The sequence below is a fragment of the Xenopus laevis genome, chromosome 5S (genome assembly GCF_017654675.1).
Source record: "Xenopus laevis strain J_2021 chromosome 5S, Xenopus_laevis_v10.1, whole genome shotgun sequence".
Lineage (NCBI taxonomy): Eukaryota > Metazoa > Chordata > Amphibia > Anura > Pipidae > Xenopus > Xenopus laevis.
In genome coordinates, this window is record NC_054380.1 from 119,524,280 (window position 1) to 119,668,458 (window position 144,179).

Consider the following 144,179-nt stretch of genomic DNA (forward strand, 5'->3'; position numbering starts at 1 on the left):
CTGCTCTTGTACTCACACAATGAGACCTCTACTATCCTTGCATCTTCTCACAGAGAGGCCTTAGGTTCTTTATGAAAGTGTGCATCTAACAAGAGAGCTGATCTCTGAATATCTCCAAGCCTAGAGGAAAACAGATCTGAAAACCAACAGAACATGTATTTACCATTATGAAAATGTGTATTGCCACTACTTGTAGATGCTCTAGATCAGGGATCCCCAACATTTTGAACCTGTGAGCAACATTCAGTAGTAAAAGGAGCTGGGGAGCAACACAAGCATGAAACATGTTCCTGGGGTGCCAAATAAGGGCTGTGATTGGCCATTTAGTAGCCCCTATGTGGGGTGTCAACCTACATTGAGGCTCTGTTTGGCAGTGCACCTGGTTGTTATGCAACCAAAACTTGCCTCCAAGCCTGGAATTCAAAAATAAGCTCCTGCTTTGAGGCCACTGGGAGCAACATCCAAGGGGTTGGAGAGCAACATGTTACTCACCATGAGCTACTGGTTGGGGATCACAGCTCTAGATCTTTGTATTGCAGAGACTTGCTTACAGTGCATCCGACGTTGCTGAGGTCAGAGTCATTGGATCCTCTTGTTGTTGATAGAAGAGGCTTGTAGAGGCTTGTGGGGGCAAACCTAGGCCAAGTTAAAAATTATATATACTCCCAAACAATGTAGGTCTCTATAAAAATCTATTGCATTAAAACGTTCATATGTAAAACCCTGCTTTATTAAAAATTTCCATAATAATTAAATTTTTTTAGTACAGGTATTATTTGACCTGTTACCCAGAATGTTTGGGATCTGGGGCTTTCCGGATACCTGATCTTTCTGTAATTTGGATCTTCATACCTTAAGTCTACTACAAAGTCATGTAAACATTAGGCTGGTTCTGCTTTCAATAAAGATTAATTGAATCAGGATCCATTATCCGGAAACCCGTTATCCAGAAATCTCTTAATTAGGGAAAGGCTGTCTCCCATAGACTCCATTTTATCCAAATAATCCAATTTTTTTAAAATGTTTTTCCTTTTTCTCTGTAATAATAAAACAGCAGCTTGAACTTGATCCCAACTAAAATATAATTAACCTTAACTGGAAGAATAACCAGCCAATTGGGTTTATTTAATGTTTACATAATTTTCTAGTAGACTTTAGGTATGAAGAGCCAAATTATGGAAAGATCCATAATCTGGAAAACCAGATGATGTGCAGGTCGAGCCCACACCCAACCCTAACCCGGTGCTTCCCCTCTTTATATACCCATGCCCAACCCATCCTGCTGTGACATCAAGAAAAGACAGGCGCAGAGGAGGAAGTGGGGCAGAAGAAGGCTGCGGGGTCAATGGAGGCTAAAGTTGAGCCTGTACCAGCCCGCGGCCCAAGGACGTACTGCTGAATTCGGCCCAATCCTGGCCAACACGCGGGTCCCACAGCCTTCGCCCGCACATCACTCCTGCTTTCAATAGCAATTGTATTTACAAATAAGTTTTAAAGCACTAACAATATTTAATTAATTAATATCAGAAAGTTGCAAAAAAATTATATATTTGGGTTGACGTCCTTTAAGGTTCTGTTTCCTGTGCTGCTCTAGACACTGGATCTCAATTCACCCCAAAATTGGCACATGCATACCTCCCAACTGTCCCTTTTTCGGAGGGACAGTCCCCCTTTCGACAGCTCAACCCGCAGCCCCTCATTTGTACTGAAAAGCCCAGATTTACTCCGCAATGAACAGGCAGAAAGAGAAACAAAGTTTCTAACTTGATTGGCTTTTGGCAGAGGGCCCAGAATAGCCACAGCTGCAGATAAGATACTTTTATAACAATTTTGAGATAAGCAAATAACTAGTTGTAACAATATAAGATAACAGGTCCCTTGGGAGAAGTTAGATTCACAGCTTAAAGGGCACTTCACCCTCATTAGCAAAACATGTGATAAAAATATGTTCAAACTTTCATAACCTGCCAAATTTTGTAAAATGAACATGGTAATTAGAGGGTGTGGCCACAAAAATGGGCGTGGTCAAAAATGTGCAGCACATTTTTTATCCCTCTTTTTATTTCCAAAATGTTGGGAGGTATGCACATGTGCAGATGGGCTTGCTGTGTAGCATATGTGCTGATCATGGAAGTCAAAGGTAACCCCCCAACTACCAACACTGCTCAGCTCCAAAATTACACACAAATAATATTTTCTATATAATATAGGCACTTGAAGGCCTCATGGGAGGGCAGTAATCAGTGGCATAACTAGTAGTCCTGGCTGTGGTCACAGGGGTCCTGGATGTCTGGCGACAGCTTAAAGAAATCTCCCACCCAGCTGTTTTCTTACCTACTTTGTGCACATGGCGGGGTTCAGGGGTGGGAGGTATAGGGAGGGTGGGGTTGGTGAGCGCGGGGCCCTCTGAAGATTTTTATTGTGGGGGGCTTGGTGCGCCGTTGTTATGCCACTGACAATAATGTCCAGCCCACAAATCAAGATACAATTAAAAATCAGCGTCAGTTTTAAAAGGTTTTAAAACTTATTGGACTTACATAAGTCACACTTCTGAGCACATATCAAACAAGCAAGTCTTATAGAGCAGATCATGGAGGTGGGCCTTTGCAATACAAAGAGATGGGTTCTGCCAGCGTCTCCTGTATGTTCCACTCACTGCTAAGACCTTGTCCAGCCCGCAGCCCTCCAGCTGTTGCACTGCAGCTCTCAATCATCCCACCTCTAGGGATGGGCAAATTTTTTCGCCTTGTTTCACCGTGGAAATGACTCCCATAGACTTGTATGGCGGCGTGCGTGAAAAAAAAAGACGCGCATCAAAAAAATTTTGTCACGTGACAAACTTTTTTTGACGCCCATAGACTTTAATGGCCGTCGGCGACAATTCACCTGCGCCGAATTTGTGCGAAACTAAACGGGTGAAATACGCCCATCCCTACACCACCTCCAGAATGAATGTGTAGTTCATAAACAGCTGGAGGAGCTGAAGGCTGCACAGGTCTGATTAATGTAATTAAAAAAGGGGTCCGCCAGTATTCCTGCTTTGCCAGGACCCCCTAACTTTTTTTGCATCTTTTGCCTTGTATTTAGTATTCAGCAATAGCATTGACTGCTGAACAAACACAGATTTTCTTTATCAAATACATCCGCACAGACACACGGGTCATTCTGCCAAAATATTCCATCATGGGAACTCAGGTCCTCGGGGCTAAGAGTAGGTGACAGGCTCCACTTAGCATTCATTACCTGCATGTAATAACCTCATATATCAAACTGGAATTGACCAAGAAACCCCATGATAGAAGGTCTTCTGTTATACATGGCAAACACCATTAACCAAAAGTCCCCTGTTCCCTTGCTTGATATGCAAAAGCAGTGGTGCCGTACAGAAGAAATGGGCAGCACAAAGAGTATTTGTTAGCGCTATACATAATATGAATGAATTATGCAAAACAGTCATAACTCCATCCTCGGATGCTTTGAGAAATCAGACCCTGCCTGACACCCAGTGGCCTGGACAATAATGAGCCTCGGCTGCACAAAATTATAAATAAAATAAATTAATTTAAAGTGGACGCTGATGCATGGAGACGGCACGGGCAGGAGCAGCTTGTTCATTCACCCGGGAAGTGTATTCATTGCTCGCAAGCGCACAGCCCCCCGGGGGTGAACACTGCTATTATCGAGTGGATAAAGGTTGAATAACTGCTGGCTATTTGGGTGTAGGTTTTTTTAATTGCTTTAAATCTCTGTAGGATGCCAGGAATGCAAACTGATCCCTCTTTATATGTTAAATTATCCCCACCCAGAACAACAACACCCTTGTCAACCTTAAGTGGCTGGCCTTGCGCAAGCAGCCACATGATTTTATTCGGGGCCTTATATCTTTGGATTGAAGCCTTAAAGGGACACTGGCATGGGGAAAATGTTTTTTTTTTTATAAAATACGTCAGTTAATAGTGTTACTCCAGCAGAATTCTGCACTGAAATCCATTTCCTAAAAGAGCAAACAGATTTTTTTTATATTTAATTTTGAAATCTGACATGGGGCTAGACATATTGTCAGTTTCCCAGCTGCCCCCAATCATGTGTATTGTGCTCTGATAAACTTCAGTCACTTTTTACTGCTGTATTGCAAGTTGGAGTGATATCACCCCCTCCCTCTCCCCCCCCCCCCCGCCAGCAACCAAACAACTGAACAATGGGAAGGTAACCAGTTAGCAGCTCCCACAAGATAACAGCTGCCTGTTAGATCTAAGAACAACACTCAATAGTAAAATCCAGGTCCTACTGTGACACATTCAGTTTCATTGAGTAGGAGAAACAATAGTCTTCCAGAATACCAATATTACAACTAAAAACTAAAAACTTGCTGGTTCAGGAATTAAATTTTATATTGTAGAGTAAATTATTTGCAGTGTAAACAGTGTCATTAAGAATTAATGACGGACAGAATCCCTGTGACCTAGGGTGGCATCGCTGGTACTACCCACTGAGATCTCAGAATAGCCACTGCAGAACTTCTTGCTTCCCCTGTATTTTCCAGAATCAGTTCAGACAGAGTAAGTTTGTTTGTTTCCATTATATTAAACCAATGAAAAGAGAGGGGCACAGGGCAAAAAATATGTTGATCACTCACCACGTAGAACAGGTGATCCAGGTGCACCAGCCCCAGACCCTCATCTTAGGGAGCGGATAAACCAACAACATACAAAAAGAGATATGTCGGGCACTCAAAAATATTCCATAAGGGTCACCAAAAATAAAGTTAAAAATGTAACCTTAAATCTTTAACTGAATTCTTGGTGGCCCTTGTGGAGTCTTTCTGAGTGCCCAACCACTCCTCTTTTTGTATGTTGCTAGTTTCCATTATAACCATTGCTAGGACTGGATATAGAAATAAATCATTGAAAATCATTGTATAAGTCACATGATGATATCTAAACAAGGAAAGTCCCCTTTGCCCCCAGTTTTGCCTCCTACTGCCTGTTTGGTTCTCTGGGTCAAGTACAAGCCAGACATCTCGCGTTGTGAATCGTTTTAAGCGTCACTTTTGAGGGCCTGGGGATTGATGTGGTCCAGTTCTGTAGACCGAGCCCCCCGAGAGCTGCCCCCTGTTTAAAAAACCACATGAACCTGTAGTTTGTGTGACGTTGCCATTTTACTCATGACATTTCTTCTCCCAGGCAGGAATATAAAATCTCCCATGGAAGTCAGAACACAAAGGCAAGTGCTGCCCAGTGCATGAACTATGGGACCCTATTGTGTGCACAAATAGCTAGATAAATTCTGAATGCAATTATATGTGACAGTAGCATTATTTGTGCTTTACAATTACAGCATTTCTATATCTGGGTCGTCCACTACTTCCCATGCGCACACGGGGACTCACTAACTGCCTTCAAAAGTGTTGTTGTATATGTGGCTTATGTGATGGTTCACCATTTCATTAACTTCTGGTGTTGTAGAATGTCCTATTCTTTGTGACTTTTTGATTAATCTTTGTTTTTCATAGTTTTTTTCATTATAAAATTCCCTCGCTTGTATCTTTCCAGCTTTAAATGGGGGGTCAACGACCCCAGCAACCAAAAAACCTTTTGCTCTGTGAGGCTATATTTGTATTGCTATTGCCATACTTGAAGACATCCGCTCATCTGGTGACATCGCCAAACAAGCAGATCTTTCACCAATAAGCCCACCAACGTCAGGGCTATACCGGGGTAATCACAACATTCAGCCCTAGGGCCGAACAATCGGATTACAACAAGGAGCAATGGGCTCCAACGGGTCGGTCAGTGGAAAAATTAAACTTTCCCGATCGATATTGTGGCCAGATATCGATTGGGAAGACCCGTCGGAAGCCCCCATACACGGCTGGGTAATTATCAGCCACAAAAGGGACCAAAAGGGAAGCCCCAATACACGGGCAGATAAATTGCTGAATTGGTCTAAAAGACCGATATCGGCAGATATCAAAGTCGCCCGAAGTCGCCTTGTGAGGCAACTTCAGTGATTTTGGAAAAACAAAGTGGCACCACCGATGATTTCAATTATTGGTGGTGGAGAAGCATTTTTGGGAGTTTTGTCTCACTGTAGCATCAATTTATCTGGGTTGACAGTAGGACAGCCACCTAACTATTTATTACTGATCTTTTTGTTTGGGGCCCCTCCTATTTGTCTTCCAGTTTCTTATTTAAACCACTGGCTGGTTGGTTGGATAAACTGGACCCAATCAATCAGATAGATGCCCAAACTCCTCACTGCGGAGCTGCTGAATAAAAGCTAAATATAATACTTTTATAATCATAAAAAAATGAAAATCAGATGCAAATTGTTAGAAAGTTAGGGGTTAGAAATAACGGGGGCGGCTCAGCCTGAAGCCCAGTTAGGGTCAGAATTGGGACAAATGGCTGTTTGCTCTCCTAGATACACCAGAAAGCACAGCCTGAAGGTCAGGTAGGGTAATATTTTGGGTTTATATGTAATAGCTGTAAGATATATTCTTGGAAATATGACTGATGACCAATACAATGATATGTGCTTTATCTGTATTCACATCATGAGCTATAGGGGACCGGAAGAAATGAATTTGACCTTCAGGATAGGTTGAAATTGAAAACAATGGCCTAGACCGAGTTAAAAGTTCAATCAAAGGTTGATAAAGTTTTACAGTCTCTTGTTAATCCTAAAAAGAGAATAAAAGAGGCACTTACTGTACATGTGACAAATTGCAGAGTTGAATTTGTTAAACAAACATAACCTTAGCTCATAACTGATATGTATTTTGTTGTGCACAGTGGGGGGTCTGGGGCCCACAAGGGCTGGCACATCAGGGGCCAATACATACCTGCTCCGAGGCCCCCCCCCTTGCCAATCAGACACGACCTTCCTTTATCTGTCTCCCCCCAACCCAACCTGCTTTTCTTCAGTTTCTTCAGGTCGGGCAGGGAGAGATCAGCCAGGCTGGTGGTTTTTTCCTGGTGTCCTGCCGGCCCAGTCCGACTCTGGTTGCCCAGAATGTCAACCAAAAGTTTTTATACTTTTTGACCACATCCTGATCATACTCTGACAGCCTGACTTCACCCATTAAATCCCTCACTATAACGTCTAGCCATGCTCCCCGCCCCTCCTGATGTTTTCATGTCCTTAATATATTAAAGATATTTATCATTTCAGGGGCAAATCAAAGGGAACAAGAGACTTGACTGTTACTGCAGATTTTGGATCAGACAAGAAAGCATTAGGTTGGTTATCATATGTTACTGTAATAGGGACAGCTTTTTGGGCCTTATTGGGCCTGGATTTGTGGATCAGTAACCCCCTTACCTATAACATGACAGTGGAATTGTAACTAGCTCAGTACTCTGCTGACTTGAGAGCCCTTCATGGCTGAAATGTCTCCTCCTCTAAGTAGAAGATAAGAGAAAATACCTCCCGTCTCCATAGCAGGACAAGGCGTGAATTCCAACAATGCCCTAAATAAATATCTCATTGATTGTTGAGTTCTGCTCATCAGAACCGTAGCAAATCCCAGCACAAAACCAATAGCAATCGTATCCATCTCCTGCCGCCAGGGCTAATGGACCGAACACAAACAGGTTAACCCATTTTCATCATCGGCTGTTTAGAATTACCAGTTGGAAAAAACACAGGGTCAGAAAGTTTAGATGGGGGAGAAATGGACTAAATACAAATAATAAATTGGATTTTGAAATGGCAGGGAGCATTTCATAAATCCTCCTCAGTATAAAAGGCTGAAGCAGCATCTAATGTGTTTCCAAAATAGCCACCCGCCCTGTGTAAAGAGGACATTGTCCTGGGCAGAATGGCCCCTCTCTGTCAGGCAGACTCTCTCCTTATTAATGGAAGGAGGTAATTGTATAGAGTCAGAGGGGAGAGAGAGAGAGCGGATTCTGCTGCTGCCACAAGAGATAAAAAAGCAGCAAATTGCACCCGGTTGAAAAGCCAGAGCAGAGAAGTGAGGGTTTGTTGAGTGCTGGGTAATTATCAGCCACAAAAGGGACCAAATTGCCGTCTCTGTGCTGTGGACCCAACTCCAATTTTGCTTCCTTACCGGGTCTGATCAAGCTTTTTACAACCTGATAAGGCGTTGGATGGGAACTTGCTGAATCTGAAGGGGCAGTCCAGCTTGATAGATATATTTTATGCAGCTATTTTTAGTATAATCAGCTTTCTTCCAGGGATTTAGCCCTGTTTAACCCCTCCAAAGGTACGAACGCTACCCCTTGTCCATCATATCACTCATAGGAAGCCCAATGAAGTGCAGCGTTGGGCGCAGTAATGTGATGAACCCTCTTGCTTCCAGAGATGCGACATCTAAAAACTCCATCGTGATACACATGATTATTTTTCAGGATTATTAACTCTTCTGCTCCCAGTGGTGCTTGCAGAGACAGTTTTAGGTTAGGACAAAAGTGCATTTGCTCTGGGAACCTAACACTGGGGTTAAAGATGCACCCACGAGTACAAAAGACAAATGATATTGTTGGATATATTCTGCGTATCACTAGGGCTGTCCATTCTGCAGCCCATTAGCTGTCGGTCAACTGCAAGTGCCCATGGGCAAACTCCACATGTGCTTTACTGTTGTTTGGTACAAACTGGAGTTAGGGGACAATTCACAATTGTTGAGAGTCAAAATTGGTCTCCTATGTCTTGTCCGTATTCTGCCTCCCCGCTACACAGTGCTAGAAAGTTCAGGCAGGCTCATCTACAGAGAGGGGGCAACCATTTGCAATCCATTCTGGGGGAGGAAAAATCATGCCCTAGGTCACCAGGTGCAAGTTGGATTTGACAAGGTGCATTGCGGCCAAACTTTCCATCATTTCCGTTATTTGGTCCCCAGTGCTCCCAACGTACTTACTTAGTGTTGACAATGTAATACAAGCATGGGACCTGTTATCCAAAATGCTCAGGACCTGGGTTTTCAGGATAACTGATCTTTCCGTAATTTGGATTTTCATACTTTAAGGGGCATATTTACCTAGGGTCGAATATCGAGGGTTTATTAACCCTCGATATTCGACCGTCAAAGTAAAATCCTTCAACTTCGAATATCGAAGTCGAAGGATTTTGCGCTATTCCTACGATCGAGCGATCGAAGGAATAATCGTTCGATAGAACGATTAAATCCTTCGAATCGAATGATTCGAAGGATTTTAATCCATCGATCGAAGGATATTCCTTCAATCAGGAAATTGTTAGGAAGCCTATGGGGACCTTCCCCATAGGCTAACATTGGCCTCGGTGGGTTTTAGGTGGCGAACTAGGGGGTCGAAGAAATTTATAAAGAGACAGTACTTTGACTATCTAATGGTCGAATAGTCGAACGATTTTTAGTTCGAATCGTTCGTTTCAAAGTCGAAGGTCGTAGTCGAAGGTCGAAGCCCATTCGATGGTCAAAGTAGCCATATTCGAAATTCGAAATTCGAACTATCTTTCCTCTATTCCTTCACTCGAACTAAGTAAATGGGCCCCTAAGTCTACTAGAAAATCATGTAAACATTAAATAAACCCAATAGACTGGTTTTGCCATCAAGTACAAGATACTGTTTTATTATTATAAAGAAAATGGAAATCATTTTTAAAAATCCTGAGAAGTGAACTTTGGTGACGTTAGATAAAGATAAAATTCACACTTAAAGGGGTGGTTCACCTTTAAGTTAACTTTAAGTATGTTATAGAATGACCAATTCTGAGCAACTTTTCAATTTGTCTTCATTTTTTATTTTATTTTTTATAGTTTTTAAATTAAGTGCCTTCTTCTTTCGACTCTCTCTCTTGCTTTCAAATGGGGGTCACTGACCCCATCTAAAAAACGAATGCTCTGTAGGGCTGCATTTTACTGTTATTGCTCTTCTTTCTATTCAGGCCTCCCGTATTCATATTCCAGTCTCTTATTTAAATCAATGCCAGGTTGCTAGGGTCATTTGGTCTATAGTAATCAGATAGCTGAAAAAAACCACATTGTCTCAGAATATCACTCTCTACATCAGTGATCCCCAACCAGTAGCTCGTGAGCAACATGTTGCTCTCCGACCCCTTGGATGTTGCTCCCAGTGGCCTCAAAGCAGGAGCTTGTGTTTGAATTCCAGGCTTGGAGGCAAGTTCTGGCTGCATAAAAACCAGGTGTACTGCCAAACAGAGCCTCAGTGTAGGTTGAGAATCCACATAGAGGCTAGCAAATGGCCAATCACAGCCCTTATTTGACACCCAAAGAAGATTTTTCTTGCTAGTGTTGCTCCCCAACTCCTTTTACTGCTGAATGTTGCTCATGGGTTCAAAAAGGTTGGGGATCCCTGCTCTACATCATACTAACAGTTAATTTAAAGGTGTACAACCCATTTAACAAAAGCTACTGACACACATCTAGTAATAAAATAATAAATACAGAACAACTTTTGAATGTACATAGGATATGTAACAGATATTTACAAAGATAGATAAGAATCTATTACAGTAAATTAGCCTCTGTCTATTCTCCCCTTATCTTTTTTGTATTTTGAGGCTGAATATTCCTTGGTGTACTGTCTGGAACCTACTGTTGGCAACAGGCCCGGACTGGCAATCTGAGGGTTCTGGCAAATACCAGAGGGGCTGCTATAAGGTGCCATAGAAAGTCAGTATTTAGTGGGCTGGTGGGGGCTGTTTGGGCCTCTCTGTGGGTTGATTGGGCCTCTGTGTACCTGAAATGCCAGGGCCTATTTTAATTCTCAGTCCAGACCTGGTTGGCAAATATAACTTCAGTGTTAAAGCAGAATCCTGGAAATGCAGAAATAGTGGTCTCCTCTTTGGAACTGGAAGCTCCAGCGGAGCAGGGATTCAGGTCAATGGAAAGCCCGGGGTGGCATGTTAGGCCTATATATTGAATAGTGATAATAATCCATTTGATTCATTATCATATACAGATGCATATATACAATATATATATATATATATATATTACATGTCCTAAGACATACAAAATCCTTCGCAATCATCCACAACTTTCTCCTGCACTTACATAGCTCACTGTACAAAACTCAAAGTGATCCTATACTGCCCTCTCCTGGCCATTATTGATAACTACAAGCTTCCTTAAAAAAAGTGACACTATCCAAGAAGGATATATACAGCCCTCCATTATTATGACCAGACCAAATAAATGTGTATAAATATAACTGGAGTCATTAAACAAACTAATCATGACTGTTTGGAGTAGCAGCGGCGTTCTTTCATATGATGATTATTGCAGGGGAATGAGGCACAAAAAAACCTTAAACGGGTGGTTCACCTTTAAGTTAACTTTTAGTATTTTATAAAATGTCTCATTCTAAGAAACCTTTCAATTGGTCTTCATTATTTATTTTGTATAGGTTTTCTGACTCGTCCCGGCTTTTCGAATGGGGGTCACTGACCCCATCTAAATTGCAAATGCTCTGTAAGGCTACTCATTTATTATTATTGCTACTTTTTATTACTCATCTTTCTATTTGGGCCCTCTCCTATTTATGTTCCATTCTCATATTCAAAGTAATGGATGGTTGCTAGGGTGATTTGAACCCTAGCAACAGATTGCTGAAACCGCAAACTAAAAAGCTGCTGAATAAAAAGCTAAATAACTCAAAAACCACAAATAATGAAAAATGAAAACCATTTGCAAATTGTCTCAGAATATCACTCTCTACATCATATTAAAAGTTAATTTAAAGGTGAACAACCCCTTTAATATATTTCCAGGATCTCACAAATATTTTGATGTGGGAATTTAAAGAGGCACATTTACATGCAAGTTTGGCTCATTCTAATTCCCCAATCGTACTTGTCCTACTTTCAGACCAAGGGAATATTCTCCCAAAAACCTGCAGCTCTCCGTTATTCTTAGATAAAAGAGCCATTCTCCCCCAATATTTATATAAATTAGAGAGGGCCAGTAACACCATATGTGCATTAATACACAGGGGAACATGCAAGTGCAGTTACAGAGGTTCACATCATCTATGCACCAATATAACTCTATTGCCCAGTAGGTACAAAGCTCCAGGGCTATAAATTCCTCATCTATGCAGAGAAATAACAACGACTTCCGGTGGAGCTAACCTGCCGAAAAACATCACTTTAAGTCGGCATAGTGGGCACTGTCGGGCATGTTAAGGGTTAACTTTGAATCTTTCTGAGTTTGCAATGAAATAAGGCATCATGTGTTGCCGTTACGGGGTTTAAAGACCCAAGACATGAATATGCATTTTGCAATAAACCAATGAAGTTTCTATACTGTTTATATAGTATAAGTAACCCTAAGTCATTATTTAATGTACAGGAGAGCTTCCAGTATCATGGATCCTGAGATTTGTACATGTGGAGTACGATTAATTTGTATTAAGACTCATTATTATTCCAGAAATCTCAGGAGTCCTCTTGCAATTTAAGAGCAGTTTTGGATGTGCATAATTACGCCCACATTTTAGGAATGTTACCAGTCAGCAGCCATCATGTGTGTAGGAATTCCAGGCAACACGCCAAGTTTTAACTGGTTATATCAGGTATGATAAACTGACAGAACCCGGCCTGCTGATATCAGTAGTCATAGGAAAGTTCTCATTGGGCTCCTCTGGCTTCCAGAATCCAATCACTTGAAGGAGACAATGACTTGCCATTGGCTCACATATACTCATAGTTCATACTGTAACTGCAGTGTCGGACTGGCCCAATGGGATACCAGGAAAACTTCTTTTGCTTCTAACCATTTGGACTATTTCACAGTCATTAGAGAGCAGGAGAATAAAGGTGACCATAGACGTGCAGATTTACCTTCATATTAGACGAACGAACGATCGTTCAGTGCCATCTCCCGACCAGCCACTAACCATTCGGATCAAATAAAGTAGTTAAAGAACAGATCAGCCGATGTTCTGCCCCTGACAGCAATCGTATGAAAGTTATGTCCGACCAAAGCTAGTGACAGTCTCCCACTGATATCGTCAGATCGGCGATACACACATATTATCGGTAGCCGACAGAAATTCTCTAACCTGTCCGATCAACTAAACAACCGATCGACATGGCATGGAAAATGTCGGGACACTCCAAAATCCGCTGAAAATTGTAGGAAACAGAGATTCGTATGATCAAATCTTTGCGTCTATGGCCAGCTTAAGGAGGTTGAGTGAGTAGAAGAAGATGAAGAGGAGATATATTTAATAGAGAGTGAACTAGCCTTACCAAGTCTTTCTAAAGCATATTCCTCTCCCAATATCGACCCTATATCATATGTGTTTTCCTGTCCAGGAACAAAGGCCAGTCTCAGCCTCATGGAGAAAATATGTGCGATGTAGATAGATTCATAAGGCAGTATATGAGAAGAGTCTCAAGTGTTCCAGTTGCAAGAGACCACGTCCCTCGTCTAACTGCCATGTGGTCTCTCTGCTGCTTTGGGTAACCATTCCTGTACCAGACAGGAATTTATGCTGTTAACTCCTGATGCAGTGATCCATGCTGTTGTATCCATCTCAAAACTGCACTATTGACATGGTCCCAGTGAGGAGACTTGTCCATGTTGATGTAGGTAGACAAGACCATTGCAGTAGATTCAACAAAAATCCCACACAAGTCTAGGGTATATTCAGTCTGGGCTAAATATGGGGAATCCTTCATATTCAAGTCTTGGATACAACACAAGACACGTTAAGATGACATTCAAGTTACAGAAGAAGATGAGCACAAACATTGTGTATTTCCTGTAATTCAGGCAGCAGCGAAATGAAATATATATATATAATGCCTTTTGATATCTTCACAACCCATTGTGTAAACAATGTCACAGAAATTGTGTTTTGTCACTGTAGTCCTGTGCTGTAACTTCACACGTCATTTGATGGCTGGGTTCAATGCTGGTGATCTTCTCGCAGTCCTCTAAGAAATGATGTCTAATTATCTTCTGGGAGGAGAAGGGCTCCTTCTGTGAATGAGAAAACGGTAGCGTTAAATAAGAGCTATTATAACAAGCTGGTTCAGCCTCAGACTGTATCATGGAGATTATTATATATTATACGCAGTAAGCAAATTGTTTCACCATGTTTCACTGTGGAAATGACGCCCATAGACTTCAACGGCAGAAAAAAATGTTGCGCATCAAAAAAAAATGACGGGCGCCAAAATTGTCACCCATAGACTTTAATGCATTTTGGCGAATTTTTGCCAAAGTGAAATGGGTTAAATTCGCCTATCTTTAATACGCAGTTATTAAGCTTCTGCAGCCTTAAACAAGCTATCGTCTACTGCCCTGGCTGACGACATTGACAGCAAAGGGCCACAATATTCTGATTTACCCCTACAGAGCGTTTCTTAGTACTTGGGAGTTTCTATGATATTGCTGTAATTGGGCAATAAGAACAAATAGGGAACTGTTCTTCTAATGCTATGCCTATGGAAAGATTTTACAGGCCATTTCAGCTGGTTCTGCCCCAGTTACACAGAGTTTTCTCACTGGTAGTTTCTTGCAGAAAATGGGAGGCCTAGGGGAAATTAAATGAGCTGAATGAAATGTATTATGCAATATATATATATATGTGTGTGTAAGCTTATAGTAAAATGGCACCGTTGCTCTATACCAGGGATCCCCAACCTTTAGAACCTATGAGCAACATTCAGTAAAGGAGTTGGGGAGCAACACTAGCATGAGAAATGTTCTTGGGGTGCCAAATAAGGGCTGTTATTGGCCATTTAGTAGCCCCTATGTGAACTGTCAACCTACATTGAGACTCTGTTTGGCAGAACACCTAATTTTTATGCAGCCAAAACTTGCCTCCAAGCCTGGAATTCAAAAATAATCACCTGCTTTGAGGCCACTGGGAGCAACATCCAAGGGGTTGGAGAGCAACATGTTGCTCACGAGCTACTGGTTGGGGATCACTGCTCTATACTAGTACCTATACCCTACTTTTTCTCTGGATGAGACCTTAATTCTCAGGGTATGGGCCCTCGGAACGGTGTGAAAGCAGCATGTAATATAACTGTTACAGTCAATAATTGGGTGCCAGTGGTTCTTCAACACTTAACCATAGAACATCTATAGAAATAAGTCAAATCAACTGGACTTGCTGTGTTTTTTTTTCCTTGAAGACGTTTCACCAGTCATCCAACTGGCTTTCTCAATTCAGAATAACTTGTAAATCTTCCTTCGAGAAAATATATCCTCTGGACTGTTGCTCCAATCAGCATAATCCAAGAACTTGGTCCTCCCATATGTAGCTGGTGTGTCGGAGAAAGATTTTTAATAAACACATCCCTATCTGCTTTAAACCCAGCAAAACACTGAGGCAGCAACTAGTTCACCCAAAGACCCAACCCCAAAGCACAAGAAGAGTAACATTGTGTATTCAGTGCAGTGAGGAATGCTCTGATTTGAATGTGGGGAAAACCAAACAACAGTTACACCAGCATATGGGGCAGCACGGAAGAGCCAGCTCCTGTGGTCAGAACTCAGCCGTGTACCTACATCTAAAAGAAAAAGGACACACGTTTAAATACTGCCAAGTCTAGATTCTAGACTGGGAGAGCGACTGGTTCAAAAGAGGTGTTAAAGAAGCTATATGTAAAAACTGAAAAACCAAGTCTGAATAGAGACGGGGGAGCGACATCTATTGCCACATACAATACTGTTTTGGCACCTCTCACTGGAATGTTTAATAACACATCAAAGCTCTTGCCAATACACCTAATTTAATAACATCATTGTGGATTATGATAAACAGATTATGCTGATTGGAGCAACATTCCAGAGGATATATATTCTTGAGGGAAGATTTACAAATTATTCTGGATTTAGAAAGCCAGTTGGATGACTGGTGAAACGTCTTCAAAGAAAAAAAACACAGCAAGTCCAGTTGATTTGACTTATTTCTATAGATATACTATGACATGGATGAATGAGAATCTTCACAAACAACAGATTTATTGAAGCACAAGATAATCTTTGTAGTTTAATCAGATATAAACAGGAACACAGAACAGCAGTGGCTAGACATATACTCACAAGTACCATTGGTCAGTATAAGTATAAGTATAGCCCAGCTTTCAGCCTTTTTCCTAAACAGTACCCTGGTACCAGGGATCATAATCCCACTCACATTCCTCGGTGGAGCCTCAGCTACTCGGATAATTGCCCTAACTATCTATCACTCCTAGAGTGATTTATTAATGCGAGTAACCTATCCTTACTATAACTGATCTGTCTAGGTTACATCTCACCCTTCCTGACTGCTCAGGTAAAGGGAGAAACCAAATTGAGTGCTAAATCCAGGATAATTCGGGGTCAGGCTTTGACCCAGGAAGCCTAGCTCCTGTATAACTACACTACATATATATATATATATATATATATATATATATATATTCTTTGCACAAAACCATTCCAAGGCTGTGCATTGTATTCAGCAATTGTGTTGTGCAAGGCTGTGTATTTCATTCAATAGAGACTTGCTCCTGTCTGGGTAGGGTTATTACCAGGGTTTCAGGGATCTTTCCTTGCGGGCAGCATGAATACCGCATGACAAGGACTAAGTATCTCAGAAATGCATACAGGAACACAAGTCCAACGATGATCCCAAAGAGGGATATGAGGCCAATGGTTAAAGAGGACAGTCCAGATCCTGCAAAGACAGAATGAAGGAGTTGAGTTTGCAAAAAACATTTAAAACCCATATTAAGGGTCTTTAGAACAACAACATTTTGTTTTGTCATTCAGAGGGGGGGTTAGGGTTTGTTCTTTATTCATATTTTCAAAACTTTATTTCAGATTATAGGTGTTATATTGAGTATAACTTGAGGTGCTCTATAAATATAAGAAAAAAGAGACACATTGTAAAGCAAAGTCCCAACCCAATGCTGAGAGCAGGAACCTACTGTATATATTTTATGGCAATGGCAACTGCTTCTTTGTGCCAGGAAACGGCAACTGAATCTGCGCCCCTTGTAACCACCATAATAAGTGCAGCACCGGCCAAATAATTAGACACTAAGCTAAAGGTACAGTAACTTCTTTGTGTATTAGTTTGAGTAGGGTGTATGAACATAGTGCATTAGCTGTAAAAAATATAAAGAAAGACAGACACCTGTCTCTGTATTTTAACATGTAAGTTAAAGGAGAATTAAAGCTTAACTACAGATGTATGTCTGTGCTGCTGTCACTTACTGAGCTAAGGGACAGAGGCAAAATATACTGTATATGCAGAATATAAATGTTACAGTGTAAGACTGATTAGTAACAAGGTATTAAGTCAGCAGATTGTCGGGGTCAGAGCCCATGTCTCAATAAAGGCATTTTAAAGAAAAGAAACCCGTGAAAGGTGCTGTCTATGATACATAATTAAGGCTGATTAGTAATACAGATAATTACTATATGGCAACACAGAAACCAGTGCAATTAGCATCAGAATTTAATAATCAGCCCTGTAGCATCAGCTTATATTACAGACCAACCTCATTTTCTGCTTGATAATTTGCAACGACCCCTAAGCTTAGCTTCTCAACAGCTGCTCAGAGCCCACTGAGCATGTGAGTGTCACAGACACTTTCCAAGATGGTGACCCCCTGTGACAAGTTTGAAGTCCTGGATCATTGCTGCTATTGACAAGCTGAAACTTTAAGCTGGTGCAATAAGTTCAGTATATAAAAAAGAATTTCGAGTTTATTTTAGTGTAATTTGAAGACTAGGGAATAGTGCAAATTCGATTCGACTTTTGAAAAAAAAAAAAAAATTTTTTAAATTTTGGTGAAAAAACTCGATTCGAATTTGCAATTCGATTCTATTCACCCATTTTTAGAAAATTAGATTTTTTTAATAAATTTTGATTTTTTTTTCAAATTTGAGTTTATGGGAGTTGATGAAACTCCCATAAACTCAAAATTTGACCCTTGATAAATCTGCCCCATAATGTAGAATGCTCTTACCTGTTGCTGTTGCACACACTACAGTGCTCTTGCTACTATTTCGGGAAATGGGCACAGCATGTGCAATCACCTGGGCACAATATTCATACCCTCCTTCTACGTTTTCCAGGTGAAAAATTGTATCTCCTCTATTCATCTTCTTACTGACCACCTAGAAAGAAATTATTTCTGGGGTCAGTGCAGTGCATGGACACTGTTTGATGCTACCTGGGCCTCTTTTAACCTCAACTTCATAATCACTGACTCACCTTCTCCTCTGCCCCTTTTTTCCAATAAAAGACAAAATAAACAAAATTTCGTCCTAGGTATTCAATTTTCAGTGTCAGCGCTTGTCCCAAGGAATGGAATTTAACTGCAGGAGGAGTAAGGATACCTGTTGAAAAAAACGCAGCTATAAAAAGCACATATTTAGCATTATGACCCATTTTGTATAGCACCAACATATTCCATAAATATCACTCACATCCATCCCCCTTCAGAGGGGTATTTCCAGCATTAACGGTGAGAATAGTATAGACCATAAACAGTAGCAGAATTAGGTTGTCGCTTACTTGCATTACGGTTAAAGAGTTGTCCAAGCTTTGCCCAGTCAGATTTTTGGCTTCCCACTTCTGCTCGGACCTGAAGTTCATACTGGACGTTGGTTGCGATCTCCTCAGTCACGTTGCACCAGTGAGCAGTGATGGACTGGCAAATGTCTACATAAGTCCAGTCCGTATTCTGTATGCGCTCATACTCCCTGATAACACAGGAAAACCAATTAGAGTGCTAGTAACTAAGAACTTAGAATTAATAAAAACTTTTCTCTTGGAGACATATGGCTCAGAGCGTCAGTGCTACATCATCACATGGGGGTAAATTTACTAAGCGGTGAAATTTCGCCAGCGACAGCTTTGCAGCCATCGCAACACTTCCCCAGACAAATATTCGCTCAGACAACGCTAATTTACTAAAATGCAAAGTTGCTTCCTGGGCGCTGAACGCTGGCGAATTTTCACTAGCGTTACTTTGGCAATCAAAGCAAAGATGCGCTAGCCTTCAATTATGCCTAGCGCAACTTCATTAGAGGTCATCGCTCAGGCTAATTTGCATACGGCGGAAAATTATAACGTTGAATGGACGTATATGTTGCAGCAAATACATTATATTACACAAGTCCAGGGAACCTTAATAAAGAAAATAGAGTTGTTATAATGCCCTACACTTGAGCCCACTGTATAGTTAATATTCCATATGTTAGAAAATGTATGGGGGAAACCGGTTACCCAGAAAAAAATTTAAGGACTTTTGCAGGCTATCACTCTGAAAAAAAGGAAAAGACGCCATCGCCATTTTTTGTGATCTATACACTCCAATGCACTTCACCTGGCCTGAGCTGGTGAAGGCAAGTCTGACAAAAGACGTAAAGCTCAGTCAAATCCGCATCTTAGTGAATTTGTGGAGTAACGTCCAAAATTCGTCTGGTGCGAATGACTGCTAGTGTCTGTTTCTTTCGCTAGCGAAGTTACGCCTGTGCCCGTTAGTAAATCGGCGAAGTGCCTGAAAACGGTAACGATGGCGAATCATCGAAAATCTGCCCAATGGAATCAAGGATAACCAACTTCAGTGCGAGTTAGTGTAGAGTATCTAGACAGGGCTGCCAGATATTGAAATCTCATTACGGAATGTGCTTGTACAGTGCCTGGGCATTGAGATAAGGAGTAAAGTCACTGTTCAGACAGAACATCCATATCCAAATCTGCTACAAACAGTACAGCACCGACTCCATTCTCCCAGACACCAGCCAAGCACCATACACAACTATACAAATTTAAAAAGACCAAATAAGCCTAAAATGTAGTTGCAAGTTCTTACCCTTGAACCCGAACTGAGTATTTCACAGTTCCTTCATCATTTAGGATGGGATCCCAATGCAGATAGTGCTTCATGTTGGAGGAATTCATGTAAATATTCCTTGGAGTGGAAAGCTTGGCTTGTTCTAGGAATAGAACAACATTTCATAAGAATAGACATACACTTAGAAAGGAGGGGAAATGTGAATGTTTATCTAGACTTGCGCAAGCATTTTATTGCTTTCATATAAGTAATGGGAGTAAGCAGAGGAATCACAACTTGGTTGATGAGAGGGATTGGGTGGAAGAACTGGCAATTGGTTGATTATAGGAAGTTGGGGAGTGGACTGGTGATGTTAAAAGGGACATGGTATGGAAAGCGCCAAAATGAATATCAGAGACAGGGCTGCAAATGGTAGAAGTGGCATTGAGAAGTTGTTTAAGGTCAAAATAGTCTTCATCAGGAACTAGCAGGGATGGTGTGTTCTCTTTGGTTAAAGAAATGGAGATTTCCATGAGTGAAGGAAAGTGGCTGGTGTGCCCCTGGGTGCAAGGCAAGAAGGATACATTAGGGGAAAAGTGGTGAATATCAGTGTGGCAGAGAATTGTGGCTTTTGGATTGAGGGGTCAATGAACATCTTATCTGTGAGGGTGGAATTAAAAGGGAAATTCAGAAAGACACCAGAACAAAGGGATTCTTACATCTCCATGCAGAAATATTAGTGCAGCTTTAGGGGGGTAATGTAATAAAAGGCAGTAAGTTAGCCCAGGAGCAGTAACCCATAGTAACCAATCAGCAGGTAGACTTTACTGATCGCCTGTTTAAAAGCAAATATCTTATTGGTTGCTATGGCTTCCTGCTCCCAAGCAAACTTAGTCCCTTTTCTACCATATGGGGTTGGACATGGCTCTCAGAAATCCTGAAATACATGGGTGTTGCTATACACTCCCAAAGAGTCATTTATGGCTGTAAGCACAGTTGCAGGGCCTGTTAATTGGCCGCAGTCAGTTGCTTGAAAAATCCCATTTATTAACAGTATTTGCAACAACTTGCTCTTCTTGCATTTTCTTCTTGCATTTTCTCATCTCTCGTCTGACGCGTTTCATGTCACTAGGACGTAAGTGTCCTAGTGACACGAAACGCGTCAGGCGAGAGATGATGCTATAAATAAAGTATTCATTTTTTTATCTACAAACTTTGGTCTGATTAATACGTGAGTTATCAGTGTGCCCTGCACCAACATTTACGCTTTGTATACAGATTGTCCGCTCCCCTGACATGAGGGCCTGGAGCACCTGGGCCACGTTTCTATCTTGGTGAGTGATTTCACAAGTTTTAATTTACTTTATGCTTAAAATGTACTTGGTCTAAATTATTTATATAGTCATCTTACTATATATATAAATGTAAGGGCCCCACAACACCTTATTTGCCCAGGCAAGGCCCCACCACCATAAATTGTAGCTCTGGATGAAGAGGGAATTGCAATCCTTATTGGAGGGTACAGAAAGTCCAGAGCCAAACCCCACAGGTGCAGGTGTTTATGCTTAAAATGTTTTCATATTTCACCCCCATCCCTGTTTCTGAGAAAGTCACACTGCAATTCATTTGAACTGAATTTATATGAAAACAGAAAACATTTTCTAAATTCCATTTAAACAGATTTTCTTTTTTTGTTTGGTGCATATTTGACAAACCAGCTCTACATGTTAAAATTCCCAGTGAGGCTGATGTTTACATGTGCAGAGCCTCGTGTTTTATGTAGATGTGAATCTAATTACAGGTATATATAGCAGAAATCCATTTAAACTATAATGTGCCTAGTTACATTGGTACACCCATAGTTATTCCCTGCCCTCCCAAAGGCTCCAGCCAAATAAATAAATGCTCAATAAAGCAGCACTGTGCAATGAATATACCGCTCTGCATCAGATGACAGGGGCTGATATCCATATGAGCTTTTTTCCCCTTAGGTTTCATTTCATTTTCATTAGAGATCTAGTATAGCCCAAACCCACAACTGCCAGTTCCCGTTCACTCGAAAGTAAAAACCCATGGCAGCGATGCTGCTGGCTCCTTGTGGTCTGACTTCAGACATGCATTTTGCATTCAAATTAATAAGAGCCTTGAGAATTGTGATTTTAGGGGGTTATTCTGGCAAAGAGACACTCCATGTACCATTATTCTCAGAATAATACTGAGTCTTAAAGTGGAAGTACAATATGGGCACCAACCTGGTCAAACTTGGTGTATTTCCAATGATATGGAACCATGACCATGACAGCAGTAGAAACCCAGCCTTGTGCAAACAAAGCCCATAGAACAGGCTTTGCCAATAATAAGGAAGGACAGACTTTGCATGGAGTGAGTAAACAGTAGCAGCACTGATCATGTAAGCTACACCAGCACACATATACTGTTATAAATATACCATCAAACTATTATGAATGTGAATTCATCAAAATGCAGGGCTCTAAAAATGCATATGAATTATTTGGTTAAATGTTTATTATAGGGTTATGACATTCAATGGCACGTCTTGGTTGATGGCCTTTCATTTTTTTGGTTGACATTGCATCCAATTGAAGACGGTTTTCGCAATTCGCTCATATTTGGCAAACTTTGCTTATAGTGGCCTCGCTGCCCCCTGGGCTTGGCGCCAGATACATGTTTAAGGCACGGGTCTGTGACTTTAGACACTTTCAATATTGACATATTGTTTGTAGGGTAAGCACTCAAAGAGCAATCCTCCAGTCACATTTAGTAAAAGAGAGTCTTTATTGAAGTACAAGTGTGAATTACAGCCTTACGCGTTTCGTGTTCTCACAACACAGTCATAGGCTCTATGACAAAGTGTTGTGAGAACACGAAACGCATAAGGCTGTAATTCACACTTGTACTTCAATAGAAAAGCACTTAACCTGAGACCTTGAACATCCTTGAACCTTATCTCCAAAACAGAAATCTTACAAAGGCTTAAAGAATGGGAAAAGGAAAAAAATACTATGTAATTCTAAGCAATTTATATACAATATACAACGGTTTTAACGTTATTCGTAAATACAACTGAATGATTCATTATTTTATCTATTCCTGTAATCCCTGGAATTTGTAATCAGCTTTAATCACCTGCCTTCTGCTACATTGTTTCAGGAGTCACAGCCAGTACTGTCTATTCTAAATAACTTTTCCATTTGCCTTCGTTTATCAGTTTTAGGTTTTTCGATTATTAGCCTGATAGGTTTCCAGCCTACAGATGATGATGCTATCTGCTTGCAACCAAATTAAAACAGAGATTGTGAGTTTCAACTTTATTCTTATGTTTTCTATGTTTTTTCAGACCCTCTTCTAGGGATTTTGGCTTACAAACTGCTGCCTGGTTACTTGGGAACGAAGGCCTGGAAACATATAGAAGTGGAAATTCCAAGACTTGAAGTTTCAAAACAAAAACATCACGTGCAAATGGTATTTTGACACCAAGCTCCAGATCTGACACTGTGCCAACTCCAAATATTTTCAACACAACTGTGTCCCATCAAAATGTGTCATTGTGTCACATGCAAATCCCCCATTTGGTCATAATTATACTGGAATTGTGGGGAAAAAACTTTGCAAATGCATGGCGAATTATACTGCAGTCTCATCGGAGGCATCCCAAGTGCATTATATTGATTGATAAAACAGTGGATATTGGGATCCCTACCACATTATAAACAGTGAGAGGTAGTGGATATCCATATCCTTAGCACATTATAAATAGTGAGAGGCAGTGGATATCAGCATCTAGGGTTGCCACCTGGCCGGTATTTTTTTCCAGAAAAGGTGGCAACCCTATCTGCATCCCTAACACATTTTATACAGTGAGAGGCAGTGGATATCGGCATCCCTAGCACATAGGGTTGCCACCTTTTCTGGAAAAAAATACCGGTCAGGTGGCAACCCTAGAAGCTGATATCCACTGCCTCTCACTATTTATAATGTTAAGATATATTTCGGCGGGAGGCAGTTCAGGGAGATTAGTTGTCCTGAAGAAGAGGAGATTTGTCACTAAGGAGATTTGGCGACTAAATCTCCCCGAATCTAAGCGTGTGTCTCTGCCGTAAAGGTGAACAACCCCTGTAAACAGGGCCGCCATCAGGGGGTCAAAGGGGGTACAGTCCTCCCGGGCCCGCAGGATTTTTAACTTTGAGGGGGGCCCGGCCGCGCCGCACTGAATTAATTTAGCCGGCGAAATTTACACTGGTTGCGTCCCGTGCGTACGCGTGACGTCAGTACGCACGGGCGCAACTCTATTTAAACCGCCGCAGCCTGCCGCCTGCACACAGAAGATAGAAGACGCGTCTGGAGAAGGATCGTCTTCCTGGAGATGGAACGGCTTCCTGGATACGCCGAAGACGCTGAAGACACCGCTGGAGGAATAAGAAGACCGCACAGGAGAAGAAGTCGCCACTGGAGTTGCAGGTAAGTGCCACTGACCACCAATGTGAGCCCCTGATCCCGCCACTGACCACCAATGAGCCACTGACCACCAATGAGAGCCCCTAAACCGCCGTGCGGGCCCCTTAAGCCCCCAGGCCCCTTAAGCCCTAATGCGGGGCCCCTTGAAGCCCTAATGCGGGGCCCCTTGAAGCCCTAATGCGGGGCCCCTTGAAGCCCTAATGCGGGGCCCCTTGAAGCCCTAATGCGGGGCCCCTTGAAGCCCTAATGCGGGGCCCCTTGAAGCCCTAATGCGGGCCCCCTTGAAGCCCTAATGCGGGGCCCCTTGAAGCCCTAATGCGGGGCCCCTTGAAGCCCTAATGCGGGGCCCCTTGAAGCCCCATGCGGGGCCCCTGAAGCCCTAATGCAGGGCCCCTGATCCCCCCAAAGGAAGGGCCCCTGATTCCCCCCCAAGGAAGGGCCCCTTGAAGCCTCATGCTGGCCCCTAAAGCTCCAAGGGCCCCTGATCCCCCCAAGGAAGGGCCCCTGATCCCCCCAGAAAATTTTGTTGTGTGGGGCCCCATGATTTCTGATGGCGGCCCTGCCTGTAAACCTCTGGGGTATTGCTGGGGAATGGGTAAAAGATTTTGGGAGAGAAGGGATGATGAGCCACGTTAATGTCATGAAGAATGAAGAGAATGAAGAAAATAAGACCCAACTACCAACGCTGAGATCAGTGCAGGCAATGGAAGGATTAAAACAACTAATAATTTGAAAAATTCTTCTGCATTTAAAAGTTGCTTGGCAGGACATTTAGTAAAAGCATGACTTGTGTTTTTGGATGGACATCCCACCAAACGTTTGTCCTGCATTGCAAAGGTATTTTCACGTGTACTGCTGCCCAGGTGAAAAGTGATTTAACTCAGATGACACCACTCCTATCCCTCAACTAGACCAGACTGGCAATGAAAGGGTTAACATTCTGTGGATTTTTTTTTGGAAGTTTGATTCATTTCTAAGCCAATGCCATGTTATTAGTGTACTCTTGAATAGAATGTTTGCTTATGTGTGCTGACTGTAACCAGGTATGTTGCCTTGTTTACATAACCCCCTCCCACTCAAGCACAAAGAAATATCTATGCTTTTGTTATTGGTTGCCCTAAATTCAATTATTATTGATTATTTATATAATACAGCACTTTGCAGAGATTTTACATTGTTCACATCAGTCTTTGCCCTAGTGGAGCTTACAATCTTCCATAACACATTCGCTATGTGTAGCTTCATCAGGAGCCAGTCAACCTGCCTGTATGTTTGTACAGAAAACCCACTCACTTAAGGAGAGAACACAGAGGTACTCAGGCTGGAATTGCATATATATATATTGCATATAGGAGCGGAGTCCCTGTCTCGGACTTAGTCCATATACTGGACAAAATATATATCAAAACAAAAAAGTCCAGACCAATATAATGCAAAAAGGAAAATTGCTTTATCTGAAAATCTGCAACTTTTCGAAGCTCACGCTTCTTTTTCAGTGAGAAAGAAGCGGGAGCTTCGAAACGTTGCAGATTTTCAGATAAAGCAATTTTCCTTTTTGCATTATATTGGTCTGGACTTTTTTGTTTTGATATATATATATTTGATATATTATATATATATACCATGTTGTAGCTCCCACCCTTCCCAGCTATAGTCAGGTGATCCCACTGGTGTCTAATAAAAGGGCAGCCAAGTTTGGGAGTTTTACTTTGAAAGCAGCAAGTTAAGTTACAGGTAAAACTTAGTCCCTTTGTAAAATGTATAATGAAGCAATAGAATTCTTAATGAATCAGATGAAAATTGAGCATAGGACTGGCCAGATATGGGATGACTTTGACTTAGTTGGCCAGCTTAAATATATTGCAATATATGGACAAACAATCCCTGTTTTGTTTAAAGGGTAAGGCATTTTTTAGTAGCAGTATGCACAAAATATCGCTGTCTTAAATATATTGATAATGGGTTGAGTGCAGAGGACTCTTGTATTTGTCTATATGTATTTTGTGGTCACAGCCTCATTGCACCCCCGCCTTAGGTTTTAAAAAATAGTGGTGAGCACAACTTTCCCCTGCTCAATAGTTCGATGTCATGGGCAAATGACTGGTATTAAATTGTATCCAGCAAAACAGTTTGTAGGCCAGGCATTCCGTGGCCAGAAATGAGTCATCTTGACTAAATGAGCAGTTCACTTATTTTGATGGAACACCTGTAAGAGAGAGAGGCACCTAAAAGCGGTCAAGTGCCCCACCACTGAGTTAAGAACTATTGCTCTGACTCAAGAAACCTGTGCCAAGTTATTCCAGTATGAGAAGGGCATCTCTAAACACAGCCTCAGTCAGGGATGTTCTGCATAGGCTTCTGATTAGCCGAGGATGCTTGGAGTTGTCAGCTAAGTCTGAACCTCGCTTGCTCTGCCAACACCTGCCCTGCAGTGCTGCAACCTAAACTTGGAGTAGAGTAAAGTTACCTGTTGAAGTCACAGAGGCACAAACCATCACCACCGACACCTCTAGGAAGATGTAAAATGGGAAGAAGCCCATGGTTCCACTTCAGCTACACCAGAATCTTCCCATGGCCACTGGTTCTGTGGATCTTTGCTTCCATCCCGGGCAGCTCTGTGAGTGAGACTCTGCTAATAACCAGCATGTCGGACCAGCAGTGAGACTGGAGAATCTTGTTCTGCACCAGCAGACTAACCTGCTCTGGGGAGGGGAGGGACTCAGCCATACATTATTCATCAGTGACAACATGCAGCTCATCTGACAAGGAACTCTAGGTGCCTCTAACCCTGATACACTGCTTAATAAGCAGGAATGTGAGGAGGACAGGCTGCCCTAGTTACTAAATATTAATCAGCAAATAAACTTGTTGATTCCAAATATTAATATTAGTGGTGCTATTTGTATCACATGCCCATCCCTCATCAACAGAATCACCATCTACACTCAAATTACTCAAAAACAAAATGTGTCATCCACAAACAGATCCCACCTCTATAGATATATGTACACTATTTACTCTTGCTCAGCTTCTCATGCATTCGGCTCTTCCCTAGCTTCCAGAATTTTTAATTCAAACAGGCCTATGTTAGTGATGTTTGGGTCAGAAATTTCACCCCAAAGTCACATTTTCGCCCTGCAACCCGACCCAACCTTATATACTCTTTGCTATTGGCTCCAGAGAGGGGAGTATAGACATAGACATTATCAGGGGGAGTGGGATTTGCCTGGTGGTGTTACTAGGGGGAAATCGAGTATAAAAATGTTGGCCTGCTACACACCAGGGACTTTTATTATCGGTATCCTGGTTCTCTTATTTCTAACCAATCCTTCTCTTTCTCTTATTCTTACAAAATCTTGCTTCCGGTTCCCTTAAAGGGGACCTGTCACCCAAAAAAATGATTCAAAATCCTATTTTATCAGATTCGTCAAGGAAAAAATACTTTAATTGCACTATATAAATTATTTGAATCTTGTTTCCTTCAGTCTGGGATTTCAAAATTATAACAAGCAGGCAGAAGCCATTTTGTGGACACTGTTATTAAGACAAGTCTTGCATCATCTCAGAATTTTGTTTGTGCACCAGAATGGGGGACCCGATGTCCATCCCCATGCCCTGACTACACAGTTATATGGTAAAGAGAACAGGGGGAATGTGGGGAGAGCAGTGACATCTAAGAAGTGCTGAACTGAAAGTGAAAGTAATTGTCTGCCCCGCCTCTATGCCACGGGCATAGAGGAGGGGCAGACAATATTTGATTGACAGCTGAGATTTTTAAATGAGCTTACAACAGCTATGAATGCTTTAATAAAAAATAGAAATTGGATTTCATGTTTAATTTGAAAAGGACTTTTATTATACAGATTTTTGTGTCTGGGTGACAGGTCCACTTTAAATGTGGGTGCACTCCCAAGTTCAGTACTTGATCCCCTGTAGATCTCTCTATACACTCTGTCTTTGGGTGGTTTCATACATTTGACTTCAATTTATTTGTAGCCTGATGATATGCAAATATATCAACCCAATGTTTAGCTCCTAGCTATCTCCTCTTGGATGAATCAATGGCATCGCAAACTGAGCCTAACAAAGACTGAACTGATAGTTACATAGTTACATAGTTAAATCAGGTTGAAAAAAGACAAAGTCCATCAAGTTCAACCCCTCCAAATGAAAACCCAGAATCCATACACACACCCCTCCATACTTTTCACATAAATTATATATACCCATACCTATACTAACTATAGAGTTTAGTATCACAATAGCCTTTGATATTATGTCTGTCCAAGAAATCATCCAAGCCATTCTTAAAGTCATTAACAGAATCAGCATCACAACATCACCCGGCAGTGCATTCCCCAACCTCACTGTCCTAAAAAAACACCTACGTTGCTTCAAATTAAAAAAATTTTCTTCTAGTCTAAAGGGGAGGTCTCTGGTACGGTGATTCTCTTTATGGGTAAAAAGGTCCCCTGCTATTTGTCTATAATGTCCTCTAATGTACTTGTAAAGTGTAATCATGTCCCCTCGCAAGCGCCTTTTTTCCAGAGAAAACAACCCCAACCTTGACAGTCTCCCCTCATAATTTAAGTCTTCCGTCCCTCTAACCAGTTTAGTTGCACTTAGTCTCTGCACTCTCTCCAGCTCATTTATATCCCTCTTAAGGACTGGAGTCCAAAACTGCACTGCATACTCCAGATGAGGCCTCACCAGGGACCTATAAGGAGGCATAATTATGTTTTCATCCCTTGAGTTAATGCCCTTTTTTATGCAAGACAGAACTTTATTTGCTTTAGTAGCCACAGAATGACACTGCCCAGAATTAGACAACTTGTTATCTACAAAAAGCCCTAGATCCTTCTCATTTAAGGAAACTCCCAACACACTGCCATTTAGTGTATAACTTGCATTTATATTATTTTTGCCAAAGTGCATAACCTGCATTTATCAACATTGAACCTCATTTTCCAGTTTGCTGCCCAGTTTTCCAATTTAGACAAATCACTTTGCAAAGTGGCAGCATCCTGCATGGAACCTATAGTTCTGCACAAATTAGTATCATCTGCAAAAATAGAAACAGTACTTTCAATGCCCACCTCCAGGTCATTAATAAACAAGTTGAAAAGCAAGGGACCTAGTACAGAGCCCTGCGGTACTCCACTAATATAATCTCTCCACCTAAACCTGGCCCTACACCCCATGTCTGAATGTAATCCTTGACACTCCCCCCTCCCTCTTTAGTAACATCATTTCTATGTGTCACTTTCTCCTATAAAAAAAATCGACATAATCTGACCCCTATTCTGTCAAGCAAAAATGAAAAAAATGTACATGCCCTTATCCTATCCCCCTTAGACTACTGCAACCTGCTACTAACCATCCTCTCTAATGCCAGCTTCATCTCCCTTTATTCTGTCTTAAAAAAAACAAGGAAGGGTAGAACACAACTGACTGTTTAGTTATACTTTATTTTCCCCTGTAATGTTGTCTTATGGAGTGCAGTTAATAATCGCTGGATATTCCTGTAGGTACATCATGGATGTTCACCATGCAGCCCTCCAGCAATGGGTCTTCAGTGTTTTTCAGAACACTAAATATGAATCCAATGGTGCATTTTTAGTTTTTGGGTAGGTTAAAGTGTTTCAAAACAGGGTTGTGCAGAACTTTCTCTCCTTTATTAGTTCCACTTCCCAAGATGCAGTGTTGTAAGTGTATAACAAGTGCTGACATATACTGGCTGCTCTGGGTGTTGTAAGAATCCACCTACTTCCAGTTGTGGTGTTGACATATTAGTAATAGACAAGATATTCCTTAGCAAATCCAACTTTATATACATATTTTGGCTCAAAGAAATAGTCACGATTTGGAATGCCCTGCAACTTTTACGCAAGGAAACTGTCATATGCCGAATTCATTCAGATATTTCAGATGATGAGGAAGGGAAATGAGAAGATCCTGGGAAATGTAATTATCACAGGCTGGTGGGTTGCTGGGTTTCAGGTTTAAGAATGGTTGATTGGCACTACTGGCTTGCTTTGCATCCAGAATCAGAGAATAACTTGGAAGGAGAATATTGGTAAGACGAGACCTCTTGGTGTGAGGATACATTTTTGCAGAAAAAATGGCAAGCAGGATTTTTGAGCAATAAGACCTATATAGTACTGCTGGGTAAAGCTAGCTATATGTGTCCAGAATTGGTTGGGCAGTTTGGACCATAATGCCTGACAGTCTGGACATGTATATCAGCTTATGGTTGATTTCAACAGATCATTCTGTGATCCCATTGGACCATAGTTGATCTGTCCAATCCTAAAATGTAATTGGCCCAAGCACCATGCCACTGGTTACATCAGCAGATAAGGTAGTAAAGAATAGCCTCGACACCTCCTCTTTTCCTGTAGCTCCTTTGATTTGGATCATTTGGGCGTGAATGTGTTGGACATGGTCACACAAACATCTGCCCAGTTGTACAGTGTCCATTCATTTGGCCTGCCTCTGGGATACCATGGAGGGTCAGATGGTGGATGGCCCCTTTGTTCAACTTTTTCCCATGTTGTGGGTTAGTTATCCATTAGATTTGCCTTAATCTTCTAAAAGAGCAATGGCTGGCAGATTCTGGCAATTTGACTAGCAATGTTTTTGGCCTTGTTACTATGGCAGTCCAAATGTCCTGTGTCACATAGCCATTCGGGTACATCCCTGACATAAAACTTTTTGTTTGCCAGAAGAAAAATAGACAAAAACAGGAAATACAAATTCAGACAAAACAAACAAAAACTACACAGCTTTACTGACAAAAAGTAAAGATAGTATTTATTTGCATGAGGGTTGAGCAACAGCCCATTGGCACATAAAGAGAGTGGCTCCTACTCGGCAGAACTGAGCCAAATGAACAGCTCAAGGCTATTCCTGTGCTGGTTAAGTGTAGATATCCAGTTATAGAGCTCAATAGACCAATTTTGTCAGTTTTAGTTTGGGATAAATTAGTTTGATTATCAAACAGTGCTTTCCAGGTTGCACCCCACTTCTCACTAGACTGGTTAGTAAAAGTCAAGCAATGACTAGATAAACTCACTCTGGGCCAGCAGCTTAAGGGTCAGGCCACACAGGCAGATTTGGGGAGATTAGTCGCCAGCTAAAATGTAAATCCCTAGCAGGATGGCACTCGGATTGATTCGTTTTCCGAAGTTGCCCAAAGTTTCCTCATGAGGCAATTTCTGGCATCTTCGGAAAACGAATCAATCCGAGTGCCATCCCACCAGCGATTTACATTTTAGGCAGTTAGTGGAGATTAGTCACCATGAAGAAGAGGAGATTTGTCGCCAAACAAATGATCTCTCCGAATCTGCCTGTGTGCCCTGACCCTTAGAGCCTCTTCACTGCAATGTGGCTACTGTCACCTGGGTTGCCACCTTTTCTGAAAAAAAATACCGGCCTTCCTATATATTTATCTTTTTCCCCTATTCATAACATTGGGATCAACCATCCTTTTTACTGGCCAGGCCGGTAAAATACCGGCCAGGTGACAACCCTAACTGTCACTTGTGTCTGGCTAGTTACATAGTTAAGTTCGGTTGAAAAATGATCATGTCCATCAAGTTCAGCCCCTCCAAATGAAACCCAGCACACATACAAACACTCAGGGCCGCCATTAGAAATCACGGGCCCCCGTACAACAAATTTATTTTTTTTGGGGTCCCCTGGGCTCCGCCCACACTGACGACCAAGCTCCACCCCATATCCCGCCCACTCCACATCGCAGTTAAAAGACCACACAGACATCAGAGCTAAAAAAGTAACCCCCCCACACAAGTTATAAAAAGCTATTGATGGTCAGGGCCCCCTTATAAAAAATTGGTGGCAGGGGCCCCCAACAAAAAAAATGTAAAAAAAAAAACATTGGTGGCAGGGGCCCCATTATAAATTAAAAACAAATTGGGGCCCCCAAAAAAAAAATTTAAAAAAACTTGGTGGCAAAGGGCCCCTTACAAGTTAAAAAAAAATTTGGGGCCCCAAAAAATAAATTTTTAAAAAAAAGATTGGTGGCAGGGGCCTATAGAATATTAAAATAATACATTGGTGGCCAGGGGATTAAAAAAAACACACAAACTGGTGTTCAGTAGAATTGAACTCATGGCTTCAGTACTTCGCCTCCTTTCATGACTTTGGGTCTTTTCACCGCTTCAGGACTTCAGCTTCGGCTGTTTTCGGGACTTCGGGTCTTTTCGTGACTTCGGGTCTTTTCGGCGCATTGGCTTCGGCTTTTCACACTTCCGCATTCAGCAACGCAGAGGCAAGACATACGGCCCCGGCCCGATACGCTTGTCCCCCCCTGCAAACACTGACACCTCCATACAGTTATATAAACTATACACATATATATTTATACACATAAATATATATATATATATATATATATATATACACACAGTTATGTTCAGAACAAAAGCAGTGAATGCAGGTCAAAATCCTTAAAAATGGCTCTCAGAGAGGAATGCACTATAACCACATGCACAACATTTGCTCCTTCCTTCCTTCCTTAAATAAGGGCCATAATTGACACCTGTTTTTTATTAATGAATTCACTAATCGAACTCCACACTGCTATTATTTGGAACAAGCCTCAATTAACATTACAATGACACAAAATGAGCAGCATGTATGTCATAAATGTTGGGTCTGTTGGTTTTCTATTACACTACTACACCTACTTCAGGTATGGGATCCGTTATCCAGAAACCAATTATCCAGAAAGCTCCAAATTAGGTAAGGTTGTCACCTATAGGCTCAATTTTATCAAAATAATCCAAATCCTTAAAAATGATTTCCTTTTTCTCTGTAATAATAAAACAGTAGCTTGTACTTGATCCCAACTAACATATAATTAATCCTTATTGGAAGCAAAAGCAACCTATTGGGTTTATTTAATGTTTACAGGATTTGCTAGTAGACTTTAGGTATAAAAATATAAATTACGGAAAGATCAGTTATCCGGAAAACCCCAGGACCCAAGCATTTTGGATAACAGGTCCCATACCTGTAGTAAATTATTTGCCATGTCGAAATATAGTTTCTACCAAAAAACAGTGATTGATCAGGTTAGTGATGTCAGACAGCTATTACTCTGAACTGTATATACCAATATCTATATTAATTGTAATTGGCAAGCCCATGTTAAGATGTTTGCCCAAGAAAAATTTCAAACCCCTTTTCAAAGCATAAAGAGAATCTGCCCTCACAACAACATCATTCCACAACCTAAGGGTGGTGGCAAACGAGGCTGCTGGGGGAGATTAGTCGCCCAGCGACAATTCGACTCTTCTTCGGGCGACTAATCTCCCCTAAATGTCACCCAGCCGGCTAGAATGTAAATTGCCGGTGGGATGGCACTCGGAATGCTTCGTTTTCCGAAGCCGCCTGAAGTTGCATCACGAGGAAACTTCTGCTGACTTTCGGAAAACGAACCCTTCCAATTGCCATTCCGCCGGCGATTTAGATCCTAGCCAGCAGGAAGGTAGTTCGGGGAGATTAGTCCCCCAAAGAAGAGGCGATTTGTCGCTGGGCGACTTAATCTCCCTGAGTCTCCACGTGTGTCTCTGCCCTTGTTGTATTCAGCCATGGCTGTTCTGTTTAAAAGGGTTGTTCACCTTAGAGTTAAATTATAGTATGATTAAAAAAAAAAGTTATATATTAAGGCAATTTGCAACTGTTCCACATTTTTTTAAATTATTTTTTGGTTCTTAATTATTTCACATGTTTTCAAGTTTGCAATTTCGCCAGTTATATGATTGGTAAGGACATAATTACCCTAGCAACCAGCGAGTGGTTTGAATGAGAGACTGGTATATAAATTGGAGAGGACCTGAGCTGAAAAATATGTAATAAAAAGTAATAATAGTAATAAAATTGTAGCTTCACGGAACAATAGGTTTTTGGCTGCTGGAGACAGCGTCCCCCAAATGAAAGTTATACAGAGTAATTAAAAAAAACTAACGAAAAAAAAAATAACGAAGACGAATCAAAACGTTGCTTAGAATTGGCCCTTCTATAACAAACTAAAAGTTAACTTAAAGGTGAACCACCCCTTTATGGCTTTTCTAATTTAACTTTTTGCTACATACATGCTTCTAAAATTGTAATGGCTGAAGGGCTGTCCCCCTACTTTTATTATAATATTTTATTATAGTTATAATATTCAATACTCTACTAAACAGCCATTTTCATTATAGCTAAAGCTGATAAAACTGGGTGACTGCAGTATTTTGGCAGTATAGCAGATATTGATGGACAGATTTATCAAAGGTCGAATTTATTTTTTTTTTTTACTCTAATAAATTTGAATATACTCACAACTCGAATAGGAGGCTATTTAAGAAAAAATCTGAATGTCTAATATTTGATCAAATATCCCAACCCGAAAATTCGGATCAAATCGAATTTAAATCGAGTTTCCCCTCCAAAAAAACCTCGAATGTCGGGAAGGCAATTAACAAATTCAAATCGTTAAACAGACCTCTGCCGTTGACTTGTAAATGAACTTGGCAGGTTTTAGGGAGTGAACATTAGAATTAGAACAGTTCGAATTGACTATTTCTGTGACAGCATTTTCACTAAGGACACGTTAAAGCTGCCTGGAATCCAGCGTATCTATACTATTTTGATCATAGATTGCAACCTAGTGGCCAATTAAGGCAGTTACCAGAAATATGTGCACTAGATTTATTCAGAGGAAAAAAAGCAAGTGACAGCACCATCTGAATGATGGAATACAAATACCCAGGGCCGCCATCAGGGGGGGACAGGGGGGGACAAGTGTCCCGGGCCCAGGCCTGAAGGGGGGCCCGGCAGTGCTGCATTTTTGAAAGAGCCGGGCCCCCCTTATGAGCGCCCGAGTCGTGCGGCCATTTCGCAGGTTGCCGAATGCAGAAGTGCTGGAAAGCCGAACAGCCGAAGTCACGAAAACAGCCGAAATTAAAGTCCTGAAGCGGCGAAAAGACCAGAAGTCACGAAAGGAGCCAAAATTAAAGTCCTGAAGTGGCAAAAAGACCCGAAGTCACAAAAGGAGCTGAAGTTGAAGTCCTGAAGCCTTGAATTCTACTGAACAACAGTTTGTGGGGGGTTTTTTTTTTTTAATCCCCTGGCCACCAATGTATTATTTTAATATTCTATAGGCCCCTGCCACCAAAGTTTTTTTTGTGTGGGGGGTTACTTTTTTAGCGCTGATGTCTGTGTGGTCTTCTATTAAAGTTACTTTCTTGTATGTTATAAAATGTCCTATTCCTAGCAGCTTTGCAAATGGTCTCCATTATTTTTGTAATTATTTGCCTACCCCTTCTGCATCTTTCCAGCTTACAAATGGGGGTCAATAACATATATTTATTTTATTTACATATAAACAAATGATGATGAATAACCCCAGTAGCCAAAAAAGTGGTTTCTCTGTGCTTTTGCAATATTGTTATTATTGTTAGTTTTAGTTCTTATCTTTTTTTTTATTCAGTCCCTGTCCTATGTGAGGCACAGTTGAGAGATATGACAAATAGATTTACAAAAAGAGGATATAGCAAGAAGGTTTTAAATACCAGTCTAGACAAAGTACAACATAAAAGCAGAGAAGTACTATTAAAAGGAGAAACAAAAGAGAAACAAACGGATAGGCTGGCCTTTGTGAGCAATTTCAGCACGGCGAGCAAACATGTTGGGCAGATTATACGCAAACATTGGCATATATTACAATCATGCCTACCAGATGTGGCTGGTTTTCAGTCACCACCAATGTTAGCGTATAAAAGAGCAAAAAACTTTAAGGATAGACTTATAAGAGCAGATGTGGGTAGCAATAAACTATCAAACACTCGTTTTTTACAGAAGCCAAAATTCGGGACATTCCCGTGTCTGAGTTGCACACAGTGTAACTCAGTCATTAAAGGGGATACATTTTTTCATCCACACTCGGGCAAGAAGTACGCCATCAAGCAATATTACACCTGTGAGTCCACTTATGTCATTTATCTATTGAAATGTCCTTGTGGACTTTTATATGTGGGTGAAACGACCCAAAAAATTAAGGACAGAATATCGAAACATAAATCCACTATACGTAAGGGGTTAACGACATTACCTGTACCTGCACATTTTGAGGAAGCAAAACATTCAGTAAGTCAACTTAAATTCCAAATAATTGACTCAGCTGAACCACCCAGAAGAGGGGGGGACAGACAGATGTTGCTACACAAACTGGAGATGCAGTGGATTCACAGGCTTGACACAGTATGGCCTAGAGGATTGAATAGAGATTACACGCCTGCTTTATTTATTAATCAGTTGGTTAGTAGACTGTTGAATTTTACACTTATTACACCTTGAAAACTAATGATTTTTTCTTCTTCTTCTTTTTTTCTAAAGGGTAATAAGAATGGTTTGGGAATCGGATAATTCTGAGTGCTATCATTACCTTCTGCAAAATGAGTCATGGAATAGAAAGTTGCAAGAAAGGTAACATGAGCATCTCAGATTGTCCAATTGTTAAAATGATGAAAACGAGACAGGATCATGTTTAACCAGGGATTAACTGCTGGTATTCCAGCAAAATTAATAAACAAAAAAATTTTTTCTAAAAAAAATTTTTTCTAAAAATAAACAATAAAAAGATTTTTTAATGGTTTTAATCAGTGGAGATTTTTTTAGCACAAATAATATATTTTTTACATGATACTATGCACTTGATGCACTTATTTATGATACTCATGAAGATGGGCACTAAACACAATGTTTAATGATAATCTGATTGCTACACATTATATGTATCAGAAATGTGATTTGTTGTAATTGATGTTCCCGCCCACCACTCCCCCTGACCTTTCCCCGCCCTCCCTGTTCACTATTTAACACAGAGTAATGATTGTAACTATATGCTTGATAAAGGGTCCTGTGAGACTCGAAACGTTGCATTTTTGTCTACTGAGCCAATAAATCACAAAAGTTTCACAAGAAACAACGCGTCAGTGTGCTGCGGTCTGTTGGACATTGTATATGATTGATACCCATGGCAGAGTGGGATTTTGACTGCTAAGCACCTGGTCCTCAAGGGATAAGAAACGGAGGTGAGCGCTTCATTCTTGTGTGGAATACCTGTCCTATTCATAGTCTTGTCACGGGCCACTATTTGGTTGCTAAGATACAGAAGACCCTAGCAACCAGATAGTCGCTGAAATTCCAAACCGGAGAGCCGTTGAGCAAAAAGCTAAATAAATAAACAACCACAAAAGATTTAAATAACAATTGCAAATTGTTTCATAATATCATACTAAAAGTTCATTTAAAGGAGAAGGAAAGGCATATTTAATTAGGGGTGCCAAAAGTTAGGCTCCCCAAGTGATTATATATACTTACCTCACACCCCGGGCTGGTGCTCCTATCAGGAGAAAACTGCACCGTTCTGGGGATTCTTCCAGCGAGCAGCAATGACCAATCGGCTTCCTTCTTCTTCTTTCTTAGCGCGGGTGCACATGCACAGTAGCACAAAAAGCCGAACTTTAACAAAGAAGTCGACTATTTCATTCTACTGGAGTGATCAGCTTCCTTCTTCTTCTATCTCAAATTTCCAAGGGCAGACGCATGCGCAGTAGAATGAAGTAGCCGACTTCTTTGTTAAAGCTTGAAGAAAGAAGAAGCCGGAAGCAGATCACTCCATGGTGCTCACTGGAATAACCAGTGCAGTTTTCTGCCTTAGGAGCACCAGCCCGGGGTTTCAGGTAAGTACATGCGATCACTTGGGGTGCTTAACTTTTGCCACCCCCCAAGTAAAGCGTGCCTTTTCTTCTCCATTAAAGGGCACCCGTCAGCCGGAAATATTTTCCTCCTTATAATAGACTAATAGAGCCCACACTCTGGTTGGAGGTAACAGTAGTTTTTATTTTCTTTTTAAATTGCCCCCCGCCAGCACTAGGACACCCGCACCGGAAGGGAGCTGCTGGGTTTGAGCAGCCAAGTTGGAGCATATGCATGCGCATAACGAGTAAATGCAGCAACTTGCTCATTAAGAGCATGTGTGTGACCTCAGTAGAGCGTAATGTGCATGCACTCTGCACAACATGGCTGCTCACAACGCTAGCTCCCTCTTGGTGTGAGTGTCAAAGCACAGGCCAGCCAATTTTAAAAAAAAATAAAATAAAATAAAATACTGTTACACACAAACGGAGTGTGGGCTCTATTAGCCCGCACTTTTGGTGAAGAAAATATTTTTGGGCAACAGGCGATATTTGTATTTCTGTTATTTTGATGGTGCTGTATTTCTCCATCATGGGGTCGGCCATACATGACACTCAATGCAAGTTTCCAAGGGGTTTCCTGTTGCTCAAATCCCCTTACACAGTTTGCATAATAGCCCCAGTGATTACACAGAGGGTTTATGTAATGCATTCCTAGAATAAGTACCTCGGTGCATGCCCCTACCTGCACTGGGATTTTTAAGAGCCAAGGGAGCATAAATAGTCAAAACACTACTACAGAATTCTACAGAGACAGATGCACAGACTATACACAACATAAAGCTCTGTTACCTGAACTCAATGGCATGAGAAGGAATTTCGGAATGATAGGTATGTAGTGCTCCATGGGGGGGGGGCTTATAACCACTCAATAACAATTCTACGGGCAAAGACACATACTCCAATTCGGGGAGATTAGTCACCCGGCAACATCTCCTCTTCCTCTGGGCGACTAATCTCCTCTAACCGCCTCGTTTTCCAAAGTCATCCGAATTTTTGCCCCGAGTGCCATCCTGCATTTTATATTGTAGCCGGCGGGAGGCAGTATGAAGAGATTAGTTGCCCCGAAGAAGAGGAGATTTGTCGCCGGGCTTCTAATCTCCCCGAATCTGAGCGTGTGCTCTGGCCCCAAAAGAATCGTCATCTATGAGCCCTTGAGCATTTCTCTCAATGGGGTCAATTTACAAGAGCTGGTAAAGGGAAATGCTTTAAAACTGTAGAGTAAACTTATAAGTGTTCCAACAAATACACACATTAAATATTCCATGCCTACCGACTAAAGAAAAGGGGCTGGTGGTTTTAGGGGCATAGTTATTATGCTGTGTAAAATAAAATTTGCAGAAAAAAAATGGTGTAAAAAGCTGAGTAAAATAAATGAAAAAAGGTGTGTGTAAATTTACATCATGCAAACGTCAGATTTGACGCCGTTATTTTCAGCTGAAGTCACATAAGAAAAAATGTGTAAAGAATTTTATGACTTTTTTTACACAGCGAAGTGTGGCGATATGTGGTGTATTATCCTGCCTTTTTACACAGCATAATAAATATGCCCCTTAATGGAGAACTAAAGCTTATCTAAAGAAGTAGCTAGAAATGTTATACATTATGTTTTGGGTTTCTGTACCAGCCCAAGGCAACCACAGTCCTTTAGCAGTAAAGATCTGTGTCTCCAGAGATGCCCCAGTAGCTCCTCATCTTCTTTTCTGCTGAGTCACTGCACATGCTCTGTGCTGTTGTCACTTACTGAGCTTAGGGACCCACTCACAATATACAGTACACATAGAATACTGTATAAATGTCACAATATAAGGCTTAGTAATTAATACAGATAATTATTTCATGGCAGCACAGAAACCAGTGCAATTAGCATCAGAATTTAATAATCAGCCTTGTAGCATCATCTTATATTACAGACCAATCTCATTTTCTGCTTGATAATTAGTGACGAGCCCTAAGCTTAGCTTCTCAACAGCTGCTCAGAGCCCACTGAGCATGTGAGTGTCACAGACACTTTCCAAGATGGTGACCCCCTGTGACAAGTTTGAAGTCCTGGATCATTGCTGCTATTGACAAGCTGAAACTTTAGGCTGCTGCAATAAGTTCACTATATAAAACATGGCATTTTTAGCCACATTCATTTTTAGGGTTTAGTTCTCCTTTAATGTTGACGTAGCAGAGAATTTATCCTAGCTATAATTTGAAGGTCAGTTTTGCTGCCAAAATGTCATTGCCGTAATGAAAATGATGGGTGGAAATGTGGCTACACACATAACTACTTACGCCTACAATTAAAAATGTGGCAGCATTGCCATACCAACAACACTTACGCATTATAAAAGCTGAATTACCCCAGATTAGTTTTTCATCATGACACCAAATGAAAAAATGTACTCAAAATAAAAACTAAAAAAAAAAAAATTCAATACCCACACTTAGGGCCCGATTCACTAACTTCGAGTGAAGGATTCGAAGTTAAAAAACTTCGAATTTCGAAGTATTTTTTGGGCTACTTCGACCATCGAATGGGCTACTACGACCTGCGACTACGACTTCGAATCGAAGGATTCGAACTAAAAATCGTTCGACTATTCGACCATTCGATAGTCGAAGTACTGTCTCTTTAAAAAAAACTTCGACCCCCTAGTTCGCCATCTAAAAGCTACCGAAGTCAATGTTAGCCTATGGGGAAGGTCCCCATAGGCTTGGCTAACTTTTTTTGATCGAAGGATATTCCTTCAATCGTTCGATTCGAAGGATTTTATCGTTCGATCGAAGGAATTATCCTTCGATCGTTCGATCGAACTATCTGCGCTAAATCCTTCGACTTCGATATTCGAAGGATTTTAATTCCTAGCCGAATATCGAGGGTTAATAAACCCTCGATATTCGACCCTTAGTGAATCAGCTTTTGCAATACTGTATTAGTTCAATGATGATATCAGTGTGCAATAGTCAGCAGTGACTCATTAGTGCATCAATATAGCATTTCCAACAGATACAGGTAGGCTGTGGGGTTAATGCATTTGGAAAATAAAATACTAATAGTGATAATAATCCACTCTGGGCATTCTTTAGACCTTATTTCATATTAGCATTTATAGAGAAATAGGTTCTAAAAATACCTAGGACTGGATCATTCTCGCCCTAATGACATATTATTAGGCTGAAGTCTCTCATTATGTTCGTCATAACTGCAAATGGAGCAGAACAAATGCAAATTAGCAGGCAGGGTAGAGACTGACAGGGGTTATTGTGGAAGGAAGGCAGAGTAAAATGGGTCGTTCCTAACATTGTTCATAAGAACAGAGTACTTTAATTAAAAAGTTGATTGGAGAGGGGAAAACATAAAGAACACAGAGAAGTGCAGACAATTATAGGCTGCTAAGCTAAATGATCTCAAATGCTTGAACATGGCAACCAAAACCTGAAAGACGTGGGGAAAAAAAACTGAAATGACCATTGGAATGGATAAAAGAATAGCCAAAGTGCCAAAGACTCAGCCAATGATCAACTCCAGGAAGATCAAAAATTGTGTAAAGTTACCTGTGATACTGTTACAATTAGACGATGCTTATGTGAAGCCAAGCTATCTTCAAGAAGCCCCACCAAAGTCCCATTGTTGAAAAAAAGATGTGCTGAAGAGCTTACAATTTGTCAAAGAACACATTGACTGGACTAGAGAGAAATGGATACAATGTAATTTTCTTACCGCACACCTGTAGTTCACCAGTCCTGCAATGGTGGTGCATTCTTCCATTGACCTGGCCGGGTCCCCTAGCAACATACACGTATAGAAATGGATCCGCACACACTCGCGTTTATGCAGTCGGGGAATGCACCCCTTTTATTTTGCCACCAACCACATCAACGTTTCGGGAGGAAAACCCTCCCTTCATCACACATCAACGTTTCATTGGGGGAACACCCTCCCTTCATCCAAGTGGATGAAGGGAGTGTGTTCCCCCCAGAAATGTTGATGTGTTTGGTCGCAAAAATAAAAGGGGTGCTCAAGTGTGTGCGGATCTGTTTCTATACGTGTACGTCTAAAGAGAAATGGCACAACAGTTTGTGGACTGATGAAAACAAGATTGTTCTTTTTGGGTCTAGGGGCCACAGATGAACCCCAAACACTGAATTCAAGTCACAGAACAGTGTAAATACAGTGAAAAATGGTGGCACAAGCATCGTGATATGGGGATAATTCTCATACTATGGTGTTGGGCCTATTTATCTCACACCAGGGATCATGGATCAGTTTAAATACATCAAAATACTTAAAGAAGTCGTGGTTCCTTATGCCAAAGAGGAAATGTCCTTGAAATAGGTGTATCAACAAGACAGCGACCCCAAACACACTAGTAAAAGAGCAACATCTTGATTCCAGACCAACAAGATTGATGTTATGGAGTGGCCAACACAATCCCCAGACCCTAATCCAATAGATTTTCGGGTGACAACAAAAATGCTGTTTCTGAGGCAAAAGCAAGAAATACAGAAGAATTGTGGAATGTAACAGGTGCCAGAAGTTGGTGGACTCCATACAACACAAATGTGCAGCAGTTCTCAGAAACACTGATTATACAACTAAATATTAGTTCAGTCATTTAAAGGAAAGCTAAAACATTTTTCAATTCATACAGTGAATGAGTTTGTAAAGAAGAATGCAGACACTGCTATTTTTTGGAACAGCCTAATATTCACTTTTCTTTGCTTTCTGTAAAGGAATAACACAAATTGGATCAATTTTTCTTCATGCTTTGTGTTCCCAATGCATTTATGTGTATTAAAGCTATTATATGGATTTTGAGTGTCATTCACTTTTTTAACCACACTGTTATTATTCTGAACACAACTGTATGAAAAATACCCATTCCGCAGAGTATTGTCCTCAGTATTATTTTGCTAGCGAATCTGCAGCAATTTGAGCATTTAGTATTGAGTATATGTAAGACTAAGGGAGCCTGCCAGTAACACAAACTGTGCCCTCCTCCATTAACCAGTGGCACTAGCACAGTAAAAGGTAACTTGCTGTCAGTCCATGGCAGTCTGAAAATAGATTTTAATTCAAAGTTCCCTGTCTCCACTTCTTTTTGCTCTTTCTTTGCATTTGGAATAAGGTGAAGAGAGGACTTGCAGTTTAAATCAAGCAGTTATGTAATTAACTTGGGTTAAGTGTTTATGGTTTGATCGTTCAATGTGATCCCTCACCCTCAGGCTGACAATCAGAGAGTTATTCTGTAGGAAGACAAGCCAAAACTTCCAAATTCATCCCGTTACTGGTGGTCTTATGCCTTTACAAAATAGGTGGCAATCTTGGATATTGCCCCCCCCCCCAAAAAAAAGCTAATGTTGGGGACAACAACCAAGCAGAGAGGCTCCAGGCAATTAAACTATGACATAAGGTAAAATATCCACCAGACGATGGTGAATATTTACATGGAATGGAAGAAAATAAACAGACTTTCAAAGAACTATGTGCAAATGTGGGATTATACAGTAGCTCTTAGTGTGAATAAAGTAATAAGATAATTAAGTTTATACTAAATATTTAAGCAGCTCCTGGTTCATTGCTCTTAACACTCAGAGCAGAAATTGAATGAAACTGAGGTTTGCTGCCTAATGCCGTATGAGTTGAAGTTTGACTTGCAACGAAAAACAATCACCAGGATGCATCTAATCAGGGCCAACTTTTGTTAAAGTGCCAGGACAGGCTAATAAAGGGGGAACATACGTTTGGAGGCTTTGTACAATATGTTCCCTTTACTTTCTCTCCCATTCACTGGCATGAATACAAAAACACACCCTAAATCTGAATAGCATTACACAAACTCAACTCTGCAAAATTTCACTTGCATTAGCTTTCTTGCTTATTGTTGGACCGGCTGTCACCCACGTCTTGCTCCATAGAAAAGAAGAGTGTTTAAAGGGATACTGTCATCGGAAACATGTTTTTTTTCAAAACACATCAGTTAATAGTGCTGCTCCAGCAGACTTCTGCACTGCAATCCATTTCTCAAAAGAGCAAACAGATTTTTTTTATATTCAATTTTGAAATCTGACATGGGGCTAGACATTTTGTCAATTTCCCAGCTGCCCCCAGTCATGTGACTTGTGCCTGCACTTTAGGAGAGAAATTCTTTCTGGCAGGCTGCTGTTTTTCCTGTAACTGAATGTGTCTCAGTGGGACATGGATTTTACTATTGAGTGTTGTTCTTAGATCTACCAGGCAGCTGTTATCTTGTGTTAGGGAGCTGCTATCTGGTTACCTTCCCATTGTTCTTTTGTTTGGCTGCTGGGGGGAAAAAGAAGGGGGGTGATATCACTCTAACTTGCAGTAAAGAGTGATTGAAGTTTATCAGAGCACAAGTCACATGACTTGGGGCAGCTGGGAAATTGACAATATGTCTAGCCACATGTCAGATTTCAAAATTGAATATAAAAAAAAATCTGTTTGCTCTTTTGAGAAATGGATTCAGTGCAGAATTCTGCTGGAGCAGCACTATTAACTGATTTGTTTTGGAAAAAAAAAATTTTTCCCATGACAGTATGCCTTTAAGATTTTGCACAGATTGAAGCACGGTTTTGGACTCGATCAAGTGAGAGTATATACACGCATACTAGTGATTAGACCTGTTGTTAGCTGGGAGCACAATAGGTGTTAATTTATAGCATTATTAAAAGCCTCAGGCCCAAGTGTTATTTCCTCACAGCACATAAAACCACCCCGAGACAAAAAAAAACAACCACATGTAACCACTGTAACACCTGTTGTGAACTTTGCAAAGCTCTGAATTCACTGGGTGCACTGCTAATGGGTGTAACATAGGAGAGAATAGGTAAAGAGTTCTTGTGACTGCACTTTATAGTGACAGTGTAGTGGAGTAAAAAATATAAGATAACAACTTGTTATATATAGATATCAACTTACCTCTATGCTTGACAATACAAAGGGTTACTAGATCCAACTTTGCAATAACATGAAAAATCCACTTTCGAACAAAGCAGAATGATCCCTCTCTTGCTCTGCACAGATTTCAGTGCAGTTATTACCCAGTTTGTATAAAGTACTGTCCACTTGTTATCCTTGGGCAACAAACCACTTTGCAGGAATATTACTTAAGTGAATCGTTCATGGAACAGGACATATATTTTCAGGGAGAAAAAATAAAAAACATTCAAGCAAAAACTAGAAAAGGAAAATAAGTCTACCTGGCATACCGTGGCTAGGGATGAGCACATTTTTTTGCGGTGTTTCGCCCCTGAAATGAAGCCCATAGACTTCAATGGGAGAAAAAAAATGTTGCGAATCAAAAACAAATTTGCCACGTGTCAAAAAAAAAAAAAATGTCGTCCATAGACTTTAATTTGTTTTGGTGAATTTTTGGCAAAGCAAAACGGGTTCAATTTGCCCATCCCTAACCATAGCCTGTATAAGAACCATAATTCTTCATGCCTTTGTATGGTCATAGAATCCTACAATAAATATATATAGTTTTACAAAAGACCATCTGCAATTTATGCCTTTTTTATTCATGCTTTTTAAAGTGTTCCACCATACGTGAACACATGATTACACATAGCCCATTCCCTTTCCACATTAAACTGACTAAAAGGAGCCACAACATACAGCATCACACCTGCATTTGAACTCTCAGCATCATGTCACGAGAATAGGCAACACGGGAAACAATGGGCTCCATTTACTGATGGAATGCACCCAAAAGCCACGACACAGGGAGACATGAGTAAATTCCAGGGTGTAAGAGCCTCAGGGTCAAGCCTTTAGTAAACATGTCACACACTGCTTCACTAGCTTACCTTCTCAAATAAAGAGCTGGTTGAGATGCTCTAAGTGCAAGGCTAATGTAAAATAAATGGATATTTAGGACAAACTGTATGTTCAGATTCTCTTAATTCAACCGTTTCCTTGTACAGGTTTGGGATCCATATAACAGAAACCGGTTATCCAAAATCCTCCGAATTACGGAAAGGCCGTCTCCCACAGACTGCATTATAATCTAATAATCCAATTTTTAATCCTTATTGGAGGCAAAACCAGACTATTGGGTTTATTTAATGTTTACATGATTTTCTAGTAGACTTGAGGTATGAAGATCCAAATTGCGGAAATATCCGTTAAAACCCAGGTCCCGTGCATTCTGGATAACAAGTCCCATACCTGTACTTCCTGGGACATTAAAGCAAAATGTCCCTTCTGCTACATCAAATGAAAAGAACAGGAGATGTAATACAAGTCAGAACATTACCCCTCTCGGTTGTCCCCTTACAAAAATATTCAGCCATTTTGATAAAAAAAAAAAAAAAGAACAAATTTAAAAATACAACCAATCCCAAGCATCACTATTTTATATAGAATAACAAAAACACTTTATCCAGAAAGCTCTCAATTACGGAAAGTGTCTCACATAGACTATATTTTATCAAATTTTATTGGAAGCAGAAAAAGTCTATTGGGTTTATTTAATGTTTATATTATTTTCTAGTAGATTTAAGGGATGAAGATCCAAATAATGGAAAGATCAGTTATCTGGAAAACCCCAGCTCCTGAGCATTCTGGATAACAGGGACCCTACAGTGACTCTGGAATAAGGTTAGCACCCCATCAAACTTAAAAGGAAATCAAATTTCAACGTCAAATATGGGAATCCATGTATATTTGTATAGATATCTTTATTCAAAGAAGGCTCAGCTTATTATATCCTTCTGTATCATATTTTGTAACAGCTACTAGACACCTTTTTACGGAAAACGACTTCTGAATGGCTGTGATCGGCTGCAGTCCACGATATAATGGTGTCGAGTCCGTCCTAGCCTTTCTGGGGGAGGGGTAGAAAAATATTATAACAGAGAACCGAATGAGAGTTTTCTGTACATCAGTGATATGCATCTCCCAGTAGATTCAGATGAGATAAAAAAAGACAGGAGGGTATTAAACATAAAACTTAACATCATTGGTAAATAGTAGTTTCAATGGCTCAGAATCACCAATACTTAACAGAGTCGCCTCCATATAAATCAGGGATATCAAGTGACTTGCCCTCCCAGGGGAATATTTATTAAAAGGGTGAACCCTCGACTCATCCGAAGAAAATTCCATAATTCTGTACTTGTGAATAGAGCTGGGATGACCCCCTTTCTGACGAGAGCTTTGTTCCTTCTTTTGATAAACACACCTCGAAATGAGGAGGAAAAGCCAGTACCAGTAACAAAAAAAAATGTGTTTCTTTTTAACTAAAAATAGCACCAAGACAGTTTTCACTTTTATTTCGCAAAGATTTTATTAAGAAATGACTTACTGATTCTCTGCTTGCGCTCCTCTTCCGAGACGGCGACAGGGCAACGATCCATTGCGTGGCGCTCGATTTCTCCTCCCTGGCTATCTCCTATAGAAGGCAGGGAGGAGAAATCCAGCGCCGCACAATGGATCGTCGCCCTGTCGCCCTTTTTTGAAGAGGAGCGCAAGCAGAGAATCAGTAATTTATTAGTAAAAGCTTTGCGAATTAAAAGTGAAAACTATCTTAGTGTTTTTTATCTTTAGAAATAAACACTTTTTTTTTAAAAAAAAAAATTCATGTTACTGGTCTTTTAAAAGAACAGAACACCAAAATGTGAAAGTGTTTTTAAAGTAATGAAAATATCATGTCATGTTTCCCTGCACTGGTAAAACTGATGTGTTCGCTTCAGAATCACTACTATAGTTTATATAAACAAGCTGCTGTGTAGCAATGGCGGAAATTGAAAAAAAGTCAATATGGCACAGGTTAAATAGTGGATAACAGATAACACCATTATGTACTACAGAGCTTATCTGCTGTGTCTCCTTTGAATGGCTGCCCCCATTGCTACACAGCAGCTTATTTATATAAACAATAGTAGTGTTTCTGAAGCAAATATACCAGTTTTACCAGTGCAGGGCAACAGTATATTATATTTGTATTACTTTAAAACAATTCCATTTTTTGACATTACTATTTAATGACTGCAGTTTTGACACCCATGTGAAACCCCTATAAATAAATGGAGATATATGTATATATTTGGAGGCTGTGAACATTTTTTGGGGAGTGAAAGATTTACAGTATAAATTATATCGTTGGAAGAAAATATGTGAACATTTCTAATTTCTACTACAGGCCATATAGCATAATAATACATCAACAGATATTTAAATTTGCCAATATTAGCTTACTGACATACTACAGGGAACAACTGTATAAATTTTGGATTCGGTCAAACCCCAGAATCCTTCACAAAATATTCGGCCAAACCCCAGAATCCTTCACAAAATATTCGGCCGAACCCCCAAATCCTTCGCAAAAGATTTGGCCGAATACCGAACTGAATTTGCATATGCAAATTAGGGGTGGAAAGGGGAAAACATTTTTTACTTCCTTGTTTTGTGACAAAAAGTCATGCGATTTGCCTCCCCGCCCTTGACTTGCATATGCAAATTAGGATTTGGTTCGGCCGTGCAGAAGAATTTGGCCAAATCCGAATCCTGCTGAAAAAGGCCAAATCCCAAACCGAATTCTGGATTCAGTGCATCCCTAGTATAAATAATACTAATCTAGCTTCTACCCAGAATTTTGTGATGCCAACACAATATGGAAGTTCAGAAGCTCCAATGAGGAAGGAGATGTTCATGTTCCAAGTATCTTTATTAAGATTTTTTTTTTTTTTGGCTTTGCTTTTATTTGTATTTGGTAGTTGCATAAATTATATTTTAGTGCCAATGTCAAAAAAGGGGCAACAGGACCCTAAACAACCAGGCTGCAAAGCACTAAATTGTTGCTTTAAAAAAGTATGAAAGGGAAGGAAGTTGCCACTTAGAGCAGTGAAGCCGAGTTTTAAGCCGATCATGCAATTTGCATGCTGCCAAGCTTGGGGCTAAGCAATATACCAGTGGAGTAACTAGATGGGCCCCACAGCAAATTCATTTTAGGCCCCCCAACATAACCAGAGGTTGTCCTTTTTACCAATATATGTTGTAATGGCTCATATTTAGGGCCCCTATACTTCCTTGCCCCGTCCCCTAATCAGCTTTATATTGTGACATTTCTATTCTATGTGTACTGTATATTATGAGTGGGTCCCTAAGCTCAGTAAGTGACAGCAGCACAGAGCATGTGCAGTGAATCAGCCGAAAAGAAGATGAGAAGCTACTGGGGCATCTTTGGAGACACAGATCTCTACTGCTAAAGGGCTGTGGTTGCCTTGGGCTGGTACAGAAGCACAAATCACCATGTACAACATTTCTAGCCTACTTCTTTAGTTAAGCTTTAGTTTTCCTTTAACCCCTTTGATGTACATTCTAAACTTTACAATAACCTTTTAAGAACCAGGGATCATAAAATCTATAGTGCTGGTATATAAAGCACCAGCGTGTCAGCGCCATTGATTTTTTTGGTCCTGGTTTGCACTTTGATCGATGTTGCACCGTATGTTTAGTGCCAACAGGTGGATTGGCAAGATCAAAATGATCCAGCACTTAGAAGGGTTACAGGAAAAATTTAAACAATTGGAAAGAAATAAACTTGATTGAGTCTGCAGCTTACATCTGGGAGCTGCAGTTCACAGATCCAGCCAGGCAATTGGCACAGTATGTTAAGAAAAGCATCTGCAATAAAAGTGTAAGCTTTATGGCACACGTGGGATCCTGATCACAATGGGCAAAACACTCAGTAGCCACAGGCAATCACCACCAACTCCTTCCATATACACAGCGGTTGCCAAGATTTAATGGTAAGTGATGATAGACTATTAAGGGCTTTTACAGACTAGCGTTTTTAACTGCGCTCCCCTGCGTTCCGGTTTCATGCGTTCAGCCGCAGGGGAGCATTGAATTCTTTTCAATGGGGCTGTACTCACACAGACGCATGTAAGCTCTGAACGCAGGAAAAATGCAACATGCGGCGTCCCAACCTGCGTTCGGCGATTACACGCGTGTGTGAGTACAGCCCCATTGAAAAGAATTCAATGCGTCTACTCCTGCGCTCCCCTGCGGCTGAACGGAAAAAAACGGAACGCAGCTAAAAACGCTCGTCTGTAAGAGCCCTAAAGGGATTGTTCACCTTTGAGATAATTTTTAGTATGATGTAGGTTTTTGAGTCAGCTTTTTATTTCAGTACCTCTCCAGTTTGCAGTTTCAGCAACCTGGTTGCTAGGGTTCCGAATTACCCTAGCAACCATGTACTGATTTTAACAAGAGACTGGAATATGAATTGGAGCGGGCCAGAATAGAAAGTATATGAGTAATAAAAAAAAAATGAGCAATCAATACATTTGTTGCCTTACAGAGCATTTGCTTTTTGGAAGGGGTCAACGACGCCCATTTGAAAGCTGCAAAGAGTCAGAAGAAAAAGAGAAATAACTAATGAATAATAATGAAAACTGAATTGAAAAGTTGCTTTCAACATGCCATTCTATAACACTAAAAGTTACCTTAAAGGTGAACCTCCGCGTTAAGGATATTTTGACTGCAGTTCCATTAAGAGTAATGGAAACATTGTACTTGCTGCACTCTACCCAAGATACAGCCATCCATGTTTTTAAGACAGTCACCAGGTCACAATGGCGTAACTAGAGTTGGGGGGCCTGCAGACAAACATGGGGGGCCCCCTCAGGAGAACTAATGAAGCACGTGTAAACCTTTCAACTCTTCAACCTCACCAAGCTGAATACCACACTTGATCTTCTAACTGTGCTTGTCTCTCTCTGCCTCTTCCACCTCACGGAACCTTCAATGAAAAAAATAAAAGATGGCTGTGCGTTCTACAGGTGGAACGCACGGCCATCTTTGATTTATTCCGGACAGAAAGGGAAGGTGAGAAAGTTCTTTTCAAAATCTGTCAGCTCCCCGGCAGTGCGGTCTTGCTATTTACACCACTGCCAGGTCAGATGCTTCCCATAGACTTTGATCAGAGAAACCAGTAGGTATTTTGTCATTATACCATTCCCTGTGCTAAAAGAGATACTGTTGCATTAAAGGGGTTGTTCACCTTTAAATTAACTTTTAGCATGATGTAGAGGGCGATATTCTGAGACAAATTGCAATTGGTTTTAATTTTTTTTTATTATTTGTGGTTTTTTACTTTAAGTTTTTATTTAGCAGCTCTCCAGTTTACAGTTTCAGCAATCTGGTAGCTAGGCTCCATATTACCCTAGCAACCATGCATTGATTTGAATAAGATACTGGAATATAAATAGGAGATGGCCTGGATAGAAATATGAGTAATAAAAAGTAACGCCCATTTGAAAGCTGGAAAGAGTCAGAAGAAGAAGGCAATCAATTAAAAAAACTATAAAAAGGAAATAATGAAGACCAATGAGACAGGTGCTTAGAATTAGCCATTCTATAAGATACTAAAAATTAACTGAATGGTGAACCACCCCTTTAACGTTTTTATTTTACTTAATCAGACTTTACCACTCTTAAAGCATCACAGGTCAGTTCCATTCTAAACCATCACTTCATGCCAGGCCCTGACATCCATTCCTCCAATAAGCAGAGGTCTGGGACGCCAGGCTTAGGGGGGTGCAAAGAGAATGTTATCAAAGTGGGGCTCATTTATAAACACTAGGCCAATTTGCTAATGGGTGGAAAACCACAGTAACCAATTAGTGATTGCTTTCAGTGTTCAACCTGCAGCCGTCTGAAAATAAGCTGAATAATTGGTTGCTATGGGTTACTGCCCATGTGCAAATTTGCTCAGGGTTAATAAATGAGCCCCCCAATAGTATGCATGCAATGCCAGAGACTAGCAGGAAGCAAATGACTACACAGAAACAATAAGGACAGGACCCTGGATGTTTTTAAAGTGATACAGACATAGTACTTTATAAAACCCATATTTGGTCAGAAACACTTAAAGGGATCCTGTCATCGGTAAACATGTTTTTTCCAAAACACATCAGTAAATAGTGCTGCTCCAGCAGAATTCTGCACTGAAATCCATTTCTCAAAAGAGCAAACAGATTTTTTTATATTCAATTTTGAAATCTGACATGGGGCTAGACATTTTGTCAATTTCCCAGCTGCCCCTAGTCATGTGACTTGTGCCTGCACTTAAGGAAAGAAATGCTTTCTGGCAGTCTGTTTTTTTTCCTTCTCAATGTAACTGAATGTGTCTCAGTGGGACATGGGTTTTTGCTATTGAGTGATGTTTTTAGATCCACCAGGCAGCTGTTATCTTCCCATTGTTCTTTTGTTTGGCTGCTGGGGGGGAAGAAGGGAGGGGGGGTGATATCACTCCAACTTGCAGTACAGCAGTAAAGAGTGATTGAAGTTTATCAGAGCACAAGTCACATGACTTGGGGCAGCTGGGAAATTGACAAAATGTCTAGCCCCATGTCAGATTTCAAAATTAAATATAAAAAAATCTGTTTGCTCTTTTGAGAAATGGATTTCAGTGCAGAATTCTGCTGGAGCAGCACTATTAACTAATTCATTTTGAATTTTTTTTTTTCCCATGACAGTATCCCTTTAAAGTAATAGTGACCCAATTTGGGTCAGTATCACTTTATGGCCTTCCAGCTTAAGAGGGCATCAGCCTTCAGCCTTGGAAAGCCAGCTATTGTCCTTGGTAATGGTACATTGATTGTTGTGATTGTTAATCTGTATTATTGTTGGTACTTTTGTCGGGGATGTTCAGACATTGCTCCCCCAGCTCTTTCTGATTTATTACAGATTATAGGGGAGTGCTTAGGGGGGTTGCGGGTTAACATCGGATAAATGGTACACTTTCTACCAGGGATGCACCGAATCCAGGATTCGGTTCGGGAGTTCGGGATTCGGCCTTTTTCAGCAGCATTCGATTCGAACTAATCCTTCATTTGGATATGTAAATTAGGGATGGTAGGGAAATCACAAAAGAAGAATTTTTTCAACTTTTTCCTTTCCTGCCCCTAATTTGCATATGCAAATTAGGATTCAGATTTGGTTTGGTCGAATCTTTCACCAAAGATTCGGCCGAATCCCAAATAGTGGATTCGGTGCATTCCTACTTTCTACATTGTCCTCAATATCCTTGGCCTTAATAATGGCCCTCCAGATGGACATCACTGACGGAGAATATTGTACAGCAGAGCAACCAATGTATCAAGATTTTTGTTTTATGGAACAGGTCGCACACTTATATTCACTAGTCTTAGCCTTGAAACTCTCACTTTCGTGCACTCACAAGATCTGGCGCATTAAAAACCATCTGGACCAGCAATAAACCTAAAAAAAGACTATCATGGTTTGTAAACAAATAAATATGAAATATCACGAAGAACCATTAAAACCAATATTTGTAGAAGAATGTCCAAGCTGATTGCTTTTAAATGAATAGTTCAAGAGAGAATAAAGGACAACAAATAAACACATGAAGCAGCTTGTAGATAAGTGATATGTAGAAATGTATCACGGTGAAGGGCTCGTTCTGAGTAAATTACAGCCATATCTCCAAGTGCAGAGGAGGCAACCAGTCTGTATAAAGTTGCAGTAACAGGGTACAAAGAGTGAGAAAACAATCAGTAATAACGTATAATCCAATTCATAATGGTGAAATATCACATGGCAGTTAAGAATAGAGAAGGTGCTCTTAACAGTCGGGCCCGGTGAAGCCTTTGGTCCTTTCATTGACTTCTGTCCCATATTTTTAGGTATTTCAGAGAATGCACCAAAATTGTTTGGTTGGTCGGTGGGAAGTCCATGTCCCGTGCTGTATCCTCATGACAGGGCCTTGATTAGATAGAGTTTTTCCCCTTGCTCACTGGTGAAAATTGGGGCCTTTTTGTAATGTTCTACCAACTCCTCCAGGCTGGAAAACTTGCGCTGGCCAATGCAATACACACAGTCTTTCATCTGCACTTTGAAATGCTTGTTTTTCCCTTGGGCTTTCAGTGAAACAGAAAAGTCATTCGGCTTTAAAACAAAAACAGAAACAATATCGTTACTATATGTAAGGGAGCAACATTGAACATTTTGTTAAAGGGGTTGTTCACCTTTGTGTAGAGCAGGGGTGCCCAAAAGGTTGATCGGGATCTACCAGTAGACTTTTAGCTGGGGATCAATAGATCTCAAGACACTGTCAACAAACAGCTTGTCTAAATCACCCTCCTATTTCATGCTTTTCAAACAGATATTTATTATTTTAAGGTCACATAAGAAATAGTTGCTTGTTGAACATAGCAATATAAATTCTCTCATAAATCAATGTATTTCCCATGGAACAAAATGCTAACAATTATGTAGATCATAATGGGACAATATCACTAAAAGTAGACCTCGAATTAATAAAGTATGGGCACTCCTGATGTAGAGAGTGATATTATGAGACAATTTGCAATTGGTTGTCAATTTTTATTAAGATTTTTGAGCTGTTTAGCTCAACAGCTCTTCAATTTGCATTTTAAGCAATCTGGTAGCTAGGGTCCAAATGGCCCTAGCGACCATGTATAGATTTGAATAAGAGACTGGAACGTGAATAGGAGAGGCGCTTACTAGAAAGATGAGAAATAAAAGTTAGCAATAACAATACATTTGTAGCCTTACAGAGCATTTGCTTTTTAGTTGGGGTCAGCAACGCTTATTTGAAAGCTTGAAAGAGTCAGAAGAAGAAGGCAAATAAATATACAATTATAAAAAATAAATAATGAAAACCAATTGAAAAGTTGCTTAGAATTGGGCATTCTATAACATGCTAAAAGTTAACTTAAAGGAGAACTAAAACCCCTAGGCCCCCCTCCCTGCCTCCCCCTGTACAATCTTACCCCTGAATTCTGCCCCCTGAATTCTGTCCCCTCTAGAAATAGCGACTGCACACGCAGAGTGAGCGCAGCGGAGCTCACTGGTGTCATCTTCTTCTCTTTGGTGAGCGGCGTATTGGCGCATGCGCAGTTGGAGTAATCTTCTGGTTAGCGACAACTGCGCATGCGCTGAAAGAGACAAAAATTGCCAAAGGGGCGGAAGAAGACACGAAGATTACCGAAAGAGAAGAAGATGGTGCCCATGAGCTCCACTGCGCTCATGTGCAGTTGCTATTTCTAGAGGGGTCAGAATTCAGGGGTAAGACTGTGCAGGAGGGAGGCAGGGAGGGGGCCAGCAGGGACTTATCACAATGGAGGGTTTAGTTCTCCTTTAAAGGTGAACCAATCCAAAACACAGGATTTCATTGCCTGCCACCACATTTATAAAACTTACATTTATAAAACTCTATATAACTCTTTATAAAACTCTAAACTCTTTATAAAACTTACATTTATAAAACTCCAATATGTTACAGGCCAGTAGCTCCAAAAAACAATTTCCTGTAGAATTCAATATAAACCATTGCTTTTCTGCACATGTAAAATACAACATGGCCAGCCCCAGAGCACACAGTTATTCAGGCAGCTGTTCCATGTACGAGATCTACACAGTTACTAAGCAGGGGGTCCAGGGGCAACTTGATTAGAAAAAAGGTCATAGATTTATAGTCTTGATTTATAGAGGATTAGTCACACATTCCTGTTAAAATTGGAACATGTCACTATCGCTTTAATGACTCTAGGAACCTAAGCGATGAAGACATATTAAACAAGAGAATCTATTAATAGTTTGTGTTAAAGGAACAGTTCAGTGTAAAAATAAAAATGGGGTAAATAAATAGGCTGTGCAAAATAAAAAAAAATGTGTCTAATATAGTTAAGGAAAAATGTAATGTATAAAGACTGGAGTGACTGGATGTCTCACAGAACAGAACATCACTTCCTGCTTTTCAGCTCTCTAACTCTGAGTTAGTCAGTGACTATAAGGGGGGCCACATGGGAAATAACTGTTCAGTGAGTTTGCAATTGATCCTCAGCATTCAGCTCAGATTCAAAAGCAACATTTATGGCCCATGCCCCCCCCTCAAGTCTCTGATTGGTTACTTCCTGGTAACCAATCAGTGGAAACCAAGAGAGCTGCAAAGCAGGAAGTAGTGTTCTGGCTATTATGTTAGACATCCAGTCACTCCAGCCTTTATACATGACATTTTTGGCTAACTAACTATATTAGAAACATTTTTTATTTTGCACAAACTATCTATTTACATAGTTTTTATTTTTACACTGAACTGTTCCTTCAAAACAAATAGACAAAAAATATAGCCAAGTGTACAGCAGGGAAGCTACACTATTTGTGGTCTATCTTAATTCATTCAATCTTGCTAGTTGACGGGATAATAAATCCCAATACGGAGAAGAGTATTTGGCTCCGATAAACTAACACAACAGATATGAATGTGCTAATAAACATTTGAAATACTAAGTGGATATGTTTCTGGAGAAGATGAGAACTTCCTCTTAAAGGAACAGTAACCCAAAAAATAAGTGTTTTAAAGTAATTAAAATATAATGTACTGCTGCCCTGCATTGGTAAATAATGTGTTTGCTTTAGAAAGACTACTATAGTTGAGGTAAACAAGCTGCTGTGCAGCTAAGGGGGCAGCCATTCAAGCTAAAACAGGGAGAAAGGACACAGGATACTTGGCAGATATGTTCTGTAACAGGATACAATGGTATTCTACAGAGTGCATCTGTTATCTGCTATGTAACCTGTTCCTGGTAATGGTTGCCCTCATGGCAGTTTCTTTATATAAACTTTTCTGGAGCAAACACGCCAGGTGTACCAGTGCAGAGAAAAAGTACATTATATTTTAATGATTGAAGTGACTAACGCATTGAAAATTCGCCAGCGTGACGTCATTTTGCCACTTCACCGATTTACTAATGGGTGCTGGCGCAAATTCGCTAGCGAAGTGGACCTACTCTAGCGCTACTTCGCACCCTTATGCCAGGCGAAGTTGCGCTATGGCGAAGGGACGTAACTATGCTAATTCACTAACTAGCGGATTTTACTGAACGTTACCGATTGCGCCAGACTTGCCTTCGCCACCTCAGACCAGGCGAAGTGCAATAGAGAAGATAGGACTTGCTTCAAAAAAAATTTTTCTAAGTCCCAAAAAACGCTGGCATCTAACTTTTTTAAGGTTGATAGGCTGAAAAAGATCGAAAAATTTTTGGGGGTATCCTCCCCCCCCTACATTTCCTAACATATGGCACCTAAACTATACAGTGGGCACATGTATAGGGCAAAATAACAACGCTTTTATTTTATGAAGCTTTCACAGGCTTGTGTAGTGTAATATATTTGCTGCTACATATACGTCCATTGTACTTTAACTTGGTGCCGTATGCAAATTAGGCATCGCTAACTTCGCTTTGATGAAGTAACGCTAGCCTTTCGCCTCCCTGAGTGCAACTTCAGATTCAAGGCGTCGCTAGAGCATTTTGGTGCTTAATGAATTTGCCCCTTGGAGAGCAAGTTCGCCAAATGACTGGATCTTTCTCCGATTTGACAACCTTGAGGTGAGCTATATAAGGCCAATCACAACGACGGGAATATTGGCGGTCGGAGCGAGGACTGCATCAATGAATGCGGTCCTCACGCCACCTTGCTTTTTAAACCTGTCCGGTCAGTATTTTCAGCCAGATATTGGATGGAAAAGCAGTCGACAAAGCCCATACACAAGCCAATAAGCTACCAACTCAGATTCCTTGATGACATATTAACTTTATTGTTTGTATTTCTCTGTAGAAACTCAAGGGGAAACACAATGAAAGCCTTGACCTGCTAAGTAAACAAAAAAGGCATGACTGCAGTGTTTCACTTTCCCTATGTGCCATTAAGAAAATTTGGTGGTCATAATTTAGGGCAGTTGCACACTGTAAGATACGTGATTTTTTTAGATGCGACTGCGGGCGAGAAATCTCCCGAAAATGCCTCTCCATTGCCGGCAATTAAAAATCGCTGGTATGCCCAAATGATCACTAAATCGGCTGAAGATGCCTCCAGAGGAAACTTTGAGCAATTTAGTGATCAGTTGGACATACCGCAAGCGATTCCTATTCCTGGCAATGGCATTTTCGGGAGATTTGTCGCCCACAGTCACGTCGAAAAAAAATCACGAGCGCCAAATCTTTCCATGTGCCACTGCCCTTAGGCTATTGCCAGACAATACAGATTCTCCACAAGGTGTAAAATCTGCTGGCCGACTACCCATTAAATCATCCAAGTGGTGGGCCACATTGGACTGATCTCTGAACTACTGTGAAAAGAACTGCTACCATATGGCCACCTTAACAACAGAAAACATTCTAATAAAATACCTTAAAAATGGCACTGCTGCATATACTCCAAATAAAGAAGAAGCAACCCCATAACGCTAGATAAATGGGGTTATAATTAGAGGTATAAAATGTATACTTTCTGCTTACAACAGATTCAGGAGAAAACCTAAAGCACATAAATATAACTAATGGCTTCCCTCTTATTACTGTTCTCACAAAAAATATATCTGGTCAGCATAGAACTGAAACATTAAGAGGGTTATTTAGAAGCAATCAACTAGGGTAAAAACCAGGGTAAAATCACCTAACAAGCACTTTCACACAAAGCAAAAGGTGGGAGAATTCAGAGCATTATTAGCACCATGTGTTTAAGATACAGTAGAACCCACATTTTAAGTTTTCTAGGGGGACCAGGAAAAAAACAATGGCGTAAAATCCAGGAAAATGTAAAATCAAGGAAATGTATTATGCATAATATACAGGTGGGACCAAAAAACAACAATGTAAAAAAAAAAAAAACTTAAAATCAGGGGGATGTAAAATTGAGGTTTCACTGTACTTAAAGGGCAAAGTTTGGACATTTTGTCTGCTTTTTTTGAGGAACAAAACTCCTGCCCTTAAATCAGGTGTGAAATAAATCTGTGGTGCAAACTAGACTACTGGGAAACCATACATTCCTTTTCATCTATCTTTTGTGTAACAGCATTAGAAAAATTATATAAAGTCTTGTAGTCTTGTATGGTCGATTTGTAGCTTTTGTTTAGATGACCAATAAGTTAGTAGGCATATCACTGCCATTAAGTTCTACAGAAGAAAATCATTGCTTGCCTTACACTATTAACACTTTGCAGGGGTTATGTATTCCAAAGTATAAAAATACCCTGGTATTTCTAATTATTGATCAAGAGCATGCAATCCACAGGAAAATCAGTGTGGACAAAATGATGCCCATCAACTAAAAAGCAAAACATGCAAGAACATTCATCTTCGTGTTTAGCATTTTGGAAACTTTTGAAAAACACGTCTCTGAATTTTACAGGACTGTAGAAAGCAAACATTATTGAATACCCTTAGTTACCTACCGAAGATTCACTGTCCCTGATAAGGAAATCGCCTTCATTTCCTCGTTCGTTGAGAGCCATTTCTGCTTGATGCCTTGTCACCTTTCCATAATACCATGGATTCCCTGCAAACCTTCCAGATGCAGAAGGTCCAATGTAGTCACAACGTGGTGGTAAAGGCTCAACACTTGGAGTGGGCTGAAAGTTCTGCATTATAGTAACATAGTTCTTTGGTACCAAACCCACAAGGCCGTTACTCTTCCGACATTTCCACCACTCAGGATCATTTTCTGGCTTCTCGATCACATCCATGACTTCTCCTTTCTCAAAGTTGAGCTCTTCCTCATTAGAGGAACTAAATGGGTATAAAGCCTGGACCACATGAAGTGATCGCCCATTGTTAAGATTGTTGACAACAGCCGCCAGTTTCTCAGTCAATGTACCAACTTGGTCTCCGGAAGGGCTGTCGTTCTCTTCTGTTACATAGTTTGAAGGAAACCATCCTACACGTCCATTGTAGCTCCCCCTCCACCAGCCGTCGCTGCACTTTTCCATAACAATGACCTTGGTGCCCTTCACCAGGGAGAGCTCGTCCTCCCTCTCTGCGGTGTATGTAAACTTCACGTAAGCAGGCAAGTTCAGGTCATACAGCCGTTCAGCATCTGGCAAACCATCATCTGCTGTAGAAGCAGAGTCAGGCATACTTTGTTTACGCTTTACTTTTCCAATACCTGTTAAAGCAGAGTTAAAAGAAAAAGTCAACATACAACTGCAAAGTAATTCAAACCTTTCGGTAAAAATAATTAGATTGTTTTAGGAAAGACAACAGAAGCTCAGCATTCACAATAAGTGAATAAAACCTTCGTCAATTGAGTCTTAACTGTTATGTTGAATTTTGCAAAAAGAAATAAATTAGGTTACGGTGCAAATTGTTGCATTGACAAGAAAATTAATCATTGTGGTCAGGCATATGGGTGCATCATACTGCTCAGGTTTATTTTATATGGGTAACTAGTAATTCTGTCCATATTTTCTGACCCAAATATCGCAGCTGTGTTTTCAGTTATGACTGGTACCACCCCATTTTCTAATAATATTTTCAAACATTTACTAGCCACAAAAAAAAAACATTAGGCAACAAACCAAATTAGTTTTAAAGGTGGCCATAGATTGAAAGATCAGCTTGTTCGGAGAGTCCACCAAACAATCGACCTTTTATCGTTTTGCCAACCTTGAGGTTAGTGATATCGGGTTGATCCAATTGTTTTGCTCTAGGGCCAAACAATCAGATCGCTATGATAGGGATACAGGCTGTCGAGACAAGGACCTCATCAACAAGCCTGATGCAACCCTATGCGATTTTGGCATTGGGCAGATTTTCGTCCAGATATCAGTTGGGTAAACCCACCAGAGGTCCCCATATTCAACAATAAAAGCCCAACGCGTTTCGTCAACCCCTGATGAAGTATATGATATACGAAACGCGTTGGGCTTTTATTGTTGGAATAAATAAATAATTTTAATATATTTGCCAGCCAAGTCGATTTCTATTCCCCTGAAGTGCTTAGAAATCTTTGAATATCTATTTAGAATCGCTGCAATACACCGCGTGTAAACCCATACCAACACGCTGGAGGACTCTCTGTTACAAAGGTGCATGTGAACGACACCCAGGAACGCACAATCACCGTGCCGACAGCTACTGCGCTAAGTTTCAAGTTGGAGCTATCGGTTTGGACTCATCGACTATTCCAAAGTGTTGCGGCTAACAACATACAGAACTTTGCAACGCTAAGGAACATCGCGGAAATTGGAGATTAACTCACCGCACGCCAGACACCCATTGTAAGACGGCATCCTGCGCTGCAAGCATACACTTTCGAAACGCTCATATCCATCTGACACTCGGTGAGTACAATCAGCTTCCAAATACTTTCGCAAAGTTCTGACAATATTACACTATCATAGCTGTATATCGCAGGTGTGCGCCTAGGACCGATCCCAGCCTGAACGAGCCAATTCGAAGCCCATTAACCGAGTGTAAATTGTGAGTAGCTCCAATTAGCGCTTTTAACAAGGATACATTAGCTGTATTGCACCATATACCTTTTTTCTTATCTAGATATTGGGGAAAGAACATCGACTTAGCGCACCAAACCTTTGCATATTTATTCAGTATAAATTTGCGGACCAGGTGGACCCGCATAAATCCTTTGGTGCAGAAAGCAAGAATTTATAGAAAACTTGGACTGAGCGCAGCACTTATAATCACTAGTATGGCTACCTTTAGTCTGGTTGTGGCAAGTCAGTCTAACATGAGTAGTATGTATGTATATATATTTTTATTTGCAAAGCGCTCCTTGAGGGCAAAGCACTGTACAGCAAAACAATAAATTAGTAGTAACAAACAAGGGGTCATTGGAATAAAAAGTAACAATAAGTGCATTATTAGAAATACAATTCAAATAAATATAAAAAATATAATTACAATACAGATTAAGTGCTCAGTGTCAAGGAAACAAAAGGCTAGAGGACCCTACCCCGTAGGGCTTACAGTTTAGTTTAAACCTTCGTCATTACCTTCTTCTTTTTTTTTTTTTGCAGAGATCAACAACCAACTTTGACCTAATTTTCACTTTGACTGCTTCTGAAAGGGGTGGTTCACCTTAACGTTAACTTAGCATGTTATAGAATAATCGATTCCAAGCAACTTTTCAATTTTCTTCATTGTTTACTTTTAATAGTTTAATTATTTGCCTTTTTCTGGTGATTTTTTCCAGCCTTCAAATAGGGGTTACTGACTAAAAAAAACAAACGCTCTGTAAGGCTATACATTTATTGCTATTTTGTATTACTCATCTTTCTATTCAGGGCCTCTCCAATCCATATTCTGGTCTCTTATTCAAGTAAAATGTATGGTTGCTTTACCCTAGTAACCAGACTGCTGAAACTGCAAACTGGAGAGCTGCTGTTTAAAAAGCTACAAATAATAGAAAATGAAAACCAATTGCATATTGTCTCAGAATACCAGTCTCTACATCATACGAAAAGTTCGCACAATGGTGCACAACCCCTTTAAAACATGAAAAATGACAAAACATCAGTCACAGAAAAAGTGGAATAGCTCAATTGTCACATCAATTTTTAAACATAAGTCACAGTAATATCAAAAATATTTGTAACACATGTTGGCCTTTCTACTCCCTAATAACAGATTTTTTCTCCCAATTAAATTTTCTAAGCAATTGTTTTCAGACAAGTTTCGGATAACTCAGAGAGGTAGATTTATTCAGTTTCAAATTTCAAGTTTTTTGTTGTTTTTTTATCCTAAAAAAAATCTCCCCAAACTGCCTCCTCATGGCTAGAATCTAAATGGCCAGAGGGATGGCACTCGAGTGCTTCGTTTTCTGAAAGTCACCCATTCCTCGCGAGGCAACTTCGGGCGAATTCGGAAAACGAAGCGGGCGACTAAATCTCCCCAGAATCTGAGCGTTTTTGTCTGCCCCAAGAAGTGATCTGGTCATTCAAAGAGTTCAAACATACTGGGGAGAATACATTTGTATCTTTGCGGCCGGATGCCCTTCAGCTGTTTAACATTGGGCTTTTGGAATCATTTCAAACATTCCATCCTGAAGCTTTCATGTCATTTTCCTGTTGTGTACAGTGGCATCCTGCTTCTCTGCAAAGAGTAATCCCTTTCCTAACAGGCCCTGCAAGTCTCGCACAAGCTGCAGCTGTGCAAAGTTTACCAAAATGTGATGCTCGAACACTGAAGTGACAAAGCACAGATTTTTTGACAACAAAAAAAACAAAACAATGACTGTACCTGCCTTCTGTTAAAATCAGAAGTCAAAGAATTGTGAGCAACGTGTAGAAATAATAATAAACATACATGTAACAATGCAGAATGGCACACTGGAATTAAAGTCCGAATGGTAAAACCTAAAAAAAAATACTATTTTTCGTAAATTTTTGGAGATTTAATATTCCCAGAAAAAGTCAGAATCTGAATATACTCCATCTTCAACCTGTGGAGGTCCTGTAGAAGTCAATGGCAGAGGTCCTATTTGCAATTTGAAGATATTGTCTACGATGGGTTTCATACCCCTGCATGCCACAGACCTAAATAGACTAGCACATGACACCATTTTTTTTACTTAGTCAACCCCTAAATCCTTGAAAGCAGTGGGTATGCTACACCCTATAAAGGCTCGATTATGGTGTAGGGGTGAAAACCCACTTGTCTGTTTGGCCCCCGGTAGCAAATGCTGTAACACATAAGAACGCCCCATCTTTTTCAAAGGGGTTGGCTAGTCCGAGTGCACAACACAGACCATATATATGGGACATTTTTAATTTCATTAATTAAACCCAGTGGGCAACTTTATGGTTGTAAACCAAGGGTGATTAAGTTGCAGCACTCCGGCAGTTCAGTCGCACTCCATTAACCACAGTTAAAGTTTAATAGAAGTGGACGGCTCATGAGGTTTCCACTATTAAAATAATTATCATCTTTTTCATTATGTGTGCAAGAGTGCTCCGTAGACATCCAGACATCCACATGGAAAGCTTTTCTGAGGCATCAAACAGGACCAATCAGCGCAACATATATTTAAATGTACCATATCATTATAATGACATGTAATTAAAGGGATACTGTCATGGGAAAACATGTTTTTTTGCAGTTAATATGCACCGAATTCAGGATTCGGTCCAGGATGCAGCCTTTTTCAGCAGGATTTGGAATCAGCTGAATCCATCTGCCCGGCCTAACTGAATCCAAATTCTAATTTGCATATGCAAATTAGGGGTGGAGAGGGAAATTGCATGACTTTTTCTCACAAAACAAGGAAGTAAAAAATGTTTTCCCCTTCCCGCCCCTAATTCAGCAGAATCTTCTGCGAACAATGTGGGGGGTCGGCCGAATCCAAAATAGTGGATTCGGTGCACCCCTAGTGATTTTTATGTAATGTATAAAGACTGGAGTGAAAAGCAGGAAGTTGGGCGATGTTCTGTTATGTTAGACATCCGGTCACTCCAGTCTTTATACATTACATAAAAATCACCAAGACAAATTAAACTTTTAAACTTTAAAATCGCAAAGTCTTTATTAAGAAATAACTTACCGAAACTCTGCTTCCGCTCCTCTTCAGAAAAGGCAACACGGCAATGATCCATTGTGCGGCACTCAATTTCTCCTCCCTGGCTATCTCCTATAAGGAAGGCAGGGAGGAGAAATAGAGCGCTGCGCGATGGATCGCCCGAGCACAAGCAGAGTTCAGTAAGTTATTTCTTAATAAAGACTTTAACGTTTAATTTGTCTTGGTGGTTTTTTTTTTTGTTTGATGTATACTAACAAATTTTTAAAAGAAATTTTTTGATGTTACTGGTCCTTTAACAGGAACAATTTCTGTATCTCTAACAAAATATCAGAAATTGTGCGACGGACACAATTACGCTGGCATAATGGTAAAGAATGTTGCACCATTCTCACTTTGTAATGATGGGTAAACTTGCTGTAATGTCTTATAACTGAACTGGTGAATGAATAGGCTTTATATCCTTTAATGCAATGCCTACTAATATCATCAGTGAGTGAATTGTATCATCCCAAGCTCACTGCACCCCCATTCTGATGTAATGTATAACTTGTATTCATTCCCCAAGGGGTCACTTCTCATAAAATCCTTAAAAGAACAGCAACATCAAAGAATGAAAGTGTTTTAAAGTAATGAAAAGATCATGTAGTGTCGCCCAGCACTGGCAAAGCTGAAACTCTACTATAGTTCATATAAACAAGCTGCTGTGTAGCAATGGTGGAAATTGGAAAAAGGCTATATGGCACAGGTTAAATAGTGGATAACAGATAACACCATTATGTACTACAGAGCTTATCTGTTATCTGCTGTGTAACCTGAGCCTTTTCTCCTTTGAATGGCTGTCCACTTTGCTACATAGCAGCTTATTTATATAAACAATAGTAGTGTTTCTGAAGCAAACACAGCAGTTTTACCAGTGCAGACCAACACTGCATTATATTTTTATTACTTTAAAACACTTTCATTTTTTGATGTTACTGTTCCTTTAAAGAACTGCATGGGAAGTAAAGAAGTCTGACCCATGTGCTTAGCACTCCTGGAAGTGGTCACAGATTTTTAGACACAGGTCTTCATTCTTGCTGAATGTTTGGTCTTATTCAAATAAAGGGTTTTTTTTTTCCACCACTAGAGCACATAATGTATTTATAGAATAAAACGACCAAACATACGATTATGGGAACATTTATTTTTCAATCAGGACATGGAGCTCAGCTGAGATGTGACCCTTCCAAGCCTTCTCTGGGGATTATCAGTGCATTGGTTTCCCACGTCCCTTTGACAGAGGGGACTATGGTGTGAGCCGAATTCATGGACCAATTATTAAAATATCATATGTGCACATGCCCCACCGGATTTAGGAAAATGGCATTGTGAGAAGGTCATGGGTTTGCATTATACATTATATATATTTATGTAACACAGTGCCACAACTGATAAATGAAAACAAAAAACTGTTGTGTGCAGCTTTATAACATTAACAGAGGCTTTGGCTCGGCATTTTATGATAAATATGGCGGAGACAGTAAAGGTGGCCATACACGGGCAGATTAAAGTTGGCCAATGTAACAGATCTGGGAGGTTTGATTTTTCTGGAGATCGAGGACCACTTTGGCTAGTTGATGCATTTTGATCCTGTCAGAGCCTAGTCTCTTCCTTGTAATCCGATCGTTCTGCCCTTCGGATTAACTCAATATCGCCCTTCCGTTGCTAGGCATATCGGGGGAAAGATCTGCTTGTTTGGTGACTTTGCCAAACAAGCGGATCTTATTGTGTAAGGACACCTTAAAGGGGACCTGTCACCCTAAGAAATAATTTCAAATTCTTTTCTATCATGTTAGTTGAGCAAAATAAACTTTACTTACACTGTATTTATTATTTAAATTATGCTTCCTTCTGTTTTGGAATTATACAATCACAGCAAGCAGGCAGCTGCCATTTTGTGGACACAGTTATTAAGGGAAATTGTGTATCACCCCAAAATCTTGTGTATGAAACAGAATAAGGGACCTAATGTCCATGTGCAGTTCTGTACACAATTATAGAGCCTGAGGAGGGAAAGGGGAATGGAATGGAAGTGCTGAATTGAAAGTGAAAGTAATTGACTGCCCCTCCTCTATGCCATGGGCATAGAGGCGGGGCAGGTAATATTTGATTGACAGTTTAGATATTCAAAAGCCTTTATAATAGGTATGGATGTTTTAATGAAAAAAAAAATTGGGGTTCCATATTTAATTTGGAAAGGACTTTTATTATGCAGTTTTTTATATGTAGGTGACAGGTCCACTTTAAGGATATAAGAAGAACAAGAGGGCACAATCCAGCACACAAATCTATAGGGCAAGGTTTCCCAACCCCTGGATCGCAACTCTGGTGACAACAGGACAGCTTCCTTTCCCTGCCTCTAGACATTTATTGTTCCTTAAATGGATTGTTCACCTTCCAAACACACTTTTTTAGTTGAGTTGTTTTCAGATTGTTCACCATAAGCAATGACTTTTTCAATTGCTCTGCACGCTCAGATTCGGGGAGATTAGTCACCCGGCAACAAATCTCCTACTTCAGGACGACTTATCTCCCCCAACTGCCTCCCGTCGGCTAGAATGAAAATCGCCAGCAGGATGGCACTCGGATCGCTTTGTTTTCCGAATTTGCCTGAAATTGTCTCACAAGGAAACTTCGGAAACGAAGCGCTGCAAGTGACATTCCTCCAGCGATTTACATTCTAGCCGGTGGGAGGCATTTCAGGGAGATTAGTCGCGCTGAAGAAGAGGAGGTTTGAACCGGGGGGGGGGGGCGGCTAATGTCCCTGAATCTGAGCGTGTGCCCTGACCCTTAATGAAACTCATGGATTCCGCTCAGCAGGGACAAAGATAACAAATGTAACTAAATGTATCAATTTAGAACAGTCTTTGACCCCCCCGAGAAGTTGAAAATTTTAACTTTACACTTCAGTATTAGAAAAACGATCACAAATAGAGAATAGAAAGTAATTGGAAAAAGTCTTTATTTCTGGTGAACAATGTGAAACCAACTGAACTGAAAAAGGTGTTACTACTGCTCTGAATGGCCCCCACAGAAATGAATGGCACCCACCTGTCACTGCACACAGGGCAGATTTTGTCCCCTAAAATTTGGGTTTTGGCCCAGTATCAACCGTGAGCACAAAGTGACAGTCAGATGTCTGTTCAGAGAAATAATAGCTTTCCTCCTCTAATGAATATCTCTTTATATTTATAAAGTATAAGGTTACTATCTCTAAAGCAGTGGTTCTTAGGCTTTTTTTTTTTTCAGGACCCAAAATTTGGGTGTGTTTTCTCGGCTGCAGAAATATCGCTGCAAACTCAGGCAATAGCCCATACACAGATGCTTGGAACATTAACACTAATGGAAAAAAAAAACTATACAACGTCCTTCAGCACTAAACATTTCCATTTGGCAAGTCCATAGGGAAAATAGAAAAAAGAAGATGTACCAGGAATTTAATAAATAAATTGCTCGAATATCACTGAACTGCAAAACTCAAGGATATTGGAGGAGATTCATTATCATGAAGAAGCAGCCCAATATATCATTGCAGTTACCATTTTCTGAATTATGAATAAATGCCATTTTCTATGCTGTTTAACAGTTTCTGCATCATTTGAAATTCTGGCAGGGAAAGTGGGACTAAACACTGATGTTACAAATTGTAACAACAAAAAAGAGTAACAGTAGTCAGCCAGCTCAGCAAAGTAGTCGGAGAGATCAGCAGGAGGGCAGGGGGCTAGACTTAGGGAACTGTCAGAAACCATAATTTTTTTTTTATGATGTATATTGCAAAGTTGCTTGAAATTATGTTTACTTTTCAAAAAGCTTAAAAAAATGTTTTTTTCAAAACGCATCAGTTAATAGTGCTGCTCCAGCAGAATTCTGCATGGAAACCTGTTTCTCAAAAGAGCAAACAGATTTTTTATATTTCATTTTAAAATCTGACATGTTTCCCAGCTGCCCCAAGTCATGTGACTTGTGCTCTGATACACTTCAGTCACTCTTTACTGCAAGTTGGAGTGATATCACCCCCCCAAGCAGCCTAACAACAGAACAATGGGAAGGTAACCAGAAAGCAGCTCCCTCATACAAGCCTAGTAGATCTAAGAACAGCACTGAATAGTAAAATCCAGGTCCCAATGCAACACATTTAGTTACATTGAGTAGGAGAAACAACAGCCTGAACGAAAGCAGTTCCATCCTAAAGTGATGGCTTTTTCTGAAAGCACATGCCCAGGCAAAATGACCACCTACACACCAATATTATAACTAAAATAAATACAGTTGTTGGTTCAGGAATAAAACTTTATATTGTAGTTAATTATTTGCAGTGTAAACAGTGTAATTTAGAAATTAAAACTACATTATACAAATCATGACAGAATCCCTTTAAGTACTTTGTATACATAACACGGGTTTTTAAAGCCCTGCAAGAAAAAGGAGGCAACTGTATGAAGGGAAGTCACACAGGGGGCTTTAACTGCCATCAGAAGTCAAAACATCCCTCTGTGTTTGCAGTTTCATGGTACCTACAGAATGTAGAAGTGACCGATCTCCATTGTGAGTACAGTGCAAAGCTGCTGTGTGGTACATGCCATTTAGCAGTGAATAGACGAACAGCTTATTTCATTGCTTTTTTAATATATGTGTGCAGGGTGACTGGTCATTGGGAATGTGAGCGCATGAAGTAACACAGGTCACTTGGCAGGATCTGATTGCATACTGGAAGCAAAGAGCTGGGAGGTGGCCAGGAAACATTCCATTCCGCTCTGTATTTGGCATTTCAAAAAGAAACGTGCAATTTCAGAGTCAAATGGCTGCTAGCAGATACACTAGTCACTTACTGTATGAAATCACCGCCCTGTATCCAGTTTTATTCCCTGGAGCCAATTAAATGCTTTGCAACCGCAGGGACGTGCAGTTCACTCCAGCTTAGGGTGCAAGAGGAAATCGCTGTTCTTATTACAGAAGCATTACTGTGCATATATAATTACACATTACACAATCCATTATAGGCGCGCCCACAGCTGAGCTGTCAGAAGCCTTTAATGGAAGTGGATACAAGAAAATTAATCCTTTGCATTTATATTTCCTGCTTAAGCATTTGGGATAGATAAATAGCATTTTAGCTTTCTTGGGTGTGCTTAGTAAAAATCTGGTAGGGATTTCTGGGCTAGGAAGTGGAGGGCAACATCCATTTTTTTTAAAAGGAACAGTCACACCAAAAAATGAAAGTGTTTTAAAGTAATGGAAATATAATAAGCATTTGCTTAAGAAACTCTACTATAGTTCATATAAACAAGCTGCTGTGTAGCAATGGTGGAAATTGAAAAAGGGCTATATGGCACAGGTTAAATAATGGATAACAGATAACACAATTATGTTGTGATATCTGCTGTGTAACCTGAGCCTTTTGAATGGCTGCCCCCATGGCTACACAGCAGCTTATTTATATAAACAATGTTTCTGAAGCAAACAGCAGTTTTACCAGTGCAGGGCAACACTGCATTTATATTTTTTATTACTTTTAAACACTATCATTGTTTGATGTTGCTGTTCCTTTAAGTACCCATTCCTAGACCAGCTGATCCAGGTTCCCCCTGTGGCATGGCCATACACCACATGACACCAGTATACCCAACAAATTGTAATGCACACGTTAGTCACCAACTGCCTCAGCCTACACAAGGAGCTGCACATAAAGGTTTTACATACCATGACCTGGATGAATCTTCACAAACAAAGGTTTTACATTGCAGCGTTGTGCAATATGTTGGTGCTCTAAAAATACATAATAATAATACTGCCCTTTTATAGTGTTAATGAAATGGGGGCCCGTTAATCTTTTTGGGTACAAGGCACTACATCTTGCCGCAACAGCTCATGTTTTTATCCCATAATGCACAATTATTACCCATAATTCAGCGAACATCGTAGCACTGCTAAAGTTTCCAGTGCTGCACAATGCCAGCAGTTTGGCAACAATAACAACGCTTTAAAGGAGAAGGAAAGTCTAAAACTAAGTAAGCTTTATCAGAAAGGTCTACAGTATATAAATACTACAGTAAACCCTCAAAGTAATGCTGCTCTGAGTCCTCTGTCAAAAGAAACACCACATTTCTTTCCTTCTATTGAGTACTCATGGACTTCTGTATCAGTCTTCCTATTTTCATCTTAAACCTCCAGGGCTAGGGATTGAGCATGCCCAGTTTGCCCCTCACTGCTGTAATCTGAGCCCAGAGCTATAAGTGAGCAGGGAGACACTCAGGCAGGAAATGAGGTAACACCAAGCTAATATGGCAGCTTCTATCCTAAACAAACAGAGAGAGTTTCTAGAGCTGTTTACTCAGGTATGGTAAAGCATTCTGCAGAATAAATATAGTCTTATAGCTTGCACTATTGTGGCTAATCTATTGGCAATGAACTGCTTTCCTTCTCCTTTAACTACAGCTCACAGAAATCCGAGCCAGCTAAATATGCCAATTGAAAGTGCTCACCAGCTCAGAATGGTTTTCAAGAGAAATACATACTAGACACGTGTAAAAGCGCAAGTCAAAGCAAAAACGAAGCTGGATGCTCTGAGCAACTGAAAAGGAAGTCCTTATGTCACTGACAAGTCTCACTGTTAATGAGGAGGCCATTCATTGTCCCAGCTGAGTGACTGCACAGCCTTTCCTGAGGACTTACAGATGTTTCCTGTTACCAAGATAACCTTGCATCTGCCACTTACAACTGCCTCATTTATATTCCCTGCTGACTACAGGCCTTGTGTTCCTTTACAAGCCAGGCTACTGAATTCACCTAGTTTCTACAGGATTAGAACTGAGCTAATTTTGGGCCCCCGGTCTAAACCCAAAGCCAGATCATAACAAACTAGACATTAAGCCCGTTAAATTAACGGGCGCTAGAACATATGTAGTCAAACATTTATAAAAACAGAATTGTTCTAGTCTAAAAAAAATTCGCCAGTGACGGTCCGTGGGGCACATGCGCAGTAGCGCAATCCCACAGACACAGGGACTGGACGCAGAGACACTTCAACTTTATTATATAGGATAACACTGCACACCCACAAACACCACCACCTCAACCTTTTAGATTTGCCATCAAAATACAAATGCTTAAGGGCTTTAGCACACAGGCAGATTCGGGGAGATTTAGTCGCCTCATGAGGAAACTTCGGAAATCAAAGCGCCGCAAGTGCATTGCCGCAGGTCATTTTTCATTTTAGCAGGCGGAAGGCAGTTCGGGGAGATTGTCGCCCGGAAGAAGAGGCGATTAGTCGCCAGGCGACTAAATCTCCCTGAATCTGCCCGTGTGCTAAAGCCCTAAAGGGGTTGTTCATTTTCCAAACACTTAATCCAGTTCAGTTGTTTTCAGACTGTTCGCCAGAAATTCTGCCTTTTTTTTTTTTTTAACCGATTTCAAAAGTTTTTTATATTTTTACTGGGTTTCCAAAATCGAAGTTTAAAGTTTAATGTTCATGCCTCCGGTCTGGCAGCTCAGTGATCCAGGTGCAGATTTTGAACCATTACAATTTGCTACATTAGTTGATGCATTTATCAGCAGCATCTGTGGAATATGAACAACTATTGTATCAATTCTAACAGCTACCTCTAATAAAACTCAGGAATTCTGGTCAGCAGGGACAACGATAAGAAATGTATCAACTTGTATCAATTTAGAACAGTTACAGATTCAGTGACGCCCCCGTCAAGCGTCTTTAGACATGTTACATATTGCTTTACCCGCTGGTTGGGAGCCTAAAGCCTGTAACAAGAAACAATTTCCTTACTTGTTTATATAATACATTTAGGCATTCCAGATACTTCGCCATTATGGATGATTTTGCCCAATTAATTTTAAGGCCTGAAAAGTTGGTATGGGTATCAATTAAGGACAGGGCTGTGTGGAGCGAAGGACCTGAGTCATTCAGATAGAGGAGCGTGTCGTCAGCAAAAAGCGAAATCTTTTCTTTAAGATGTCCTATTTCAAGGCCTCGAATACTTGGCGAGTCTCTAATTAAGCACGCCAACGGCTCCATGGCAAGTGCAAAAAGGCTCGGTGACAACGGACACCCCTGGCGAGTACCCCTATATAATCTGAAAGGGGGAGAGAGCTCTAGGTTGGATAAAATTCTGGCAGTGGGTTGAGTATACAGAGCTTGAATCCAAGTGATAAAAATTTTTCGGCAGCCAAACTGTATCAAAATTTGCCACAGGTAAGCCCATTCGACTGAGTCAAACGCCTTCTCGTTGTCCAAGAAGGCGATGACTCGGGTACCCCTGTTCACGTGAGGTATCACCAAGTTAGTGTACAATCTCCTAATATTTAGCTCCGCAGCCTTATGTGGAATGAAACCAACTTGGTCAGGGGCTATGATTGAAGTTATGACATAGTTAAGCCGACGGGCGAGCACCTTGGCAAAAATTTTAGCGTCCGAGTTAATTAAGGAGATGGGCCTATAAGAAGAGTGCAATTGGGGGTCCTTTCCCGGCTTCAGGATTAGAACTATTGTGGCATCTCGAAAAGACAACGGAAGGGCTGCCGAATGTGATGCCAGGTTAAAAATATCCGTAAGAAGTGGGGCTAGTTGTTTAACATACTGATGGTACCATAATGGCATTCCAGATACTTAACTACAAATGCAGGTGCCTCCTAACACCCCCATACTTTTTAAAAACTTTATTTTTTCCCTAATAAAGAGTCCTTCGGTCAACACATTACACACCATGAATACAACAAGCAGCTCATTTACAGTGAATTTAATTTGAAAAGCCATGGTCTGCCATTGTCCCGGGCTTCTCCTTATCTAGCTGTGCTAAGTTGCTTACATGCTACAAAGTAGTGATCTGTGCATACTATAGGCTATTACTTAGGGTTAAATAATTGCCTTCTAATGTAAATGGATTGTACTTTCTAACTGAATTTCGAGGTACATAAGTGCAATTACAGTGCAGAACATTGCAGTCTTGCGGCACTGGGGTCCTATGTTTGATTCCAGTCAAGGGATCTGAAAGGAGTTTATGTTCTCCCTATGCTTAAAGGATAACTAGTGCTCCTGCAGGATTTGTGTCGGTGAAGAGCCCGGAAAGAATACAAACGGGCAGAAAATGTTGCCCGGGAACTCCACTGTCCTGCTCTACATTTTAAGGTCAGGTTTTTTTTCAGGGGCTTCTTTTGGACTAATGCACAGTGTGGGGAGGGAGAAGGGGCAATATCACGGGGGGCTTTTGTTACAGGGGGGTTAGTTCTCCTTTAAGTGGGTTTCCTCAAAGTATCCCAGTTTCCCGTCACACTCCAAAAACATACAGGCCATTGGCTCCTGTTTAAAATGTCCACAGTGTGTGTGTGAATGTGATAGGGAGCTTAGACTGTAAGCACCACTTGACAGTTACATATGTGAATGATGTATAATCTTTGAACAGCAGTGCAGAACATAGTAACATATTAAGTTAGGTTGAAAAAAGACACAAGTTCAACCTTTTAACTCTATTTTAACCTGCCTAATGGATGACTGATCCAGAGAAAGGAGGAAAAAAAACATTTGAAGCCTCTTCAATTTGCCTTAGAGGGGGAAAATATCCTTCCTGACTCCAAGATGCAATCAGACTAGTCCCTGGACCAACTTGTACTATGAGCTATCTCCCATAACCCTGTATTCCCTCACTTGCTAAACACCATCCAACCTCTTCTTAAAGCTATCTAATGTATCAGCCTGTACCACTGATTCAGGGAGACAATTCCACATCTTCACAGCTCTCACTGTAAAAACATCTTCCAAAAATTTAGCCAGAACCTCTTTTCTTCTAATTGACCTAGAACATATTGGCGCTATATAAATAAAATAATAAAACTAGTCCAAGCAGCGTGCCCTTAAATGACATAAATAATGCCTCCAAAATTATTTTTTTTTGTTTTATTATTTCTATGACAAAGTAGAAAACTCAAGGTCCCGAATCTGTGCCTTGACCATAAAGGCTGCCATCCACCAAGCAGTTCACTCCTCCCTACACTCACAACACTAAGAAAGAAGCAGCTAAGCTCATGACAATGGCAGGCTGTAGAATCATGTTTGTGCTAGGCTTTATCTACAGTGCAAAAAGGGATGAATATTTATTAATGGTTCCAATAATAAGTAATATTAGAGTAATGCAAATGATAAATTTATGCTTTTACCCACAGTTCACAGGTTGGAAGTCGGTGGCTTAGCGATAACATTGCACACAATGAATGGTCTTAAATGTGAAAAATAAAGAATTAATTACAAAGCTTCCCTTTTCTGGACCCGTGGTTATTGCCTAAAATTTGAGTGATTCTCCCAACATTACACTTTATTTCCTGTCCACTGCCGATTGCCAAAGTCTTGTGTGACTAAGTAAACTCTAAGCTTGCACAGAAGGGATTTGTGCCACTGGGGAAAACATGTTACAGTTTAAAAACACAGGCAACAAGCTAAGTGCATCAAAAACACAATCTTATAGCTGAAACATCTTTTTCAATGTAAACCAGTAAAACCCTAGTCTGGAAATGAATAACATCATTGTAGAAGCTGATGGTCAAATCCCACTGAAAAGGTTATTTCATCTCCAGTGTCCCTTTAAAAGATCAGTCCAGTGTAAAAAGAAAAAATAGGTAGATAGGCTATGCAAATAAAAATGTTTCTAATATAGTTAGTCAAAAATGTAATGTATAAAGGCCCTAGGGCCCAACGATCGGATCATAATGCATCCGATATGGGCGGTCGGATTGCGGGACCGCATAAACGCACAGATGCGGCTGTGATCCAGCTGGATTTTCTAACCTGCCCAACCGAGATCTGGCCGAAAGTCGGGGATCGGGGAAGCCCGTCGGATGGCCCCACACATGGGCCAATAAGCTGCCGACTTGGTCTGTCGGCAGCTTTTATCAGCGCGTGTATGGGTTAATCAGCGACTTTAAGGGGGGTCACATGGGGTTTAAGGGGGGGTCACATGGGACATAACTGTCCAGTAACTTTGCAATTGATCCTTCGCATGCAGCTCAGATTCAAAAGCAAACATTTATGATCCATGTGGCCCACTCAAGTCACTGATTGGTTACTGCCTGGTAACCAATCAGTGGAAACCAAGTAAGCTGCAAAGCAGGAAGTAGTGTTCTGGCTATTATGTTAGACATCCAGTCTCTCCAGCCTTTATACATTACATTTTTGGCTACCTAACTATTTAAAACATTTTTTATTTTGGACAGCCTATCTATTTAACCAGTTTTTATTTTTACACTGTACTATTCTTTTTAAGACCAAATTGTGGTTGGCCACTCACCTGCAGCACATATAATATGAGAGCTTGTAGAGCATTGTAGAGCATTGCTTTCTTTTCAGGCCACCAATGAATGCCAGAATACTGGATTGTGCCGGTGTAGTCTGCAGCATTGCAATTTATCCCCATGAACAATCAGACCTAAATGATGACTTGCTACATAATTACGTGTTACAATATAGCCTCAGAGTTGCTGCTGCCAGAAACAGCTGGAAAACCTAAACACTTTCAAGATATAAAAATGGCTACCCTGCCTACATAGAGATGGTGGTGTAATACAGGAGTCATGTTGCCCACCTGACAAGCCCACCACACTCATTCATTGAGTTAATCTAGCCATACATATATAGATACATTCATTTGGTGATGTCAATGTGACCACCAAGCGCTCGGCCTGATCAGACTGATCTGATAGTTTGCCCATTGGGTCCATATCTGAGCTCGGATGAGATAAATCTAAACCTGTCTAATCAATACCTGGCTAAAATCTGCCCAAACCACTCAACAGGCAGAGCAATAGACAGGCACCACACATGCGCCAGTTAAATGCTGACTCAATCTGTAAGGGCCAGCTTCAGTAAGTCAAGGCCAGCTTCAGTAAGTCAAGGCCAGCTTCAGTAAGTCAAGGCCAGCTTCAGTAAGTCAAGGCCAGCTTCAGTAAGTCAAGGCCAGCTTCTGTAAGTCAAGGCCAGCTTCTGTAAGTCAAGGCCAGCTTCTGTAAGTCAAGGCCAGCTTCTGTAAGTCAAGGCCAGCTTTTAGTTAATCAAATGCTAAAATATAGTTTTTCCTTTCCTTACAGACCCCATGCAAGATGAAGCTGTAACTTCCTGGAGAAAGAAGAAAACCTTTCAGCCAGGATCCCACACAGTTGTTAAGTGGTTACACGCATCTGTAAGCGATAGGAGATAAGCCTCAAAGTTAGCACAACAGGAAAGCTTACCAAATAAAACTAGTTTACTGGTCTATTTATAAGGAGTACCGAGTAGTGAAAATAAAGGCAAGTTTATGAACCCGTGAATTTCTCCTTATGTGGGAATGTAAGCCATAAAGATCTGGGCATTGAAATTAACTTGTTGCAGTATTTCTAGGTGTTTTTTTGTCACAGTAATTTTTACCATTTTTTTTTATACCACCTCAGACCTGCCATTACCCATTCAAGTCAAATGGAAAAAGTAAAAGTGACAAAAAATCCTGGAATTGGTGTCCAAGGCAAGAATACTTGGCTCAGCAACCTGTTTACCATACCCCCCCCCCCACTATTTTGTCCTCAACACACCTCTGCTGCACCCCCCCCCCCGACTCCCGCTCTCCTGCCTATTGTGCCCCCAACACTGTGCCTGAAGCATGTATCATCTGACTAGCACTAGTTCCAGTCCAGAGCGCATATCATGCAGGGGGACGCAGTATTTGCTCAGGCCCCCTCTTCAGTACTGAACAAAGCCTTAAAGGGATACTGTCATGGTAATTTCTTTTTTCTTAAATGCATCAGTTAATAGTAGGGATGCACCGAATCCAGGATTTGGTTCGGGATACGGCCAGTATTAGGCCATTTTCAGCTGGATTCGGATTCGGCCAAATCCTTCTGCCCGGCCGAACCGAATCCAAATCCTAATTTGCATATGCAAATTAGGGCAGGGGAGGAAAATCGCATGAGTTTTTGTCACAAAACAAGGAAGTAAAAAATGTTTACCCATTGCATATGCAAATTAGGATTCGGATTCGGTATTCGGCCGAATCTTTCACAAAGGATTCAGGGGGTTTGGCCGAATCCAAAATAGTGGATTCGGTGCATCCCTAGTTAATAGTTAGATCCAATATATTTTATAGGGGGGCTTTCTTTCGTAGCAGATAAATTAGAGCTCACTCAAATAAATGATTCCAGTACAAACAAAATCTAATCTTGAGCCTTTTGCTCAAATTCTGACTGTAGAGAGACATGATGGCTGGTGATTTTAATAGAGTGAGCTCTAATACATCTTCTTTGCAACAGGAGCCTCCCTATAAGATATCATGGCTCTCACTGTCAATGAATATCTGACACCCAACTGCTGCATGAAGACAGAATCAAAAGAAACAGATGACTGAGAGAGGAATAGTGAACATAAACTTGATTATTTCAGAAACAGTACAGAATATTTAATGGAGTGTATTTAGAAAGTTTCTTATTTCAGTATGGTGAAGCTTATATTACATTTTCATTTTCGTGATAGTTCCCCTTTAAAAGAATTCGCTTCTGCCTTCAAGTCTAGTTTTAAACACATAAACACTAGCAGTTCCCTTTCTTCCATGAGCCACACACACTCATGTCACCCTACTTGTGACATCTTGCACAAAGGGCCGAAGAAGGGGGAGGGGTACCGCCAGGCACAGGCTCTTACACCAGAAAGCAAAAAGGTGACCAATTACAAAGCCTACAGACAATTGAATAGCTCTAAAAGTTCACCAGTGAAGCAGAAGGTAGCACCGTATGCCTGAAACGGGTTGGATGATCACTTACTGAACCAGTGTTTGAAGAGATTCGGCAGATCCATACTTCCAGCAGAGTGATTTGTCTCTCACAATAATTTCTCTCTCTCAATCCAAGGCTAAAACTTCCTGGCACTGGGCGTGGAGAAGTGAATAATAGTAGTCACGTGTGCTCACCCTCCCAAAGGAAACAGACCCTCCCTCCTCTCTCTTTGTCCATTTCTCTTAACCCTACAGCTGCCGTACCACTCGCTACAGATAGGCTACAATTTCTACTTTCATACCTACCTGCTATCCATCCAGAGTTAAAAGGGTTGTTCACCTTTAAACTAGTTGTTTTCAGATAGATCACAAGAAATAAACCTTTTCCAATTACTGAATGTTTTTCTAATATTAAAGCGTGATTTTTCACCTTCTAAGGGTAAGGTCACACCTGAAGATTCGGGGAGATTTAGTTGCCCGGCGACAAATCGCCTATTCTTTGGGGCGACTAAGCTCCCCGAACGGCTTCCGTCTGCTAGAATGAGAAATCGCCTGCGGCATGGCACTCGCGGCGCTTCGTTTTCCGAAGTCGCCTGAAGTTTCCTCGTGAGGCGACTTCGGAAAACGAAGCGCCGCGAGTGCCATGCCACAGGCGATTTCTCATTCTAGCAGACGGAAGCCGCTCGGGGAGATTAGTCGCCCCAAAGAAGAGCCAATTAGTCGTCGGGCGACTAAATCTCCCCGAATCTCCAGGTGTAACCTTACCCTAAAGCAGCTCTGGCAGGGGGCGGTCGCCGACCACCCAAACTGTTCTAAATTGATACATTTAGTTGATACATTTCTTATCTTTGTCCCTGCTGAGCAGAATCTCTGAGTCTCATTACAGGCAGCTGTTAGAATTGATACAATAGTTGCTAATACTCCAGAGATGCTGCTGAGAAATGGATCAACTAAATGTTGCAAAATTGTAACAGTTTAGAGTCTGAATTACGGAGCCGCCAGACTGACACGAACATTCAACTTTAAACTTAGATTTTGGAAAAACAGTAAAAAATAAAAAATGGAAAGTAACTGAAAAAAGTCTTTATTTCTTGCAAACAATCTGTAAACAACTGAACTATATACAAGAAACACAGTGACTTGCTGTACAGATATGGGATCCGTTATCCAGAAACCCATTATTCAGAATGCTCCGAATTATGGAAAGGCCATCTCCTATAGACTCCATTTAATCCAAATTTTTATAAATGATTTCCTTTATCTCAGCTTGTACTTTATAGCAACTAAGATATAATTAAAGGGCAAGTCAACCCCAAAATAAAAATTTGCCTAATAAAAGAAAACATAATTCTTAGCAACTTTCCAATATCCATTTATTAAAATTTGCTTTTTTAAAGTTAATTGTAAAATCTTTGCTATTAAAAGCAGCAGTTTCTTAACTCCTGCTTATTATTTTTAGGGCAGAGAGCAGGAGAAGAGCTCGACCCGCACCCGGCTGCGACCCGAAGATTTTGTGCAGGAGTCGATAAGAACCAGCCTGGCCCGCTGGTAAACCCTCTGGATTCGGGTCGGCCCGCACTCACTAAACTGCAGGGAAGTCGTTGTATGTCAGTTTAGCTAAATATCATCCCATTACCCAAGTTAGCCTTTAAAGCTGAACAGTTTGCCGGCCTGCAGTTCTCTATGGCAACTGCCTGGGAGCAAGACAAAACTGGAAAGAGGGAAAGAGTGAGGTCAGTAGCTAGTGACCTGCATGTAGGCTCCAGTCTGGCATGTGTAAACATGTAGTATCATTCTACACATGGCCTGCAGGCAACTAACTGAACAAGGCCTTCAATGTCAAACTCACGAATAACCCCTACCTCAAGTGGAAAAGCTTATTTTAATGTATTTACTTTATATATCACTGGCAAGGTACAGAGCATTTTACAATGACTATCCTCTAAATCAGTTACTACCCTAGTGGGGCAAAGTAAGGAACTAAAACCTTAAGGGAAAACTAAAGCTTAACTAAAAAAAGCTAGAAATGTTGTACATTATGTTTTGGGCTTCTGTACCAGCCCAAGGCAACCACGTCCCTTTAGCAGTAAAGATCTGTGTCTCCAAAGATGCCCCAATAGCTCCCCATCTTCACTGCACATGCTCTGTGCTGCTGTCACTTACTGAGCTAAGGGACCCACTCACAATATACAGTACACATAGAATAGAAATGTCACAATATAAAGTTGATTAGTGATTAATACAGATAATTACTACAGGGCAGCACAGAAACCAGTGCAATTAGCATCAGAATTTAATAATCAGCCCTGTAGCCTCAGCTTATAATACCGACCAACCTAATTTTCTGCTTGATAATTAGTGACGACCCCTAAGCTTAGCTTCTCAACAGCTGCTCAGAGCCCACTGAGCATGTGAGTGTCGCAGACACTTCCCAAGATGGTGACCCCCTGTGACAAGTTTGAAGTCCTGGATCATTGCTGCTATTGACAAGCTGAAACTTTAGGCTGGTGCGATAAATTCAGTATATAAAATATGGCCTTTTTAGCCATATTCATATTTAGGTTTTAGTTCTCCATTAAAGCACACACAGGTATAAGATCATATAATGTTCCTAGCAGATAGTGCCCATGTTAGAGTCGTACGCAGGACTCCCTGGCTGTCTGAAAAATGTCTAACTATACGAAAACTTCCTCTTGCTCCTCTCGTAAACATTCAATTGCTTCAGTTATTTCGAAAGTTGTTTTCCTGTTTCATATGGTTTTGTTATCAGAAATATGCTACTCTAGGTAGAAAAAAAATGACACAGAGTTATTTTAATTAGTGATGGGCGAATGTATTCGCCAGGAGCAAATTCTCCACAGAAATTTGCAGCGAAAATTCGCTGGCGTCAAATTTTTTTTTTATGCCGGCAACCATTTTGTTGGCGCCGTCAAAATTCGCAGATTGCACATTTTTTCGTCCGTTTCCCGAATTTTGAGGGAAATTGCCGAATTTTGGGGCGAAACGGGACAAACTCGCCCGAAACTTTGTAAGCTGCGTTATATGGAACATTGATTATTGCTGCTGCAGCAGACACTTACATAGTACAGGTATGGGACCTGTTATCCAGAATGCTCGGGACCTGGGGTATTCCGAATAATGGATTTTTCCGTAATTTGAGTCTTCATACCTTAAGTCTTTTAGAAAATCATGTAAACATTAAATAAATCCAATAGGCTGGTTTTGCCTCCAATGAGAATGAATTATATCTTAGTTGTGATCAAGAACAAGGTACTGTTTTATTATTACAGAGAAAAAGGAAACTATTTGATAATAACGGATTAAATGGAGGCGTCTTTTCCGTAATTAGAAGCTTTCTGGATAATTGGTTTCTGGATAACGATCCCATACCTGTAATTGTGGGTGAACGCTACATTATCTTTAACACTTGCATCACTAAGCTGCAAAGCCCGTTTCCCAGTTCCCCAGCAAAACTTGGAAACATGGACTGTTTTTGATGCATTCCTATCAGCCATAAAACATTACACAATTTGTTACAAAAATATATATATATTTTTAGGATGCGGCTTCTTATTTCCGGCACTGCAGTGTTCATAGATACCTCCCTCAAAAAATCTCCCTTCTCGTATAAATAACTTTCTCTCCCCGCATTGCTATACAGGTACGCAGAAACCCATTAATCAGAAATCTTCAAATTACGGAAGGTCATCTACCATAGACTCATTTTAATCAATTCACATTTTTAAAAGTTATTTTAATCTTATCTTTAATAATAAAAAATTACCTTGTACTTGATCCCAACCCAATAATGAATCCTTATTTGAGGCCAAACAACCCTATTGAATTTTACAAATGTTTAAATAGTTTTTTAGTAGACTTAGGCTATGGACAGCCAAATTACGGAAGATCCCTTATCCAGAAAACACGAAGTCCTGAGAATTCTGGATAACAGGTTCCATATCTGTAATAAGCTTAGTGCTGGAGCCAAAAAGTGGCCTAACCTATCTTTCATCCACTGATAAAAGCCTGCTGGAGCATAACAGTCCTATACAGGTATGGGATCCATTGACCGGAATCCGTTATCCTGAAAGCTCCAAATTACGGAAAGGCTATCTCCCACAGACTCCATTATAATCAAATAATCCAAATCTTTAAAAATGATTTCCCTTTTCTGTGTAATAATAAAAAAGTAGCTTGCACTCGATCTCAACTAAGATATAATTAATCCTTATTGGAAGCAAAACAAGCCTGTTGGGTTTATTTAATGTTTACATGATTTTCTAGTAGACTTAAGGTATGAAGATCCAAATTACAGAAAGATCCCTTATCCGGAAGACCCCAGGTCCTGAGCATTCTGGATGACGATTGCCATAACAGCAAGCAGTTAAATTTTCCGCTGGTGGATCGTAGTAATTTTCTTTCATAAATATTTTTAGAATTTGTCATATCATCTACATTTTAAACTAGAGAAAAACTGAATCTTGGATTCAATGCAGGATCCGGCAGAATCAAGATTTTTTTTTTTTTTTTTTTTTTTTTTGCAGGGGTCAACCTAATCCTGGGTGCTTGGACTAACAGAAACCAAATTCTTTCTACCATGTGACCACTCAACAACTAAAAATGAAAAATGTTTTATATGTTCTGCAAAGGATTTTGCTTTTTTGCGCATACAAATTAGGGTTGGGATTTGGAAAAATCTTTGTATTTTGGATCTTCATACCTTAGGTCTACTAGCAAATCATGTAAACATTAAATAAACCAATTAGGCTGGTTTTGCTTCCATTAAGGATTAATCATAATCTAATTTGGATCATGTACAAACTACTGTTTAATTATTACAGGTATTGGACCGGTTATCCTGAATACTCGGGACCCGGGGTTTTCCATATAAGGGATCTTTCCATAGTTTTGATCGTTACCACTTAAATCTACTATAAAATCATGTAAACATTAAATAAACCCAATAGGCTGGTTTTGCTTCAAATTAAGATTAATTATATCTTGGTACAAGGTAGTGTTTGATTATTATAGAGCAAAAGCAAATAATTTTTTAAAATTTGGATTATTTGGATAAAATGGAGTCTATGGGAGATTGCCTTTCCGTAATTCGGAGCTTTATGGATAACGGGTTTCCGGATAACAGGTCCCATACCTACACAAAGAAAAAGGAAATCATTTTATCAAATGTGGATTATTTTGATAAAATGGGAGATGGTCATCCAGTAATTCAGAACTTTCTGGATAATGGGTTTCCAGATAATGGATCCCATACATGTACTGGGTTCCTAAAATAGTGGATTTGGCCAATCTCTATATTAAATAGACTTAACGTTTTCTTGCATTTCTGCAACAAACACATTATGTAATTTCTAGTTTTGAAATGATAGAACTTACCCAGTGTGTCCTTCAAATTTTTAACAATGGAGGCTTTTCGTGCACTGTTCTTCCTTTCCACATAGTTTGAAGGCACAAATCCAGTTTTGTTCATAGCGTTGCGGACACGCCACCAGGATTTTGAATCATCCAGAAGCCACAGCCGCTCATTCTTCTTTATGTCCAATTCTTGATCCTGTTGAGCCACATAATCAAACTTGGCCACTACAACCACCTCTTCTGTTGTCATCTTCTAACAATGTTGATCCTACAGCAAAATAAAAGATAAAGTAGTGACTACATTGTGCAGACTTATCTTTTGGTGGCAGAGCTTTAGGGCAGAGACACACACTGCTATTTCGGGAGATTAGTCGCCCAGTGACAAATCGATTCTTCTTCGGGCAGCTAATCTCCCCGAACTGACTTCCCGCCGGTGATTTATATTCTAGCCGGGTGGAAGGCAGTTCGGGGAGATTAGCCGTCCGAAGAAGAAGCGATTTGTAGCACTCGGATGGCTTCGGTTTTCCGAAGTCACCTGAACTTTCCTCGTGAGTGACTTCGGAAAATGAAGCGAACCGAGTGCCAGAGACAAATCGCTTCTTCTTTGGATGACTATTCTCCCAGAAATGCCTTCCTGCCGGCAGCAATGTAAATCACCGGCGGTGAGGCAGTTCGGGAAGAATAGTCATCCAATGAAGAAGCGATTTGTCGCTTGGTGACTAATCTCCCGAAAAAGCAGCGAGTCTCTGCTAGTGGATCCTAGATGTCAGGGCAACAAGTTCAGGGACTAACACCAATGGAGTGGTGAGGGACTTGATAGTGAACACTCACTCAAAATGCACATGCCTGTGCCCCAGCTTGGCAGCCGCACCAAAAGTCCACCCAAGTGAGAGCTTAAAAGGATACGGGCATGGTAAAAAATGTTTTTGTTTTTTTTTAAAAAAAAGCATCAGTTAATAGTGCTGCTTCAACAGAATTCTGCACTGAAATCCGTTTCTCAAAAAAGCAACACAGATTTTTTTTTTTATATTTAATTTTGAAATCTGACATTGAGAAGGAGAAACAACAACCTGCCAGAAAGCAGTTCCATCCAAGTGCTGGCGCTTTCTGAAAGTACATGACCAGGCAAAATGACCAGAGATGGCTGCCTACACACTAATATTATAATTTTTTTTAAAAATACACATGCTGGTTCAGGAATGAAATTTTATATGGTAGAATGAATTATTTGCAGTATAAACAGTGTAATTTAGAAAAAAAAAAACCTACACCATAAAAACCATGACAGAATCCCTTTAACATTCTAAGCACAATAGACAGGTTACCACGTATTGCAGAAAAGTACATAGAAGACCATGTATTCCAGTGGGGGGTGCACAGAATGTTTTATCTGGGAAAGTTTTTTCTTATGAAGATAGTAACCTCATCCAGTATAAAGAAGAGTCTTTATAATGATCCTTTACTTAGCCAGATATAATAGAGGTATAATGATATTACACCGTATATAAAACTATATAAAACCTACACCATAAAAATCGTGACAGAATCCCTTTAATCATTTTCTCTCCTTAACAACTGATTTTAATGCAATCCAACAAATCCGTCAAATTATCGTGAGGTTAGCAGGCACCGAATGTCCGTGCATCTAATGATTTTTCGTCCGACATTGGCCAGAAAATCGATCAGCAGTTCACATTGAAATATATCCATTGTCCAACTGTTAGCAGGGCCAAGCAGACGGCTACCCACAGTTTTCCTGGCTTTGTAAATTAGGGGTGGGAAGGGGAAACATTTTTTACTTCCTAGTTTTGTGACAAAAAGTCTTGCAATTTCCCTCCGGCTGAATCCTGCTGAAAAAGGCCAAATCCTGGCTGAATCCTTAACTGAATCCTGAACCGAATCCTAGATTCGGTGCATCCCTACTTGAAATGGTATTTTTAGTTGATGGACAAATTGTACATTTAAACAATTATTTCAATATAAGCTTCAATAACGAAAAGATCTTTTAAAAATCGTATCATCTATGGCCAGCTTAATTCAGCTAGAAACTTTGTTTGCTGGCAGTGAAATAGTGCAGAATTCCTTTGCTCAATATACTGTCTGCTGCAAAATTCAAGCGCCTCAAAATGCAAAAACCTCGGAGCTTCCTACTACTGATAGGGATCAGAAGACAATACCCAACGAGGCAGGTTCGGGAAATGGTGGGAGACCCATAGACAGGGAGACAGTACACTAATTGGACTAGCCTTTCTTGTTATTGTGCCCTTTTAACATCCATATTTGCTTTGGAATTCTGATTCAAATACACAAAATTATAAGGCAAAAACCTAAAAGGCTGCTCTGCTGCAATAAAACTTTACAAATGTTTTTTTAGAATTTTTTTTTGGAAAGAGATTTTAAAAAGAGTCGTGTCGCATGTTAAACGCAGCAACCAATGGGCTAGAAGATGCAAAAAAAATGACATGGACAAGTTATAAATTACGAATATGTATGTTTAAACTTTTATTTTAGGCAATACTGGTCCTTGTATGGCGTTAGACTACATAGATACTGTTTTTTTCAGCCCCTTTCTGATCTATATGACAATATGTTTCCTGACAACACTTTTAAAGGGGACCTGTCACACAGACATATAAAGCTGTGCAAAAAAAGTCCTTTTTAAATTAAACATGAAACCTAAATTCTTTTTCATAATAAAGCATTTATACCGGTTATAAACACACTTAAATCTTAGCTGTCAATCATACATTACCTGCCCCTCCTCTGTGCCTTAGGCATAGAGGCGGGGCAGCTAATTACTTTCACTTTCCATTCTGTGCTTTCTAGATGTCACTGCTCTCCTCACATTCCCTTTCCTTCCCCATCATCTAATTGTGCAGCCAGTGCTTTGTTATCGACATCAGGTTCCCTATTCTGGCACATAAACAAGATTCTGAGATGTTGCAAAGCTTGCCTTAATAACAGTGTCCACAAAATGCATGCCCTGATTGTGAATTCCAAGACGAAGATAAACAAGATTTAAATAAATTAAGTAGTGAAAGTAAAATTTATTTTGCTTGACTAATATCATAAAATAGGGTTTGGAATTATTTTTTAGGGTGACAGGTCCCTGTTAACAGCAAGAGCAAAGAACTCATGGCACCGAATGTGTTAAGTGGCAATATTAGTACAGGTATGGGATCCATTAATAGGACATGTTATCCAGAAAGCTCATAATCACGGAAAGGCTGTCTCCCATAGACTCCATTATAATAAAATATTCATAATTTTTAAAAACGATTTCCTTCTTCTCTGTAATAATAAAACAGTAGCTTGTACTTGATTCCAACTAAGATATAATTAATCCAGCCTATTGGGTTTATTTAATGTTTACATGATTTTCTAGTAGACTTAAGGCATGAAGAGCCAAATTACAAAAAGATCCATTATCCGGAAAACCAGGTCCCGAGTATTCTGGATAATAGGTCCCTTACCTGTATTTACAAATGTCCTTTACTACACACATATGAAATTAAAGTGAATTTTGACCATGAACTGGTCTGGGATAGCTCTACACCTGCTTGGGGATTTCAACAAAAACATGAGGAAATCAACACATACATTGGAATGGGGCCTGTGCAATTTGGCCTCCACTTTCCTGACATTGCAACCTTAAAGGATAAGTAAACCTTTAAAATAAGTGCTCTTTTGCAATGCACATTCATTATTTATTTCTTTTTAATTCAAAGATATTAAGGGACACATATATTGTTGATATGAATGAATTTTGTTCCAACAGCGCCACCTGCTGGTCAGTTTCCCACCAGTCTGACCACCAAGTAGTCAAGGAAGTTGTCAGGAGAAAGAAAGAGGCTGCTCTGATGTTCTTCTGCTTAGGAAAATAATTAGAAACCTCTCTCAAATCTTTCCTAAGCAGAAGAACATCAGAGCAGCCTCTTTCTTTCTCCTGACAACTTCCTTGACTACTTGGTGGTCAGACTGGTGGGAAACTGACCAGCAGGTGGCGCTGTTGTAACTAAATTCATTCATATTAACAGCACATGTATCCCTTAATATCTTGGAATTAAAAATAAATAAATAATGAATGTACATTGCATAAGTGCTTAGAATAGCAGCCTCATTAATTTCACATGCACTTATTTTATAGGTTTACTTAACCTTTAAAACATTTTCTTAGAAGAATGTGTAAGAGTGGCTGGAGATAAAGAAGGAAGCAGAACTAGTCTTCAAGAACCACTTTCCCAACATTTGCACTAAGCAAAACTTCTACTTTCTTGCAACACTGTCTGGTCCAAAGTGACATGAGCCCTATCACAATACTCATCAACCACATTTCTGCATGGTTCTAATGCATAGATTTATTTTTGTTCATCTATGTGGTGGCCTGTTTGTAACTAGGCAGTTTCAGTATTTCAGTGTGTCTTATGTCATAATCACACCACAAAGAACATTTTCAAGAATTTCTACTTTAAAGATTTTTTCTTCCCCGCAAACAGACATTAAAGGAACAGTACTACCAAAAAATGGTAAGTAAAATATAACATATTGTTTCCCTATACCAGTTAAAGTTGTGTGTTTGCTACAGAAAGACTACTATAGTTTAAAGGAGAAGGAAAGGCTAAAATTAAGTAAGCTTTATCAGAAAGGTCTATTTAAATACACCAGTAAACCCTCAAAGTAATGCTGCTCTGAGTCCTGTGTAAAAAGAAACACTACATTAAATTCCTTCTATTGTGTACACATGGGATTCTGTATCAGACTTCCTATTTTCAGCCTAAACTTTCAGGGCAGGGCTTGAGCATGCTCAGTTTGCTTCTCTTTCCCTCTGCTGTAATCTGAGCCCAGAGCTATGAGTGAGCAGGGAGAGACTCAAGTAGGAAGTGATGTCACACAAGGCTAATATGGCAGCTGCTATCCTAAACAAACAGAAAGCTGTTTACTCAGGTATGGTAAAGCATTCTGCAGAATAAATATAGTGTTATAGCATACACTATTGTGGTTATTCTATTGGCAATAAATTGCTTCAGTAGCTTTCCTTCTCCTTTAAAGGACAAGGAAAGTTAAATTAAAGAATTAGGCTAGAAATGTTGTACATTATGTTTTGGGCTTCTGTACCAGCTCCAGGCAACCAAAGCCCTTTAGCAGGAAAGATCGGTGTCTCCAAAGATGCCCCAGTAGCTCCCCATCTTTTTTTCTGCTGATTCACTGCACATGCTCTGTGCTGCTGTCACTTACTGAGCTTAGAGACCCACTCACAATATACATTTAATATAAATGTCATAGTATAAGATTGATTAGTAATTATAACATGGCAGCACAGAAACCAGTGCAACTAGCACCAGAATTTAATAATCAGCCTTGTAGCATCAGCTTATATTACAGGCCAACCTCATTTTCTGCTTGTAAATTTGCAACGACCCCTAAGCTTAGCTTCTCAACAGCTGCTCAGAGCCCACTGAGCATGTGAGTGTTGCAGGAACTTTCCAAGATGGTTCTCCTTTAAGGCTAGGGCCAAAATCAGCTTGCTGAAATCAACAGGCCCAGTGTTCTCCCCAGGACATTTTTGGCAGGCGCATCAGCTGGCACCCCCCCCCACCACATACGGCGCTTACTTACCGAAAAGCTGAAGATGGCTCCGTAGTTTATATGAACTATAGTAGTGTTTCTGAAGCAAACATCAGTTTTACCAGTGCAGGGGAACAGTATATGATATTTTCATTACTGTAAAACACTTTCATTTTTTGGTTGTTTTTGGTCATTTTTTCAGCTTGTTTATATAAAGCAAAACACACAACTTTTACCAGTACAGAACAATAGTACATAATAATTTAATAACTTAGATACACTTTCATTTGGTAATGACACTGTTCCTTTAACCAACTACAAATGTGCCAATATTTCTAAATTTTAAAACATAACCCTGTCAACATTTCCATAACATCTGAACTGGTATGTGGCCACATTTAATAATAAATACTCCCAAACGCTGTAGTTCTTTCTCACAGAGCCAGTGGTTAGATGTAGATGTTCATTATTGCCTTCAACATAAAAGAAATTGTATCTGTATCGGCCATGCATCTACTTACCCATATGAGGGAGCTGCTGCAGCCACTAAAGAATGTGTGAAACTGCTTGCGGGGTTAAAAGAACAAATTTACTAAGATTATTACAGAATAAGATGTGCTTTTTATCCTACAATGATCATGAAAATTTCCTACCTAAACATCCTAACGGTTCTCTTGGATTATGAGTGAAACAGTAAAATGCCCTTGCGTTCTGGTTGTGCTCCGGAGAAGGAGGAAGCTAGAGTAAAGGGGGAGCCTATTTTCAGCTCCGCTTTGTTAACGTCTCTTCCTTTTGTCTTTGTACCTCCCTCCTGTTTCTCCTCAACACAGACATCTGACAGACCTGAGCACCAGCAGACAAAGGAAGCCCCAGGGGCTTCAAATTGCCTCATACTATGTGACAGATTTATCAAAGTGTGAGATTAGAACCCACCACATAAAAACTCACTTTCTGTTCATTCCTATGGGATTTTTAAAAGCATATTTATCAAATAGTGAACTGATTGATAAATACGATTATTAAAATCCCATAGGCATGAATAGAAAGTACTGGGGGTCATTTATCAACACTGGGCAAATTTGCCCATGGGCAGTAACCCATGGCAACCAATCAAATTGCTGCATTCATTGTTCTACTTACAGCTGGCTTCAAAAAGCTAATCACCGATTGGTTGCTATAGGTAACTGACCATGGGCAAATGTGCCCAGTGTTGATAAATGAGCCACAATGAGCTTTTCTGTGGTGTCTCACATCTTGATAAATAGATGTATACTGGTGTATATTTTATTGAAGTCTCAATTAAGAAAACATTTTTTAGTATGTTATAGAATGGCCAATAATAAGCAACTTTTCAATTGGTTTTCATTATTTATTTTTTTAAAGTTTTAAAGTTATGTGCCTTTTTCTTCTGACTCTTTGCAGCTTTCAAATGGGCGACGCTGACTCCCTTCTAAAAAGCAAATGCTCTGTAAGGCTACAAATGTATTGCTATTGCTAATAGATATTCCTGATCTTTCTATTCACTCCTCTCTATTCATATTCCAGTCTCTGATTCAAATCAGTGCAAGGTCGCTAGCGGAATTTGCACCCTAGCAACCAGATTGCTTAAAATGCAAATTGAAGAGCTGCTGAATAAAAAGCTAAATAATAAAAAAAACATTTTACAGAATGGCCAGTTCTAAGCAACTTTTCAATTAGTGGTCATTATTTATTTATTATAGTTTTTAAATTATTTGCTTTCTTCTGACTCTTTCCAGCTTCCAAATGATGGTCACTGATCCCATCTAAAAACAAAATGCTCTGTAAGGCTACAAAATGTATTGTTATTGCTACTTTGTATTACTCATTTTTCTATTCAGACCTCTCCTACTCATATTCCAGTCTTTTATTCAAATAAGTGCCTGGTTGCTATGGTACTTTAGACCCTAGCAACCAGATTGCTGAAATTGCAAACCGATGAGTTGCTGAATAAAAACTCAAAAACCACAAATAATAAAAAATAAAAACCAAATGCAAATTGTCTCAGAATATAACTCTCTACACCCTACTAAAAGTTAATTTAAAGATGCACAACCCCTTTAATTATGGGTGGATTTCTGGAAGTGTCCTTAGGTTCTGTGTGAGATAACTACAGTTGTAGCTATGGGACCTGTTATCCAGAATGCTCGGGATATTTCCGTAATTTGGATCTTCATACCTCAAGTCTACTAGAAAATCAAGTAAACATGAATTAAACCTAATAACCAGGCTTGGCAATGCTGGCTGGACTCTATAGACCTGGAGGACATCCCACATTAAGACCAATATTTTACTGTTATTACTACTGGAACAGTGCATACCCACCTGTTTTTTTTTTTCCTTCATGTATTTGTTTTCGTTATTTTTTGTTACTGTTTGTATTAAAAGCAATAAACAAAAATATAGAAATATATTTTCCCCACCCCCTCCAACTATAGTCAGGTGATCCCACTGGTGTCTAATAAAAGGGCAGCCAAGTTTGGGAGTTTTACTTTGAAAGCCGCTAGTAAGTTGCAGGTAAAACGTATTCGTCCCTTTTATAAAATGTATAATTAAACCATAGAATTCTTAATGAATCAGATGAAAATTGAGCATAGGACTGGCCAGATATGGGATGACTTTGACGTAGTTGGCCAGCTTAAATATATTGCAATATATGGACAAACAATCCCTGTTTTGTTTAAAGGGTAAGGCATTTTTCAGTAGCAGTATGCACAAAATGTCGCTGTCTTAAATATATTGATAATGGGTTGAGTGCAGAGGAATCTTGTATTTGTCTATATATATATATATATATATATATATATATATATATATATATATATATATATATATATATATATATATATATATATATATATATATATATATATATAAAAAATATAAAAAAACAATGCTTCCAATAAGGATTAATTATATCTTAGATGGGATCAAGTACAATGTACTGTTTGATCATTACATAGAAAAGGGAAATCATTTTTAAAAATTTAAATTATTTGATCTAAATGGAGTCTATAGGAGATGGCCTTTTCGTAATCGGGAGCTTTCTGGATAATGGATCCAATACCTGTACTGTACTAAGGCTGATATTCAAAAGAGCCGGTAGAGGAAAAATATGATCAGCCAACCTGTGATCTTACATGTAATGATCCATACATACAACTTTCAGCTTGTGGCTAATATCTTAGTACCATTCTTTTGGCTCAAGGATTGGACATGAAAAATATTATTTAATTCATACAAAGGGAATATAAAACACTTGTGCAGGTATTTCTTTGGTGAAACAATGAAAGGGAATACAGAAGAGACTTGGACACAAAACACAACATATAAAAAGGTACAAGTACGTTATTTATTATATTGATAGCATTACCTACCTTCAACATCCACATCAACTCTTCCAACACTTAGGTATGGCTGACCTAAATAAATCGATAAATAATAATTAGATAAACAGTTATCACCATTAAATTATTACTCGCTTTGATCAAACAGCATTTCCCCTCAACATAATGAGAGGGCTCTTCAAATAAAGAATCAAAAAAAAAATATATATATATATATATATATATATATATATATATATATATATATATATATATATATATATATATATATATATATATATATATATATATATATATATATATATATATATATATATATATATATATTCGGAATAATCATTGGACGGTGCCTAACATTACTGGAACCTCTAGTGATTTTAAAGGGGAACTATTGAAAAAATTAAAATGTAATATTAGCTTCACACTGAAATAAGTTTTCTAAATACAGTCAATTAAAAATTCTGTACTGTTTCTGAAATAATCAAGTTTTTCTTCACTGTTCCTCTCTCAGCATCTGTTTCTCTTCATTTTGTCTCATGCAGGAGTTGGGTGTCAGATATTGACAGTTAGATCCAATATATCTTTTAGGGGGCTCCTTTTGCCTAGAAGATGTATTAGAGCTCACTCTATTAAAATCACCAGACATCATGTCTCTCTACATGCAGAATTTGTGTAAAAGGCAGTTATTTTGTTAGATTTTGTTTGCACTGGAATCAGTTATTTGAGTGAGCTCTAATACATCAGCTAGGAAAGGGACCCCCCCCCCACATAAGATATTGGATATAAGCGTCAATAATTATCCGACACTCAACTCCTGCAAGAAGACAGAATGAAGAGAAACAGATGCTCAGAGAGGAATAGTGAACATCAACTTGATTATTTCAGAAACAATGCAGAATATTTAATTGATCGTATTTAAGTTTCTTATGTCAGTATGATGAAGCTTATATTAAATTTTCTTTTTCCCAGTAGTTCCCCTTTAACTTTAGTTCTTCAACTATATAAATACAAATACTTTGGATTTCAAAAAGGCATATTTTTTGGGGTAGCCAGTACATAATACTTGAGTGCATTAAGGCCTATGCTATGATGAGGGTAAAGCCATTTTGTACTAACTCAGGTGCATACATGTAAATTCAAAAATTATCATAAGGGGAACCTAAATATAAGTCTTTTTTTTTCAATATAAAGTGTAAAACCGAGAATGAAAGAAGAATGCTGCTTAACCACAGGAACTTCCCCTACCAACACTTGGAAGAATTTCGAGAAACCAAAACGCAGGTGCAGCATGAAACAAAAACGGGGTCTGCAAATGCAGTTTGCTTGCACCTGTGTCACATAATGAACGTCTTACACTAGCCAGTGGATGCCAAAATAAAACACAGCAAAATAGGTAACTGTCATGGTTTCCATTTGTCATATACAGTCACAATATTTACCCAGAGAACAGCCCACGCACAATTGCAATCAGTAGAGAAGCAGTGTGTGGGGATTGCACAAGGCATGTTTTCTCAATAAGGAAACCAAGCTGTGTACCTAGAAGCATATTTATTTTGTCATTCTTTGCTCTAACCCACCCAACCTCTTGCCCAGTTACATGGCTTCATGGACCAAAGTATCTTCATTTTCACACACCCCCATCCCACAGAGAGGGCCCTATTAGGACCATAAAACTTCACCTATTCTTAAAATGAACTCATCCATTGTCAGAAGATGCTGACATCCAACATCTTTAAAACTAATTTTGGGTCTGTATTGGGTTGCACAGGTAACGTTAATTATTGTTCACTTGAAATAATTCCTGATAAATACACGTTTTATTATAGGTATGGTATCCGTTATCCGGAAACCCGATATCCAGAAAGCTCTGAATTACGGAAAGGCCATTTTACATAGACTCGATTTCAGCCAAATAATCTGAATTTTTTTTAAAATGATTTCCTTTTACTCTAAGATTTTATTAATTCGTATTGGATGCAAAGGCAGCCTATTGGGTTTATTTGAAGTGGACTTGTCACCCAGAGATAAAAATCAGTATGATAAAAGTCCTTTCCAAATTAAACATGAAATCCAATTTTTTTTTTGTTTATTAAAGCATTCATAGCCATTGTAAACTTATTTAAAAATCTCAGCTGTCAATCAAATATTGTCTGCCCCTCCTCTATGCCTTAGGCATGGAGGCGGGGCAAGCAATTACTTTCACTTTCCATTCATCACTTCCTAGATGTCACTGCTCTCCACACATTCCCCCGTTCTCTTCACCATTTAATTGTGTAGCCAGTGCATGGGGATGGACATCAGGTCCCCCATTCTGGTGCACAAACAAGATTCTGAGATGATACAAGACTTGCCTTAATAACAGTGCCCACAAAATGGCTCCTGCCTGCTTGGTAAAATTCTCAGTTTCCAGATTGATGGAAACAAGATTCAAATAATTTATACAGTGTAATTAAAGTTAATATTGCTTGACTAACAAATAGAATTTGGAATATTTTTTTGTTTGTGGTGACGGGTCCCCTTTAATGTTTGCATAATTTTCTATTCAAATTACAGAAAGATCCATTATCCGGAAAACCCCAGGTCCCGAGCGTTCTGGATAACAGGTGCCATGCTTGTATAACCAAATAAATATATTAAGTATCTGTTCATACCTTATACAATCCAACTCACTTCTTCATAGCAAGGAAATCCATCTATAAATAAGCAAAATTACAACATGTTAATAGGAGACAAACAACAGTAAAGAATTGGGAAATACAATTTTAAATTTATTTTAAATGCATCACACTGCACAATAAATAAGGTAAATGATTATCTATGGCCCTGTTCACACATACAAAAGCATGCTATTGAGCGTCGGGAAAAAAACTGAGAAAGTTGTGTCTGTTGATCTAAACGCTTACTAGGAAATGTGAATCACCTAAGAATAATTCGGCTCATGTACAAGAGGCCAAATTGAAAATACTAGGCGAGAAGGGGAGGAATTCTTGCAGTCAAAATAAATGATTAAAACTAATGTGCAAGGCTTGAAACATAGGACAATCAATACTTTTTTTGCCAAATTAAAGATCACATTGCATATTGTTAGTATATTTTATTTAGTAAACATGCCTCGGGCACAGACTTTAGGTGCCCAAACACAATGTGTTGGCAGACATACAGGCACAGCTTTTTTTTTATGGCGGATACGCTACAGAATTGGTCTAAAGGACCCAAATCAACAGCTTAAATCTGCCTGTGTATGGCCACCTTAAAGGGTTTCTGTCATGGAAAGACATGTTTTTTTTTAAAAAAATGTTTCATCAGTTAATAGTGCTGCGCCGGCAGAATCCTGCACTGAAATCCATTTTTCAAAAGAGTAAACAGATTTTATTATATTTAACAATGGGAAGGTAACCAGATAGTAGCTGCCTAACACAAGATAACAGCTCCATGGTAGATCTAAGAACAGCACTCAATAGTAAAATCCAGGTCCCACTGCAACACATTCAGTTACACTGAGTAGGAGAAACAATAGTCTGCCAGAAAGCTGTTCCATCCTAAACTGCTGGCGCTTTCTGAAAGCACATGACCAGGCAAAATGACCTGAGATGGCTGCTTACACACCAATATTACAACTAAAAAAAATACACTTGCTGGTTCAGGAATGACATTTTATATTGTAGAGTGAATTATTTGCAGTGTAAACAGTGTAATTTAGAAATAAAAACTACATCATAAAAATCATGACTGAATCCCTTTAACTTCTCACTGTTACTTATTAAACAATGTTTCAAAAGTCAGAGCCACCATGGCAGAGAATAGAGAAGAGCAATACATATACAAATAACTTAATAACCATATAAAATGAGTAATGAATGTATATTGCAAAGCTGCTTAGAACGGTGTCTTCTTTTATTAGGCAAAATTTATTAACATTCCCTTTAACGTTGTACCCCTCTGGTAATCGTATATTTATTATGTGGCATGTCTTATTAATTCCAGTCCCCAGTTTCACATGTAGTGTGATATTTTATTGTGCTGAATGTGCAGACACACAACATTGTGTTCTAAATTGTATATGCAGCTTCATTTATTTTGAATTTTCATGGTTGATTTATATGCACAGAGCATTCCTCCTCCTCAATGCAGTATTTATATATGACCCTACTTTTTGCCTCAACAAAGGCATTCTACATTTATTTAGTGGGACACAGACACCAATAGTATAGCATTCAAAAAGACCAGCAACACCGGGATGTCGGTATATATATATCTATATATATATATATATATATATATATATATATATATATATATATATATATATATTATATATATATATATATATATATATATGTATGTGTGTATATATATATATATATATATATATAGATTTATATAGATAGATATAAAGATATAGATAGATAGATATAAAGATATAGATAGATAGATAGATAGATAGATAGATAGATAGATAGATAGATAGATAGATAATAGACAGAAAGACAGACAGACATACAGACAGATAGATGGACAGATGATAAATAGATAGATAGATAGATACCAGCCGAAAAGTCGGTCGTGCCTAATAAAATCTGATTCCTCTTCATAAGACCTGCGAGTGCGGCCTCATCTCTGCAAATTTATGTATCTTTACTGTGGACAGCACCCAGGCAACCGTGACCACTATATACCTTCATTATATATATATATATATATATATATATATATATATATATATGTATATATATATGTATATTTATTTATTAATTGTTTTTATAGTACTGGTGAATTTCAATAGAGTTTTCAGAATAAACTGGCCAAAATTATTAGTACTAGTACATTAATGCTGAAACCAGCAACACCCCCAATAGCGACGCTAGCAAAATAAACCATATTAATTTAGTCTGTGCATATGCTTGTGAACACAGTTTAACCTTCTGAACCGGGAGAAAAAGGGAGAACTTGTTTTCAATAGCTAATTCATGCAGTTAATTAATAGCAGACTGCTGCTGGTGGAGAAAAGCAATTTTGTGGCGGATAAGGAAAACCCACCCATAAGACATTGATGGTGCCCATATCCAAAGTTTAAAAGAAGACATGATTCATATTACAGCTCCGCTCCCACTAAGGTTGAGTTAACAAATGTAATTGCTCTTAGGCATCTTAAGTGGGTAGTTGCTATGAGCCCCAAAATAAATATGAATCAAGTCACAGGATGATATAAATCACAAAGATTTTATCCAGAGAAAGGTGTTGAGTTGCTAAAAAATACTAAATGGAACCTAGGTCTCCTGGCAATAGCCCCAAACGGGATGGTTCACCTTTATGTTAACTTTTAGTATGTTATAGAATGGCCAATTATAAGCAACTTTTCAATTACTCTTCATTGTTTATTTTTTATAGTTTTTGAATTATTTGCTGCCTTCTTCTGACTCTTTCCAGCTTTCAAATGGGGGTCACTGACGCATCTAAAAACAAATGCTATGTAATTTTTGTTACTCTTCTTTCTATTCAGGCCCTCTCCTATTCATAGTCCAATCTATTATTCAATCAGAGCATTAATGTCGGACTGGCCCACCGGGATACCAGGAAAACTCAGTCAGTGGGCCCTTATACTGCTAAACATTTGGCCTATTTCTATGAGAACAAAGAGGCTAAATAGGTGGAATAATAGATTATAGTATGTAAAGAAATAGGGATGCACCAAATCGACCATTTGATTCGGCCGAATCCTGCAAATTAGAGGCAGGAAAGGAAAAAGTGTCACGTGATTTCTCTACCTGCCCCTTAATTTACATATGCAAATTGGGATTCGATTCAGCCAGGCACAAGGATTTGGCCAAATCCTGCTGAAAAAGGCCGGATCTTTGCCGAATCCACCAAATCAATTTTTGGTGGGCCCCTGGTGTCCCAGTCCGACACTGCAGAGCATGGTTGCTAAAGAAGTTTGGACCCTAGCAACCAGACAGCTGAAATTGTAAACTGAAGAGCTGCTGAATAAAAGCTATAAAAAAAAACTCAAAAACCACAATTAATAAAAACACAATTGCAAAAAGTCTCACAACATCACTTTCTACATCATACTTAGGGTCTGGCCATAGGGGCAGGATCGGGGAGATTAGTCGCCAGTCTCCCCGATCTGCCTTCCTCTGCTTTCTGCTGGCTCAAATGAAAAACTCCTGGGGGCAGGCACACAGAGCGCTTCATTTTCCGAAGTCAACTGTATTTGCCTCACGAGGAAACTTCGGGCAACTTGGGAAAACGAATCGATCCATGTGCCTGCCCCCAGGCGATTTACATTTTAGCCAGCGGAAGGCAGATCGGGGAGATTAGTCGCCGCGAAGAAGAAATTTGTCGCCTGGCGACTAATCTCCTCGAATCTGCCGTGTGGCCAGACCCTAAAAGTTAGCTATAGTCAAAGGGGCAGTCATTCAAAATGAAAGAAGGCTTTATGGCACAGGTTACATAGCAGATAAGATCTGTTGAATACAATGGGATTAGAATGCTGTATAACGGCAGAGACAGACGAGAAGAGTCGGGCAGATTAGTCGCCCAGTGACAAATTGCCTCTTCTTCGGGCAACTAATCTACCTGAACTGCCTGCCCGCCGGCTAGAATCTAAATCAATGGCGGGATGGCACTCGGAGCGCTTCGTTTTCATAAGTTTCCTTGTGAGGCAACTTCGGAAAACAAAGCGCTCCGAGTGCCATCACAACGGCGATTTAGATTTAGACTAAATCTCCCTGAAACGGTCTTGACTGTCTCTGCCCTAAGAACTTAACCCATTGTATTCAACAGAGCTTATCAGTTATCTGCTAAGTAACCGGTGTCGTTTAGCTCAAATTCAACTTGACCTGACCCATGGCTATACAGCAGCTTAATTATTTAGCAGGGTTTCTGAAAAAAACACTTTTACCAGAGCACAGCAACAGTACATTTTAATTAATTAAGAACACTTTTCATTTGTTTGGGCTGAAAATCACATGTCATGGAAAGTGATCCCAAACCTCACTGGGAGTTTTAACTAATCTCATTGTTGTAGTGGGCGCTCCTATTCCCATGCAAAACAAACTGACAAAAATAGTACACCTTGAGGTAAAGCATGCCGCATGAATGTGTGGAATTCAGCATGAAGTTATGTGGTTAAATCAATATTTCAAGACCTATTTTACGTTCTGCCCCTTCTGCCACTCCAGTGTCAAATAGTCAATAGTAATTACAAAGGGTCCCCAACTGAGATCACCCATATAGTTTCTCACCCTTCAAACTAACGCTTTTTAGAGGTATATCCTAATGGTATTGCATTTTGTAGCTGTACAGAATAAGAGTAAGCTTCTCTAAATAAGAGTATTTTAAGAGGTCTTTTGAAAGCAGAAAGTTTCGGAAAAAGTCAGACAGACTGTGGGAGAGAATTCCAGAGGAGGGTGCAGCCCTTGCAAAGTCTTGAATATGCGCATGTGAGGAAGTAATGAGAGAAGAGTTGGGGAGCAGGTCAGTAGAGGAGCATTTGTTTGGGAGAGTATCTAGAGAGGAGTTCAGAGATACAGGGAGGAGCACAGTTATGAACTGCTTTGAATGTTGGGACATACGTTTCAATTTTATTCTGAAAGTTAGTGAAAGCCGGTGAAGGCAGAATGGTATGGCAGAAGAGGAGCGGTTGTTGAGGTGTATAAGCCTGGCAGCAGTGTTCATTATGGACTGGAGAGATTGTCAATTAACAGAGTTACAGTAGTCTAGATGTGATATGATGAGAGTGTGAATAAAAAGTTTGGCTGCACCTTGGGTGATAAATGATTGTATTATGGATATGTTCCTTAGGTGGAAGTGACATGATTTTGTAAGTGACTGGATGAGGAGTAAAGGACAGGGCTGAATCTAGGATAACCCCAAGGCACCAGGCCTGGGGAGATGGGGTTATAGTGGAATTGTTAATTGTTATACAGTAGAACCCCCATTTTACATCCCCTGATTTTAAGTTTTCCCTCATTTTACATTGTTGTTTTGTGGTCCCACCTATATATTATACACAATACATTTCCCTGATTTTACATTTTCCTGGATTTTACATCAATTTTTTCTGGTCACCTGAAAAACTTAAAATGGGGGTTCTACTGTATTTATTTTTGGGTTGTTAGTTGGATGAAAAATAATCAATTGCATTTTAGAGAGGTTTAATTTAAGGTAGGGTTGTGACATCCAAGTAGAGATAGCAGACAGGCAGGAAGAGACCCGGGTTGAGCTCTGGGTTGAGATCAGGAGAAGAGAGATAAATCTGAGAATCGTCAACATAGAGGTAGTATTAGAAGCCATACAATTTGATTAGTTTGCAGAGGAAGTATAGAGAGAATAATAAGGGGCCAGGACAAAGTCTTGAGGAACCCCAACAGAAAAAGGTAGGGCGGAAGATGATGCTCCATTGTAAGAAACACTGAAGGAACGATTAATGAGGTAAGAAAAGAACCATGACAGAGACACGAACAGAATGGAAGTGAATGGAAGGACTGGAGGAGGAGAAGATGATTCAGAGTCAAATGCAGCATTAGTAGTGAGAAGTGGTTGTACTAGTCAGGTTAGGGCAGTCTCACTGGAGTGTTGTTGCCTAAAACCAGATTGTAGGCAGTCCAGCAGGTTATTGTCACAGAGGAATAGCGTTAGCGGGTTATAGAAATCACATTCAAAATTAAGAGAATCAAACAGCTCCAGGTAGTAATTAAACTGCAATGTGGTTTTATTAGCAGTGTAGGCACACTACATGTTTCGGGCAGAGCCCTTTATCAAGTGTCAGTCGGTTATAGACTTGGCACTCAAGCACTTTAGAGATGAAGACTTCGGGTTTCCCTAGGGAAAAAAAAGACTAGATGGTGTATTACCCTTTGAGTTAGCCATATTTGAAAAAAAAAAAAAAAACAAAACTTACATTCTAATAAGGACAAAATTGGCATGTAGCATAACAGTTTCCTTAGGTCGTGGAACGGAACCCATATCTGTCGGTGAAGTATTAACTAATACGAAACGCGTTGGGCTACTTTTTATATGTTACAGAATAATCACTAATGGAGGAAAGAATCCCCATTGTTATTTAACCGTATACAACTTTAACTACTCACACAAACACTGCATAGAAGTTTTGCGGAGTTCATAGGATGCCATGCGTGACCCTTTAGGTACCAAGGATGCAATCTGAAATCAGAACGGAGAACATTGGACTAGTGACCGGCTAAACAGCGCCAAGAACACCGCTTCGCAAGGCCATTACGAAAGAACACTGAGAAGGAAGACCCACGCTAAAATCACCGCTCTCTAAGAGCAGCTTGAGAGAACATCCGCAGTTGCTCCAACGACTAATGCGATCCTGTAAGTAATAAATCATTGGGGCCATCGAAAAAGATCGATTGAAAGTGTTTTAAAACTAATGTATTTGTTTCAGAAACACTACTATAGTTCATATAAACAAGCTGCTGAGTATCAATGGCGGAAATTGAAAAACGGCTATATGGCACAGGATAAATAATGGATAACAGATAACATTATGTTCTACAGAGCTTATCTGCTGTGTAACTTGAGCCTTTTCTCATATGAACAGCTGCCCCCATTGCTACACAGCAGTTTAATTATATAAACTAACGTAGTGTTTCTGAAGCAAACACAGCAGTTTTACTAGTGCAGGGCAACACTGCATTTTATTTTTATTACTTTAAAACAATTACATTTTTTGATGTTACTGGTCCAAAGGGTAATACACCATCTAGTCTTTTTTTCCCTAGGGAAACCCGAAGTCTTATAAGCGCACTGCAACCTTATTACACTGACTTTTTTCACAAGGACAAGTGGGTCCAACCTTTTATGCAAGTACAAATCTTGTACATCTAGCACGGAACTTACCTTTATCACGGACTACTGAGATTGGATGGATCAAGAGATGTTTTTTCAGAATGGAGGTGACAAGTGCATGTTTAAGTTGAGAAGGAACTACTCAACTATGCCCATACCTCCCAACTGTCCCGTTTTGAGCGGTACAGTCCTTCTTTTGACAGCTAAACCCGCAGTCCCAGCTTGTTACTGACTTGTCCCAACTTTCTCTTTCATCTCTTGCACCGGACAGCCAGACAAAGATACAAAGTTTCTAACTTAATTGGCTTTTGACAGAGCCAAGAACAGTCACCAGGTGCACAAAGATACTTTTTGTAACAATTTTGATATAACCAAATAAGTAATTGTAACAATTAAGATAAAAATGTCTTAAGAGAAGTTAGACTCACAGCTTAAAGGGGACCCGTCACCCAAAAAAAATTATTCAAAATCCTATTTTATCACATTAGTCAAGCAAAATGAACTTTAATTACACTATATAAATTATTTGGATCTTGCTTCATTCAGTCTGGGATTTCAAAATTATAGCAAGCAGGCAGCAGCCATTTGTGGACACTGTTATTAAGGCAAGCCTTGCATCATCTCAGAATCTTGTTTGTGCACCAGAATGGGGGAGCTGATGTCCATCCCCATGCACTGGCTACACAATTAAATGGTAAAGAGAACGGGGGAATATGGGGAGAGCAGTGACATCTAGGAAGTGCTGAATGGAAAGTGAAAGTAATTGTCTGCCCCGCCTCTATGAGTGGCAGACAATATTTGATTGACAGCTGAGATTTTTAAATGAGCTTACAACAGCTATGAATGCTTTAATAAAAAATAGAAATTGGATTTCATGTTTAATTTGAAAAGGACATTTATTATACAGATTTTTGTGTCTGGGTGACAGGTCCACTTTAAAGGGCAATTTACCTTCATTAACAAAACTGTAATAACTGAAAAAAGACACAGAAATGTGTTCAAACTTTCATAACCTGCCAAATTTGTAAAATTAACATGGTAATTAGGGGCCACAAAATCAGGTGTGGTCCAAAAAATTTCCCAGCAATGCACGCGGCAACTCTTTTTGTCCCTCTTTCAATTTCTAAAATGTTGGGAGGTATGCTATGCTCACTGCAGCCCAACTAAAATGTGTTGTGAGACACGGACAGCAGGAAGTCTAGAATAGTTTCTTTACAAAAGCATTGGTAATATTACACCAGATGTTCCAAGCACTGTATAACCCTTATACAGACTCTTGGAGGAGTTATCCTCTGTAATGCAGTTTAGTTGCATACTTAGAAAACTTCCTTCAAACTCCCACAGTGGCCACTTCAGCTCTTTCTGGGTCTTTTCATTCTTGCAGTTTTCAAATGAAAGGGGGGGGGGGAGAAAAAGTAGAAATGACTGCTCTGTTCCCTAGAAATTGGATCTAATTTTTATGGAAGTCAGAGGCAGTTTGAAAAAAAATCTAAAATTCTTGGTTTGTCTGAACAAAGCATTAAGTAGATTTGTATAAAATCAGAATTTCCATTCTAACTGGGAATATACAATGAAAAACGACTTTCGGACAGATTTCCATCAGGTAATCACGTTGGAGGGCCCCATACACGGGCCAATAGGCTGCCGACTGTCTATCAGCAGCTTTTATCGGCCCATGTATGGCCACCTTTAGGTCCTTCCTTTTCTGCGAAGTGAAAGTTTTGATCTTTGTGGCAGTTTTGCACTATATGAACAAAGGACTTGAGTCTGCCAACATTCAGCCTGCTACTAAAGGTGGCCATAGACGTAACAATTACCATCTTTCTTTCTTTCCAAGAAAGATCGTTCGTTTCAATACACACGTGTAGAGCTGAATCGTCAGATATACAAGTAGAAACAAAAGAATTCTACCTGTATCTGATGATTCAGCACTAACAATGGCCAATGTTTGGGTGCCTTCAAAAAAGGCACCCGATCAAAACTTTCCGTCCAGCCTGATCGACGAGCCGATATCCCACCATACACGCACGGAATATCGAACAAATGAATGAATGAGCTTTACTCATGAAAGGTGTTGTTCACCTTTGAGTTAGCTTTTAGTATGATGTAGAGTGATATTCTGAGAAGATTTGCAATTGGTATTCATTTTTATTATTACTTGTGTTTGTTGCGTCATTAAAGAGAAGCTGACACCAAAAAAAAAAAAAATAAATAATAATACTTCATCTAAACCTACCTATAGGTCATGCAAAAGATTTTCTCCTTAGAGTTTTCTTTTGCACAGTAAATGCAATACTCAGTTTTCTACCCGACTGTCTCCGACTGTTTCTCTCCCCTGCTTCCTGTTTTCAGTGTGGCTGGATGACGTCATCCATGGGAGGAGCTTTGAGCTTCATTTGCCCTTACTTTGAGCCTGCGTAAGTCGACCACGTGACCCTCCCATGTGACAACAGTTGCTGGTCTCTCTGTGCAGCTCCTGAGTTTGTTAGGGCTAGTCCACACGGGGAGATAGCGACGCGTTTGCGGTCGCGGCGACAAAGCGCCGCGACAGTCGCCGCGACCGGCGCAGGCGACAGTTTTGTATGGGCGCCTATGTAAAAACGCCTGTGCTAACCATACGAGGCGATGCGCTTTTCAACAGTCGCCTGAAAAAGCCTGGCGAGGCATTTTCAGGCGACTGTTGAAAAGCGCATCGCCTCGTGTGGTTAGCACAGGCGTTTTTACATAGGCGCCCATACAAAACTGTCGCCTGCGCCGGTCGCGGCGACTGTCGCGGCGCTTTGTCGCTGCGACCGCAAACGCGTCGCTATCTCCCCGTGTGGAATAGCCCTTAATTAAGCTCGGGTCTCCCTCCTCTCCCACGCCTCCTCCTTTTACAAATAATTGTTTAGCGAACAGGCTTCTCGCCTGCCTGCTTCAAAGGTCTTCCTTCTCCCTCACTCGTCTCCCCCTCTTTGTACACAAATCTGAAGCAGACGCAACAGTAAGCTTGTCCTTATCTAAAGTACTCCCCCCCTCCTTTCTTACACACAGAGAATCAGCGTTATCCTGAAGTAGCATTAACCATTTGTTTCCCACCCACTCCCTTCAATCTCCCCATCAAGCAACTTTATTGTGCTTCATTTTAAAATGTTTAACTTTTTGCGCCTGTTACAATGTAATCCGTGCAGGCGTTTCCTATTGGCCGCCTATGTCACGTGATGCGGCGCAATGCGCGATGACGTCACGGACGCATGAAGCAGTAAGGGCAGAAGCGCCTCAAGACAACGGACGCATCGGATTGGCTGTTGCAGTTTTTTTTTTTTTAACAGGAGGTGTGACAACACGAAGCACAGAATGGAAGATCCAAAATGGATACTTCAAAGGTAAACATCAAGATCCGCTCGTTTAGGTTAAAGATTAATCGTTTTAAAAAAAAAAAAACAGCACAGTAGGCATGCTTACAGCATAGCAAAACCACTGGCAGGATAAAAAAAAAAAAAAAAGATTGATGTCAGAATCGCTTTAAGCTTTTTATGCAGCAGCGCTTCAGTTTGCAATTAAGGCAATCTGATTGCTGGGGTGCAAATTATCACTGCAGCAATAACAATAAATTTGAAGCCTTAAAGAGCATCTGTTTTTAGATGGGGGTCAGTGACCCCCATGAGAAAGCTGGAAAGAAGAAAAATGTGAATCATTTTAAAAACTATAGAAACATAAATAATGAAGACTGATGGAAACGTTGCTTAGACTTGGCCATTTTATAATATACTAAACGTTAACTTAAAAATGAACCATCCCTTTAAGGTGTTACTGCTGCACTAGTGAATAATCACTTCCTTCCCACCCACCCACACACTTTGTAAAAGAGCGGCACATTCTCTCGCTGGTCATTTACAGCATAGCCTGGAGGCCATTGACTGAATTCACGTTCCCATAAATCAAAAATATATTTGCTGTTTTTCCGTTTTACACCAAACCCTTTTTGACTAGTTTAAAATGTATTCCCTGCATTTGTTTAATTTCTTAAACATAAAATGAAACTGAAAGGTAAAACACAGTGCAAAGAAAATAGTGGGTAAACACATGCTTGTAGATGCTTCACTGGCTTTCCATGATTTCTAGTACCGCTCCTCTTTTTACAGAGGGATCACCCAAACTTGCTTTGCATAAGGCAGAATCTGCATCTGATTATGCCCCAGACACTAGGAAACTATACAGTAATGAAAGCCATAACATCTGAACTGCCCATTGTCAGTATGTATGTGTATACACAAAAGTGAACAATTTATTCAATTGTTAAAAGATGTATAGTACAGGTGTGCGACCTTTTTTCCCAGAATGCTCGGGACCTGGGGTTTTCTGGATAACCAATCTTTCCGTTATTTGGAACTTCATACCTTAAGTCTACTAGAAAATCATGTAAACGTTATATAATCCCAATAGGCTGGTTTTGCTTTCAATAAGGATTAAGTACAAGCTACAGTTATATTATTACTAACTAGAAACTCACCACCCATGTTCTATGCATTCCTATGGGATATTTGGAAGCATATTTGTCAAACGTGAGTTTCGATTATTTTCACCCATTGATAAATATCCTTCTAAAACTACCATAGGAATGAATAGAACATGGGTGAGTTTTTGAATTTTACATTTTGATAAATCTGCACAAAACTAAAGTAGGTAGAGTCCCTACAGTACCAGTGGAGATAATAGTCTCTGGGAAGGGAGTGTGACTGTGGGATAGCAGGTATAGTAGGGAGAGATGGTGCCTATAGTAACAGTGGGATAATAGTCTCTGGGAAGGGAGTGTGACTGTGGGATAGCAGGTATAGTAGGGAGAGATGGTGCCTATAGTAACAGTGGGATAATAGTCTCTGGGAAGGGAGTGTGACTGTGGGATAGCAGGTATAGTAGGAAGAGATGGTGCCTATAGTAACAGTGGGATAATAGTCTCTGGGAAGGGAGTGTGGCTGTGGGATAGCAGGTATAGTAGGGAGTGATAGTGTCTATAGTAACAGTGGGATAATAGTCTCTGGGAAGGGAGTGTGACTGTGGGATAGCAGGTATAGTAGGGAGAGATGGTGCCTATAGTAACAGTGGGATAATAGTCTCTGGGAAGGGAGTGTGACTGTGGGATAGCAGGTATAGTAGGGAGAGATGGTGCCTATAGTAACAGTGGGATAATAGTCTCTGGGAAGGGAGTGTAACTGTGGGATAGCAGGTATAGTAGGGAGAGATGGTGCCTATAGTAACAGTGGGATAATAGTCTCTGGGAAGGGAGTGTGACTGTGGGATAGCAGGTATAGTAGGGAGAGATGGTGCCTATAGTAACAGTGGGATAGTCTCTGGGAAGGGAGTGTGACTGTGGGATAGCAGGTATAGTAGGGAGAGATGGTGTCTATAGTAACAGTGAGATAATAGTCTCTGGGAAGGGAGTGTGGCTGTGGGATAGCAGGTATAGTAGGGAGAGATGGTGCCTATAGTAACAGTGCCTATAGTTAGCTCAAATGGAATTACATATAAAAAATTAACAGAATCCAGCAATTCTAGTATCTGAACAGAAACAATTTAGTTCACAGTATGAATGCAAACAATACAAGTGTTAGGGGGATTTAAACCCAAAAATAAAATTTTGCCTAATAAAAAAAAAGTGTAATTCTTCACAACACACATTCATTAATCTTCTGCCATTTTTTACATTTATTTCTGTCTAAAAACAATGTAGCATAAGTTAACTCTGCATGCTTCTCCACAGATCTATTTCCAAAGTCAGAACCACCAGGCCAGAGAATGGAGAGGGACAGAAAGACCACTTTAAATAGCAGCATCTCCTTTATTGCCTTTACCACAGTGTACTTAGAATAAAATGGTAGCACGGCCTGTGAATTACGATAAAACAAAAAAAAAAACCTAGTTGGGCTGATTTTATACTGGTTTTACATTTGTTACCCCCCACTGGAAAATGTGCAGCTCCCACAATTCCCAAAAGATTAAATAAAAATAAGCCTGAAAAAAAATCTCAGCTGGAGAGAAGCCCCTGCCAACAGCTTAGCAAATACATTTAGGCTTTTCTTCTCCTTTCTTTTCTCCTTCAGTGATGGAAAATGATTCTTTTGAAACCTAGAGGATTTGACAACACCATTTTCTCCATATTAAAAATGAAACAACAGCATGACAACCAATTTCCAGAGATCTATGAGAATTTTACGAACATGCATTTTAAAATTTTTACGAAAAAGTAGAATAATTGCAGGTTACCAAGCCATAACTACTGAACGGAAACATAAAACGAACATGGGCATATCACCGTTTTACTAAGATAGTAAAGCCAAAGAAATATGGATTTTATAGGATTACGCCCGACTTGTGAATTGGCCATGCAGCAAATCTCACAGGAAGTGGGGAACACCAAATCTGTTGACGTTTTAGTACAGATTTGAAAGAAATTATTATGTATAGAGAAACAAAATATAAAGTGAAGTCCACCTAAGAATGATCGAACACATAAAGAAAACCTTAAAACCAGGTACACAACATCAGTGTTTATATAATACATACATATATACACACACAGATATGGGATTCCTTATCCATAAACCAGTAATCTAGAAAGCTCCTAATCATGGGAAGGCCATCTGATAGTCGATATTACAATATAATACACAAAAGCTATGAATATCTTGTAAATTATATCCTTATAAACGGTGAGTTCTGATGTCATTTCTGTCACATGACTCACTGAAATTTGTGTATTATAATAAATAAAAGTACCCCCAGTTGTAAAATGATGATATTAGAAGTTACCTCGGAGTTCCATGACCTGTATAAAAACACTCGGCCTTTGGCCTCGTGTTTTTATATGGTCATGAAACTCCTCTGTAACTTATAATATCCTTATATTTTACAAGAGGGGCTACTTTATTCACAACATCAACCGGCAGTGCATTCCACAACCTCCCTGTCCTCACTGTGAAGAACCACCTAAGTTGATTCAACTTTTGCTCTAGTCTGAAGGGGTGGCCTCTTTATGAGTAAATAGGTCCCCTGCGGTTTGTCTATAATGTCCTTAATGTACTTGTAATCATGTCCCCTCGCAAGTTTTTTTTTTCCCAGAGAAAACAACCTTGACAGTCTTCCATCCCTCTAACCAGTTTAGTTGCACTTAGTCTCTGCACTCTCTCCAGCTCATTTATATCCCTCTTAAGGACTGGAGTCCAAAACTGCACTGCATACTCCAGATGAGGCCTCACCAGGGACCTATAAAGAGGCATAATTATGTTTTCATCCCTTGAGTTAATGTCCATTTTTATGCAAGACAGAACTTTATTTGCTTTGGTAGCCACAGAATGACACTGCCCAAAATTAGACTTGTTGTCTACAAAAACCCCAAGATCCTTCTAATTTAAGGAAACTCCCAACACACTGGCAAAAATAATATAAATAAAAAGTTACACAATAAATGCCAAAGTGCATAACCTGCATTTATCAACATTGAACCTCATTTTCCAGTTTGCTGCCCAGTTTTCCAGTTTAGACAAATCACTGTGCAAAGTGGCAGCATCCTGCATGGAACCTATAGTTCTGCACAATTTAGTATCATCTGCAAAAATAGAAACAGTACTTTCAATGCCCACCCCCAGGTCATTAATAAACAAGTTGAAAAGCAAGGGACCTAGTACAGAGCCCTGTGGTACTCCACTAACAACACTGGTCCAATTAGAAAATGTTCCATTTACCACCACTCTTTGTAGTCTATCTTTTAGCCAGTTCTCTATCCAGGTACAAATACTATGTTCCAGGCCAACATTCCTTAATTTAACCAGTAACCTTCTGTATGGCACTTTATCAAATGCTTTAGCAAAGTCTAGAACAGTTTTAAAGTCTAGTTTAGAAAAGTGGAAGAACAGGTTTGGGACCAGTTATCTGGAAACCTGTTATCTAGTAAATTCCAAATTATGTAAAGGACATCTCCTTTTTCTATGTAATAATAAAATAGTACGGTATGGGACTCATTATATAGAATACTCGGGACCTGGGGTTTTCCGGATAAAGGATCTTTCTGTAATTTAGATCTCTGTACCTTAGACCTACTTAGAAATCATTTAAACATTAAATAAACTCAATAGGCTTGTTATGCCTCCAATAAGGATTAATTATATCTTAGTTGGGATCAAGTACAAGCTACTGTCTTATTATTACAGCGAAACAGTGAATCACTTAAAAATGTTAATTATTTGGATATATTTGATTATAATGGAGTCAATGGGAGCCATCCTGTAATTCAGAACTTTTTGGATAAAAGGTTTCCAGGTAATGGATCCCATACCTGTACCTTGTACTTGATCCAATTAAGATTATCCATTGGAAGCAAAAACTAGCGTATTGGGTTTATTTAATGTTTAAAGGATTTTCTAATAGACTAAGGGTAGAACTACACGGACAATTTCCGTGTGCTTCTGTTGGATCCGACGCTGGGCGACAAAACGCCAGCATCAAGTCGGATGCAACGGGAAACAAGGTAAGTAATACAAAAGTCGAATGGTGTCAGATCGTTCATCCGGCGCAACACGACTGTCCAATGCAAACGCTGCGTCTGCATCCGACAGTCGTGTCGCGTTGGACGAACGCTGCAACACCATCTGACTTTTGTATTACTTACCTTGTTACCTTTTTTTTCCCCCCGACAGAAGCGCACGGAAATGTCTGTTCTACGCTTAAGCTATGAAGATCCAAATTACGGAAAGATCTGTTATTCGGAGCATTCTGGATAACAGGTGATAGAAAGGTACAGGTACTTAAAGGATATGATCTGTTGATCATTGTGGAGTTCAGCACAAACTATGAAGAATTAATTGAATTATGGCTCACTGAACCATGGGCTATTCATTTTCCGGTATCAGCTTGTAAACATATCACAATCATTTGCTTGTCACCATCACACACTCTCTGGCTCATGTTGACCAATACCTTCCTTCATTGACCCTCAAAAACCCCAGATAATCACTGCCTTTCACAGTCTCTTACGTAACCTCATTTTGCTTTATAATACATGATCTTAGCCCTATACCTCAACCATCAAGACTGTGTGTTCATCGTTATTCATTCATTTAAGTGCATTTAAAATGATCTGCCAGGGACTATGGATAAAATATACATGGTTTTAAGTAAGCGGCAACGACACCAACGCACACTTCCTTTATAAGCTGCTTTCTGCTGTGTAATTCAGTTGCAATGCAATAGTGCTTCCTGCTTCATGCAACCACGAAGACCAGTATGTCCATCAATAAATGGCTCCCCGTGGAAAACTGCTCTTTGCAGCGATGTTCTATTAAGTGACAATGAATGGGTTAAAATGAACCGGCCAGTCATTGATCTGTCCTGTAAATGAGTCCTATGGGCCAGCTCCTTTTCAGTCCCATGATTCTGAGCCACTTGGCCAGAGAAAAGAAGGCATTTGTGAGTCCACTTGGTTTAGAACCAATGCATAGACTGTGATTGACCCCTCTCTGATGAATAAAATGCCTTAAAGGGGCTGTTCACCTTCCAACACTTTTTCCGTTCAGTTGGTTTCAGATAGTTCACCAGAAACAAAGACTTTTTCCAATTATTTTCTACTTTCTATATGTGACAGTTTTTCTAATATTGAAGTGTAAGTCTCATTTTTCACCTTTCTAAAGCAGCTCTGGGAGGGGGGTCACGAACCTTTAAACTGTTCTAAATGGATACATTTAGTTGATACATTTCTTATATTTGTCCCTGCTGAGCAGAATCCTTGAGTTTCAGTATAAGAGAAATAGAGCCAGGCAGTTGCAGATTAAAGGAGAAGGAACCCCTTTTAGCGCAAAACGCCTCCACCCTCCCCCCCATGGCCCTCCTACCCCCCTGGGCAAATGCCCCTAACTTGTTAGTCACCCCTCCATGCAGGTCCTCTCTTGCCGAGTTCACGGGCGCCACCTTCGTCCGATGGACTGAAGGTAGAGTCCTGCAGTGGGACGGGTACCCTGCATGTTGCTGGTAGATGTTCCGGGTGCGGGTATAGATGCGGGTCGACGGTTCTGCAGGTCGGGCCGTGGGTCTTCTCAATAGTGATTTTTGCTCCTTTTTTCTGAACACGTCTACTTCCGATGATGTCACTTCCAGTTTACAACAGCACTTCCTGTTTTACTCCTTTTTTCTGATCACAGCTACTTATGATGGTCACTTCCAGTTTACAATGACAGCACTTCCTGATTCTTGATGGTCAGCGGGTCACGGATAATGTACTTGAGGGTTGGGTAGCGGGTAAGAATGCGGGTTGCGAGGAACGGGTCGGGTACGGGTTCCAAAAAATGGACCCGCGCAGGACTCTGACTAGTTATCTACACATCCTTGAGTTTTATTACAGACAGCTGTTAGAATTGATACAATAGTTGCTAATATACCAGAGATGCTGCTGAGAAATGTATCAACTTAATGTTGCAAAATTGTAAGTTTAGAATATGCACTGGAATTACTGAGCAGCCAGTTTTAAAAAACAGAAACAGGAACATTAAACGGTAAACTTGGATATTGGAAAAACAGTAAAAAAAAATTAAAAATGGAAAGTAATCGATAAAAGTCTTCATTTCAAGAGAACAATCTGAAAACAACTAGACTGAAAAAGTGTTCGGAAGGTGAACAATCCCTTTAAAAGAACAGTAACACCAAATTTCAAATAATGAACATATAGGGGCATATTTATCAAGAGTCAAATTTCGAATTGAAAAAAAAACTTTGAAATTCGTATTCAAAAAGACCAACCGAAATTATGATCTAATAGGTCCGTTTTCAATCAAATAGGTCTGTATTCGGCCGAATTTAGCTCATCGATTCGAAATTTTCTCCCAAAAAAATGGTTTGATTTTTCAAAGTCCACCAATTGACACCAAGTGGGTTCTAGGAGGTCCCCCATAGGCTAAAACAGCAATTCGGCAGGTTTTAGATGACGAATGCTCAAAGTCGAATTTTAAAAGGGGCAGTACATGATGAATTTCGATATTCACATTTTTTGATTGTTTTTTTCAAATTCGAATAGATTTTTGACTATTCCCTAGCTCGAAATTCAATTTTATTTCATTCGAAAAATCACCTCGACCTTTGATAAATCTGCCCCATAATGTAGTGTTGTGCTGCCCTGGTAAAACTGGTGCAATTGCTTCAGAAACACTACTATAGATTATATAAATAGGCTGAACTGTAGAGACTGAACTGTAGAGACTGAACTGTAGATGCACAGCTGGGATACCAGGCAATAGACCTCCTCGCTGAGACTGCTGGGAAGTTACAGCACGTAACAGTTTGGAAGGAATGGAGTGTGACATTCCAGGTCTCCCCAGATATTCATGTGAATGCTACTCAGCTCTTCAGCAGGCCTCTCCTCCCTTTCCCACGACCCCTCCCTCCATAAAGCCCACCATAACTTCCTCTCACAACGCCCTGACGGCACAAAGCAGCTCACCTGAGAGAGACAGCGGATCAGGGTATGGAGGGCGCGCTCCCAGAGCCTGGCAACATGTGCCCCAGCACAGATATCAACCACACGCTCCTCACAGAGATTCTCACCGCCTCAAGCTTCCAGCTCTCCAGCCAGGCCACCTAGCTCCGCCCACCACGCCGGGTCACGCCCACGTACAAGGAACGCTGCTCTTTTTCCTTGCCACAACCCAAGCGTCGTCATACTTCCACCCTGCGGCCACACCCACTACAAAAAAATGTAGTGACGGCACGGCAAGCTTCCTTGCACCTCCGCGCATGCGCAACTCTCCTGCTGGGGCTTACTAGTGTATCGAATAATATACTGCACTGACTGCGGCGCTTTTAGTTTCATTCTTTAAATAACAAGGAAGGAATAAGAGCTGAGTGAGAAGCGCAAGCTGGAGAGACAGTACTTCAGTATTTGGTTATGTGATTTGGTCATTTGAGTTTTATATTCTTATTCTGACTGACGTCAGGAGAGACGTGCGCATGCGCAGAGCTTGCAACTGCCAGAGTCAGTGACGCCGGGTTTGGTTTCACTGTATGTCACTATTAGCAAAGCTCAGGGCAGGAAGCAGGGTTGCTGGGTTGGCAGTTTTCCAGTCAAGTTGGGCTGCAAATTTAAAGCCCAGGCAGGTTTTGAAAGTACAAACTAGCCAAGTACAGGTTTGGGCTACTTTTTGGGCCTTTGGCTGGTTTGTACTTTGGAAACCATAATGTTTTTCTTGCCATAATGTGCCAAGCCTGTGTCTCTCATTGCATGTTGGGTAATGTAGTTTTTGTTGACTGCAAAGTTTATTGTAAGACTACAATACCCAGCATGCAATGTGACTGACGTGTAGAAGTCAAGAGTTACTAGATTTTGGGCTCTGTACCCCAGTCTCCCGTGCCTCTTCAGCATTCTTACATTTTCCCAGTGTCATTCCTCAATTTCAGACAATTTTGGGGCTGGCCACCAAAATGTCTAGAGGTTGACCTGTTTTACCAATATTTCATGAAATGGTATCCGTATTAAGGCTTTATGGGGCCCCTATACCTCCTGGGCCCCCCTCTGTAGTTCCACCCCTGCTGACAGGCAAATCTGTCTCATTTTACTTCATGAAGAAGAAAGAAAAGAGGTTCTGCCTAAATATTCGGAAGGGGTCTTTTACAGTGAGAGCTGTGAAGATGTGGAATTCTCTCCCTGAATCAATTGTACAGGCTGATACATTAGATAGCTTTAAGAAGAGGTTGGATGGTGTTTAGCAAGTGAGGGAATACAGGGTTATGGGAGATAGCTCACAGTACAAGTTGATCCAGGGACTGGAGTCAGGAAGGAATTTTTTCCCCCTCTGAGGCAAATTGGAGAGGTTTCAATGGAGGGTTTTGCCTTCCTCTGGATCAACTGGCAGTTAGGCAGGTTATATACAAACTTAAAAGGTTGAACTTGATGGACATGTGTCTTTTTTTCAACCAAACTTACTATGTAAGGGACTGTGGCTGTGGGATAACAGGTATAGTAAGGAGAGATGGTGCCTATAGTAACAGTGGGATAATAGTCTCTGGGAAGGGAGTGTGACTGTGGGATAGCAGGTATAGTAGGGAGAGATGGTGCCTATAGTAACAGTGGGGTAATAGTCTCTGGGAAGGGACTGTGGGATAGCAGGTATAGTAGGGAGAGATGGTGCCTGTAGTAACAGTGGGATAATAGTCTCTGGGAAGGGAGTGTGACTGTGGGATAGCAGGTATAGTAGGGAGAGATGGTGTCTATAGTAACAGTGGGATAATAGTCTCTGGGAAGGGAGTGTGACTGTGGGATAGCAGGTATAGTAGGGAGAGATGGTGCCTATAGTAACAGTGGATAATAGTCTCTGGGAAGGGAGTGTGACTGTGGGATAGCAGGTATAGTAGGGAGAGATGGTGCCTATAGTAACAGTGGATAATAGTCTCTGGGAAGGGAGTGTGACTGTGGGATAGCAGGTATAGTAGGGAGAGATGGTGCCTATAGTAACAGTGGATAATAGTCTCTGGGAAGGGAGTGTGACTGTGGGATAGCAGGTATAGTAGGGAGAGATGGTGTCTATAGTAACAGTGGGATAAAAGTCTCTGGGAAGGGAGTGTGACTGTGGGATAGCAGGTATAGTACCTGGACCCACTGACCACCAAGAAGTGCTGTTGCTCTAAACCAGCAGTGACATCATCAGAAGTTGGCAGGGCAGAAAAAAAGCCATTAAAAATGTGTAAAGGAGAAAACTTCCTATAGAGAAGACCCACAGATCTTCCAACCCATAACTATACCCTCACCCTAATGTCAAACTTGCAGGTCACCTGTTTTTTTGCAGGTAACCCACAGGTACCAAACCTGCTGCAGGACTTTAGTGAACTAATTATTTACATACCAACACTGTGTACTGCAGTTCTTTTCTTTCCTGCCACAATCTGGGCCATGTGGGGAGGTCAGGGGGCAGCGCCCAGGTTTTCCAGCCAGGAAGCAGGTCTGGGTCAGTGGGGCCTTCGAGTTTTTTCCCAGTATCCTGCTGGCCCATTCTAGCCCTGGATACCAAAAACTAAATTGCACTTACAATGTTTATTTCAGAGTGGATGGATGATTAAGAGCTATTACTAATAATTTTAATCTGTATACTATATATATATATATATATATATATATATATATATATATATATATATATATATATATATATATATAGATATACACACAGTATATCACAAATGGTATAATTGCAAGCTTTCAAAATCCTGTTACCAATTAGCAGGGAAACACAATGTTAAGAGTCGCTTTTCAAAAGACAACTTGATCCTACAGTGTTTCAGCAATGGCATCCCATTCAATCAGTGTGTGAAAAAGCAATAAAAGAAACAATCGCGCATTAAAGCTTTTAATGATGTATAAATAGTAAAAACAGATGTCTACTCACAAAAAAAGACAAGTAGTAAAAATATCAAAGGAGAAGACGCTAACTGCTCCTGATGTCAGGCTTACCGGATAGTTTATGAAGCGATGGACCTCTTCTAGATCATAAGGACCCACAAGCGGCTCACACAACACAGAACCCACCCGGGGATGAGACAGGAGGAAGCCGTGAGTGGAGAGAAGCCAGTGAGGCTAGGCCGAAGCGAGGTACCAGGGATTTCAGAGAAGAGAATAGTCAAACCGGATCCGAAGTCAAATGGCAGGCAGCAATTCAGCAGGAACGAAGGATAAGCAGAAGTCTGGGCAGGCAGCAAGTCTCAGAAGTCAAAAACACATCAAGGTCATACACAGGAGTCAATCAGAAGTAGTTTAAATCTGTAAGCTAGGTCTCAGGACAAACCACGATAACCAGGCACAGTTAAAATACAAAAGTCAGTTTAAATACCTTTAAACTTGGCGCCAATTCTGCAGCATCAGAACGCCTGCGACGAGGAACCAGCGTGAACACGCTCTGCGCCGCAACGAGCCTGCTCCTGGATGCGCGCTGACGTGCACGCTTCTGCGCGCACACGTGACCCGACGCCCGTGACGTCAGGAACGCTGGACGGAGGCGCATCGATGGATCCGCTCGGTAAGTATTTCTTACATTGCCCCTACCGAGATGCGACCTCTGGACGCAGACAGTTGAAGGCTTGCCAGGATGAGTCTTATGAAACTGAGTCAAGAGTCTAGGAGCATGTATATTTGAAGAAGGTTCCCAAGAATTTTCCTCTGGACCATAGCCCTTCCACTTGATTAAATATTGTAGTCGTTTCCCTCTCCTACGAACATCCAGGATCTGGTTGATTATTGATTATTGATAATTGATTTGACGACAGATAGTAAAGGGCCCCAAAAACCGCTGACCCAACTTCTTACTGGGACAAGATAATTTGAGGTTAGCCGTGGATAGCCAGACTTGGTCCCCAACCTTGAATTCAGGATCTTTCCTTCGTTTGCGATCCGCATAAACCTTGAAGTTTTGTTGAGCTCTAGCCATTGTCTGTTGCAACAATTTGAAATTTTTTGTTAGAAAGGTGAGTCGGTCTTGGACTGCTGGATCGGGATCCCAAAAAATGCTGGAGCTGAAAAAATTGCCGGATTTAACCCATAATTAGCAAAAAACGGAGATTGTTTGGTCGAGGAGTGGCAAGAATTATTGTAAGCAAATTCTGCTAGAGGAAGTAAGCTTACCCAGTCATCCTGAAGATGAGAAGAGTAACATCTTAAGTATTGCTCAAGAGTTTGGTTTGTTCTTTCTGTTTGACCATTAGAGTGGGGGTGGAATGCAGAAGAGAGAGATACTTTAATCTGTAATGCTGCACAAAGAGTTTTCCAGAATTGTGAGGTAAATTGAGGGCCGCGATCAGAAACCACTTCATCAGGTACTCCATGAAGTCTCACTACTTCTCGAATAAACACCTCGGCAGTCTCAGAGGCAGAAGGTAATTTTGGTAATGAAACAAAGTGAGCCATCTTAGTAAGACGATCCACAAATACCATGATAACGGTGTGCTCTTGAGAAGGTGGAAGTTCAGAAATAAAGTCCATAGATACGGATCCCCAAGGACGAGAGGGTATGGGAAGTGGTTGAAGAAGCCCAAGTGGTTTACTATGAGAGGCTTTTGATCGAGCACAAGTCTCGCAGGAGACCACATAATTAGTACAATCCTTGATCAACCCGGGCCACCAAAACAATCTTTTTGCAAGCAAAGAGGTTTTCCAGATTCCAGGGTGACCTGCTAGTTTAGCATCATGAATAATTTTGAGTGCTTCAAGGCGGAGATCTTTAGGAACAAAAAGCTTATCATTAAGAAAATAAATCCCATTTTTGCAGATTATTTCTTGAGGAAGAGAAGAGCGAGGAATATTTTCAGAAATACTTTTAATCTGATCCAAGAAAGAGGTTTGGAGGAGAAGAAAATGGTTGGGTCCAAGAATGGTTTGAGAGGATTCTTGTAAGTCTGGCTGCGGTGAAAACATTCTGGATAAAGCATCGGCTTTAGTGTTCTTGGTACCAGGACGATAGGTGAGATGAAAATTGAAATGTATAAAAAATAATGCCCATCTGGCTTGTCTGGGCCTAAATCTTTTAGCTGAACGGAGATATTCCAGATTACGGTGATCTGTAAAGATAAGAATAGGGTGTCTGGCGCCTTCAAGAAGATACCTCCATTCCTCCAACGCAAGTTTAATCGCCAATAACTCCCTGTCAGCGACGTCGTAGTTACACTCGGATCTTGACATTTTACGTGAAAAAAAAGCGACTGGGTGAAGTTCTTCTTTAACACCTGACCTTTGGGAAAGTATGGCTCCTACTGCGGTTTCCGATGCATCAACTTCTAGGACAAAAGGCAATGAAGGTTCTGGGTGATGAAGAATGGGAGCAGCGACGAAGAGACTCTTAAGATAATCAAAAGCTTCTTGAGCTTCAGATGTCCAGATGAATTTTACATTGGCACGGGTGAGACTGGTGATAGGCGTAATTATATGAGAGAAATTTTTAACAAATTTCCTATAGAAGTTAGCAAAGCCAATGAATCGCTGAACGGCCTTTCTAGATGTGGGTATAGGCCAATCTAGGATCGCCGAAACCTTCCGAGAATCCATCTGGATGCTTAGAGGAGAAATAAAGAACTCCACAGAATCTTGTTCAAAGATGCATTTTTCTAGCTTAGCATACAGTTGATGGGTACGAAGACGAGAGAGGACTTTTTTCATGTGAATTCTGTGATCTTCAAGGGAATTGGAAAAAACAAGGATATCATCCAAGTAAATAATGACAAACACGTCTAGAAAATCACGAAACACATCATTTACAAAGTGTTGGAATGTTGCTGGAGCATTGCATAGACCAAATGGCATAAAGAGATATTCAAAGTGTCCATATCTTGTGCGAAAAGCGGTCTTCCATTCATCCCCCTCACGAATCCTGACCAGATTATATGCTCCTCGGAGATCTAGTTTGGAGAAAACTCTAGCTTCACGTAGCCGCTGGAACAGCTCAGGAATAAGCGGGAGTGGGTATCGGTTCTTAATAGTAATTTTATTAAGTTCACAGTAGTCAATGCAAGGCCTCAATGAATGGTCTTTTTTTTCAACGAAGAAAATTCCAACCCCGGCAGGAGACGTGGAATTGCGAATGAAGCCTTTAGCTAAATTCTCATCTAAATAGTTGCGCAATTCCAATAACTCAGGCTCAGATAAAGGATAAATTCGCCCGAAAGGTATTTGTGCACCTGGCAACAGGTCAATGGGACAATCATAAATACGATGGGGAGGAAGTATGTCCGTTCCCTTCTTGCAGAAGACATCTTAAAACTCCTGATAGGCCATCGGAAGTTTATTAAGAACTTCTTGCGGAGGTGCAAGCGAACAGAGTTTAGCAGGTCCAAAAGGTAAAATGGGTCGAGAGAGGCAGAAATTAGAAGAAAAGACAATCTCCCCAGAATCCCAATTAATGGACGGATTGTGCTTCCGGAGCCATGGCATCCCCAAAATAACTGGAAATAAAGGTGACGCCACAATATCAAAGTTCAAGATTTCAGCGTGAACTTTATTAAGTGACATAAACAGAGGACAAGTCTCTTGGGTAACTGGTCGGGATAATATGGGCGAGCCATCTGCAACTTGAAGTAGTATGGGATTCTTCTTCTGGTGCAGGGGAAAACAATGAGCTTCAGCGGTTACAGAGTCCAGGAAACACCCACTAGCCCCAGAGTCAATGATTGCTTGTAGACTCACTGTCTTGCCTTCCCACTGTAAAGAGAGCGGAACAGTAAGTAGGGGAGTAAAAGGAGACATAAATACCAGTGACTTGTTAAGAAGAGTTTTACCCTGAGGAGAAGGTCGTGTGGGACAGTCACGGAGCAGATGGCCAGCTTGTCCACAGTACAGGCATAAATTGAGCCTTCGACGTCTCAGGCGTTCCTCTGGGGTTAGAGCTGATCTAATGGCACCGATCTGCATAGGTTCAGGGTCCACAGTAGCAGATGGAGCAACAGGCAACCGGACTGGTGGAGGAGCATGAGGAAGAACCCACATTTGAGAGCCTTGGCCCGACCTCTCAGCTCTTCGTTCACGGAGTCTCCGATCAATCTGTATAGTAAGTAAGATGAGGTCGTCCAGGGTCTCTGGAATTCCTGTACGTGCTAGTTCATCCTTCAAGGCTTCAGACAACCCCAAACGATACTGATGTTTAAGTGCAGATTGATTCCAATCCACATCTGCTGCAAGTCTGCGGAATTCAACAGTATAGTCTTCAGCTGGACCGCGCCCTTGACTCAAAGCCCGTAGCGAAGCTTCTGCCGCAGAAGATCTGTGTGGATCTTCGTATAATACAGCCATTGCTTTAAAGAAGGACTCCACTGTGGCCAGTTCCGGACTTTGCATATCCATCAAACGGAAGGCCCAAGCCTGAGGGTCCCCCACCAAGAAGGGAATAATAGTGCCTACACGGGCCTGTTCAGTAGGATAAGTGCGTGGTTTTAACGTAAACAGGAGTTTGCAGTTATTTTTGAATAGACGAAAAGTCTTTCGATCTCCCGAGAATCGCTCAGGAAGGTGAACCTTGGGCTCTGGTTGGTCAGAAGGAGGTGCAGAGCTGCTAGAGGAAGATTGTTCGGCCAATGGAACTGTAGCTGAACCACCAGGAGGTGGCTGCAGGGTCCTCATCTGATCCTGCATTTGAGCATAGCCCCCTTGAAGCTCACGGACTGCTTGCGTAAGCGTAGATAACTGTTGTGTGAGGACTGAAAACGGAGATGGCCCTTCAGCTTGATCCATCTTTAGGCCTGGTTATACTGTCAGGCTTACCAGATAGTTTATGAAGCGATGGACCTCTTCTAGATGATAAGGACCCACAAGCGGCTCACACAACACAGAACCCACCCGGGGATGAGACAGGAGGAAGCCGTGAGTGGAGAGAAGCCAGTGAGGCTAGGCCGAAGCGAGGTACCAGGGATTTCAGAGAAGAGAATAGTCAAACCGGATCCGAAGTCAAATGGCAGGCAGCAATTCAGCAGGAACGAAGGATAAGCAGAAGTCTGGGCAGGCAGCAAGTCTCAGAAGTCAAAAACACATCAAGGTCATTCACAGGAGTCAATCAGAAGTAGTTTAAATCTGTAAGCTAGGTCTCAGGACAAACCACGATAACCAGGCACAGTTAAAATACAAAAGTCAGTTTAAATACCTTTAAACTTGGTGCCAATTCTGCAGCGTCAGAACGCCTGCGTCGAGGAACCAGCGTGAACACGCTCTGCGCCGCAACGAGCCTGCGCCTCGATGCGCGCTGACGTGCACGCTTCTGCGCGCACACGTGACCCGACGCCCGTGACGTCAGGAACGCTGGACGGAGGCGCATCGATGGATCCGCTCGGTAAGTATTTCTTACACCTGACTTCCAACGTATTTCATGAGGCTCCGCACCTCTTCTTCATTCCCTGATGAAGAGGGGCGGAGCCTCGCAAAACACATGAGTTTTCCCTTGTGCACTCTCTTTTTAAGCACTTCCTGGTTGGAGTGCATGGATTTTACACCAGAGCTGTCTCCATCTGGATTTGAGTTCAACACAAAACCTTTTATCTATATTTGTATACATATATACAAAATGGTAGCAATGTTTTCCCTAATGAAAGTTCCGATACGCTGGAAGTAATAAACCTGTTTTTTGTGCTACATTTATGATTGTGTTTGTAAAATCCTAGGAGTGCTGCCGTTTTGCATTTTGAATTACTATTATTTGGATTAGCACCCAGGTGGAGATTTTGGCAAAAGGTGTGCATTCTATATGCAGTATATATATATATATATATATATATATATATATATATATATATATATATATATATGGCCGACCTACAGGGAAACTTGACTTTATACAAGGAAATGCTTCGACAAATTGATTACAGAGAATCTGCTTGACTTTATGAAGGATTGTACCAAATAAATCTGATAAGTTTCCATGACAAAGTAATTAAGAGGGATGCACCGAATCCAGGATTCTGCATTTTTCAGCAGACTTTGGATTCGGCCAAATCCATCTGCCTGGCTGAACCAAATCCTCATTTGCATATGCAAATGAGGGGAGGGAAATCACGTGGCTTTTTGTCACAAAACAAGGAAGTAAAACATTTTTTCCTCTTCCCACCCCTAATTTGCATATGCATACCTCCCAACTGTCCCTTTTTCAGAGGGACAGTCCCTCTTTTGACAGCTCAACCTGCAGTCCCTCATTTGTACTGGAAAGTCCCGTTTTTCTCTGCACTGAACAGCCAGAAAAAGAAACAAAGTTTCTAACATACTTGGCTTTTGGCAGAGAACACAGAACAGGTAACAAGTGCAAGTAAAATACTTTGTAACCATTTTGAGATACAAAAAAAAAACAGTTTTAGAGATGAATTATTTTCAAACTTTCATAACCTGACAAATTTTGTAAAATGAACATGGTAATTAGGGGTGTGGCCAAAAAATGTTACTGCGCTACGTGCAAAAAAGATTTTTGTCCCTCTTTTTACTTCCAAAATGTTGGAGGTATGCATATGCAAATTAGGATTCTGTTCGGTATTTGGTCGAATCTTTCGTGACAGATTCTGAGTTTCGGCCGAATCTAAAATAGGGGATTTGGTGTGTAGGGAATCCGTGCAAAATCATTGCACTTATCCCTGTAAGGGCAGAAGCCCAGATCATGTGTCTGTGTGCTGTAAACTGTTACCTAGCAACCAGCTATTCAGTGATCTCGGTGCAACACAAAGTGACACAGCAGCTAGTGAGTGGCTGGCAGGAAAAGGAAGTCACAGAGACTGGTAAAAGAAGAGAGCCTGGCATAGAGAGCCGCATGGTGGACAGAGAAAGAGGCCAGAGAGCTGCCGGTGGGCCCAGAGAGCTGAGAGGCTGCACCAAAAGCATTCATTTGGATCAGGTTGGCACAGGGAAGCCACATACTGTGCCTGAAAAGACAGAGAGTGTGAGAGGAATACAGACTGGAGGAACAACCAGCAGTAGATTCCAATCTGAGCATCCAAAGGGGCTGGTAATTGCACTGTAAGGCGGAATGTGCTGGACTCGCCTGAAGAGAGCTCTAAGGAGGATTTGTGAGTATCCTGGTTAAAGGGACAGTACCCAAAAGAGGTGCTGAAGATACAGAGACTGTTTATTAAAGAACAATAAAGGATTTTGATTTTCCATAGGTAGCTAGACAGTTTGTGCTAGCAAGTCAGTTAGTGAGGCCCTATTGCCACCAGTTAGGACTGCTGCCTGTATTAGGTGCCCATTTATTTTAGATAAACGGTTATTTAAATTAACCAATACCGTGTGTGTGTTATTACTGTATTCCTAGTGGGGCCACCCGTAGGTGCATTCCCGGATCCCACTAGGTGGAGGCACTTCACTAGTAAGTACCAGGTACCCAGTCTCTCCCCATACCACTGCGGAGTGGCTCAGGTTTGTCCCGTGCCATCAGGTAAACTCCACACGTGGAGAGTAACACAGACAAAGGGGTGTCGAAAGGATTACTTTTGCATCCCTAGTAATTAGTAAACTGGGTTAACAAGGATCTGTTGATGCAATATATTTAGTTTTGCCAAAGCATTTGCTGCTGTTTTGCATAAAATAATGATAAGTAATATAAGGACATTGACCTGAAGGAAAATAGCGCAGAATATATTACTGGTATGGGACCTGTTATCCAGAATGCTCTGGACCAGGAGTATTCCGGATAAAGGATCTTTCTGTAATTTGGATTTTCATACCTTGTCTACTAAAAAATCATGTAAACATTAAATAAACCCAATAGGCTGGTTCTGCTTCCAATAAGGATTAATTATATTTTAGATGTAGATCACATACAAGGTGCTGCTTTATTATTACAGAGAAAAAGGAAATCATTTTTAAAATTTGGATTATTTGATTATGATGGAGCCTATGGGAGGTGGCCCTTCCGAAATTCGGAGCTTTCTGGATAATGGGTTTCCAGATAACGGATCACACACCTGTACAATCAGCCTACCATGGCCAGTCTTTTAAAGGAGAAAAAAAGGATAAATCACTGGGGGGTGCCAAAATGATAGGTTCCCCCCAATAATTATTGGTAATTAGATGAAAAGGGTGTTTTTGTCCATTCTACTGTGCATGCACCTGCTTGGACCTGAATTAATATAATACAGAAAAAGAAGATGGTGACAAGGAGCTTCAGCAGAAATAACCCAGACAGATGCAGCTTATTATAATCACTGGGGGTGCCTAGTATTTTGGTATCCTCCTCCCCCATGATTTAAACTTTTGTTCTCCGTTAACTCATTTTATTAAAGGAGGTGTTCACCTTCCAAACACTATTTGCTGTTCAGTTGTTTTCAGCTTGTTCCCCAGAAATAAAGACTTTTTCAGTTTCCATTGTTTATTTTTTACTGTTTTTCCGAAATCTAAGTTTAAAGTTGAATGTTCCTGTCTCCTGTCAGGCAACTCAGTAATTCAGGTGCAGACTCTAAACTGTTACAATTTTGCAACATTAGGGCTCTTACTGACCAGCAGTTGAAGCTGCGCTCCCCGTTCTGTTTTTCTGTGTTCAGCCGCAGGGGAGCGCAGGAATAGACGCATTAAGTTTTTTTCAATGGGGCTGTACTCACATAGGCGCGTGTAGGCGCCGAACGCAGGTTGATATGCAACATGCTGCATTTTTCCTGCGTTCGGCGCTCCCCTGCGGCTGAACACAGAAAAACGGAGCGCAGCTTCAACCGCTCATCAGTTAGAGCCCTTAGGATAGGACTACATGAACGTTTTCGGCGCGATCCGACGCGCTGCAACAAAACGCCTGCGTCAGATCGCATGAGATGGAAAAAGGGTAAGTAATGGAAATGTCACATGGTGTCGCAGCGTTGATCCAACAAGATTGTCGGATGCAGACGATGCATCTGCATCCAACAGACGTGTCGGGTCGGATCAACTCTGCGACACCATGCGACAATGCATTCACTTACCTTATTTCCGTCGCATGACGCAGGCGTTTTGTTGCAGCGAATCGGATTGCGCCGAAAATGTTCATGTTCAAGGTTTTTGTTCAAGCAAGTTCATGTTCAATATTTTTTCCACAAATTTTACACCAGTGACATTTTTTATAGCTTAAAATCGCAATCAAGTTAGTAACCCATTCCAAATCTTGCAAAATATCACAATAAGAGACACCGATCAATAATATCAACAATGAGAAAGTTATACATTAAATTTTTTTTTATTGCACAGATTAATTTCTCGGACATAACATGACACTCCTTCACCAGCACAATATTTAACACATTGGCACATATTTCGGTTCTACCATGGCAGTGAATGATGGTTTGCCCAAGTTACTGCATTTTAGAAGGGAGCTGGTACAGAATGAAACCCAGAAGAAGATTGTAGAACACAGTGCGGGTCATCTATACGGTTTAACGCACAGTCCTCTTCATCTGCAATTAGAGCATTTTCTGTTATATTGGGGGTTGCCTTATACACAGGCTTCTCTTACCAAAAATATATCAGATACCTTCGGTAACTCAACAAACGTTTGCATAGCTACAAAACTGGTGGTTCATAAATGTATCACTGACTAAGGTAACCCCAAACCGCTAACTAGACTGGTTAAGTGGGACCTATCATAGTAAAACCGGTTCCCCACACGAAAAAAACAAAATGGTAAACAATACCATTTGGGGCAAAAAAATGCTCCTAGATAGTGGTCAAGTTGAGACTCTAAGGGGCAGATTTATTAAGGGTCGAACGGAAAATTTAAATTTTCGGATTGGTTTTTTTTTGCTCAAAACTCTCAAATTTGAATTGTGAATTATCCAAACTCGATTCTAGTTTTAATTCAAATTTGAATTTTGAGATTTATCATACTCTGGCCCTTTAAGAACTCTAATTCGACTATTCGCCACCTTAAAGGGGAAGGAAACCTCCTCGGCGCTAACCCCCCACCCCCCTCCCGTGTATTGCCCCCCCTCCCTCCTCCCCCCTGGCCTACCCCTCCCGCTGGGCAAATGCCCCTAACTTGTTACTTACCCTTCTGCGCAGGTCCAGTCCAGGGAGTTCACAGGCGACATCTTCTTCCACGCGATCTTCTTCCTCCTTTGACCGGCGTTTTGGCGCATGCGCAGTAGGAGCATTTCGCCGGTACGGATCTACTGCGCATGCGCCAAAAGTCACGCGCATGCGCAGTAGATCGTACCGGCGAAATGATCCTACTGCGCATGCGCCGGTCAAAAGAGGAAGAAGATCGCGTGGAAGAAGATGTCGCCTGTGAACTCCCTGGACTGGACCTGCGCAGAAGGGTAAGTAACAAGTTAGGGGCATTTGCCCAGCGGGAGGGGTAGGCCAGGGGGGAGGAGGGAGGGGGGCAATACACGGGAGGGGGGGTGGGGGGTTAGCGCCGAGGAGGTTTCCTTCCCCTTTAAGGGCTCTTACAGACGAGCGTTTTTACTCTGGCCCTTATAAGAACTCTAATTCGACTATTCGCCACCTAAAGGGCTCTTACAGACGAGCGTTTTTAGCTGCGCTCCCCTGCATTCCGGTTTCATGCGTTCAGCCACAGGGGAGCGTAGAAGTAGACGCACTGAATTCTTTTCAATGGGGCTGTACTCACACAGACACAGCATGTTGCATTTTTTCCTGCATTTGGCGCTTACATGCGTCTGTGTGAGTACAGCCCCATTGAAAAGAATTCAGTGCGTCTACTCCTATGCTCCCCTGTGGCTGAACGCATGAAACCGGAATGCAGGGGAGCGCAGCTAAAAACGCTCTTCTGTAAGAACCCTAAACCTGCCAATTTGCTGTGTAAGTCAGTGGGAGAGGGATCAATTTGGTGATGTTTACAGCCTTCTGGACAATCAAGTTTTTTTTGGAGAAAAAAACTCGAATTGAGTTTATTTAATTTGATTCGACTTTTTCCAATTCTAATTGAATTTGAGTTTTCAGGTCAATTCAATTTGCCCAAGCTGAGAAAATTCGAATTTATTGCATTTCCATTGGTAAAATTTCGAGTTTATGGGAGTTTTAAAAAACTCACATAAATTCAAAATTCGACCCTTGATAAATGTGCTTCTAAATATGTAAATAATGAGAAGTTTCCCAGCTCCTTCATGTGTGCAGACCCAGAATGACTGTCTGTGGGTTCTGACATGTGCTAGAGAGGCTGCTGTAAGTTGCCATAGACAGTCACTCTCTATGGGGGCTGTTTGGACCTCTGTGTACATGAAATGGCACGGCCTATAAACTCTTAATCCAGACCAGCATGCGTGTGATGTAAGGTTATGGGGGAGAAATACCCTGATTTTACATCACATACATACTCATGATGAGCGAGCCGAGAGATTTACTCTGGCCTAAATTAGGGATGCACAAAATCCAGGATTCGGTTCGGGATTTGGCCTTTTTCAGCAGGATTCGGCCGAATCCTTGTGCATGGCCGAATCCGAATCTTAATTTGCATATGTAAATTAGGTGTGGGAAGGAAAATTGCGTTACTTTTTGTCACAAAACAAGAAAGTAAAAAAACATTTTCCCACCTTTTCCTTTCCCGCCCCTAATTTGCATATGCAAATTAGAATTCGGTTCGGTATTCGGCCAAATCTTTCACGAAGGATTTAGGGATTCGGCTGAATCCCAAAAAGTGGATTCAGAGCATCCCTGGCCTAAATAGTACCCCAACAGTAGTGAATGCTCTATTAGCCCCACCAGTAGGGGAAATCATCTTACTATGACAGGTGCCCTTTAAGGAGATATACCCAGTCAGCATCCAGGCATACTAAGCTGCTAAAGGCGTAAACATGGAAAAATTCATGTTCAAAGCTTTTTAGAAAAATAGTTAAAAAAAATATTGAAAGCAATCAAGAAGAATCATACAGAGACGAACTCAAGCATCCAATGTCAATGTCGTTTAGTTGTAATTAAAAGTACCATTGTGCCAGTTATACATTGTTTACATTTTAGCATTTAAGTGAAAGTAGTATTTATATTGTATTTTTTGTGTTCCGGTCCAATGGAATCTTGCACATAAAAACACAATACAATGTCAGAGATGAATCTCCCGGCCTAGTGTAGTGTAGTAGTACTGTATAATAAGGGACATTCTTCTGACCATTCTTGTAAGTCACTGGGGCTCATTTATAAACGTTGTGCAGGGCAGAATGATTGGCACCGTGAATATATTGGCTCTGTGCATGGTTATATTTATAAAGATGGATAAGAGTGGTGTATTTAGGGGCACATTTACTATTGGTCGAATATCGAGGGTTAATTAACCCTCGGTATTCGACTATCGAAGTTAAATCGTTCGACTTCGAATATCGAAGTCGAAGGATTTACCACAATTTGTTCGATTGAACGATCAAAGGAAAAATCGTTCGATCATACGCGGCAGGTTTTAGGTGGCGAAGTAGGTGGTCGAAGTTTTTTTTAAAGAGACAGTACTTCGACTATTGAATAGTCGAACGATTTTTAGTTCGAATCGTTCGATTCGAGGTCGAAAGTCGTAGTCGAAGTTCGAAGTAGCCAATTCGATGGTCGAAGTAGCCAAAAAAATACTTTGAAATTCAAAGTATTTTTTATTCTAATGCTTCACTCGAGCTGAGTAAATGTGCCCCTTAATGTGCAAACAGAATTGCAAAAAATGTTTATTTTTGCACTGAAAATGTCCATAATAGCTTTTTAAATGTTAAAAAAATTGTAAATTGGGAATATTTAGGTGCACAATCCGCTTTTGAGTTACACCATGACTTTGACTTTTGGAGGAGAACGTATTCGCAAAACAGTTTTGCAAATTGCTGTCAACTTTAAGCTATTTTTGCGTCCAACCTCGCACAGGGCTGCACTCAACACCTGTCTCATTGGTGTAAATGTCTGCTCAATGCGAATTCGCAAAAAACGGAAGGACAGGCACAGCAGTGCAATATTTAAGCGTTCAGGAAAAAACAATATAGGTAAATCTAAAAACAACTGGACTTGCTGAATCCAGTTGTTTTTAGATTTACCTATACAAGATATACCATGACCTGGATGAATGAAAATCTTCATAGTCGTGGGCAATACAACCATTTGAAAATAAATATGCGCTGTGAGAACTTTATAAATGACCCCCCCACTGTCTGCTCTTTTATGTATACATTGGCATTAAGTATAGTTATATGGATTTAAAATGAATGTATGTGCACTGGGTAAAAAACATAACTTATGGATATATTTTATTGGGCATCATTTATGAACAATACTCCCTGACCCTGACTAGTTCCAGTCTCATATTCAATTCAATCATTACCTGTTATCCAGAATGCCACAGTTTTCCGGATAACGGATCTTTCTGTAATTTGGCTCTTCATACCTCGTCTACTAGAAAATCATGTAAACATTAAATAAACCCAATAGGCTGGTTTTACTTCCAATAAGGATTAATTATATCTTAGTTTGGATCAAGAACAAGGTATTGTTTTATTATTACAGAGAAAAAGGTAATGATTTTTAAAAATTTGGATAAAATGGAGTCTATGGGAGACAGACTTTCTGTAATTAGGATCTGGATAACGCTGCCCAGCTTGTCCTCAACTCTGAGAGTCCAGCCCACCCCCAACTCTGATAGGCCAGCCCGTCCCCCAACTCCATAGGCCTAGCCGGTCCCCAAATCTCATAGGCCCAGCCTTCATCCAACCTGATAGGCCCTGCCTGCCCCCAACCAAGCCTGCTCCCAAGCTGAATCAGCCCAGCCTGCCCCAAACCAATTGGCCCAGTCCACTCTCCTATTTCCTCCCTCTCTCTAACCCTGTGTGCCCCTATTTCCTCCCTCTCTCCCCCTGTTTGCCCCTTTCCTTTCTATCTCGTGCCTGTATGCCCTAATTTTCCTATATACTTGGGGGCACATTTACTAATGGTCGAAGTTAAATCCTTCGAAGTCGTTAGGATTTAGCGATATTCAAAGGAATAATCGTTAATCCATCGATCGAACGAAATTCCTTCGATCAGAAATTGGCTAGAAAGCCTATGAGGACCTTCCCTATGAGGACCTTCCCCATACGCTAACATTGATGCTCGGTAGGTTTTAGGTGGCTAAGTAGGTGGTCGAAGTTTTTTTTAAAGAGACAGTACTTCGACTATGGAATGGTCGAATAGTCGAACGATTTATAGTTCCAATCGTTCAAAGTATTTTTTATTCTATTCCTTCACTCGAGCTAAGTAAATGTGCCCCTTGGTGTGTCAGTAGCCAGCAACACTTTGTCTAGGGGGCCCTGCCAACATGGTCCTAATTGGGCCCAGTATTTAATAAGATCAGCTCTGCCTGTATCCTCCTTTTTGCAAAAATGTTCTCCAAACTCACATTCTGGCATATTTTTTTTTCTAGTTCAGAATTACTGCTCACACTTTAGGCACAATAAACAAATAACTATAAAAGACTAAAAGGCAAATTATCAGTAAGTGATTTTGGCTCATGTGCAGCACTCTTGAAAAAGGGGGAAAAAGAAGTGCACCATAATCCACCTTCTGCCTTCAAAGCATTTTATTGCAGCAGAGATGTGGCACAAGCTTTCGGGGACAACCCCTTCCTCAGATCCTTCCAAGGGGTTGTACTTGAAAGCTTGTGCCACTGCAATAAAATGGTTTGAAGACAGAAGCCGAAGTATGGTGTGCTTCTTTTTCCCCCTTTTCAAGAGATTACGGCGTTGGATTTGAATCAGCCTGGGATTGAATGCACCCTATAAATATCAAGTAAGTGATGTGCCGATTCTGAAGACAAACTGTTTTTTGTTTCATGTGCAGCACTGCCACGAAAGGCACTGACATACAGCAGCAACAAAGACTTTATCATCTATAATAGATTTAACTGCTATAAATCGGCACCCTCTGAGCAGTGGGACAATTCAGCAGTGCAACTGCTAGGTAAGATTTAGTCTTTGTAATGCCCACAGCCCTGCTTACCGAATATAATGGGGAAATGTGCGTCTGTTCTTCCAGGTGCATGTCCAGCGCCACTCAGACACATGGGACAAAGCAGAATCAATATGGTGTCTAAGCTGCACAAGTCTTCACGTTACAAAACAAAAATGAACCTAAACGAATAAATTGTTGTTAGTAATGAAGTATTATAAATCATGTCAACTTTCCTTTACAGATATTGGAACTGTATGTGCTTACAGACAAGCTTGCACACTCCTACACTGCGGAATAGTGGCCAATAAAAGAGGACAAGTGGTAAAATAACTTAATGCCTTTGGTGAAACAGTTACAGGGGAAAGGTTATTAAAATGAAACAACATTAATGAGTGAAAAAGGTTATGTTTTATTTATTTTTGGTAATCAGCCTGGCTGTACCTAGCAACGTAACTAGAGGGGGGCGGGCCCTGGCGCGGACGTGCAGCCAGGCCCCCGCCCCCCTCCGTATGCCCGGAATCCGCCCATAATCAGCGGTGTGCGAGCTGCAGGGGGACCCTGAGGGGGTGCGGGCCCTGGCCCAATTGCACCGCCTGCTCCCCCGGTAGTTGCACCACTGGCTGTACCACTTACAATCTCCACTGGAGATTTTAATTTTTGATGGTGTCGGATCGACAAAACGCATCCTACAAGTCGGATGTAGTCACATGGGTTAAATTATAATGGGAATAATAGACAAATCCTATGTGTAAACTACATGAAACATTTGCCATCGGGCACTACACAACACGACTGTTGGATGGGAAAGCTGCATGCTACATCTTTATCCGACGAGATAAAAACTGATGGCGTCCGAAATACTTTTGTTTCTCACTGAAATATATTGACTGTCGGATGTAAACGCATGAACCAAAGGCTCCATCCGATTTTATCTGATTCCACATTATATTACAGCTGTAGGGGTTCAGATTTCGTAGGATCCTACAAAATCTCATGCTGTTGTGTGGTGTTGCACGTCGAGATCAGATAAAATCTGACCCACCAAATCTGATCAAAAGCTAAATGAAAGACAACTATGGTCAGTGTGGTAGAAATTTCCAATGACGGAGGAAGCCAATAGAAAACGTATTTTGTATTATTTATAATGAGAGAATTGATCGCCAACACCCAGCAAATTACTGTACAACTGAGTATATTGCATAGTTTTGCAGAGGAGGTTTTAATATATACCAACTATCCGGCATATGCAATAACGTGGGCAAAATGAGCCAAAGCAACCATTTAGATGTTTTCTTTGTTAAAAAGTGGTCACTAGTACAGTGTTTGTAGTCAGCACAATTAGATATAATTGAAGCACTTCACCAATTATTATGTATATGTGGGTGGGGATGTATATTTCTGTATATAAATGTGGCTAGTTTAGTAGTGTGCTCATACTATGTAGTCAATTGCTAGAGCTGTGACAATGCGGTTAAGCCAAGCCATGGCTTTCCACACTTTACCTGCTTAATAAATTAAGATGCTAATTTCAGCCTCCAGCAACAAAATCTGTAATTGCTTGTCTTTTTGTAAAAGTGCTACCCTATCTGCAAAAGAATCTTGTGTTTGGTCGCTCCAGTGTGGAATGTGTAGTAGGAAACATCATTACTAACAAAGGAAAAGTCAGTAAAGAGAGGCAGACATCTTATTTGATTGGAGAGTCCAGTATTTCATGGTAATCTTGTCGTCCTAATCTGCCCAGGTAGATTTTGTAACCAGCCAATGCAAAGACACTGATCATGATGACCGCCCCTCCTATTAGGTCATAAACACTTGGAAACATGCGCAGAACAAGAAGCTGAAGGAGCATGGCGACTACAATCTCTAAGTGTTGAACTGTGCTTACCAAGGCCGGGTGGAATTTATACAATGCATAATAAACACCAAGGAATGCCACAGTGGAACACAAGCAGATAGCAATAAGGTAACCCCAGGTTTCTCCATCCAGCGGTATGATCGGTTCTTGCAGCACAAACATAGTACAGGCTCCCCAAACACTTCCAGTCCAACCAAAGGTAAAGAGAGCAGTCCACATGCTGACCTTCTCTTTAATAGATCTGTAGATGATCATAGCAAGTGCCGTTGTCAGCCCAGCCATGACTGTCATGGTGTAACCAAAAGCTTCTTTCCATACACCAAGAAATGAGTTCTGTTCATTAATAATGTTGGGTAACATGACCAAGCATGCACCAAATACACTACCAACTATGGTAACCAAATCAACGTATGGCATATGTTCATCGATCAGCAAGAAGGCCAGAATAGCACTGAAGACAGTGGTGGTTGCTCTCCACATAATGGTTCCATTGCTCGGAGGAACAATGGAGAAGGATGTGTAGGCACAGGTTATGGAAATAACATTGCACACACCATAGAAGAAAAGCCGTAACCTGTACCCTGAAGGGCCAAAGGGGTCCTCTTTGTAGTAACATACAATTAGCACAGACAGCACTTGAATAACTGAGCGAATAAATATCAGCTCCAAGGAGGGCACTTTGGAACGATCAGAAGCCAGTCTGGTGATGAGGGCAACACAGCCGTGAGCTAATGCAGAGCCAAACAGCACTGCCCACGTTTTCCTAGACTGGAATATGGAACTGTCTGCAAAACTTTGCAACTGCTCTGTAATTCCATTGTCTGAGTCTTCCACGTGTTTAGGCCTTGAATCCATAGTCCCAAAACATGTCCTTCCCTTCTGTTTAGCATCTCCTAGCAGCCTTTTCTTGGAATTTTCCTCCAGGCATCCCCTATTATCTTCTCTTGTATCCTCATATCCTTCATCTCCTGGCTGGGGGTAATGGGATGTATATTTCACTGTAACTGTGTTTGGGTGTATTTTTACCCTTTTCTTGGTGGTATAAGGTTTGGATGGAGATTTATCCATGACTTCAGTTTCTCTGTAAGGGGCAAAATACAGAAAATATATCAATGAAACATTAAGCAAACACGGAATATATATTACAGGTATGGGATCCGTTATCCAGAAACCTGTTATCCAGAAAGCTCCAAATTACAGAATGGCTGTCTCCCATAGACTCCATTATAATGCGATAATCCAAATCTTTAAAAATTATTTCCTTTTTCACTGTAATAATAAAACAGTAGCTTGTACTTGATCCAAGCTAAGAAATAAATAATCCTTAATGGAGGCAAACCCAGCCTATTGGGTTTATTTAATGTTTACATGATTTTCTAGTAGACTTATGGTATGCAGATCCAAATTACAGAAAGATCCATTATCCGGAAAACCAAAGATCCCGAGCATTCTGGATAATGGATCCCATATCTGTAATTGAATCACAGGGAAACCTTAATACAGGTGTTTTAACTGCTGCAAATTAAACAGAACAGGCATTAAATAAGAATGGGGGGGCTTAAGTTTAATTCCCCCTAAATGAATTACAAGACAGGTATGGGATCTATTATCCAGAAAGCTCGGACATACGGAAAGGCTGTTTTTCATTATAATCAAATTATCCAGATTTTAAAAAATGATTTCCTTTATCTCTGTAATAATAAAACAGTTACTTGTACCTGATCCCAACTCAGATATAATTAATCCTTATCCGAAACAAAAAGCAATCCTATTGGGTTTATATCATGTTAACATGATTTTCTAGTAGACTTAAGGTATGAAGATCCAAATTACAGAAAGATCCGTTATCCAGGTCCCGAGCATTATGGATAACAGGTCCCATACATGTACTATTAAAATTATTAGTATCATATTTTAATAAAGAACCAACATGGTTCACAGAGCTGAGATGAGAGGTAAAACGAGCACTGCCCAAAAAAAGCTAAAACTACGTGTCAGACATTGAGGCTGATTTAATAACAAAGATGGAAACCTGCAATTGCTATTCTCTACCATTCAGTGACTTCAATATCCGAATATTTTACAGTAGGTGGTATGTTATTCTCTATATAAAGCACAGGCTTTGAACAGAAATCAGTTTGTAGATGACATTTTCTTTTAAATATTAGTATAATGCTAAATCTGATTAGGAACATAATAGAATCCAATTTGCATGTAGCAATGAGAGAACAGTGTAATATATATATATATATATATGGGTGGTTATTGAGATTACCAGGATTTTTCAAGCACTGTTGCCATGGTGCAGTACATTTCCCTAAATGTCAGCCCAGAGCAACCAACATCGTATATAATGTTATTACATGGCAGGAACAAACAATGCTTCTCTAGCAACAGGTGTCTTGCATGGTAAAAGGGAACCTTGAAGTATAGTATAAATATGGATACAATAAAAAAACAATAGGGAGGAAACATAGGAGAAATACTAAACTGTGAAGGAGAAGATGTGTAATATTTAATACTTGGTTTCTAAAGTTGACTAAAAAACAATAGATATTCAAATGCATACAGAAATAAAAATTGCAAAGCATATTCGAGCTAAAATTCTGACACCCGGACAGCCTCACAGCCATTGATTTTATACTGGGAACTGCAGATCACTCCTTGTAATGGAAAACAAAACTAGTGGGCCCTTAGATGATGATTAGATGATCTAACAATTTCTGCATAGACAATAGACTAGAGTTGAGGTTTAGACTCCCCCTGTAACACAATTAAGCTGGCCATAGATGTTGAGATTTTTAAAAGATCCGATCCTCATCGTGAGACCACGATTATCTCGGAATGATCGTACGAATTTACCATCAACTAAAAAGACCAATTTGCCAGGAAAACAAAGGGGAGCTGCCTGCTTGGCCCTGCAAACATAGATAGATTGCACTGGGACCGACAAAGATTTTTTGACCTGGCCGATCAATTTCCTGACAGATGTCGACCGAAAAATAGTAAGATGTTCGATTGTTCGAATCCCACTAACCGCACGATAATTTCGAAGGAATGGTCGGACTTCGCTAAAATTCTTCGGCAAGAAGAATCATTGCGTCTATGGGGAGCTCTACACTTCCGAGTTTTATTTCTTGGCCAAGGCAAAACATACAAGTGCATTATTACTCCGGTAAAAAGATGGTTTATTGAAACAGGTCACAAACCAACAGTCAGGTGATGTTGGTTTGTGACCTGTTTCAATAAACCACCTTCTTCTTTTTACCCGAGTGCCACCTTTCCATCCTTTTGCACAATAGATTACAGTGGGAACGCTGATGGCTGAGCACCTGGTTCATTACAATGGAGCTGCATTGAATTGAGCATGAGCAGAGTAAGTGATGCAAAATGATCAAGTCATGGCATTAACAATTCCATCAAATGCTCACCCCGTCCCAGCTGCCTGCGATTTGGAGCATAACTGCTCACATACAGTATCACAGGAGATTTGCTTTTCTTAGCGAAAATAAAACAAAGTGCTTGGTGTAAAATTGAAAAGAAAAACTAGGATATAAAAGAGGGTGTCTAATTTGTAACTGTTGTATTATATCCCCTCGCGCATGATGATGCTGTGTTTGCAGCTTATCAACCCTGTCCTATTTAAAGATGCCTAGTCTTAGGACCAGAACTTTGTCTACATTAAGTCTTCTTCTAGCAAACTAGCTATATCTTTGGAAATGCTTTTTCTTTGACCCTATCTGAACCTGATACTTTTTGCCACCCATTCTGACGTTTGGTAGGCATCTACACATATATATATATATATACAGTTAATACTCCTTCCTCAGCTGAGGAAGAAAGTATTTGCCCCCTTCTATACCTAATTTGTAATACAATAGTATAGTTATGTACACACATATATAGGCATCCTACATAACTATGTAAAGGGATCTATTCAATATTCACATACATTGTCACCTATAAACAAACAAAGGCACCCACACACATAACTCTGCCATACATACACACCCATTCACATGGATAGTCAGTTACCAACACACACATTCATAGTCCAGAACCACTTCCTGGGATCAGGAGAGAAAATCTGATTTGTATAGATAAATTACTCCATTCTCCCACTGACGGTGTTTCGGGCTTATGGGCAATTGCTCTAAGACTCTAGGAGGTAGGTTCAAGTGTAAAATAATAGTTTTCACTGGTCTGAACTTAGGTGCACTTAGGTGCAAATAAAAACTATATAATAGAAGCTTATTTATTGTGATTTTAAAGGACGGCACACTACAGAGCAACATCCCATATGATGCAAAAGCTGTGGCAAAATAGTTAAGCAAAGTAGAGACTTGTCAGGACTGCAAGTCAGGTTTTCATGAAAACATATAGCATTCTCTTTTGATTATTGCCTTTATCATGACTTATCAGGGGGGCAGGAACTAGGGGTAGGCAGAAGAGGCACATGCCATCACTTACCCCTAGTCCTAACCCTTGTCTTCTCACTGCCCACTCTTCTTGTAGCACCACCTGTCTCTCATGCACACAAACGTTTGTGCATGCCTGTGGGGGGGGTAAGTAGACCCCCTGGTTGCCTAGGGAGCTTGGCCCCAGCCCACTCATTCTAGGGTAAATTTTGCCAGGTTCCAGAAAGCAAGTTGGAGTCTGAACTCCTCCATTAAACCAGATGTAACACAACGAGGCACACATGTTGAAGTGTGATGAGATGCATGTGCCTAGAAGACTATGCACAATGGAGCTCCATGTGTGTGTGGTGTGTCTGGGTGCACTTCTGGGGCTCCCAAGGCTTTACAGAAATACTTTTTATGGAAAATCTTTACCAACAGTGGAACATCAGTTGCATCTACCCAAGACCTATTTTTTGGACAAAAAATCCCTTAGACTGGATAAGATATTAATGTTGCACCTAGATCATCCAAAACAATAGGAACAGAAGGAGTATAGCGAGAGAAAAAGCGTTCTTCATGCCAGCTTTGAGCAAGAAAATATGAAAGGAATCAGAGATATTCAAACTGGATGAAAGGTCCAGTTGTACAGAGACAGACATAATAATCTATTTTATTAAGAAGGAGCCTATAAAGCAAGGAGGAGAGCTAAACAGAATCTCTGAAGTGTACAAGGTAACTATGATTATCTGCAGTCTGATGATCAACAGACATAGCCAGAGCATGATAAACCGGTGTCTCTCATAGCAGAGTTTCTGCAGGAACATCTTTCTTGTTAAGGGTAAGAGAGAAGAAGTGAGAAATTCAGAGATTAATTCCTGACATTATTGTAAATATTATATATTCAGCCTATAGAAGAAGTTTAGCCCAATTGTCCTTGTCTTGACAGATGAAGCAATGGCTCTAAAGATTGGTTGTTTTTTTTTCAGTCACTGTTGCTCTGAAGCAAACTGCTTTGCTTTGAAGGTAATATGCGGAAAATGTAGTTTGGTTTCAAGTAGTTTTCAAGAAGCTCTCCAGAACCTGGAAGTTGGAAATTGAAGGGATGCCATGTACTTAAAACTTTTCTTTATGAATATTTAAGTCATGGGCACAGGGAAGCATATTTAGGGAAATGAAGGTTTGAAGAACCGATCAGCAACAACCAGAATAATCGTCATTCCTGAAGACTAAGGTAAGTCCACAACTAAGTCCATAATAGTTATGTAAGTGATCGTCAACTTCTCTGTAGGATACTACAAGAGCTGCAGCTCAATGGAATATTGGTTTAAAAATCCCTGACATTTTTCAGGGGGATCAGAAATGGGCAGTACCAGCATACTGAGCTAGAAAAGATAGCAGAGGTCATTATTGAGGATCTGGGACACTAAGCATGAAAAGTCAAAAGCCAGATAAAGGTCAAAAACCAGAAAAACAGAACAAATCTCAAAAACAGGCTTGGACAGGAATAAAATTGAAGCCAACTCAACTAAAGTCAATAACAGTACAAAGAACACAGAAGTGTACATTCACAGAAGTACATTTATAACCAAATCACAGTTGAGAGACTGCAGCAGGATCGGCAGGAGTGAACTGGACTAAGGACTAATTTTGTTTCTTTACAAATTTGTTTTCACAAATTTTCTTTACTTTTTATTTTTCTAAAGTCAATAACACACTCAGATTCGGAGAAATTTAGTCACCCAGCGACAAATATCCTCTTCTTCGGGGGGACTAACCTCCCCAAACTGCCTTCCGGCGGCTAGAGTTTAAATCGCAGGCGGGATGCCATTCAGAGCGCTTTTTTTCCCAAGTCGCACAAAGTTTCCTCGTGAGGCAACTTCGGAAACCGAAGCACACTGAATGCCATCCCTCCATCGATTTACATTCTAGCCGGCGGCAGTTCGGGGAGATTAGTCCCCCCGAAGAAGAGGAGATTTGTCGATGGGCGACTAATCTCCCTGAATTTGAGCATGTGTCTCCGCCTTAAAGTGAGAAGAATATAAAGATGTATTGTCACCAAAAATTAATTTCGCTCAGAAAATGATGGCAAGAACAGTGTGGCGTTGTTACATACACCTGAAGTTGATAAAGGCACCTGCATGGTTCATTAAACAGCAAAACACACACAATGGAGCTTAATTACATCATTCATCTAGGCCCTTAGCCAATTAACCTGTCAGCATATTCTAAACTGTAGAAGGAAACCCATGCAATTTTGGAAGCTTATGACACCTGAGCAACTTGACAGCGAGAGGCAGACTAGCATATATTATTCAGACGTTAAATCTATCCAGGCCCCCCCCAGTGCTGGCACTTCAAGGGCCCTCATCATTTTCCTTCTGGCCGCCCCCTATCCCCCCCTGTCCTGTGCATTGCGTACATCTGAATAGTTTTCTCATTTCTGTCTGCAGCTGTGATCAGGGGAGAGGATGACTAAGCAGACCTGGGCCCAAGGCCAGGGCCAACCAGGCTCTTCCCCCATGTCCTTCTGGCCCATTTTCACTCTTACATCATAAATTACATCATACATTGTGTGCATGATGTCATGCACACAACATCACTTGCACCTAAGCCTAGAGGACCAGGAACTTGCTTAGTAGAAGGGAGTACATTTATATGCATAGTATTATAGCAACTTGCATCTCAAAATAGTCTATGAGAAAAAGCAGGTGTTGTGTTCTGTGCATCTGTCTCAGTTGGCTAGCCATGCTCTCACTTGAGTAAGGCCACACATCCCATGGACCAAAAGGCACCAACAAGATTTTTATAAGGGGATTTAATTGATAAACTTTAAGTAGAGTTGTTAACAGGACCTTCTGCAGAGACAAGAAAAGTGACCCTGCAATAGACCTAAGGCGTTATTTACTACCCACAAGTGTACTTGTGGTCGAGAAAATGTATATTCATTAAATATATTTGCATCTAAAGCTGCTTCTTTCACTTCCGCATAGTAATTGGTGCTGTTCAGTTTGTCCTTGTACAAATCATGGGCAGTTGGCTTGGGGTCCCATGGAGCTTCCACCCAATTCAAAGGTGCCAGTAACTCCATGGTTTCCATAGTCAACTGACACATACAACGATCTGCATATGTAGCTGCAAATGGAGATATATAACTGTGTCATGCCAGGGAAGACTCAATGGCTCCAACTGTGCCATGTGTCATGAATTCATACAACTCTTAGCAGGCTTGCAACTGCAACTCCCAGCAACAGCAACAAACCTTCACTTCAACAAAGTAACCTTTGACAGCAAAGTACTGTACCTGCATTTTCTTATTGGGATGACATGCAAGTAAATATGAATGAAAATCAAACACATTTTGTAGAGTATACAGTAAATGGCCTAAAATAAGAGGTATCTGGGACATTATTTTCATTATTTAATTGGATATTATTTGTATTATTCCTTGAATGTGATTAAGAGATTCTGGCATGGATTTATACTGCTTAAAATACTTCTAAACTCCATCTTCATAAATGTACTGCCAACAATAAAGAGTAGGGAACAGATGCATCATGGAAAACATGAACTCATTTATTTGCTGGACCTGTCTGAACAAATACAAAATTGCCTCTACTGATTGCGAGGCACTGTAACCTTTAATGCCTTATGTTCGGCTGTGAGTATGAATAAACCATGGAAACGCAGAAAGCAGTAGTAGATTAGAGGCACATGAACCAAGCTGACTTTCTCTTTATCTGACAGTAGCCTCTAATGGATCTTTGCCATTTGGATTCAGGGATTCTGAATGCACCAAACATTTTCACTGACTTATACATTATCTCTAGTCTGCAGCTCCCAACTTTACCCACTAATTCTGTAATTGCCCTCCTGTATAATGGAAGTGTATCTACCATGTCTCGCTGAATTGTTTATTTGCCTTTCAAGCTTCGCCTCCAACAGTGCAAATTTAGACTTGTATAATTATCTACCTTAAACAGCCCTGCTGAATGCCTGATATTGATTGTATTACTCCAGTGCTTGATTAGAACACTCCTAATTGCTATTGATTTTCTTTTAAATGCCCACAGATTCCAAACTGATGTTCAATAACCAGTATCTTAGTGCTTGGATTCCCAATTTATGGAGGCCCTGGTAGGAAAGTCTAATGCAGTGGATGGGGGGGGAGCCTAAATACTGATCAGAGTCAAATTAAGGGCTGAATGTTAGGGCACCCCCAAGGGCATGGCACACTTGGAGCAATCCTCTTCCTTCCTTCTTTCTTTGGCACACCTGCTCAGTAGAGTTAAAAGCCGGATTTTAATAACAACAACAAAAAGCAGCTTTTGGATTATGAAGAAAAAAAAGGGAGGAAGAGTATCGCTCACAAGTTCCCTAGGGTCAGAACAGTTTTGTACTAACAGGAACACCAGCCCAAGGTATCGGGTAAATCATTAGAATCCCTTGAGGGTGCCCAAATATTTACCACCCCCTTTGGATTGGAGCTTTCCTTCTCCATCAAAAATGTGTGCCACCAGAATATACAGGCATTTGCTGTACAACATCCAATACAGAGTCTTCTTATGCTGCTACAAGTGGAAAATCAGAGTTGGTGTAGCCAGTTATATAATCTACTCTATAATTATTATAACATACCTGGCTGGTTCAGTTTCATGGCCTGAATTTTATTATTTCCTTTCCATGGACATGGCTCATTAGACACTCTCCATAAGGGCTCGTGTACTAAAGGAGTGTCAACCAGTACCATTCACCATGCTTTCTTCTTACCTACAATGCAACTTTGTTCCAAGAATCCCAGAATGATCAGACCCCCTTTATTTGGGTGCAGAATTTTGCACATGACACCAAAGGTAAATTTGAAGTGTTTAGTTAATTGATGAAATGAGAGAATGGGTGGCATATTGGTAGGACATGTACATTTCCTTACATACTCTTCATTTTCATACAATTAAGCAGGCTCAACACTGAGTACATCTTGGTCACAACACAAAAATGGGAACTTGTACTAACCCACTGGTCAAGGCAGTAATTAAATGCAGGGCCCACTTGTACCTCATGCACCAAAGTATATTAATTGGCAAATTGACACAAAGTGATAGAACAGAAAAATGCAGGTTGGCACAAGGGTTTTGTGATTGCTTTTAAATGGCAGCTATTTCTGCCAATTTTTGTGGTTAGTGTGAGTAAATGAGCCATCTTGTGTCCATTCTAGTGTAGCAGTTGGTTGTCAGGTAAAGTCATGATACATCATTTGTTGTCTCTCACTAAATAAACTTGCCCTCAGGTCTTTAACAGATTAGCCCACTATATGTGACATCCAGTCAACATCAAATGAACAAACATGATTTGCTGACTATTTTGGTCCTCAAGTCTGTGTTCTGAGAATCAACTATATGACAGAATTAAATATATCTGTGTGCAGGAATGTCAAACCTGTGCTCCTCCGGCTGTTCCTCAGCTGTTGACTAGACACTGGGACCTGTAGTCCAATAAACTGGAGGGCTGAAAACTGAATTATCCTTCTGGACGGTGCACATACAAAAAGCATGCAGAGGTTGCAGCAACAAAAATCCATCTAAGAAGCTCTAAGAGCTGTCAGTCTGCACAAAACATGGAGTAATTGATTGTTCCTTGGGTAACCCTGGAAAAATCCCAATAAACCCCCAAATTAAGAGATTACACTTGCAACGCTGAATCTCTAGGTCAAATCCTGCTTATGTCCAGCACTGCATGCAACATCCTTCAGTTCTGTAACCATTATTTAATAGCTGTAAATTCCCACTGTCCCTTACTAGCAAATATACCAGTCCTGTTATAACTAAGATGACATTGCTTTGGGGTCCCCCTTATCCAGCATTACTATCAGGCAGACACTAAAACACAAGCATACCAGGCATTACCTTCTGCTGCAAGGAATGAAGGTGCATTTACAGATAGTGATGGCTTCAGAAGAAATCAGTTGACTTGGTGGGAGAGATGGAGTGCCAAGACATATCCAGGTGACCTTTCAGTTCTGCTTTGGAGTCTTACCAGAAATAGGCAACCATACTACAAAGAGCCCTACAGGGTCTATAAGCAGCTGCTGTACTGACTGTGGAATAAAAGGATCGTTTCTAAAGGGCAGTTAGTTCTACCCACCCCCTTCCCTATCCTCCTCTGTTGCTCCTCTTTTCAGACTGCATTTATCAAACATTCAAAGGAGGAAATAGGGACGGAGGAGGCAGCTGGAAGGGGAGAGTCTATGAATGAGTGATGGGGCTGCCTGCATAGATAATGTGGATCTGCACACGCACAGCAACCATCACTGCTCTCTGGCATGCCTGTCATAAGCTGTTTGTTCCTTTATTGTAGGCAATTTGGAGCTTAACCCTTCCCTTGTACAGAGAATGGGCA

At 40.4% G+C, this 144,179-nt stretch overlaps 3 protein-coding genes across 5 annotated transcripts; all 3 read right to left on the reverse strand.

The window, feature by feature from the left end:
* Positions 1-12,968: 12,968 nt before the first annotated feature.
* Positions 12,969-26,978, reverse strand: LOC108718215 (interleukin-20 receptor subunit beta). Its single transcript, XM_018265900.2, has 7 exons — positions 26,705-26,978; positions 19,801-19,924; positions 18,498-18,685; positions 18,195-18,319; positions 17,947-18,097; positions 16,501-16,646; positions 12,969-13,954 (listed from the first exon to the last, which is right to left on the reverse strand). The coding sequence occupies exons 1-7, from the start codon at positions 26,775-26,777 to the stop codon at positions 13,814-13,816; spliced, it is 948 nt and encodes a 315-aa protein (XP_018121389.1). The 5' UTR covers positions 26,778-26,978; the 3' UTR covers positions 12,969-13,813.
* Positions 26,979-53,122: 26,144 nt separating this feature from the next.
* nck1.S (NCK adaptor protein 1 S homeolog) lies at positions 53,123-116,698 on the reverse strand. Of its 3 annotated transcripts, none has more exons than XM_041564069.1 (6): positions 116,679-116,698; positions 95,053-95,094; positions 92,432-92,476; positions 83,493-83,739; positions 59,246-59,955; positions 53,123-53,934 (listed from the first exon to the last, which is right to left on the reverse strand). In XM_041564069.1, exons 4-6 carry the CDS (start codon positions 83,719-83,721, stop codon positions 53,740-53,742), a joined length of 1,134 nt encoding a protein of 377 aa, XP_041420003.1. In that variant the 5' UTR covers positions 83,722-83,739; positions 92,432-92,476; positions 95,053-95,094; positions 116,679-116,698; the 3' UTR covers positions 53,123-53,739.
* A 14,113-nt stretch (positions 116,699-130,811) lies between these two features.
* On the reverse strand, positions 130,812-144,074 carry LOC108718216 (solute carrier family 35 member G2). The gene is made up of 2 exons (XM_018265902.2): positions 143,687-144,074; positions 130,812-134,467 (listed from the first exon to the last, which is right to left on the reverse strand). Exon 2 carries the CDS (start codon positions 134,452-134,454, stop codon positions 133,216-133,218), a length of 1,239 nt encoding a protein of 412 aa, XP_018121391.1. The 5' UTR covers positions 134,455-134,467; positions 143,687-144,074; the 3' UTR covers positions 130,812-133,215.
* Between the last annotated feature and the right edge of the window lie 105 nt (positions 144,075-144,179).

What these genes read in the sequence shown, in the direction of transcription:
- LOC108718215 (XM_018265900.2), bottom strand. Translation starts at nt 26,777, where the DNA reads ATGGGCTTCTTCCCATTTTACATCTTCCTAGAGGTGTCGGTGGTGATG. An exon ending in TACTCAGTTCGGGTTCAAGG is followed by an intron (nt 18,686 to 19,800) that starts GTAAGAACTTGC and finishes CTGTGTTATCAG; the next exon opens with GGAGTATGAGCGCATACAGA. An exon ending in AAAAAGGGGCAGAGGAGAAG is followed by an intron (nt 18,098 to 18,194) that starts GTGAGTCAGTGA and finishes ATTTCTTTCTAG; the next exon opens with GTGGTCAGTAAGAAGATGAA.
- nck1.S (XM_041564069.1), bottom strand. Translation starts at nt 83,721, where the DNA reads ATGACAACAGAAGAGGTGGTTGTAGTGGCCAAGTTTGATTATGTGGCT. An exon ending in AAATTTGAAGGACACACTGG is followed by an intron (nt 59,956 to 83,492) that starts GTAAGTTCTATC and finishes CTGCTTTAACAG; the next exon opens with GTATTGGAAAAGTAAAGCGT. An exon ending in TCAGGGACAGTGAATCTTCG is followed by an intron (nt 53,935 to 59,245) that starts GTAGGTAACTAA and finishes TTTGTTTTAAAG; the next exon opens with CCGAATGACTTTTCTGTTTC.
- LOC108718216 (XM_018265902.2), bottom strand. Translation starts at nt 134,454, where the DNA reads ATGGATAAATCTCCATCCAAACCTTATACCACCAAGAAAAGGGTAAAA.